The 121,896-nt window shown below is 47.0% G+C and overlaps 1 protein-coding gene across 1 annotated transcript; it reads right to left on the bottom strand.

Moving 5' to 3' along the window:
• Positions 1 to 2,045: 2,045 nt before the first annotated feature.
• On the bottom strand, positions 2,046 to 44,960 carry LOC144142613 (uncharacterized). Its single transcript, XM_077674247.1, has 3 exons — positions 44,720 to 44,960; positions 6,940 to 7,072; positions 2,046 to 2,438 (listed from the first exon to the last, which is right to left on the bottom strand). The coding sequence occupies exons 1-3, from the start codon at positions 44,757 to 44,759 to the stop codon at positions 2,189 to 2,191; spliced, it is 423 nt and encodes a 140-aa protein (XP_077530373.1). The 5' UTR covers positions 44,760 to 44,960; the 3' UTR covers positions 2,046 to 2,188.
• Between the last annotated feature and the right edge of the window lie 76,936 nt (positions 44,961 to 121,896).

The raw sequence follows: 121,896 nt of genomic DNA, 5'->3' as shown, positions 1-121,896 counted from the left end.
GGACTCCTGATTTTTTTTTTGTTTCAATGATTCTCCAGTCACTGTGGCAGCATCGACTGTTTGGATCAAGCTGCTCGGCCTGCCCACAACGCTATTCACACTGTCTAAATCATGTTGTCAAGAACTGCTGTTACAAGATCTCTGCACAGAGTCAAGAGCAAAACCACGTTTTCTAAATTTACCCCCACGGACACTTCCAATTTCCATCCGGCTTTTCTGATTCGTCAACTGCAGCGTCAACTTCCTCATGTTATTCCTTGCTCAGGCTCAGCCTGACTGTGTTGTCTGTGGCTAGATGTATTTTTAAATAAAATGCAGTGATGCCTCATTAGAATGGCAGACAGCTCTACCTGCGGCATCTGCGATGTAGACGAGACTGTGAGCCCCTATTGTGTATCCCGCTTTACAACTGAGTGATGCACATTGTCTACCATTCTTCGCAGACGGGTGGCCATCCGTCCATTGACCACACTGTTATAGGTTTTTTGGCCTCAGCCATGACTTTTGTGGAAGAAAACGAAAGTGCTAATTACATTTCCCTAGCGGCTCTGTAAGGTCTCCTCCGCCGGGGTCATTATGTGCTTTCTGGTGATTTTTTTTATTTTAATAGGGAATGCACCGGTGGGGCTTTCAAATTATTTTAGTTCCCATTTCTCCCTTTTAAGGCATTTTTATCATATTTACTTATCTGACTGATTTTATTTAAAGTCGCATTCTGTGATGGCACAATTCTGGTCGAAGCACTAACGAAGATGTTTCTGTTTGAAGAAAATTTGTCGTCACGGAGAGCAGCCACGGTCTTTTAAAGTGCAATGATATTTAGATGAACTACCGATACTTTTTAGATCCGGCTGAAACAAATAAAACATCGTCAGCGTGTCAAACTTCAAGGAAACATAGTAAGCAAGACCGTCGCGTAACTTGTAACCATAATGACCGTGCGTACAATGGGGATTTCCGTTACTTTTAATTTTTAGGAGATCTGTTACTTTTTTTTCTCTTATATGGTCGACGTTAGGTGGTTTAATATTTATGTAACCAGCCTTCAAACGTGACCTACAATCAGAAATGGCCCCACATAATATCATTCTTCAGCTGTTTCTTCATTATGTCGTAAATTGAATGCATATTTAATTTTAGTGTCATCTGTGGCTTACTTGCAATTCAACCAATAATGCATGACACAACTTTGGTGCTATTATTAGACAACATAACCAGAAAAAGAATCAAAGTCAAGTGGGGATGAATGGCATTTAATATAATAATTCACAATGGCTTGTAGCAAAAAAACAAGTGACCTAGTGTTGGATGGTTTCCGTCCATGTTTTGGTGAAATAATTGCTTGGGATTGGGCTAGTTTATTCGCATTCACTGGAAATTTCAGCCTGGGTTTAAAAACCGAAGGAGGATAGAGAAGAAAGCACGGCCATGTTTTTTTTTCTTGCGCGTGATTTATTTTATACCGTCCTTCGTTTTGCATTTTTTCTCGCTCGAGCTGAAATTTAGTTGCCCGAGTTGGCCAAAAAACAATATTGCTTCAGGTTTGGTGCCGATATTGGCACAGAAATCACTGAAGTTGCACGGGCGGTGTCCATGGCAGCCGTAACTTTCTTTTGCTGACTTTGCAAGGCGGCGTCGCACTCGCTTTTCTTAAAGATACCAAGCACGCGCCTAAACTTATATGCGTGTGAAGTATGCCGACGTAGCAAAGATAAAAATAAATAAGCATGTTGGCCCTATTGGTTATCGGAATTATGGTACCCGCCTCCACGCAAGACAGCCATTTCTGAAATTACCTTCGGCCCCTGAGAAAACGCGGAAATATTTAAGCGATGGCGTTCTTTAGACAACTCTTAGCTCGACCGCGCTCAGCACGCCTGCCACATCCTGCCACACTGTTCTAAACAACGTTGTAAAAACCATCATTTGATTCGCAGCAAACCGCATCGAACCCCTAGGTAGATGATCCTTCCACGTTACCAAACGCCTGAAAGACGACTTCCACCGCGCGTGTCAAGCCTTTGCTTTCTCATTTAAAAGCGGGATAGTTTTTGAACCCGCAATCCTGCTTGGGATAGCGCTGTGCCCAATTTGTGCTAAGGGTTCGCGTACAGAATGATCGATCATCGAAGTGTGGCGTGCGCTCGCCTAACCAACTGATAGTCTGCTGCAGAGTCACTCAATGGAGTCAAGATTTCGCGACGAGTGCCAAGCGGACAAAGAGTAGCGAGCAAGCAGTGAAGAAGAGCGTGGAAGTAGTGGACGCCCCCAGAACTCCGTTGGCTCCGTTGCAGTCGAATTTGCAGTGCGTGTGGTAGACGTCTCCCAGGAGGTTCTTTGCCGTCTGCGTAAGAGTGTGCACGAGCACCGACACTTCTTCCTTGCATCCGGCTTCGGCACTCGCCTTGTGAAGACATCGCTCCAGCTGGTCCATGGAGCTGCGAAAAGGAAAGGGACATGTCTATTAAAAAAACCCTGAAACACTTTTTTACAAATTCTTTCTAAATCTTAAATGCTTGCAGAAGGTAATCAACCAACGCATCCAGTACTGAGACAAGGGGGTCGCAAAGTACCCCAGTAAAAAATTACTGCGCTACGCCCATTAGGAAACTTAGAAACTTGCTCAAAAGATTTTTCTCTTTCTCTCCCGGTCTTGGCGTTCTTGGACCGATGGAATTACTTCATTACAGCGGTGTAGTGGCTATTGACCGGCTTTCCTTCAGTTCCAGCTGTAAATGCATTCGATTGCCACTTTAAAGGGACCCTGCAAAACTTTTTCAACTTTTTTAAAAATCTTAAATGCTTGCACAACGCAGTAACACAACACACCCAGTATTTAGATTAGGGGGTCGCAAAGTACCTCAGCCAAAAATTACTGCTCTATGCCCATCAGATAACTTGTAAGCTCGCTCAAAATATTTTTCTCTCTTTTCCGGTCTTGACCTTCTTCGACGGCTCGAATTACGTCACTGAGGCCATGTAGCGGCTGCAATGGTGGCTGGTTTTCCTTCAGTTGCAGTGATGAATGCTTTTCGATGGCACCTTTAAATAAAAGGCACAAAAACAAAACATAAATGAAAGGCGTATCTGGTGCGACGAACAAATGACGCAGGGCCGCTCCGTGCTGGCGATAACTGTAGATTTCGCAGTGGTTCCAGACGCGAAGGAAATAGTGAAAGTGCTTATCGAAGGTGTTGCAGGGTCTATTCAAAAATAAAGCCACAAAAGCAAAGCAGAAACACAAGGCGTATTTGCTGCGACAGAGCAAATCGCGCGGTGCCGGTCCGTGCTGGCGATAACTATAGCTTTCGAGGTGCTTCCAGACGCAAAGGTAAGAGGGAAATAATTTATCGGAAGCATTGCACAGTCCCTTTAAGTACCACCACAAGAAGAGAAAAGTAACTCCGCTCGGGGTAAGTGTTGCGAAAGTGTTTTTACCAGGAACAATGGACGAATGTCCTGCATTGTATTCTCGTAATGTCTGCCCGTGCGTTTAGACAACTTTTACTGCTTCTGGTAGATATACTCGCTGCGGTGGCTCAATGGCTAAAGCGTTGTACTGCTGAGCCCAAGGACGTGGGTTCTACCTCGTCCGCTGCGGCTGCCTTTCTAATCGAGACGAAAAGCGAAAACGCCGGTGTGTCGAGAGTTTAGCGCGCGTAAAAATCCCCAGGTGGTAAAACGTAGTCCGGAGCCCTCCACTACGGGGGACCTCATGGCCCCACCACAACCAATCATCTTCAGCTAGATAATGAATGACATCTGCGGCGCCAGCTTTAAAAAAATTGGCCGCGTATCTGCTCTTCTCGTCGCAAATGTCGTCAAAAGACGACAGTCTTTGCAGACATTTGCCAAGGAAATGCCCCCCTTTGCTTTCCCGCTCCCCTCTCATGCTGGTCCTGTTCCGTCGCGCTCATCCCAAGGTAAACACACTAAAGGTTTTCTCATAGTGATTTGCATTTACCGCGTTGCACTGCCACAGGCCGGGTAATCATGCACCCCTCCACATGACGACGATGGTTAAACGCGAACCTTTCTCGTGACGGCTTCTTTGTTTGTCGTCTGAGTTTGAAAGGAGTTTCGACCATATCGAAATAGAGCAATCGGATAGACGCCGGCTTCATAACGCGAAGGAGCCAGGTTCACTTCGAGCCACTGGAGCATTTTTTTCTTTCACTCCCCCACATTATCATCACCGCCAAAGAAAGTCGGCTTTCCTGCAAGGCATTTTCGCGTTGCAGACGCCATCAGTGAGAACATTAAAGCTTCGCTTTAAAAGAAAGTTTTGTACTCTACGCCGCTATCTAGTCGATTGATTTGATTGATTGTAGGGTTTAACGCGCCAACGCAATGCAGGCGATGAGGCGCGCAGTAGTGGAGGGCTCCGGATTAATTTTGACCACCTGGGGATCTTTAACGTGCGCCGAAATCTCGTACACACAGGCGTTTTTGCTTTTCGCCTCCATCAGAAAAGCGGCCGCCGCGGCCGGGAATCGAACCCACGACCTCGTGCTCAGCAGCGCAACGCCTTAGCCACTGAGCCACCGCGGCGGGTGCCGCTATCTAGTCAGACATGTGCATCTCTAATCTTAAAAAAAATTCTGCTTTGGCGTGCGCTGTACGCGGCTGGGAATTTCTGCGCGCTTGAAACACATTGTTCAAGTTTTTATCATTACAGATTATACTATGGTTTCCATGACCAGAGACAAAGGTGGCATTCTACTTCATTAAGAAGGTTAGATATCCGCACACTTAGAAAGTACAATATTAAGGCTATTCTGCTGAGGAATACCCCGGAGCCTTACAGCAGTCCGTACAGAAGTCCGAACAATAACTTCCAGCAGCCCATATGGTAGAAGCCGCCGCAAGAATACCAGAAATCCTGGCTAACGGTGGAGGGCGGGAGATCGTTCAAGTCATCTTCTCTTCGATATTCATCTCGGGCATCAAAGAAAGTGGCCTCTCCCTCGTTTTGTAGCGTGACATTAATAACGCCAGATCGTTGCATTGAAAAAAAAACATCATCGCCTGTACGTTGTAAGTTCTGAGGTGGGGCTTTTTCACAAAATAAATGAGTTGTTGGAGAACCACGCCGCGTAGTCATCAGATGACGCATCTGGCCTTACAGATTACAATTTGTGGTCCTATTAAAGAACTCTGAGGACCCCATGGAAGCACATCTTATGGGTTTTGCATGCGAAAACATTGATGGCCAATGGAAACCTCTGGGGACTACGTGGCGAAGAACATGCCGGTACTTCGGGGGCCGCAGCAGAGCGCAGAGCGCTTCTGCTCACTCTTGACTGCTGCGCCGCTGAGCAAGGGCGGTGCATATATGCGTTACCACGTGTCTCTGTGTAAACCTGCGTTCGCAGCACCGTGGCGCGTCCTGGCCAATGGGACCGCCCGGCCACCGCAAACCGGCGTTCATGCAGTTCCACATCTTCATCCCTGGCAGTTCCACACCATACGGATCATCTCCGTTCGCAGCACGTACTTTATAATCCATTCTATCTGGGCCTGACAAAAAATTTGAAAAGGGCTACAGGAATTTTTTCTTCGCTTTACGAAGTGTGAATTTGGGCCAGATGGTTATATGACGTTCCGTTAGCTTTCCCTGTACCTTCTGGTCTGGAAATGCCAACAACCCCCATCCCTCACACCCAATCGCCATCCCACGTACGGGCAGTGGGTGGACCGGCTGTCCAGCTCGGACCTCTAGACCCATCGCATGCTGGTACAGAGGGCACGAGCAGTCAGCAAGGACAAGGGCATCCCGGACTAGCGGTCGCCCCCCACCGGTGCTCTCACCATCCTGCACCATTAAGCTCGAAATTAAAGCTGTTCATTCGCTCTCTCTCCTTCTTCAGTCTTCTTTGAGGGTCTGTAAAGATTTGCTGATTTCTGGTGATGTTAAGCTGCAACGAAAAGACTGATCTGGTGTCTACACCATATTCGGTTCCTCCAAATGTACATTAGTTTGTTCATTGGAAGCCGCCTCCTTGACTCCTTTTCGGATTCAATACTTCTTTTCTGTCCTCGCTGCTTCCATTTTACGCTGTGTAATAACGGCCTACCCATTCTCAACAATAGAATTTACTATTACCACTGCTAAAATTTTTAGTTGTAATTTTGTAGAGTACAGTTGCAGGTAAGCCAAGACGATGAAAAGATGTTGAAAATCCCAAGTGTCCTCGAACTTTTAACTGCGGTTTAGTAAAAAAAAGAAACAGAACTGGTTGCATTTCAATGCTTAATTAGTGCCTTAACATTCCTCCTGCGACGTTTTTACTGATAGTGAGGCTGTCCTTGGCCAAGGCTTTCATGAGACGAAATGTAATAACGATGTCGTAGCGATGTGGAGAGGGCATAGCCTAGCGAGGAAGAGAGCAAGCGCCAAGCACACATGCAGCAAGTTAAAAGAATGCTTCAGCGAGACGCTTGTACAGGCAAAGCTAAACTAAGCTACTAAATCTGGTGGCAATGTGCATACTTGTCAACATTACTGAGCAAAAAGAAAACCTTAAGCATATTTGAGGCAAGACGTCACTACATAAATTATATTTGCATTGTCCTTTTAATTAAATATACATGCCTGCTTGATTTTTGTGCAGGCAAACAAAAAGATATGCTGTGAAAAAAAAGCAAGCGCTCGCGGCGCCCCCTTGTGGCAGTTTTCCAAGCTCAAAAGTAACAAAATGTTCCACTAGATGGCGCAAGCATTGGAACACGGAAAATTGAGTTGAACCGAACGGAAATAGATCTGCTGGTTTTGATAGGTTTTATGAAGCTTAGCATTGGGATTAGGGAATGGCTAGGCAGTTTCGGGACTAACATCAGCGTTCGCGACGGTAAGTCAGCGAAGCTGAGCTAATTTTTTTTTGCTCCACGTCCTTTTTGACGAAATAGCGAGTAGTAGACAGTCGAGGCGCAACTCACCAACACGCACGGTGCAAGTCTTCGGGGTTCGACGAGTTGAAAGACTTGTCGGACACCTGGACTTTGAAGCTGTTCCCGCATGTCTTCGTGTCCTGAATAGCTTGCTCCGTCTTGCAGCTGGACCGGGCAAGGGCTGCGGAAATAAGGAAAAAGAAAAAATTACGACATTTGTATCAGCACATAAAAATTCAGTGCCCTTCCACTCTGTGAAGAAGGATGACCAGTAAAGCTGGGCGCAGTTCAAGGAGTGCATAAAACAAGGCACGTTTGTTTGTAATTTGAATGGCCTAGTTCCAGGTAACTAACCAAATTAAACTGAGAAGGAATAGAGTTTTATCCCAGCAGACAAACATGGGGATGTTCGTTTTCCTCCCGTATATAAGCCCACGTATTGAAAGCGGGCTGGAATTACACAATATTTCCACCTTCACTGTGGACTACGTAATCACGAAAATAAATGAACATCAGCGCAATAATAAAGGCATCTGAGTGGCCTGTTATCATTGAATTTGTTTCCGGATCATTTCCGGAATTTGATCCGGAATTTGTTTCCGGATCAGTAACGATATTCAGACGGTCATGTATCGACAGCAGACGGGGTTTCTGTAACGTTTACTACTTCACTGTGAACTAGGTAATCGTGACAAGCACACTCGGCGTAATGATATAGCTCTCAGCGGACAATTTTTGTGTAATATTTGTCTACACATCCGCATTAGATTGCAAGCTACAGAGCATTTTATGCTAGCTCTGGAGCGAGTGCATGTTATTCTTTCTCAGCGCGACTTCCCTTGACGCACGTTATATGGGGAAACCCAGCAATATACAGCTTCGCTTTAAAAACAAGAGCTGGTGGATCTGCGGATCTGCGAAGCTATGAACTGTGTTACAAGTAGGTGAGCGATGTTTACTCAGCATTCTGACAACACAAAGTCCACAATGTTTCACTGTCGCATTAAAGCGACAAATAAATACTGTTATTCCTTAAATTTTAAACCTAGCATGCATTACAGATGCACTTCTAGACAGAAGTCCCCAGGTTACCATTTCTGGGTTGCTTATCCAGCGACCCTAATGGAGGCACAGGGCTGAGATTGACAACGGGAATATCTTATAATATATAGGTTCTTCTCTTTCACTCTTATTTGGGGCACTATGCCCTGCACTGTAATGCAAATGGTTGTTTCTTTATTTTGAAAAAGAAAAAAAAGCGGTGTAACATTTAAATAAAAAGGTGTTGATTGCAAACAAGGTATATCTCATTCACTACAGCACGCTGAAAAGCATTACAGCTATTATTGCAATCACGGCTTCTATGTTCAACCTTTCCCATCTGAGAAATCGACCAGCAAAGCATGAGTTGACCCCAAGAAAAATATTGGCTTATTGGACAGGTTACCTCCAACCAAAAAAAGAGATAGCTCGTTCGAGCTTTCGAATATTAGAACGGCATCATGGAAGTACCCAGGAAAAAATTACGTTGAAAAGGACATGAACCATAAAGGATTCTGTGTGAGCCCAGTCCCACGATATTTTACGAACAGTATATTTTATCTGCCATTGCAACAACCATATACAGCACATAACACTTATGTGCAACTAGTTTAATCAGTTACTGTGCTTCAGCTGGTCCGATTAGGTGGAGAACGCGGCTGTAGATGAGTGCGCCAAGATGGTTAAAAACTGACGCAAGCAAACTGTTAGTGCGAATTAGTCTTGCATCCCTTCCATGTTGATTCCATTCACAAAAACGAAAGGTTGTGAGACTTTCGTTTCGTACAAACAGGAATTCCATTTGAGAGGCTGTTGGTTGGAGAGAGAGCCCATAGTAATCAGTTGAGTGAGCGTGGAACTTTACTGCAAGCTCCTACAAAAAAGAAGTTTGGTTTCATCTGCACCCGCGGCTGTGGCTCAGTGGCTAAAGCGTTGTGCTTGCTGCCGAGCCCAAGAACGCGGGTTTCATACCGGCCGCGGTGGCTACTTTCTGATGGAGGCGAAAAGCGAAAACGTTAGTGTGTCGAGATTTGTCCCACGTTTAAGATCCTAAGGTGGTTGAAATTAATACGGAGCCCTCCACTACAGTGCGTTTCATTGTCTTCGGCGCGTTAAACCCCACAATCAATTAGTTTCATCTACGCTGAGATTCGGACTGAATATATTTGCTTCGTAGACACTGGTATATAGTTCATGTCAGCGGGAACATGATTTTCCTTTCGCTCGTCGCTTTTATACACCGCGCTTCGTGCTCCATTCATTGTTGTGGGTTGTTCTACTGTTTCCTCCAAGAACCGTGTCTCTTGTGGGGGAGGCACGTCGCAATCGCCGTTTGTCATTCGTGCCTCGAGGTACGGTGGCCCGGATCCCGTCCAAATCTCGAAGAAAGAAGGAACGAGAACAATGGTTGCCCGTGACAATGACGCCTCTGTCGACAGCGCAGTGTTGCGAAAAGCGAGAATCTCTCTCTCTCTCTCTCTCTCTCTCTCTCTCTCTCTCTCTCTCTCTCTCTCTCTCTCTCTCTCTCTCTCTCGGTTGTAGGAAGATGGGGACGCTGCAGTCGTTCGGTGCTGAAACATAGAAACCACACACCGACAACCACCTTGCGTGCAAAACACTGGTTCCCGGCTCCTGCAAGCAAGTCACTTTAAACAGAGGCAGGAGTTTTGCTGCGTAGGCAAACACCGGCGGCTTTTATTTCCCCTTCTTTTCCATTTTTTTTTGTCTTTCTGAGTGCTTTGGCCATGGGTTTGCGTGAAAAATATTTTTAACAGGCAGCTACCGGCCGGTACTTCTGGACTGAGAAGACCTCCTATCGCCATTGGTCCAGAAATGAACTAACTTTCGGTTCAAATAAAGCTTATTCCTCCTCCTAAAAGTGTTTAAAGTTCCCCCCATCTTTCTTTGGTTTGATTTTTTGTAACTGAAGAAACAGACCAGCATGCTGTGTAGATAATGGTGCATTAAAGAAGGATCATTAGACGACAATAACGACAACGAAAACGATAGCCTGTTCTATCGTCTAATGACTAAGGTTGTTGAATGAATCTTTGCACTACTTCAACGAGGGATCTACGGCAATGATTGCACTCGCATAAAACGAATGTTGTTATAATATTCTGCACTGTTTTGTACGACGGCTGGTATGAGCAGCGGCTGCTGGAAGAGTGGATAGTAGTGCTCATAATAATAATTCCTCCGTGAAGACCATGCACACCGCACAGACAAATAGAGCATACGACCATTGTTGATGATGGTGATGTCCTTGAAGTGTTTGACATGCACCAACGCGGGGGACTGGCCAGGGCTAAAGCGTTGGCTGTGCCCCTTTTCAAGCTTATATATTAGTATCAGGTGTCCTTCATGTGCTTGGTACTCTCGGGACGTGAGCACTCCAACTAGGGTAATCTCCGCAAGATCGACATGTAAATGGCGACAGCGTCGCGCTGCTATGCTCCGCTGAGCGGCCCCGGAGAATGCACACTGTGGGCACACTTCGTGCCTTTCTCGCGTCCTATGTGCGCACGAAAGGCGTAGACAAGAGTGGTATGCTCTAGTTCGGTTCCTCAACGTTCAATGTATATCAGGGAAGCGGCAATAAGTTTTCATTAGTACGCCAAAAAATGGCGACCCATCGGGAATCTCAGAAAGGCCGCAATAATGACAATGAACTTGTACATCGTGGCTCATAGCAAGCTCTACCTTTCCAGGGTATCGCAGTGAGCTTTCAACAAAATCATACATAGAAACAAATCAGGAAGCCGCGATCTCCGGAATTCAGTTGGCAACAGCAGTTTCAATCGCTTTCACTGGTAGCCTTTCTTTCTTGCCTTTGCGGGATGCCCTGAAGTGGTCACACCATTTAACTGCCCGACATTTTTTCTAAGGGCATACGATATTTTTTGTGTCTTCGAAAGGCAACATGAAATTACTGAATTTTAACCATGCGGAGAGATATAAATGCAACCGTTAAATTCGAACAGGTCTGTCGTTAAATGAAATTTTACCTACTCTGAAGGCAGGTTTGATGAACAACGGTGTCGGATCACTTATTTAAGGCTTTCGTCGCAAGTGTACTTGCGAAATAAATTGCTAACGCGCGCACTACAATAAACACATCAACATATATAGCTAGACTTGCAAAGTGACAAGCAGGTTTACAGTGTTCACACCCAAGCTTGTGGGACCTCACAGTAAGCAGAGATTTTCTGTTACGGCTACACTGTTGACCATTTGCGTTCCTTTTAAAATCTAACAGGTGCCTAGAACAGCGAGATGTGTTTGCATTCTTGCGTAATGTCGCTTACGAACCATAAACATAGCAAATGAAGTGACCCCGTTGCAGATGTAGAACAACGTTCCTTTTTATTTCTCGTTATGAAACAGGGCGACGGGTTCCCGGTAACTACTTTGTGTTGTTAACTGAACTTCAGTTTTGTCTTGGCACTTCATTCTTGACGATTGGCTAAAAAAGGCACTGATAAAAGTTTTCTGTACATTTCGTTTTTTTTTGTTTGGGGGGGGGGTTCTGCCAACGTTCCAAGCGCAGCGAGAAGAGAACGCATGTAACGTGAAAAGCCAAACGATGGTTATCAGTATTACTTGCAATTAAAGTAGGCTAGGCGTCGTTTTCGGTAGCGGTGAAAAGGCAGTACTTCAACCAGTAGATGCAAGTAGTTTCCAAACTGATTAACTTCCCTTTTGGCCAGATTGTCCAGGAATTGTTGCTCACCTTTTTCAAAATTGTATTGAAAGCGATCATTGTTGGAAAAATAAAAAAAAAAAAATCCAGCGAGTCATGGCACATACCCTCCACACATGTGGTCAACAACCTTCATTACATTACGTGATTTTTCCTTCTCATTTAAACTTAGGTCCACCTTAAGAGATTAAAACGTTATCATATTAAGCATTTGGTTACGCTGAGTGAAACATTTCTGGACAAGGTGATTCCTGCCGAGATTTGAAAATGGGATATATAAAGGCGACACACGAAATGCCACAGGACAGGCGCAAAGTCACAACTGCTTAATTTTACCGAGAAATCCCCTCTAAATACTCTTGCGCATCCACAGAAACGTATTTTAATTAATACGTAAAATTAGACACACAGCATGAGCAACGACTGTGCAAAAATTGTACTCATTTTCGAAAAGGTAAGGGAAGAATTCGTTCGCCGCTCGCGCGTGTAAATACGTTCCCGGTAATGTGTGAACGACAGCGCGTGGGTCGTTCAGTGTAATTGTTTTTGTTTATTTCTTCTATCTATAAGGGAACAGCTCAATTTTACAAGGGTGTGGCAAATGCATGGGTATGCACAGGTCTTGTCGCGCTTCTTATGCGTTTTGTGTATTGAACTTTTTATCTTTTAGATAACCACCTAGCCACCTTCAAAAATCATCCTTTGACGTTCCCGAAACGGAATGGCTGCACTCACCAATAAGAAAAGTGCAATGTGCCTAAGCAACGCTTATAAAACGTTTCACACTCGAGCGGTGCCCATGGCGAAGATATTTCGTGGAATTAAACCAGCGCATTAACCCGCAATGGCCGCTGATTATTTCGTCTCTAGACGAAATGCGCAAGCACAGGTAACTATGTCATTGCTTACTGCCTCACAAGTACACTAATTGGCTGTTTTATCGTGTGGAGCACGCGTCTTGCGTCGCGCACAACGTGAACGAGCAGATGACGCGAGAGCGCCATTTACACTAGGAGCGGTTCGTCTCCCCGCCGCCAGGGGCCGACTGTGTTCGATCTCGGGGTGAATTGACTAAGATGAAATTGGCCCAGGTCTTTGCTGTTCTGATGATGTTTTAGAGCGGTCCAACGACTCTCCACCAAAGAATCACCGGCTACGCCATCACTGTTATTGCAGCCTGCTTGACGCACTACAGGCAACGCAAAAACCTGCAAATTGTCCCTACCAACCCTCCAAAACCCTCCTCTTCCATAAAAGTAACAGAGGACCAGTGGCCATCATCTATCTCAAAGCTTTATCCCAAAACTGCAAGATATGTGTGACATACAGTAGCCTTAACGAGTCCTAAGTTTGAAAGAATGGATCGACCGAAAGGACTAAGTTAAAAGTGCGCTGCTTACGTTGTTTGCCTGGAGCAGGAAGACAGGAAAGGAAACGGAACTTCGTAAGGCAGCCAGATAACGTCACAAGGTCTTGGCTTAGGTTACGTTAGTGGCAACTGTCGAAAGAGAAGCAGCTGCGCGGCCGCCGCGATCGTCATTGCACTGCGCAGCCCCGGAATAAATTGTGGCCCCGCTCATTTCGCACATCAGATGTCGCTACCCTCTCCTTCGCCGTCGCAGTTACGACGCTTTGCAGTGCGCGTTAGTTTTCACTGTGACATTATATGGTGGTCACACACCCGCGCTTTCCGCAATGGACCGTTACCCTTCCTATATATATATATATATATCGCATTTTCTCGCGCATAACCCGCACCAAAAATGCGAAAATTTCAGTGTCAAAGTAGGGGTGTAGATAATACGCGGTGTTCTTCCTGCAGTGAAGCTTCATATCAATGTGCGTTGTGCTGTCAAGCACCTACGCAGTAACACTGACTAAGCCTTCCATGACAGCGATTGCGAAAACATACAAGGACAAGGAAGAAAAAACAAGGACGAGTGCACTCTAACCAGTGAATTTTATTAGTGAATTGTGCCTTTAATTTCCATTGCAGTCAGTGCATTCTACTCGCTAAATATACGCTTTTTCTGTCTGCATAGTATGCGATGTGTTGCTTGAGTAGTATCTTTGCTGCAGCCTTTCCTGTATCAAATGTGCGGTCAATACGCGATGATTTTTTTCCGGCGGGCTGAAAGTCTGGGCGCGGATTACATGCAGGGGCGGATAATACGCACGAAAATACGGTATATATATATTGTTGCTCTGTGGCCTTCGCTGAACATGAACACCTCGTGGGAAGGACTTAAAAACGTAGACCGTCATCTCCTTTATTCATCATTCCTACGCCCTTAGACTGGGGACAGAATCATGAGTTTGTCCGTTTCAGAAATGTGCATTTCGCACCTGTTTCAGTGATAACGTAGGTGCACTAGCGAGGCCTCTGACCAATGATGTTCGCTCAAACCAATGGCCCTCCTTGCCTGTCCTGCGTCACACCTGCATCGTCTGCTTTCAGTTAATCAGGGCTCGCTCGAAACAAACACTTTGAAATGGATATGAAATGTACGAAACTGAGAACTCAGTCCCGGAACGCCGTCCTTATGAAATATATTTATTCGTTCATACATTGCACTTTTGCCCGACTTCATAGCACTTTTTCCCGACGTCAGCTGTACAAATAGGCGTGATGCGTCCAGCGCTTCCTTAAGCTCTGGACGCCGTGCATGCAGCCTCCCTCAATAAGAGTATACATTAGGGAGTGAAGACGCGCATTACCGACATCTGCTACCCAAACATCACCAAACGTCTCTGGCGTTTGGACATCGTGACATCTGGACCGGGGCAAAGCATGTAGGGTAATGGTAGCAACAAACTAAAGTACAAGAGAAGACCTGGGATTCCAGAGGGACGCGGAAACAATTCAGAAAGAACACGTATCTTTCACTTCTCGGGCGGTTCAATATAAACTATTGTTCTGGCAAAAAGAAGTCGTTCAAAAAAACAAAAACGAAAGAAGTCTCCTGTTACAAAGGAAGAAAATTTTGACGGGAGTATATTCTCTAATTGGTCATAAGATTAAGGGAAGGTCGCCTTGACTTAGCGGATGAGGTTGGCGGAATGGTGACAGACACCACTTTGAGAACTAAGTATACATATTGTGCTAACACTAGAGGTTTGGTGTTCACATAAATCCGTCTGAGCTGTCCAGGGTCAAAGTGCCACTTACGGATGTGAAGTACGCAATTACTCAAATAAAGAAAAAGAAAGCAAACAAAACGAGGATCAAAAGTACTGAGAAGGCATTGTTACCTGTGAAGTGTTGTCCCATAGTGCTTCCTGCTGGCTCGATACATCGCACTTTCAAAGCCGAGCAATACGTGCACGCTAGCGCCTATAGCGATAGCGCGCACACGAGCCCGCAAAGTGCACCAGCGCGGCATAAACGCTGGCCTGCCCCGTTTACATAATGCGGCCTTGTTGCTTCCCGTTAGGCGTACAAGGAAAAACGGAAGCGCCCTGGCCGCGCAAATATATGCGCGCATGACCGCATCGGTGGCTCAACCGGCCAGCGCCGAGCGAACCGTAACTGCTCTTCCTTTTCCCGCGTAATGTGCCAGGGCCATCATGCATCCTCTACGGCGTCCTTTTGCGGCACCTCTAGAGAAAACACTAGACAACATCACAGAGTATAAACGTTGGCGCATCACCATGCTAAAGATACCTCCCGTGCGTTGTAAGTGCATGATGTTGTGTTTAATTGAGACAGAATTTATTTGAATTCTCCCTAACTGACTGTCGCACCTTTTGAAGCCAAAATTTCGACGTATATTTTCACCCCTGAATCTTTGACTAGAGCAGATGTGTTCGACCGGTTTGCGCAGAGGAAGTTAGATGATGCTATTGACTGCGCCAATCATTCCCAACTGGCACACACTGTAAAAAAATTTCTCTGGTTTATGGAAAAATTTGAAGGTAATTTATTGCCGAGCACTTTCCGTAATTTTAAAAACGGACAGTTTCAGGATTACAAAAAACCCGTAATATGGACTCCTTGACCCCATTTGCGGAACTTCGGTGCAAGCTAAAATGTATGGTGCCTGTTTTCTGCTCACGAAAATTCTGTAACTCGGAATTTAACGGAAAGAGCCGGTTCTGTCCAAACAACAATTAAGTTACTCGCGTGTAAGGTGTTCGTTCTCGGGTAACAATTCCGTAATTGCTACGTACAAATCTGGGTTGTGCAGTGGCTTGAGTGACCAGCTGTCGAAACAATACAGACATTCCACGCGATGATGATGATGATGATGATGATGTTTGTATTTTTATGGCACAAGGCCGACTGAGGGCAAAGAGCGCCAAAGGATGGTTAGTTCATTTGAGTGACATGAATGTAAAAGTAAACCATTTCAGCAAGAATAAAGAACGTACAACTCAAGGAAATGAAGATGACTGGTGCAAAGGGCCAGGTTGTCATGATGCATGGTAAGAAATGAGATGTAAAATCTTCACATCAGTGAGAAACTTAGAAACACGCTTGATGGAAAACATGGGCTCGTCTCCTAAAAAAGTATGATGGGTGAAACGGGATGTGTTGTCTGTGTAGTTGTGGGAAGCGTTTGCGTCGTGTGGTGTCAAGTGCCTTGCATTGAATGAGTATGTGAACTACGGATAGAGCCTCTCCGTACCTGCTGCACTGGGGTCTTGAAGATCCCGTGAGCAGATACGAGTGCGTTGCATAGGTGTGCCCTAACCGTAGCATAGCCAATGCGTCTTCCGTCTGTCTGTTGTGTGAGTCAGTTGTGTACCGTCCCAAGTGTGGTTTTATTACGTGTAGTTTGTTATCTGTCTGTTCATTCCACTGTGCTTGCCATTTGCTACGAAGGTGTTGTCGTGGCCGGGAATCCAGCACAACACCAGAACAAGTTCTTGGGCATATATAGACATGACAGTGTTGAAAACCATATTGACAATTCTGTTTTTGCATGGCTTGTGTGATGCCAATGCGCGCACAACGCTCAAGGAATCTGTGCATATGATGGATGGACTTTGAAATTTCGTGTTCAAGAATGTGCTGTGCAATGAGTAAGATGCCACATGCTTCAGCTGAATAAATTGTGGTGTATGTGCTCATAATTCTGTATGCATTAAAGTTTGGCCCATGAGCAGCGCAAGGCACTGTGGTTGCAGGTTTTGATGCATCACCATAAAACTCTGCGCATTGATAATTATACTGCAGGGACAAGAAGTGCGGCAAAATTGCAGTTTGTGGTGCCCTGGTTTTGTCAATTTTCATGAAAGACAAGTCACAACATACAGGTTGAACCTGCCAGGATGGTAAAACGTCAGTAAAAGAAGATGTGTAAATGTCTAAAAAGGAGATGTTGAAATCCGAAGCTTCCTGTCTCTAAGAGAAAACGGCAAAGAAACGCGTTCCACGCGAGCCCAGTATATTTGGTCATGCATGTTCACCATATGCTTGTAGCTAAGTCCTGCAGTGAGCTGCAGCTTATTGATAAAATGGCTGCCCCATGGAAAAAAAGTTCAAAAAGTCTGTAGGAATCGTGGTCCTTATGTTCAGCAGATGATCGAGGGGTTAATGAGGAACAGTACACACGCATCCCGCAGTGTTGGTGAGAAGCCACAATATTTGAATTTCGCTTCTTGCCTAATAGATCGAGGCAAAGCAGGCCGGTCTCAGCCAGCTTATAATCCACCAAGCGAACTAATCCTGTAACATGCAATAACTATAAATCGAAATTCCCATGTTGTGCAGACAGTGTCTTTTTGTTTCATATTCGCGAAGATGCTGTTATGCTGGACCAACAGGAGGCCGATGATGAAGGTCGATTGGTTTGTCGGCGGGCTGTCGAGTCTGTCGACTTGCACGTCATGCAATGACGAGGATGGAACAAAACATGCTCTCAATATTTGAAATATTCGCGTAGTCGAACACAATCATTGGCCAAAAGACCAGCAGAGCTAACGGATGAAGAACTGCCACTTTAATTGGCTGATGAGCAGAGCTTCCATCATTGCAAGGATGGCCCTAACCAAATGACTTTCTTCAAAATCAGGCCACCCAGAGAGTCATATGAATTGAATCCTCAAACACCCACTAAACGACACTTGTCAGACCTCACTTGAAATGGCCACCGAAACTGCTAATTCTGTGATTGTGCTAAGTTCCGGTCACGGTTCTCAAGCCATAGAACTTCAAACAATTTGTGTTAATTAAAAACCCTTATAAATGGCTCCGCTGCCAATCCGAAGTTTTTTTCAGCGTAAAGGCACTGCGAATCCTTGACTAGATGGCTGCTTTCTAATGAAAGCAAAAAAACGAAACAACGTTCGTGCGTAAGGCATTCCGGAGGAGGTTAATTATCCCCCCAGATTTTTTGATGTAATTCTAACGTCTCTATTACGGCGGGCCCCAACGACCCGCTTAAGTTACAGTTAAGTTAAGTTAAGTTACGCAGAGCCACTCTTTTTACTTCAACGTTTATCTGAAAGTTCTTCAAGTTTAACCACTCCTACGAAGGTGTCAAGCATTACGAAATAGTTTGTTTCATGAAATGGAAGTTTGTGTGAAAACATTTTCTCACTGTTTTCCTAACTTTTTAGATGGTGTAAAGTATATATGACTACCCTGACAAACTCTAGAGGAACCAGATTCCGCCCTTGCAAATTTACGTTGTCATAGAGCGAATTCATCCTTTTGGGAGAGCATACTGTTAGTCATAACGTAGCTGCCGTCTGTTTGGGGAAGATGTACTCCCTCGAATGTATACGTGCACTCTTTTTTAAAAGTAAGTTCAATACAGCTAAAGAATCTAAATCCCGGCGAAAGAAGTTTTTCAGGATCTTTGTCACATACGCCATGTGTCTCTAGCGAAAATATCCGTGCACAAGGAATTATGGGAATAGAATACGGAATTCTTAGGAAGAGTCCCGTGCGGATGCATAATTGCAGCAGATATTCTTTAATAATAGGAGATAAAAGATTTCCTATAATGCGAACGTTTAACTCAGTTTTCGTGTTTTTGTCTTCCCTACAGAGCCGAATCAGGCTTCGTATGCATGCGTATGTTTTCGGTGTACTCAGTACAAACGGAAGACATACGGAACATGATTTGGTGGTCTTAACGCGGGAAAAGCGGTGTCACGTTCTTCTAATAGTATATAACGTTCTATTCTCATACCTTTCTCAAAAATGGGATATTTCTCATTGGGGGCGAAGTGTCGGGCTAAATAAACATTTTGGAATCCCATAAATGCGTACATACGGAACTTTTCAACAGGTACGTGTTCCCTGTGTTCCCTTTCTTCGTCTCGCGTTTTTCCAGAGTTGCGCTTTCTGAAGGTTTCAAAATCAAAACGTGTATACCAATAACAATAAAATATCTACTGCAAGTAACTCCTGCAATAGCAATAACATATCTACTGCAAGTAACTCCTGCAGTCAGCGTTGTACTGCCGATGCAGATAATGGTATTACTGCCAGTAAACGGTGATACAACTCGTGCGAGAGCGTGCCAGAAGTGGTCACGAAAGGCTACCGGGCGCACGTGCAGCGGCTACGAAAAGGAGTCGCGGAGCCGAGGGAACGTGTCACGCCATGCGCTTCCACCAAACAACCGCTCGCCTGCCGGAAGAACGCGTTCTCGCGACCCCGTGCTTCCGTTGACCGCTGCGAGCGATGCCGAGCTGCGCTGTTCACGGTTACGAGTACGGTCTCTGAGAAGGACGGTCTCGCGGATTTGGGGCGAGACGTCGAAAAGAACCGACGCTCGTTGCGCCGTAGCGTGCGCATCTGCGTCGCTTGAGCACGTCTTCGACGCAACGAGCGGCGGTTCTTTTGAGCACGTCTACGAGCACAAGTAAAAGAAGCTGGGTCATCCGCTGTAGTCTCCCTCGAATGACGTCACGCACATTTGCTGACAATGAAGGGTGAATGGTTGAAATCCAGAAGGCGCTTGTTGAGGCCAGCTCGCTATTGATTGGGACATCATCCCATGCATCAAACAGCACTTCCACCGCACTAGACTAGTTGGTGTCTTTTGTAGGCGAAATTTGCTGGAATTATGTTGGCAACATTGGGAAATTTATATTTTTGGCTTTCTAGAATATGGCTTGTACCGCAACATAATTTGTGCACAAGAAAACGAACGGTGTGAATACAATCGACAGGACGTTACGTACAGCGCTAGGGCAGCCGCAGTCGCAGATTTTGTCGGTCCATGCCCCCTGCTTTCCGCGTCGTTGTCTCACCTATGCTGCATGGACATGGACTTGCGACATAAACTTTCCAAGGACGCGGGTTCTATCCCGGTCGCGGTGGCTGCTTATGCGATGGAGGCGAAAAGCGAAAGCGCTGGTGTGCTGAAATTTCGACGTACGTTAATTAAACATCCCCAGGTGGTCTGAAAATTATTCCGGAGGAGTACTTGACTACGGCGCGCCTCATTTCTCAGGTGTAGCTTCCGCGCGAATCAATCAATCAATCAATCAATCAATCAATCAATCAATCAATCAATCAATCAATCAATCAATCAATCAATCAATCAATTAACACGTTCAAAAGGTGCTGGTGTATCAGTATGGTTGAATATGGTGACGTTAGCTGCCAGCTCGAATTCAATTTCATCGGCATCTCTCTGCCTAAAAGGGTGGAAAATCGGACCGGAAAAAAGCATGGGTTACGGGATTCCGGAGGGCTTTGAAGAATCCCGTTAGCTGTACCATGCGTTTGCACGGCTAGCGTTACGGGTTCGCGTCGCCTTCGAATGCTTTATGTGGCGGTATTTTTTAAGTGCGAATGCACTTCTTAAGCGAGCCTGAAGCGTCCGCCGCCGTCCGCCGCCGTCCGCATAGCAACAGCTGCGGGTGCGCGCGCTCCTCGTCTTCCTTGGCAACGGGGGGAGATGGGCGCGCGCTGCCTGGCCGCTGACATGGCACATACCCACGTGGGGGATTGGCCAGGAATCTCCTCGTCTTCCTTGGCAACGGGGGGAGATGGGCGCCCGCTGCCTGGCCGCTGACATAGCACATACCCACGTGGGGGATTGGCCACGAATCGGGCGTGAGAAGGGCTAATGCACCCGCTTAAAGGAGTACTGACACGAAATTTCAAAGCTGAGATCCGCTCTAGCAATCAAGTACAACGACAACACAAATAGGTGTCTGTGAATAAATGCATCTTTCTTTCTTTGTAGTTGTGTGTGTGTGTGTGATGTCTCTTTCGCGAACATTACCGAACCGCGCAAATTCAACTCGTGCATTCGCACTTTCACATTCTTCCCCTCGGGGAAATGCGGGGAATTTTTTTCACCAGCGCTGAATTTTGATCTGCCTCGCAGGATATTTTAATGCTTGCGGGAGAGCGTATGCCTGCGACCGAGCAGTCACTGCACGTAGAAAGGATTGTGACAAACTGCGCTAAGAACAAATACTTTTGAAAGACTAAATAGATGACACGAGCAGTCTACGCTCGTGCCGTTCATTTCATTTTTCGGAAGTGTTCGTTTTTGCGCAGTTTCTTTACGACTAACTCGTACCGAGTCGCCCCGTTTGCTGTTCTTCTAAAAATTAGGAAAGAACCTACATGCTTATGAGTGAGAAGAAGTTATGGGCAACGGATGAATGACTAGTGCACTTAGGTTATAGCTTAAACTGCACCAAGCAATGAGCGAGCGCAAAAACATGTGGTGTCGTATGTTTCATTCCGCTCAATCGGACAGGCGTTTCCGATTTCTCTTCCCAGTGAATTGTGAAGTATGTATCACGAAACTTACGCTAAATAGACATAAACAGACGAAGGAAGACGGACGATGCGCATCGTCCATCTTCCTTCGTCTGTTTATGTCTATTTAGCACAAGTTTCGTGATACATAATGCACCAACTAGCCCAACAGCACATTATACTAAATTGTGAAGGCACGTCTGGCGGAGTCCCCCGTAAACTGTGCTGAACGCATCAACCGCTCGGTATCCTTCCTAGTTAATCAAGCAGTACGACAACCAGGAATTGAAAAAAAGTCAAACGGACGTTTAGACGCCATTGGTCCTAAGCGCGTAGCCTGTGCAGTATGACACGCAGCAGTGGATGGCTGCACATTCGTTTAATACGGGGAAGAAACTCACAGAAACGGGAATTTGCGAATTTTTCGCCGCGAATCCGACAGTCTCATCAGCAACGCGGAACCTCTGCTCAGGGCTCACGGAGGCACAACTTTGCGTATAACTAAAAAATTAAAAATCAATTATAATCTAAGCTGACTGAATCCCGGTGTTACGCAGACACCCTGATAATGTAAAAAAAATATAATGAAAAGAAGTCGGACGGCCTACGCCGTTGAAAAAGCGGTCTTTTAGAACGTGCTTTCCTGCAGAAGCTGTCCCCGGTTTATAAGTGACTCAGGCATTGCGCCACGAAGGAACCGGAACACTACCATGCACGCATGGCTAAATTTGGGAATATGGTAAATAGAATGTCGACCTTCTTCCCTGTTTTCAGCCTGTATTGCTTATTACTAGCAGTCTGTGTATTTAGTGAGCCGCGATGCATTCGACCGCAACGAAACGCCTTTGAAACCTTTTTTTATTCTTGGTGGTCTGTCAAACATTTATCCGCCTGCAGCAGTGCATGAGCACTGTAAAAACGTGATTATGCCCTTCAAACAGCCCTATTGCGAAAGTTTTGTCCCTCTCAGAATTTTAGCCTCATGGAAAGCTTTTAATACCCGTAGATCATTTCGCATAAAATGACCATTTTGGCGCTAGCGTCGGTGATGTCCTCTCTGGAACCACTCACGGCTATTCGTATAGCCGCGGTAATTCTCTGGGCCTCGATGAAACACCGTGATTAGTCGCTAAAACGAATAAAAGTCTCTGCATGGGAGTACGGGAGAGTTGCGCAGCGGACCTGCTTGCGCCCGCCATATTTGTCGTTCTGCACGCGGTTGCCAGACTACCCCACAAACTTGGAGTCACAACATCAAGGCCCTACACGGACATCGCAAGCACCCCTAATAAATATCAATCAATCAATCAATCAATCAATCAATCAATCAATCAATCAATCAATCAATCAATCAATCAATCAATCAATCAATCAATCGCAATTTACTTTCAGTGCCTATGAACAACGGTAAGGTCTGCGGGCTGGTAAACAGGATAATAATAATAATTAATACAAAAACAATGATAATCGTAGTTAGTATAGTTAGAGTTAAACCTGGTTTAACGAAGTTGACAAAAATTCGTATTTTTTCGTTACATCCAGGTTTAGCTGTATACTATGTCTTCTCCAGGCCGGATGCCTGTTGTTAAGATAATCTAAAATCTTTTCTCTACAGCTAAATTTTCTTTCTCTGTAATTTGCCTGCCCCTACCACTGATAATGCGCCTGGGCTCTGATTCCACGTCAGGAAAGCTTATTGCCGAAGGCCTTAAGAAACAAGCAGCTCAGGCTGTGATCCTTGCGCCTGGAAATTAATAATATATAAACAGCGATTTGGATTACATGCGCTCTTTCATTCTCTAGCGCAGAGCTGTAGGTGATAGGCGCATGAAAACCTCGTGCAAAAGGAGGCGATGTCCCGTCCTGCACCGCAGGTATAAATATATCGCTCGAGTGCTTACCGAGACCATAAGGCGAAGAAGCTGACCGTTTAATGAGCCAACCTGCACCCGAAACAAGCTGTTCAATCGGCAGTATTCAGTGCGGAAAGATCGCGGAAGCGTCCACTGGATGGCACGATCCGCCTCCGAAGCCAAGCCATGCCAAGTCCGATCGGCGAAGCCAAGCATGGGCGCCGCTTTCAGTCACGCCATCTCACCGAACACCTTCCTCCATGCCGAACACGCACGCATGCTCCCTCGTCCTTGTGTAACAGGATCGTTGCGCCGAAATGGTGGACTGCACTTACACCCGCCGTCTCGTTGTTCTCCCGCAAGCGGCAGACACAACTTCCTTCCCTCTACCATAGTTTCCGTTCGTTTCTTTTTCTTCCTTGGTCGTGAGTACGTAACCACGCGGGGCTGTACCTCGGGGGAAAACCGGCCCTGGTGGAAGCCTATTGCGTGGACAGTCTGTGAGCACGAGAAAAGTTTCCTCCTTGGCGCCTAGACCGTAACATTCAACGCAAACGAATGTATGCGTAGTTTGTCTTTGGGCGTTCATCGCATAACTTGGTTTTGGACGCCGTGATCGTGTGGCCGAAGGTTGGATGCTGCGCTTTTATTGCGTTGAGAAATGAACCGCTGGACAGACAAAATTTGCGCACACTTGTTCATCCCGTTGATTTCGACCCAAAATATTCCGTGGTTATGTCGGACCAGTTTTATCACAAGTATTCATATGTTCGGGAATACAGTTAAACCTGTATATAACGGAGTTGGCAAAACATTTTCGTTGCATCCAGGTTTTTGTTACATGCAGGTTTAGAGTTAAGGCTTGCGTGAATGAAGCAGAAACGAAACCAGACTGCTAGACATCAGTGACGGTGAACTCTCCATTCAATGAATTATTTCACAGTGCAAAACTGCGTTATTTGCGCCTTCTCCTTTCCCACAAGCTTAATCACTACACGGCACTCCAAAGGAGCAAGTTAATTCACTTACCACTGCGTGAGCAAACGTAACTCAAGTATCCGTTGTTCCTTTTGACACTTTGTGGTGCGGTAACGCGTTTAAAGGACCAAACGTATGCTCAAAGGGCGCGTTTTAAATGCAGAGCATTTCAGTAACTCACGATGTCACCCGCGTTGACGTCCGTAGTCGTAGTCCGCACCCCTCCCCCTACACTATATAAAAAAATACTATCCAGCCCCTGGTTTCGATCCCTCGACCCTGCGGGCGGAACGCAATGTACATGGTGCTCTACCCACTGCGCCACAAAGCCGACACAGAATGGGAGGCTACGAACGCGCCTTATATCCTTGACTCATTCAAACTACGTCAAGAAGCTGCTGATACAACGCATTCACTACCACCAACTCCCCAAAAACTAAACATTAACGCAATACACCCACCCCCTATGCGACTCATTTACTCGAGTCCCCCTCGCGGGGAGATGGGCCCATTTTCAAACTTGAGGCTCTTTTACGCACTCAAAATTGTCGAGAGGTTGCTAGCTGGGATATTTTATCGGGCGGAGACGTTCCTTCTCGCCGGTGTAGACGGCATTTAAAATTTCGAGTTTGTCTTGACAAGACATTTTTTTTTTGTTTTCTGGCAGCAGAACCGACACCACAGGTAGCAGCGGTGACGCGCAACTACACGCCGACAGGCAGGCCTAGCACCTAACCGATACCGCATTCACCCGTCGAACCACACAGTAGTTAGCGGTGCGCGCGAAATTCGCTAAGCTAGTGCATTTCTCTAGCCTATTCTTCAGAAAAATGGGGAAAAAGAATGACTCAGCAGCGTAGCAAATTCGGTACATCAAGATTAACCATCGCAACGCCTTCGTTACACACACGTCGCAAACACTAGGATGTCAATGGGAGTGGCAATGGGGAATCAAAAACTTTCGCTAAATCCAGTAATTCGTTACATGGAGGTTTGCTACATCCAGGTTTAACTGAAGATGCACGTATTTACGACCAGCACGCATACACACTTGCCAGTACGCACGCGCACACACACATACACGCATACACATAAAAGTTACGTTTGTGTTGCTGCAAACACAATGGTGACCAAATAATCTGGTTGGTCACTTTTGCAGAGAAGATTGTCCTGCATTCACCATCATTTCTGTTCCCTGAGGACCCTGTCTCGGCCATTGCAAAAAGAGGGGTGGGCGGGAACGTCAGCTTGCAGGTGGCCACAACAACTACGAAAAAAAAAAAAAACAACGCGAAGACAGCAACAACAATAATATTGCCTAAATATGGGAAACGGAAGGACATTTCAGCTTACATATGTTCGTTAAAAACAAAAAAAGAACGAACAGGACGAAACAAAAATAAAACATCAATAAGAAAAGGATGAGACATTTAAGTCTGGGTTAACGAGAAGTTTTGGAGCACAACAAGATCGGACTGGTACCAGCAGTATTTTAAACGCATGGGTTTAACAAGGCATTAAAAAGAGAGAAAAACCAAAACAACAAAAAGCGGATGTTTCACAAGCCCGTGTCCCTTCGGTTTGTATTTTTCTGTATCAGCTAGCGCCACAAAATTTTGAAAATCCGTACCAACAAACGTAAGCTATCTAGAAATAAAATGAGGAGATAAATGTATGCTGCAATTGCTGCTGACACGTGACTCCCATTGAGGGGTGTAGAAGTTAGAACAGAATTACACTAATCATTGAATCTCTTCTGTGACTCGTTTTGTTCTAAAAAGCATCGTGGAGTGCAAAACAGAGACTTGGAAGCATCAAAAAGGGTTACGGCAGCCGCGACTCCTTCACACTACAGTTGCAATTCCGTACCAACAAACGTGTACTAGCACTCTAAAAATACAATTAGGAGATAAGTGTATCCTAGAAATGCTGCTGACTCGTGATTCCCATTTAGAAGTGAAAGAGTAAAACAGAGTTACAGAAATCATTGACTCCCTTCTGTGACCACTTATGTTTTAAAGATGGTCGTGGAGTGTAAAAAAGAGTTTTGAAAGCATGAAAGAGGGTCACGGCAAGAGCGCCCCCTTTCGACTACATTTTTAAGGGTCCCGTGCCACGTTCCTGAGACCTTTTGGAGAGGACATTCTGATGGCATGCTTCCTTGAGGGCTGTTAGCCAAAGGACATTACACCAAAAGCAAAACGAATTTATATCGAATGCTTGTGTAAACCCCTTTCACTTTACGGCAGTGAGTCTTTGCCGATTGACCCTACGTGTTTGCAGTGACTAAATTTTGTGAATCATTGAGACCAAGCTGTCGGGCATTGAACAAGAACCAACAGCCGTGGAAGCCTATACGTTTGATGCATTGACAAATAGAGTGCAGGCTGCTTGCCTTTCAACATTCTCGCAAAATTGCCCTTTCAAAGAAAGTGCATTTCGAGTTCTTTCTTTGCAGAGCTTTGCTTTACCCTCCCCTAAGAAATGCTAAGGAACAAAACCAAATAAAAATGCGACGTATCCGGCTGACTTCAATGCAAGCAGCTTCTGGAAGAAAGGAGCTGTCAAGACCAGAGGGAAAATGGCGGTGTTTTTGCACACTTTGGATTATCTTTACGTTGGAGGTCTCCCCACCACACGAGGAACCTTCGATCTGTCTCAAGGCCAGAGCGTTCAGGCGGAAAGGTTCTTCGAAAGTCTTTTTCAGAGGGAGAACGCTCCCAAATCCGGCCTTGAGCAAAGCACTGCTGGAGAACTTAGCTGGAACGGAAATCGAAGTATAATCCTAAAACAAATTCCTTCTGTCTGCTACATACGGAGAAAGCCACCAGTTGTTAGCGCCTCCTTTGTTCTCCGGGCGTATGCTTTGGTGACAGCACTAGTCCTGTGTCTAGCAGGGCATACGATTAAATTGTGTACGGAAATGATTGTCTGGAGAATCCTTGCTTGAGCGTACGGTGACCTGGCGTAATTTACTGATAAACAGCAGAAACAAAATTACTAATTGGAGCCTAATTTTAGCATCAAAATATCACATTTCTGCTCGCCGCTAAGTACGCTAAATATTGCAATCGAGACACCTGCTTAAACTATGGGTACGCAAACTAAGGGTTGTACAATAACTTTGCGATGTCAAATTAAGTGATAATGTAAGGTACAGTGGATCCTTGTTATATGAAATCATCGGGACAGAATACTGGCGTCGTTACAAGAGATACTTCGCGTGATACAAGTTGGCGTGATGTGCTCGCCGTATACTGCACTGGGAACGATTATAAACTTCGAATAAGCGGGGTTTGGAATAAATAGATTTCGTTATAGTGAGAATTTAGTGTACATGTATATTGGTGCAATCCACATGCCCTGTCCGCGCGCCCACAAGCACCATAACCCATCCCTTCACATAACCAAGAAGGGTGAAGACATTAGAGGCTGTTGCAACAGCACTGAAAGGACTGTGGCTCGAAAAGTGTTGCTTTTTGTGGAGGGCTGTTGGCATCCTGTGACGTGCAATTTTACAATCAATAACCGCTGACGTCATCAGCCATGACGTTAGGGCCATGTAGTCAACAAACAGCGGGTGCGGAACTAGTGCGACTGCGTTCGAACAAAAGTTTAAACTAGCAAGAAGAGTGAGTGAGTGAGTGAGTGTTATTCCGGCAAGTGCTCCGGCCGTGCAGCACGTTTTGAAAGCTGTTCACGTCAAATTACCAGGCGCCCCAATACTTGTGTCCTTCAAGTACTGCGGGGAATTCTATAAACGCTTCACCGTTGCAAACTACCAGCTGGGCTGGTCAATAACGTGCTACATATAACATCAGACCATATATAGGGTGCTACCTTATTATTTAATTGTTTTTACCACGAAGTTTTTTTAGCATTAGGGCGATGTCCGTCGTCGAGAAACACTGAATAGCGGCAAAGTCAAACATATTACGGAAAATTTAAGTAGGGCCATATATACCCAGTGGTGCTAATTAAGATGTAACTGATCCGCGGGATGCATTTGTAACCAAAATGCCTGTTTGTTGCATGACCTCGTGAAGTATCCGACAGAAGAAGGCCAACTGAAGGGTGCTTACTCGAACAGTGTACATTAAGGGCGTGTGGTATTGTACAGATAACCCTGTACAGGAAGCGACTTCACAGTATAAAGTTGTGCCATCAGTAATATTGGGGCCCAAATAACGGCGGAGTACGACGACATCAACATACGGTGATGCCATCTCCCGTGGCATCCGTTTAGGACAATGGCGTGCAGTTTGGTCAACCGTGCGGCCGGAGATAGAAAAGAACAGAGAAGCTCCTATCTAGCTCATCATTTCGTAATCACCATACATAACAAAACACGGCACAGCTTCGCAGCATTTTTACGTCTTAGCGATAGGAGTGCCTTTCGATTGTTTTTCTTCAGCGAAGGAAGAATTTGACACACCCCTCAAATGCAGCAGTGCGACTTCAAAGGGCAGCCAAAAGCTCTCTCAAAACTATGTAATCAGAGAAAAATTCTTTACTTTGTAGCCGTACGGCGTCATTTCACGTGGACGAGAAATTTTGCCTTCGAAGAAACTCCCTCTGCCTAAGGGGCTTACCAACACACCGGTCGTCTAACACTTGTCCCTCACCTCGAGTTCTCGATTACTTCACTCCCGCGCTACAAAATGTCTTCCAGTATAACGGAAAGTTGAGCTAGTTGGATCATGATTCATGTTTAAAGCGCGGACAGACGATACACCAGAAGAGGACAGCACTGTTCTTCTTGTTTGCTCTATTGGGATAATGTCTCCGCTGCAGTCAGTCTTCCCGGTTGCGAACTCTGGGCCAGCAATTTTTTTTCTTCGAATGCGAAAATTCCGAAACAACTGTTACTTTTCTTCTAAAGCTATCTGGCTGCATTTTAGTACGGTATCAGAGCTTCCCTTCTCAGAAGCTTACTCCACCTTAGGGACTTCCCCTAAACTTGTCGTCTTTCTTTAGCAGCAATGACTTTACCTTCCCTTCGATTAAGTCTCCAAAAAGGTAGTAGCTCTTGCTATAGTACCTCTGGGAAAGTTCTTTTGTGAATCATTCTGCTAACTGATTTTTTTGCTTCATTTTTGTTTGTAAAATTGTATATGAACAAACTGTTCAGATTTCCTGTAAGCGCTGTTATGACATTGCCCGTTTGTTATGCCACATTCTTATGTCAATGCCAGTTACAGATATTGTATTGTTTTTCTAATGCCATGTGCTTTTAGCTGGCGGTTATGTGGTTCGGTGATTATATGTCATGCTCGCGTATACATATTTAGTTCTGGTTTCCATGTTATGTTCCGCGCTTACTTTCTGGTACCTTTTACGCATTTACTTGTGGTATTTGCTAAACTTGTACTCATGCCTTTGTTAGCCCCCCTTATTCAATGCCCCCAAGGGCCTGTAAGGTATCTGTAAATAAATAAATGAATAAATAAATAAATAAATAAATAAATAAATAAATAAATATTCTTTAAGATGAACGAGATTCCGAGTTGTGCGTTCTCCGGTCGCAAACGAGAAGGACACGCGTGCAACACTTCAGATGGCGTCGTCTGCTCGCCGTCACACATCGATTCTCCGCGCTTATTTGCATTCCGCACGACTTACGTCTCGAGATTGGCGTCTTCTCAAGGGCCACCATGCGCTCCCTTCCCGCTCGTGACTCAGGCGCCCTAATGAGACAGCCCTTCCTGTGTAGCGGTAAGTGCGTGTGTGATTATGACACACCTGTCACCGTCGCACGGCATCTCTTCATACCACCTTGAATTGCTTGTCGCTTCGCGCCAAGGTATGCGCGCGTGGTTCCCGCGTGCTTTATGACCTTCTCATTAGCGTTAGGCCTTTTTCGGCGGCAGAGCGGCACCGAGATGGAGATCATGATGACGGTTGGAACTGTTTTATATGAGAAAGAGATATGTTTGCCTCCCTTTTATGCTCTTGACATCAGAGAGATGAAGCAGTGCGATGGCGTAGCGTTGGCCGCAGCCAGCCAGTTGGATAAGAGACAGTTGCTTAGCGGTAGAAGAAAAGCAGAGGAACAAAAAGGGGGGCAAAATAGTTGTAGGGCGAAAACGAGCACCCTAAGTGGATTTAAATAGTTAAGAAATCCGACAAAGTTGTTGGATTTGTTAACGCTTTAGTGTTAACGATTTGTTAACGCTTTAATTACTTCATAACTTCGCCTTTGCGCAAGATATATGGCAATCCCTGCCAAGTGCAGAACAACATGCGCACAGAGGCCTCGCCAAAGGCACATCTGGGATGAATGTACTAATAAAGTCGCGAGTGAGCGGCAGACAGATTTGTTTCTATGTGAACATAACAAGCGAATAAGTGTCTCTTGCTGGAAGATTCATGAAATGATACCTACTGGTTTGGTTCATCTTTAGTACCTATGCGCTCATCAGCAAGGCCCTTCCGCGCTTCTACGAAGACAAGGCATCCGGAGAAAGGGGTGGGAATTGCGAATTCCTCTACACAATAGCGATGCCCTGGATAACAAAGCACCAATAAGCGATTTCCAGTAGTAGCTCGCGTTACTGGAGGTCACGGGGAAGTGGAGTAGATTACATTTGTTAGTACATTCTTCCAGCCTTTAAAAAAAATGGAAGTCGGCCAGCCATGGCCGACACGGCAAACCGTCACTATAGGCGCTCTCTAACTATCCGATTGCGGATCATTTATAGAACGTCAGGTCAACGAGTATCGCCGTGTTGTGCCCTTCACTAAAGTTGAATATTCATGGAGTTTACATCAAATGACTGTCCACGTGCAAAAGTAGATTATATTTGTTTTAGCTCTAACCAATATCATTTTAACCTTCTCTAGAACACGCGTAGAGAAAAAAGTACCTACTCTTTATTAAGAACTATTGCGAGCTGTCGCTATAAAAGAATCCCGGGCCGTCTCCCGTAACGAGAATACCTGGGAAGGGGCGAAGAATGCAGTGTATAGGTGTATTCTTGACGCCTTGGCTTTTTTGCAAACGGGGATGAAACCGTTGGCGGGTAGCTCTGCTGTTGGGGGGAAACTTTGCTGTAAAAGTCTCGCGTATTTGAAGCACTAAGTATTTTAGCACGAGGCGTAAACGAGTGTCCCGGTGTTTCATAAGTACGCGTTATGAAGCGTTCCAGCGCGAGTGTCCCGGTGTTTTTTTAGTAAGCATTACGTTCTAGCGCGAGGCGTAAACGCATATCTCGGTGTTTTAGCCCCGTGACTACATCAAACGGCGCTTATGACGATAGCAGGAGACGCCAACAGCCAGAGCCCCTAAAACGAGCTCTTATTAAGTTTCAGTGTTGGCGCAGTGTATAGACTGTCGCAATAAAGTGAAGTTCCAACTTGAGATGGTTATGAAGAATAAGTTTGTCGGTAAGCCATCGTCGTCAACACATTGAGCCATCTTATTAAATTGGGGTAAACCCGACATCAACCAAAGAACTTGCAGAGAACAAATGCACCACATACTGGGATATAAGGTGACAACCTCTCCAGCAAATTCAGAGCAGATTTTTTTTTCCGGGTTCGTCTGGTGTACAACGCTGACACATTGCGCCTCTTTGCCACACCCTTGCTTGCTCGCCGAATGAGTCAGTGAGGCTTTCACGACGAACAGCGACCTAACGTGCATTGTGTTTTTCGTGTCCAGCATTCGACGTTCCGCAGTTTCCAAATGGCCGCCCTCCGCCGCGACGCATGATTGGCCAAGCGCTAAGTGACGTCACGCCTCAGGCGTCTTTAGGAAACTGGCGAGGCGCCGACCGGTGGCTTTCTTTCCTTCAGGACCCAGTCGTGGCTCACACGTTTTTCTTTTTCCCATGTCGCGCTCTTTGTTTCTCGTTTCTTTTCAAGTTTGCCGCCGGCCGAGCTCAGGCGAGCTTCTTTTCACGCGACTTTTACTGGAGCGTGAAGCTGCGCATGAGGGCCATTCGGGCGCCTTAAGCTTGGGAAGTGTACGGCCTCTGGTAACGGGCGAGTTGGCCGTGGATTTCTGTTTTTAGGTTCGGTTTAATCAAAGTCTGGCGGCTCGGCCCTGTTTGGGGTTTCATCGATGAACTAGGTGAGGTCGTTCAAGGTTGCCTGGTACTCCTTGGAGCCGTTTTGGTCTACTTCCTTATTACGTTGTCCTTCCTCTGGTGTCTGGCGGTGCCAAGGCAATAGTTGACGAAAACGCCAGCTGTTTGCCTCTGTTTGCTACCTTGCGGAGAAGGGTAGACGCCCGAAGTAGACAGACGTGCTACACTACATATTAGGAAGGTTCTCAACAAAAATGTAGAAATATCGAATGCTGGACACGCATCATGGTAGAAGCAAAAAAGAAAATGAACGCGCGAATTTTCACAATATACAGAGAACGAAGAAACAGAAAGCGGGATAGAAACAAAGTTCTTCGTACAAAAGTGACTTTCTTTATTTAGAACATTCCAGGTGGCCTTGCAGCTTCATTTCGATTCTTTGAAATGGGTTAGCGGGTGGCAATGGTGAATTTAGATATAGATTGCCTTCGGTTATTATGTTATCCTCCTTCTTGATGTTCTGGCTTGTAATACAATAATAGCCAGCTTCACGACAGAAGGTGGGGTTGATGACCTCAATTTTCTTTGTCACGCTTTCATATTCAATGCTCTTAGTTGACTAAAGCGGGTTGCTGGTATATATATATTCTCGTCCTTTGTTTCGATTCCGGCATAGCAGAGACTTGACCTTTCTCGTACAGCCAGACACTTAGCTACAAAAACCGTAACAGCAACCTTGACCCGTAAGCTAATTTCTGTGAAAAACGGATAGAAAGAAGCCGCTGTAAATGTACGCGAGCATAAAAACGGCAAAAATGAAGTTTAAAAAAAAAACGGTTCATGGTTTTGACAGATTATGAGTGTTTCCGCTGCGTTATTGTACTTCGGCCGTACTTTGGCCTTGAAAACTGCGTCAGGTCCAAGACTGTCCCAGGGACCGTAACCCATAACGTCGTGTATATTTTTTGCGTTAGTGCTCCTGAGTCCAGTTCTTATCTAAACCTCAACTGCTTGAACATACTCGTCATCGTCGTCTTCCCTATCGCTAACACTATCTCCATCACCTCAACCAACAACCAACAGCAAGTATCGAACGTCGACTGCAGTTCTCAGGTGGCTTCCACTGAGTCAGTTTCCAAGACACTCGAAGCAACGATGCATGATGATAGAGAAAATAGACATTTACAGTCGCAGGCGATCTCCAAACCTAAACGTCTCCCGGGCAACGCATCTACATATTCTAGGGTTCGTACTCATGACCATGGCATTGCTTCATTTGGACGCGCTAATGGGATACTGCCCACGCTTTGAGCTTGAACGCATTTACCCGCTGGCCACAGTCCGCAAAATGTATGCACATCGCCTAGCTCTAATGGCAGGAGTGGTACTGGGTGCGTTTCTACTTGGACTTGTACTGCACTGGTCTTCGGTATTGTATACTACAAGCGGAGTTTGATGTTCAGGATGCGAAAAAAACATGCTTAGTTCACTTGAGAGATTACAGCGCCCATGTCATTTTTAACACAGAAAGTGTTTTATTTCTGGATACACAAAGATTTCGCTGACGTCATATCCGTCACTGAAGTCACGCCTGTACAATGAAGCAAGCGGCCTGTAAAGGGTGCATCCGTGCAGAGAGGGTCTTGCGGGGAAGCAACCTTTAGTATTAAAGACTACGTTATACTTGGGGTCGTTCGTTTTCGGGTTTTATATTTGAACACGAAAGTGTTTTATGCCGCGATACCCCGAGAATTTACTGACGTCATATACGTCCCGGAAATGCACCAGTACACCTTTGCCGAAACGACCCGCCAGCAGGACGTCGCTCACCAAGCATTTCACTTTCGTGTTTTTCTGATTCCTATGACAGAGGAATCAACCACAGATTTTTCAATTTCAATTTCAATTCAATTTCAATTTATTTCGGGCATAAATACATACTTGTAGTTATGTCCACGAGGCATGGCAAAAGGAGACTCGCACGTCTCCTCACGAGGCCACCACCCCGGGACTCGGCAGATCATTTCCTTGTCCTTCGAAATGACTCAGCAACACTTATCTTCTGCATCCTGTGCGGCTAATCTTGCGACTCATCATCTTATGCCACTCATCTTATGCGGCTCATCATCCAGGCGACCGCATCACTTTCTACATCCACACGTTTTACCGCACACATTCATTGCACCAGAGAGAGCTGGGTCGCTCCTCCACAGGATCTCCGCCTAGTTCTCTTTTCTCTCCTCGCTCTTCACGTTTCCCTCGTGCTCGGCCATCTTTCCCTCGGAGTACACGCTACGGCGCCTTCCCGGACCACCAGAACTGTATACATTCGGCAACACGAACATGGTCGCTGCTAATTTTTAAGTTATTTTTCTCTCCCTCTCCTTGAGGTGTGTAGGTTGATTGGTTCACGTTGTGCATTTAATTCAACTCCCTTTATTGAAACCCATATCTGATAATCACCAACAGCTATTGTTATGTCCCCCACTTCATTATTATCTCTATTTCTGTTCCCGCTTACTCCCTCTACTGGCTCAACACTTTTGTGCACACGAAAGCTAATCCGTTAGCATCTGCCTCACATGGTCGTGTGAATTTGTTTGGAAATACTAGCATACAGAAACGCTTGAAAATAAAGACGGTTGTAGGTAATCGTCATGTCGGAAGTAGCCCTTGCTTTTATCCAATGCCCTGACCTTCGACTGCACCTTTTCTATCCGCGGTTTCTATCTGAGGCGAGCCAGGAGCAAACATTTTACGGTTGCTGTTCCGACGTATAATTCGTTTGCCTTTCACAGGCTGCAATCGTTTTGCATGTGGCCCGTCTAAGACTACGACAATACCTGCATGATCACTGAAATATGCGTGAACTGATGGCAAAGAGGTAGTGTGTTAAGGTTGGTATGCAGGAAAGCGATGTGTGGCAATTCTTTTTGCATTCGTTGAGTCGTGTGGTTTTTTGTTCGCCCATAGCACGACAAGCCTGAAGTTATCGAAACAGTTTTACATTTACAGTCATGGGGGTGTTCACTCGAATCATACCGGCGCCTTATACTGAAGGGCAAGTAAAATGTCTCAGTCTTACCTAAGCCGATTAGAATAAAATGAACCGAACGATAAGAATGTCACAATCCCGCGAGTGGTATACCTTGTCGCCAACTTTCATTTGTGCTCTTACTCCTTAAAAATGATTGGAAGAGAAGCCATATTCTGGAAAACCACGACTTTATTTTAACCATGTCATGTCTCCCTCCCCTCTCTGGAAAAACCTGCCCCCAGAATCTCTCGCATCACACTGAATTTTGCTTTTGAGCGCACACTTCATTCGTGGAAAATTTTCTTTTGGGGCATGTCGTTGGGTCAACAGCATTTTGTAATTGCGGCGTTTGTGAATTTCAGCGCAATGCTGACCATCTGTCCCTTTAAATGCTCCAGTAAGAAAAAAAATTAACTTCATGGCTGAACCGATCCCATGATACGGCTATGTAACGTTGAAGGTTAGTATTAGGCGTTTAGCCACTCACTTTTTAAAACTCAAAATTGCACTGGTAGAATTTCAATCTTTCAAACCTACTTTCTTCCCTTTTTTGAAGAACCAGTTTCATTCACGTCCACTGTTACCTAAACCCTTGCTTCTCAAACAGGAAGAGGTCCCCCTGCAGTCTTTGACTTCGGGACCTCCTCCTTTATATACACACTGTAGGTTATTTCTTCTGTGATTGTGACCAAGGCTTCCGTGTGGGAGCCTAAACGTTAATTTCCTTTAAACTCAACTATCGGGTGGTCGGCGTCATTGTTTTTCTTCCTCAAAATGCATTCCGACCAGACAGGCCTCCGTCACATCCTTGAATTCATGACTTCTGTGATCAATATAGCACAATTGAATCGAATGCCTCGTCAAGGCGTTATTTAGCCGTGAACGAGCTTTATCTACTTTTTGAGGCTACCGAAAACTTTGCACTCGTCTGGGGAGGACACCTCTTCACCGAGCAGCAAGGTAATGGCCTCCCATAAACGAAAAGGCTGGCAGATCGCCTACCGACCAAACAACGGTGGTCCCAAAAGCTTCGCAAGCCCACTGAAAAGCAAGTTAGTGACGGGCCACTAACACAACGCTTTACCATTTACGCCTAGCAGAACGCTCTCCGAGCTCACTTCCTCTACAACGGCAGTATATAAAACACATTCTCAGCAAACCTTAATTGTTGTGAGCAAAGGGCCCTCGTAGAACACTATGCCAATTTTAAGTCAAACCAGGGGTGCAATCACAAGTATCGTCCCTTTCATGTCTGTTTGGAAGTGTTCATTTCAAGTGAGCTCTGATTGGCTGAAGGCAGATGACCCGGACGTGACGTAGCAGAAGTGAGACCTGCTGTCAGTTCCTGTGCACGTCATTATAGCCGGAGGCCTTGAAATTGAAACTACGCCACGATTGGAATGGTCGCAAAACGGACACTTCTGAAACAGACACAATTCAGAATTCCATCCCAGCCCTAGGCTAACGCCGTGTTAAAACAAAACGAGCAAGAAGCTTCACATTCCCGTCGACCTCGTCGTGTTATACCTCTCGAAATCTTTTTTGTATTGTCGCTCGTTTTCTCTTAAACGCCTTTTACGGGACATGTAAGGAAGCTAGCTGAGGCAGGAAGAAGAAACCAGACAAAGGAGATGGTAGAAAACCTCCCATGCAATTCTCCGCTATTTTGCGGCCGGTGACAATGAACGCTTGATGACTCTTCCCTCTGGCGTCTTCGCGTGGGTGCCTGTCACGTCAGCCGCCCAGAAGAAAAGATGTGTGTGCGAGAGTGAGGGATAGAAAAAGGAGGAACGGAAATCACAGCGGCGGAGGTTTTTGTATACCGCTGCTGGACAAAAGAGTTCCTGCCGCAAAGGTCGCGCCTGCTTTCAGGGCTATGCAGACTGGACTTTGACCACCGGTTGTGTATTGAGGTACAGTAGGGGAGAATAAAATGGACATAAAAAGGAACGCTACAGAAACTGAGAAAACAAATCTGTTGAGAGTTTGAAAGCACTCCAGTCTTTCATTCCTCACATTTCTTTCGGCTCCGTGTCGTCGCCGCTGTCAAATCCTTCGTATTTGTCGCGCAATCTTAAAAAATGTTATGGTGGCGTTATCTCCTTTTTTCTTTCTTTCTCTCTCTTTCACACCCTCTCGCAGGGTGGCCTTGTCCCAAATCAAAAGCGGGCGTGTGCGCTGCGGAAAAGACGCCCTTGCAGGGGAAAAAAACGGTCGGGGGTAGGCGGTATGGAGCAATAAACTCATTGCGTGCTCTGAGATCTGCTGTGTGGGAGGGTAGTTATGCGGCGTAATTCATTGCACTTTCAGACGTGAAAGCAGCGCACGGCAAGTCGTTCTCCATTGCGTAATGAAAGCACGACGGTACATTTCTTTATCTTGCGCTCTGTTCGGCAATCGCGCACCACGCCCGTTGGGGTGCAGGCGAGTATGGAGCTTTTGGTTTACGAGCTTTGCGGCGTAATAATACGCACTCCCGGCCATTTCAGCGACGTGGAGTTACGGCAAAATGTCTGCCACAGAATGCGCCCCCGGACGCTTTTTACGACCTTGTCACTGTACGGTAGCTGTATCCGTCAATGGAAGACTGGCCATAACGGATGAGAACTCTTGTGGAAGCTTCTTGCGTGTTGTCAGGGAAAAGGCGACTCGGAATAAAAGGATTCACGGCTTTTTCAAGCAACTTACGTCACGTCTGTTTTTTAGTCCGTCATGTGGAACCGCAGTGCCTTGATTTAACCACGCCTGCACTAGGTTATGGAGATTACGTTCTTCTTCGGAAGCAAACTAGGGCACTGGAACACAAATCTCTCTATTCCACCCCTGCATACCATACCCAAAGACTGAATAATGAGGCAACTCATGCATCTGACAGGAAGGCATTCAGTAGGGAGATCTTCTGAAATACACGCAACGAGTGGCCAAATTTGATGCATCAGTGTCGCGGTAGCGACGCGGTGGTCAAGACTTCGCGATGCAGCGCTGATGCCGCCGCAGTTGCATAATATATTCTCGGTGCTTAGACAGGAAGCTATTTCCCGAAGCTCGAAGTTTGGTAGACCATGACACGAGGCGGATCGTTTGCAATACGGCAATAGCATTCTCACACAAAAGGCTCAGTAATAGAGCTCCAAGGCATGTGACAGCATAAGTCCCGTCAGGAAGGTCCTCCAGAATACCCTGGAAGGCAGGTCACATTCAAAACAAGGACGGTAAGTATTTGCGATGCTCTCTACAACGAGTGGGATTTGATTTGTAATAAGTTTCCCATTCATGCTGAATTTTTGCGCAGCGTAAGACAAGGACAGATACAACAAGGGACACGAAGACCAGCGCACGAAGACCTGCGCTGGTCTTCGTGTCCCTTGTTGTATCTGTCCTTGTCTTACGCTGCGCAAAAATTCAGCATGAATTCTGAGTACCAACTAGCCCGCCTAACGGTGTTATTAAAGTTTCCCAAGCTCTCAAGTTAGATAACTTCAAACGCTCGGAATTAGATAGATAAAACAAGGGGAAGGCGCAAATAGGACGAAAGGCAAGAACTGTGCGGTATATGGGCCCTAATTGTGCACTTTACTATCGACAATGCTTTTCCAGCTTTGGCTGGTGGAGGGAGCCCAAAAAGCGGAGGGTCTGAATGAGAACTATTATTTATTTTATTACGTTTATTCCTGCTTTTCACCAACCCATTGCACATTTCTACTTTCATCGATGACAGTTTTATCCTTTGCTAAGGTGTTCTCTCGCTAAGATCGAAGTGTGAGACGGTCGCGTATTGAAATTTCTTTCGTGGGCGAAATGCACAAAGCGTTCAGGCACACATTTCGGGGCAGTACAAGCAAAAGCAGTTTACCTAAACTCGTTCTGAGTCTTTCGACGTGGCGTTGAAAAACGAACAATAAAAGTTGCGCGTCGTTCAGAACGTTGATTTGGACCTCAAGCGTATACGTTTCGTCACTTGGGTACGTATCTTGAATAGATAGGTAAACAGACACCATTCTCAAGAACAAATATACTTTAGACGTCAAGCTTATACGCCTCATCACATGGATATGCGATTTGTGCAACTTAGTAATCGATAGGCACCATTTTCCAGAGCTGTAGAGTCTCAGGTAGAAAAGTAAGTTTCCTGTGCCTGTGCGACTCGCGTCGACTTGTCTACGTTCGCATTTCCCTCGCTCTGTCAGCATTCCAAGCACTTGCGTGTTGAGTTTCCCCCGGCTCCTCGGGCTGGAGGTCCCGTCGTATCGATCACCTGGCGGTATCCATTTTGAATTTCCCTTTTCTTGTGTCGTCGCAATGGGCACGCCGCGTATTGTCCAAGCGCAAGCTTTGATGATCATCTACCTTCACAAAGTGGAACACCGCATAATTTTGTTGTCCATATCTTTGAGCACAACTTTGTGACACATTATTTAGCTTTCGGTGCCCATAAACTGCACTTTGAGAATACACCTGCCCTTTGGGGGTGAAAAAATTCGGCCGCTGGTCAGCGGTTCATCGGTTCATTTCATTTGTCCCGTTTTTGCGCTGTTCTTAGTGAGAACTTGATTTGCACGAAAATGCACAATGTGCACGCGACCAGACATGAAAAAATGATCTGGCCCATACCAAAGGTTCAAATGAGCAGCAATCACAACGCTGATACCTCCCTTTTGCGAGCTCGAATAGCGCGTAAAAACAGGATGATGTTACGCCGTCACGTTGCCGTTGTCGGCGTAACAGCAATAGGAGAGTGAATTACCGGTAAGACCATCATTCACGCTCACTAGTTTGCAGCTGCAACAGTAGTTTTTGCCCATTGTACACGTTCGTTGCTGCAATAGACTGATATTTTCTGTGGTGCCTACCTACGGAAGCGGAAGAAACTTCCTTTCCTAAGTAATGTGGTTTCTTCCGTCCACCTTGGCTTTACGCCTACCACGTATCTTCCTGGATTCCCTTATTGTTGCGCTTACTCAAATTTTCTTTCCAGATTTTCTAAGGTGCCCAAACTCTAATTGAGCCTATTGCGGTATAGATTAGGAAAATGATGCTCGCATGAAAGGCAGTGCAGGTTGTGGGTGTGGAAGGTGTGAATTTCCGGGACAGGCCTTTGCTCCGTAATAGGCATAAACAGCGACGATAATAGTGTTGTCACAGTTCTTGCAAGTCATCTGTGAAGTACCATCAGAACATACAGCGCGTAGTTGGCCTACGACAATTGCCGGGTAAGAGCTGAAAGTAATGATACATTTGGGTTTTGGGGCCCAGAGGCAATGAACACCAGATATTTCTATGCCCACGGTACGTGTTCGGGTTTACAACCCGCCGCCTCTATCGTCGGTATGAACTGTTGACACATACGTGAATTACTCAGAGAGAATTCGTTTACATTTGCAGGTTTATAGCTAGCTGTTATGTAAAAAAAGTACTACGACAATATCGGCTGCAAAACACGACAATGGTAAACAGAGTCAGAGGCACTGAAAGCACTCTGATTTCCGTGGCAGGAATGGGGACAGTCTGTACACAGATCTGCAAAAAATACTCAGACAGCATTCCTTGTAGGCGTTTTCCAGTCGCGCACAGCTCGACTGCCTTATTCCTGGAACATATCATGACACTTTCACATCAGCTCGGGCAGTTCGCTTGTTATATCAGCGGGCGCACACATTGGAAAGTTGGTTGCTACGCCAGCGGATCGCGGGGTATGGAAGTTTTAAAGACGATGGTCTTTCTTCGGCTACCTAAACGCAGCAATTTTGGCTTGTCTGTGACTAGATACAGCCAACAGGCCAAAGTGAAACAGAAGTTGCACAATAGGCTTATATACCCACAGCTAAATCTAAACGTCCAAGTCGAATGTTCATACTTGTCAACATTGCTGAACAAGAAGAACAAGACATCACGCAAATATAAGGCAGAAAATCAATACATGAGTGACATTTGCAGTGTTCCTTCATAAAAAATTCACGGATGCTTAGTTTTTCCGATAGCAAATGAAATACTAAAACAACTCCAGAAAACCGTCTCCTGCTGTTGCCCGCGCTACTGTAGCTTCTGGCGGCATTTAAAAAATTAAACGGCAAACGCAACGAAAGGTTCCACTAGATAGGTTCCACGTTCCGCTTGGAACGCTCGTGGAGTAGGGCAACGTAGTTCTATAAACGCTGCAGTAGGGTGCCTCGATTCACGCGCGTCTCCGCCGTACGGCAGCGCTGGCATCGAGACATCCTGCCTGCAGCAGGGGAACGCGGTAAATTTAAATTGACCTGCGAAAACATCTATCGTGTTATCTTGAAAAGCACGAGACGGGAGAGGAATAGCATGACAGGTCAGCGGAAAGAGAGGGGAGGCATTTACTTGGCAGGGGCGCCAGTCGACTATCGCCTTTCGTTGATATTTGCAACGAAAAAAGCATACGCGCCGCCATTTTTTTAAAGGGGGGGAAGCAGTGGGCGCTCTGAATGATGAGCTGGAGAAAGGCCAACGCGCTAATTTTGCATGTAACTATGCCACTGGTCGAGTGCAACTCGTGGTTATACATCATCGCGCAATCAAACACAGGTCAGAGAGCACAGCTAGCCCATGCACCTCAAGCTGAGAGGGAGACTGGTACGCTGGTTTAGTAGATGGAGCGGTTAGCCTCTGATACCGAGCTGTTACAGAGCACTAGTGCCGAGCAACGTGAGTGGTTTAATTGGTGGCTCGGACGACTGAAGATCATGTCTGGGGACCTTTAACCGCAGCAGAGGGGGAGCGCCGGTTAATAACAACTTGTGCAAATAATCTCTTTACCAGTTGTCTCCTTGGTCATAATTTCGTAAGTGATTTACTCATTCATTACCAAAAATGTCCTCCGAATGGTGAATAATAAAAAAATGAGCTATCCTTTGAGTGAAACGCCTTCATCTAAACTTTTATAGACGTTGTTCCAGGCTTCACTGCCTCAGGAATTCACATTTCGATCGGCTGCTATGTCCCCCTCCCAATCAACTCAAGAACATTTAATCTAGCTGCACCACTAAAAAAGACCGTAAACGATTACAGCAGTTTGCGGTTACCGATCCTAAATGCTATAGCGTCAATATTAAGTGTGTATTTAAACATGAAAAAATCAAAAAGCTGATTTTGGCAGCATTAAAATGTTGCATCAACGGACTATTTAAACAAGGTGGCCGTCCCACTGCACAGCTCGTGTAGTTCAAGCAACTTGTGCAGATGCGTCATATCTGAATTAAAAATTTCCTGAATTTTATACTGCATCATTGGATTGCTCTGGATACTTTTTCTCTTTTTTTCAGTAACAGCGCCAATAGAGGCCTACAGGACTAGCCGATTGTTCCGTATATGGAACCTACGGTCTTTGCAAACGTTTGTGAGGTTTTTCTCTTACAAATTATTTTTTTCTGCCTTCAATAGGCAAGGCAAGGCTCATCTATTAGGTTTGACTTGTTTATAAAATCTTTTCAATATACACCGAACATAAAATCGCATCTCTTTTCCCCTGTGAACACAATAAAATTTCATTTAGCATCAGTCTCTCATAGCGAGTTTGTAGTTGCTGAGACAGGCGGATGCACCAATCATTTTCGATACTCCCGGGCCTGCTTCCTAATATGAATGCATTTCTCAAACGCTTCGTTAATTTGACCCTTAGTGCAAAAGGTGCTCTCATATCTGTTGTATTAGGAATTTACTGCTGGCGTAATGTGTATTTTTTGTAAGTGAGCAACGGCCACTCCTCCACGTTATTGCAACCACGATTAACTGCAAGCTCATTCGGGCCATGCGTTATGGGTGGCGGCGTCAATTCATCGCCACGCCGCGTGGAGAGCGCTCAGGTGCCAGCGTACGACTTGGACATTTGCGGAAGGGCAGGCCTCGGCGCAACGCTCGGCGGTGGCCGGTGAGCGTGGTCATCAGCGAACGCTGTAGCGAGGTCGCACTCTCAATCGCTGCCGACGTCGGGAGCCTTACCGCCGTGTCGCTGACACGGGGCAGGAAAGGAATTCCAGAGCAATGCGCCAGGCGGAGGAAGAAGAAGAAAAAAAGAACGAAACAACAAGAAACGATGAAAAAAAATGAAACAAGAAATGGATGCTGCGCAACCTTACGACGCAGGGGCAGAGAGAGAGATGTTAGAGAGGGAGAAGGACGTCGCAGGAAGAGATGCTTTTGTGAGAAAAAGCATAAAAAATGTATGTCTGAAGTCCGGGGTGCCCAAGTGTGCGAGAAACGACGGAGCCTAATGGCTCGCAGGAAGGACCATTTGGGTGAGGAGATCGCTGAGCTAGGGGGTCTTGCGTATTTTCTAAGGGAGAGGTAGGCGGAGGAGGTGCTGTTTGAACCATTTCGTTTGTTTTTTCTCTGTTGTTTTTTTGTTTCTGTGGGTACACATCTGGGCAAGTGTGTTTGCGTCGGGTGCTTTATGCGTTGAAACCGGGATATCAACGAGGTCTGGCAGCGCGGACTTCTCGAAACGTTGATGCACTTGAAGGAAGAGTGACGCAATTCTACCGGTGAAGATTCCATAGGGAGCCAGGGCACAATATGAATGACCACATAATACTTCAAAGAGAAACGAAATGCTCTCTCAACCCTATGATTTCCATAACAAAAACACAGCTTCCAAACAAGGTTGGCAAGGGTATATGAGTGTTGTAGTCTCTCCCTTTAAACTCATTTCAACACTAAGGCAGTCGACACACAGATAACGATATGGTGCTTTTGAAGAGGCAGAACGCTTTCCCGTGCCATGGGTTCTTTAATACTATATCCCAGGACGATTGATTGAGTGATGTGCCACGCAAAAACCCCCGATAGTAATGTTTCCCATATTTTTATGTGTGCGACCCTTTATGTTGCATTTAAGTGCACAAGGACAGTTAATTGCGCTTCAGTCCGAACTGCTTGCAGAGTGTTAAAGTACATTATTACGTAGTACAGAAGCATTTCAGTGAAGTGATTCTGAGAGTTCAAAACGTTCGCTCCAACACATACGGTATCACACTGGTGCTTATCATTGGGCTTCCTGCGTTAAATAATTTAATGAATCCGTGTTTAATGAGTTCAAAATTACTGTTACAATTTGAAATGATTCGTGTTCTCGATGCCCAAATTACGCAGTTGTTGCTAGGTTATATCTGAAAGTAACAAACTTTGTACCTAGAAGCAGTTCCGGGTGCTGTAGGCAAGCAGTGGACCTTGCCCTTTGCAACCTGGAACCCTTTTACAAGAGGTTTTTCCTTTGGGTGCAGACACGGGTTTGTCACAAACAGTAGCACACCACTTTGCATTTACATAAGGCACTACTTCCGCTAGCAAACATGTGTTACTAACGTATTTTATTACACGGGCATGAACCTAAAGCGCGGCCGGCTCTGAAAACGATAAGCCTTAACAACTCGTCGCCTTGAAGATGACGGTTCACCAAGCGATGACGCTTAAAATCGCTAACTGCGAACAAAATTCATTCGAAATACCGGGTGCCAAATAAAAGTAAAAAACAGCAATACTCACTCCAGAGAGAGCAGAAGAACCATACGAGTTTTAAATCCATTCTTCACTTCAGAAGGGTAAAGGTCCTCAGCCGTGGATTTTCGCGAGTCTTAAGTAGCTGTACCAAAAACACCTTTTCAGGTTGTACAGTGAACACAGCCTTCTAAAGCTGCGCTTACACGTTTCGTTTTCCCGCGCGATCCTCCGGACACGAGAGCGTTCGCACCACACACACGGACACGGCGATGTCCGCTCCGCGACTGGCAGCGGTCCCTTCTGGAACACGTAGACCTCGCGGCGTCGATGCGTAAACGAGCGTACACGGGGGCACACCGCTCCGATCCGCTCCAGCTGACGACTCTTCCGTCCTCTCTTCCTGCTAGCGCAACAAGCGCGCCGTCCGTGATCGCGCTGCGGAACGCTATAGATTGACGTCCCAAAGCCCCCGAGCTGCGTATACCACCAGTCGGCACAGGTGAACCTTGCCTGCCTACCTGCTTGCTCGCCTGTCTACGTCCCAGGGGGCCACCATCTGTTCCCCCTCTCTCTTTACGTTTCTTTCGCTGTGAGGAGCCTTCTCACCCAACTCCTCGTGCCACGCGCTGCGCACTTCTTTTGTTGACAGCATCACGTGACCGAAACAGGCTCACGCCCTCCCTCGTCGCCAGCCGCACGCGATTGTGGCCCGCTCTCTCAACTCACGAGATACACGCCGTGATGTTTCGCGGGTTTGCGGCGTTTCGTGCCCTTCACGGGCACTTGCTGCCCCAACTGTTTTCGAAGGTGTTCTCGACGTTGGTTCCGTGTGCCGTCGCGGCCGTTGTCGCTTCCACGTACGCCTTTCTTTTATGGCCTTCCAGCCCATTTTGGGTTCCTCTTCCTTTTCGCGTTTGCATTTCCTCCACGGTGAAGGCGTCATTTTTTGTCGTCTGCTGCGCGTTCTTTTCGCGAGCTTCGAGAAGACCCGCCTGAAGTACGAAACCGACGGTGGCTGCACCCGCAAGAGGAACATAGATAGTTTCGGTTTGTGACTGCGCCCCTCGCATCGACCGGTGACCAGACTATTTCGGGTTCACGTGACTTTCAGTTTGACAGCGCGGGCCAGAACAGCATGACGGTTCCGTATGTTGTGCACTCCGGAAAATCATGCCTCGCTTGCAGGAACATTTGCATGAAGCAAATGTTCAACTTAACTCTCTTTTCCGCTTCCTTGTAGGTTTCACAACGCGTGGGTTCGAGCTAGTTGGTAATATATTGTACAAATTTCAAGCTCAAAAATGCATTCAAGGGACGAACGAGACCTCAGTGAGCGCTTGTCTTTGTCCCGTTCGTCCCTTGTCCGCATTTTTGCGCTTGAAATTCGTACATTGTAGGTTTTGGGTTCACGGTTGTATCGTGGTACAGCAAAGTTGTAAGTGGTTCGATGTCACGTTTCACTATCGTCACAGTGGCTCTGGCAGTGCACGTAAAAATTACGAGCATCGTGCCTCGTCTAGCCTTTGTATGGCCTATGGCCTATATTTTATTGTACGTTGCGTTGATAAGGAAGTTTACGTTGAAGTGGCATGCACATAATCCAGCAGCGCTAGTGTGTGTTTAGTTAACCTCGCGCATGAGTGGAAACGTGTTCAACGGCAGCCAGTCGCTTCAAGGAAAGTGAGAGTGGTAGGGTACTTTCAAGGTATTCCCACATGTGCCTAATGCTGTGTAAACTCAGAATGTGTTTTCCTTTACCATAGGACATGGCATGTGACAGGGTACAGCAAACTAGCACTCCGCGCACTTCCGTCACAATGATAATGCTGAATACTGATCCCTTCCAAATTCCTTATATCACATGGCGTGGCAGTGTCCTCACTCCAACGTACCACTTATTGCACAACCAAGCGCGGACCAGTGGGAGACGCAGCTGGCCAGTCCTGACCCTGAGGACCAACTCTGGCTGGTCAAAATGGCGAAGGAGGCGGCAAGGCGCTTATGGCATCCCTGTCTAGCGACGCCACTTACCCACGACGGAAAACAAGTCGTCTTCTCTCATAACAATGTTTATTATTGCTGATACTCAAGGAGGAATATTTCTTAAACCTACCCACCTCCATAAGGCGGGCAGGTTTCCGGGGCGAAGTCAGAAGCAGATTGGGACTTCGTGGGTGGAAGGCACGTCCCGTACGCGGAGATGTGGCACATAAAAGCGAGGTAGATAATTTTTCAATGCCTCAGAAGGTTATCCTGGCAAGATACATGATCTGCTACAATATATGGTGAAAATTATATTAACGGGATGATGGCGTTGTGCATGAGGGTTCGACTGCACGAATTGGCTACGTCTGAGCGCAGGACCAGCTTCATAAAAATGCCTTCAAGTTGCTGATTTTTTTTTGTCCTGGGGAGTTTTTTGTTCATATGCCGTCAAACATAAAAATTGAATCACGATGGGTCTTTGAAAAAAGCTTCTTGTCCCTGTAGGCAGCAACTTGTGCCATAGAGACCATAACGAATAAAGCAAGCAACCAAGTTAACAGTTATCTTAAATAAAGGTTTTCTATTCAGAGGGTCTATACTCGGTGGCAACTTAAGAACGGCACCGGAAGTTGCTGCTGTGCCTTATCACCGTAGCCGGATGTTTCTTTGCGCGGCGCAAGTAGGACGTTACTGGGAATATTTTGAACGTGGCGTGAGCCGTTCCCGTGATTTTTTGGACTGAATATGCTTATAAACGACTCCAGCGACGACAAACAAACTGCGTGATACAAGGCAGACGATATCACGCATTCATAGCAAACCCCTTTCAAAACCCCTGTCGTCCCGAGTCCGGCGCTTTGGCGGAGTGATACACTACATGAGGTGGTGCTGTTGTTGAGTTTTAACCGATTATAGTTACTGCAACTGCTGCATTGGTAAGGCTTTGAAGCCTGCGGATACAGTCGCTGGTTTTGTAGAGTCATAACTGTACCCTTTCATTGAGTTGTAGTTATTCTGCAAGACCCAGAAAGGGGAGACGAAGTTTGCCCCTCGTCTCTGACGCGAAAGATGTGTAGCCATTCACAAGACAAGAAACTTGAGCGTATTTTTTTCGAACAAGTTGAAGCGAAGGTGGAAAATATGTATTGCGCGAAATACGTTATGCGAGTAGTTTGTGCAGGTAATTTTATCTTCCTCTGCAGGGATTGTTGAATTCTTGAAGCATTTCTTCAAAGCGTGTGCCACGCATCATAGGGAGGAAAAAGTACTCCCACTGGCTGAGGCTTTCTGTCTCGAAACACGGTGAACCCTTGCTATAAAGAAGTCCTCAATAACAAAACGAATCACAAGGGCAGTCACTGGTGGATTTATTCCCCTCTTCGTGTAGTGTTTTTTCACTGGTTTGTTTATTGAGCAATCATGAACCAACAGGCCCAGACTTCCACGTTACTCGATCATGAAATACTTGGATCAAAGGGATATTTCGAGTGAAGCGATTTTGTTTAAATGAGTGTCTGTTGTTGTAGGAAGTGGGGTGTGTGCAACAGTTCCAAAGCGGCAGATCGGTGAGTCATGACACCCACTATCAAAATTAAATTATAAGGTTTAAAGGAACACTGAAGTGATTTGTAAACATTGCGGGATTACTAACGCAAAATGTAGTCCGGAGTCCATAGGCCATGTTTCGACCATTTTGAGTGGGTTTACGCGAATTTATTTAGTAGAAAAATCAATTCGAAAAAGCTGTCCTCCTCTCTGCATCCTCGCCCATTTTCTGTGGCGTTTTCGTTTGACGTCAGAAGGAGATGACTTGGATTGACTGCGCTACTGAAAAGCTCGCCGACCTTCCGACAGAGTCAGTCGGCCCAGCGTTTAGTCCGTCGGCCGCCGACGGGTCGTCGCAATTCGCTCGATCAGTTGAAACGAAGCCACAACACGTTTGTGAATGGAAGAATGTTCCTTTCTTTACTTTGTTAGTTTGTAAACTGTATCTAGCTTCAAGTCAAGGTCGCTCCACACAAGCGCTGCACAAGCGAACATGCGACACTTCGCTGGCTGGTACGCTAGTACGAAAATCTAAGGCCACTTGAAGGCGGGAGAAGAGTCAGCGAAGTCAATATGGGTACTAAGGAAACAAATCTACTGACACGTTTACCGTACAGCGTAAAACTAGGGAGCACGAAGCACTTTTTTGCGCTGGGCGAACAAGCACAGCGGTCAGCAGCACGACCACACATCTGCGAACGCTTTTCCGTCAAAGAAATGCAATTGCTAGACGTGAGATATTGTGGAAGTTTGGGGGACGCTTACTGCACGAGCGCTATACAACAAATAGACACCTAAGGTACATGAAATGCTAAAAATAAATAAAAGTGTAAACTGGTTGTACATTATATGCCTTATATATGCAACCTACGGAGGACTGGCTCGTCGCCGAGTGGTCTGACGCGCTTTGTAAGCAGCAAGTTCTAATCCCCGAGGGTACATGCTTTTATTGTAAGTTGATTTTTTCGTTTGCGGCCGATGTCTTCGAAACAGAGTTCACAATTCTCTGGCCGTAACGTTCACTGCTCCACGAGCGAGTTCGCAGAACGCGCGCAGACTTACACTGACGCGCTAGGGAGTTCTCGTTGGCGTGCTGTTGCCATAAGCACCGACTGCTTGCGGGCAGTGAGCACAGGACAGAATCAACAGACGCTAGGCCTGGTGCAAACACGCTTTTTACGATACAGGCATGAGTGAGGCAAGCTCCAAATATGGGGGGAAAGCGCATGGCATTTGAGCGTCTGCGGTGACGCGGAGGGCATTCATCCACTGCGTAGGCCTCGGCTAGTGATTGCTACGATTCCAAGTCGTCCTGGGAGGCTTATCTTAGGCCCTTTACAGCTGACAACACGGCAGAAGTGCGGTTTACTGAGAACCGGGAATGTCCATCCAACGATGCCGTCGGATGTCAAGCATGTTGCTTTCGAGAACCGAAACCGAAACTCGTTTGAATGCTAACCTTGGACATTGTCCAATCACTGTTGAAGGTGCATCTCCTCCTGTAGTCAGAGCCTTCATTTGGTGGGGCTGCCATAGACGGCGCGTGGTAGTGTTTTAAGTGTGAATACACTTTATAAGCGACCCCAAACCATCCACCGCCGGCGTCGGCGGCGTCGGCGGCGTCCGCAGTGCTCCTCTATAAAGAAAAACAGCATCCGGCGCCAGGTTTCGATCCGCGGACTTTGCGGCCGCAGCGCGACGCTCTACCGATCAAGCCACGGACGCGACGGTGATATCAGTGTTGACGCGCCTTATATCTTTAACGCATTCAAACTACGTCGTCAGCGGCGTGCGTTGGCGACTCAGCGGCGTTATAGCGGCTTGATAACTGCGTGGTGTACACGTGATACTACAAACCCGATGGAAGAGATGGAAGAGAAGGCGGCGAGGCGGTGGGCTGCGGGGGCCGAGCGCAAGCGCCGCAAGCGGGCCGACAACCGTGTATTCGCACTTTCACATTCTCCCCCTCGGGGAAATGCGGGGGAATTTCTTCTTTCGCGCTTTATAAAATAATTACCGACTTATCAACCGGATAAACGATGAAGAGTGTGTTAATTTGAGCCAGTCTACGCAGTGCAAGCAAAACCGGGAGCTTGAGAAATTCACTTCAGTGTCCCTTTAACATCCGAAAGCTGCACCAGCGCTGTGAGGTGTCCCGTATTGAAGGGTTGCTGATTAATTTCGACCACGAAGGGGATCTTTAACATGCGCCGAAATCTCGACACATCGAAGCCTTCGTCTTTAGCCTCCGTATGAAAAGTGGCCACTGCGGCCGGCATCGAATTCGCGTCCTTGGGCTCAGCAGCACAACGTCTTAGCCGCTACACCACCGGGGTGGGTAACGCACTGTTGCGTTTGCACAAAAAACTCAATAAACCTCTCACAAGAGAACGGACAGACAACTTGACAAAACAAGAATAACACTCCAAGGAGAACGAACACCGCGAAAGGAATGGCACTCAGGGTCAACTGCGTCCTTTAGCGATCGCCTTGGCATCTCAAGGGTGCGCGCTCTCGTTTTTGGTGCCTTTGTCTCAAGCGACGCCAAGCCTACCAAGACTGTCTCCTCGTTCGTTCTTGAATGGCTGTCTCGCGTGTCATTACGGCTAATGCGTCGACCTCGGGTTAAACTGTCACCCAGGATCAAGTGTTCGCGCGGTATCCAGGGCGTGGAAATCGGCCTCGACGTGATGGCGACGTAAAGCGAGCGCAGCTCTTCATCGAAAGCGTGAAGTGTTGAGTGGTGGATGAAGGGTGCCTCTCTCTCTGGTTCTTATGGAGGTTACATACATTGCTGTTATGCCATTAACTAATGGAGACTGACGGAACCTTGTGGGGTAAAAATGAGCAAAGGTTATCAGTGCGGACTTACGGACAAAGGTTAACCCAATTTAGTGGCACCCATACCTGGAATAGTATACCCAATGACGGGATGAATAAAATCAACTTTTGTTTCCCTTTGAAGCTGCATTTACTAAGTCTGTATAAATAAGGATCAATTGTTTTTCTCACTGATATGTTAGGTTATGTTGTGTTATGTTGTATTATGTCATGTCACGATATCTTCACTTATTTGCTATTTTTCTAACGAATGTGCTCGTTTCTGTCACTACAAATATAGCGTATTTTGTATTGGACCCGCAACTATCCAAATGGCTATGGGTCCAAGCACTGCCTTGATTAACCCTGTAAGTAATAGTACACAAATAAACGAATGAAAATGCATATCCCGACCAACAGCCTTGTAATATCCGGCTAAACTTGGCCTCACCCCTCAGCACTTATCCTAGCCTAGCAAGAACAAAAGGAAGCAAAGCCTCGCATAACCTAGCAAAACTTAGCAACTCCGGAAACAGCTAGGTCGACCCCCAGCTCCACGTTTCTTTTTTGTTTGCAACTAAACACCTATTTCACACCCTTTCAAGACCATACAGAAAACCGTGGGTGTTGTAGTCGGTCAAAACCCTTTTTGCGCGAGAAAACGGGTGTAAAGCTACAAATTAAGTTGCTGGAACCTAAGAAACAGGGCTTAATGACTTCCAAACACCCTTATTCCACTGATACTACACATTTTCTGAGGGAATAAGGGGGTAAAAAAGTTCAGTGTGTAGTTTTGGCTGCAGGAATTGGACAGAAATGTACTAAGAAATAACGCCTGCCACGTGCCGGGCAGCTCATGCCAAAGCGCGCCAGGCTGTGATATCGTGTGAAAAAAAGATGTAGCTTAATGTAATAATTTTTAATCAGAAGTTTGACCGCTTTCAACCATCGTATCCATTTCCTCCCGTAAGGAAGAACCAACTGACTAAACTCGCATGCCACTTAAATAGCCCACCCGTATCTCCAAGACAGCCCGTAATGTCTAGTGTCGACGATACATGCCATCCCACGTGCGAATGATGACTGCATCCACGATGTCCGCACGATTTCGCATACGGTGAGTCAAACACAACAATGTGTATACACTTCACGACACAATGGCCAGCTCACAGATGACGTGTAAGAAGCGCCGTAGAAAGACAGGTACCACCGTTCCTGTCTGCCGCCGTCATCCTCTCTCGGCCCCGCCCTCTTGCCTAGTGACCGAGTCACGCACCGGAACACCGGAACAAAAGAATTCGCCGCGATCACCACGAAATTGTGGCGGCACGCTCGCGCACGAACTCACGCAAAGCGGACGTCTGTGTATGCGTGACGTCGATACAAGTCGCGTGTGCTACAACGTAAGGAAGAGAATAAGTATCGTATCGTTTGGGGGAGAAAGCGCCGTGGGTGATGAGCAGGAGAGCGGAGCAAATATACCGCCTTCTTTTCGAATTTCCCGCGGAAGATCCTTCATTCATGCCAGCATGCGGCTATGGCAGTTTGTGAATGGAGTTCAGTGTGTCGAACAATTCGCACGACCAACCTAATTTAAAGAAATATTTTAGATGCGACGCATCTCATTCACTCGTCTTGTCCCTGCATCCATCTGGCGTTGTTGTCGGCGTTGTCGACGTCCACCCCTCCCCGATTCTCCTCGCCGCGCCAGCTGCGCTCTCCGCCACTCAGCCCCTCTCCTCTCCGATAGCGAACACTCTCTCGCGAGGGGCATTGGATTGGATTCGATTGGCTTGGCTTGGCTTGGCTTGGATTGGATTGGATTGGCGCAATCGGATAGACGTTGGCTTCATAACGCGAGAGACCCGGGTTCTATTCCGACCACGGGAAGCCTGTCTTAGGGGAAAAGCCCCTTAGGGGCTCGGGATGTCGGCATCTCATGTCGTCGTCGTCTCATGTCGTCGGAATATCATGTAGTCACGTACTAAAACAACGGGACCCTCGTTTTCCAACACCTCGCGCTATAACATAACGCGTACTAAAATAATACACCGGGACACTCGTTTTTTTTTAATGCCTCGCGCCAGAACGCTTCGTGCTTCAAAGACACGAAACTTACAGCAAAGCTGTATACCTCTACCCCCGAATGGTTTCATCTCCGTAGGCAAAAACGTCCAGGCGCCAAGCTTATACACTTACAGACTGCATGCTTCGAACCTCCTCAGGTTTCACATTAGTGGAGATGGCCCGGGATTTTTTTTCTTGAAACACATTAAACGGCTTTGTTGAAACCTATTGTGTAAGTTGGCTTTCCTGCACAGCGTGTTGGGCGCAATGATTTTGGTTTTGAACTTCTACTTCCCAAAAACTAGGGTTCGATTCCGGCCACCGTGGCTGTTTTTCTGGTGATGGCCAAAGCGAAAACTCCCCCGTGTGTCCAGACTCCAGCGCACGTCAAAAATCCCCAGGGGGACAAAATAATATGGTGCGCTCCACTACGGCGCGCCTCAAACCCAGGTGTCACTTCGGTGAGTTTTTGAAGCTTGAAGTGGTATTTGAAGCTCTTGCTGCAAAAGTGTAGTTGACGGGTAAAACAAAAATCTTATCAGCATGGACATTGCTATAAGGAGTTATCCGATAGCGCACGTATCTATAGCGCACATTCAGGGCACATCGGGCTCATTTTCGCCGACCTCCTAGGATTTATTACGTCAATCATTCGAGGTCATGATGCTTTACGTGAGGCTGGTTTTTATCTTGTTTTTATCTTGCTGACACCCCGCCTTTCTCAACGCAGTTTTAACCCGGCAAATGCGTTTTGTTATTAATAGATCGGCTTCACTGCACAACTCAAGAGCAACATGGCGAAGCCAGTTATTTATAAACCAAGTCACTGCACAGTGGACCTGACTCCTGCACATCCAGCCTTTATCAAGTAGCCTTGACTGCTGCATATACATGGTGCCTTTTAACAGCAGAGCTGTTTTAGCTTTTAGCACCGCCGTGGAACGTTACCAGAAAACTCAGCCCAACCAAGCGCGCGTGGGCGTGCGCCTCGTGAGTAGCGCCCGGCGCCGGCCAATTCGGCCTTCGAGAAAACCCTACCCAGCTTTCGTGGCGCCATCTCTCGCATGCTGTTCTCCTCATCAGTTCACGTGCGTTCGCGCCTGAAGTGGGGAGCAGAGATGCGGAGTTCGCCAAGCCGGTTGCCGAGGGTTCTAGCGCGTGTTTACCCGGTCCACTTTGGCAGAGATGTGAAAGCCTGCGGTCAAAGCGATCCTGGTTTGCTAGCCATAGAGAACTTTCAGCGGCCAGTTGGGAAATCCATGTGAGGTGCAACAGCCGGGTCTCAGACGAAGGAAGAAGGGCCGCCAGCAGCTCTGCTGTTTCTCCAGTCTTGTACCATGGCTTAGTGGCTTAGGCGTTGCGCTGCTGAGCACGAGGTCACGGATTCGATTCCCGGCCGCGGCGGCCGCTTTTCTGATGGAGGCGAAAAGCAAAAACGCCCGCTTGTACGAGATTTCGGCGCACGTTAAAGATCCACAGGGGGTGCAAATTAATCCGGAGCCCTCCACTACGGCGCGCCTCATCGCCTGCGTTGCGTCGGCGCGTTAATTAAACCCTACAACCAATCAATCATCAATCAAATCAGTCTTGCGCCACTACTGCTAGCCGAGTCAATATTTTTCAAGCCCAGTGCTATACGCTACGCACGGACTCTCAATTGTACACCGGAAGTGGCCCTAGAATGCTTGCGCCTTAAAAAATGAAGGAAACTCACACTCACGCAAAGGCTTGAAGTGAGCGACGCTGTACGCTACTTTCACGACCATCACGAAGGCTTAAGTCGCCGATTGCAGCCGATTTGCTTTTTTTTTTTTTGCTGCCGCAACGATCTTTACTCCATCATTGTTGCTATAAGAGGGGGCTTTTATTTTTTGGAAGTGCAAATCATTGGACATCACCTTGGAGGGACGTACGCTATGACGTGTCTTTCTCGCTCCGAGAAAGTGTTGTCACGATTGCGGCGAACGCCGGAGTGTTTCCTTCTGGCCAATCCTGGGTAATCTCGTTAAGTGAGTATGCTTCGCTTGACAAAAGTGCACCGGGGTCACTGGGCGGTCCCCGCGAGGAACGAACACACGAACTCTCGACATTTTCTCGTTTTTTTAACTGCCGGGTGGTCACCGCAATCTTGCCCAATCTCCCTAAGGGGGTAGCCTAGCTTGACGAACGTGCGCAGGGGACGCGGGGCGGTCGTCGGGACGCACGCAAACACGAGCGCTAGGCATCTTCTTGGTTCTCGAGCTCACGTGCGCATGCTCAAGTGTGCGCGCTCGGCAATTCATTAGCACTTTTAACTGCGGACACAAAAAATTACGATTTCCTTAACAGCTTCGCTGTTGAAGTGCCTCGCTCGTTGGTGACGTCATCAAGGAAAAGGGGAGAGAGCTGGAAGCATGGTGGTGGTGGATGGGGAAGGAACTAGATGAAGGTGGAGAGTGGGGAATGGAAGCGAGGTTGAAGATGGCTCGAAGTGGGCGGGAGGAACGGAAGAGGAAAGTGGCGGAGGCGGTGATGTGAAAGGAGGTAGGAAAAGAGAAAGGATGAAGGATACGAAAAGGGAGTGATGGAGAGATGGGACGCGACACGTCGGAGCGTTACCGCACTGTTTGCTCTACGCCCGTGGTTGGGAGGCCGCGGCTGACACTGTATAGTGGCTCGGCCCCAGCACCATCGCTTTTTTGGCCTATCCATTCGCAGCACGAGACAAGGCTGGGGCGCCACCACAGAGAACGTCCTTTCGGGACGGAGGCTTGATGACGAACCCGTGTCGGATCGGTCGAAACAAAACAGACAGCATTTGCGTTGCAGGGTTAAGGGAAGGTGGTGTGGGTGGGTGCGTTGTTCAGGGACGAGTGAGGAAAGCTCGACGCGTGAGCCGGCAGGGCGGCTTCCATGAAAGCGGGCTTGATGTGGTCGATAAGAACGACAGTGGCGCGGCCGTTAACGATAACGGTAAACGTCTTGTCACACCGTGAAAGAACGAGATGAAGGCCGGTGTACGGTGCATAGTGAAAAACTTCGCGCGTGAAACGAACACTTTAGAAGGAGGGAAATAGACGACGCGAGCGCAGTTGTACGGTGTCGGAGTGGTGGCCGGCAGGTGCTGCCGAAGCGAACGAAAACGTGAATGAATCAAAAGAAATGGCTTTTTAGTGGAGCACGGCGTAGTGGTTGGGGATGAGTATGAGAAAAATTGGCTGTGGCTTAGCTCAACTTATCTTGGACATGCAAAGGAAAAGCTTGCCTTAGTCTCCTTTAGTCTTGGTTTCGCTTGGTTAACCTTTGAGGTAGCTGTATTGCCGACCACGGCTCAAAGCCATTCGGCCTCGTAAAACGCTCACAGAAGGAGGCCCGGCGGCGTTCGATGGGGCGTACGCGGCGAACGCGACGTTCATTCACGGCGAACGCGCCGTTCCAGCGGCGCATGCACGGGAGGCTGCGGGGGTGGTGGGCTGACGATCAGCTGATCGGCCGCAACCGCGGCGGCGGCCGCCGCTCATATGAGCAGAACGACTTGAAACGGTGCCTTGTCTGCGGTCAAAAGGTTAACTTGTGCATCCTCCGCGAAACCCCTGCACGAAAGTAGTAAAGCTTTGTTTTAAAAAACGAGTTACGTCATTTACGTATGACGGTCCTGCTGTAACAGCTGGCGGGGAGGGTATCTTGAGGTTTGTGAGGGGCACGGAAGTATGCCGTTAAGCGCAACAACGCGCCGTACGTCACGTGAAATACGACGCAACCAGGATCATCTTATGCTGACTATTCGTAACACTAGCAGTAGAAGAGGACGGTGAAGTATCCACTGCTCAGGGTTCCATTGGCGTCCCTAGTCCGCGATGATCTCGGTCGGCCGGGATCCACGGGTACGTAAGCGCGGATGCAACAGTCCAGTCTTAGCTGTAATGTCTTCGATTGGAACACCTTCCGGTGAGTGGGTAAAACAGTGGATTATAGTTAAGATGTAATGGTTGCCCTTAGAATGTTCTTATGGGGCAACCGGGTTTATAGGAATCGTGGAGAACCTTGAGTCCTGTTAACTCCAAAAGTCCAAAAGAGACCTGGCATTGGCAACAGGCCAGACAGGAAGGGGCCCATGCGTGCGCGTCTGTATTCATACCAGCCAAAACGTGTTTTTCGACCGCTAAACGCTACAGAATACGCAATCCAGAATTATTAAGATGGTCAATAACGTTGAAGGAAATACGCCCGAGACACTCAAGAAGTTTGGCGCTTGAGACCGGGTCAACGTCCCAAAGGTGCATATTCCCCAGTCAGGGCAGGGAGTAATTGTTACTCTCTTGGATGCAGGGAGTAATTGTTAAGAGAACGGGAAGTTCGGAGCTTGCCATCCTTTTGCAGCAATTCATCCAACTCCTTTAGACTAAGCCGTAGTATTGTATGGAGGAAATATGGCTGAGGGAGTCGAGGGAATTCAGCTGAGGGAATTCAGCCCGTCAAGCTTCCTTGACGGGCTGAATTTCCGTCGTAAACTTTGCTAGGTACGCCAAATGCCACGTTTTTCGACATTAGTATGTAGTCTTCGATGACTTGAAGGCGTTAGTAAGAGGATCGCGATGAACAGTGAAGATCACAATGTTGCAGTCTTCGAGGAAAAAGCAAAAGTGCTTAACACTGAGGTATGCCGCGAGGAGCTTTTGTTGAAAAGTGCTGTAACGTCGCTCGGTTTGAGAAATATTCGGCGGAAAGAAGCCGAGCGGGCGCCATCGGGTGTAGACGTGCTGCTGAAGGACGTCTCCAACCGCACAGTAGGAAGCGCTCACCATCAGGCTTGTGGGAGCGTTATGCCGGTTGTGCTTTGGAAACTGGAAGAGGTTAAGCGCTCCTTGATGATATAGTGATGGCGCCATCGCCAATGTCAGAACGGACTCGGAAGGCCGGGAAGCCTGAAGGAAAGCCTGAAGAGTTCGCAATGGCCGCATACAATGACCGAAATACAATACAATACAATGGCCGCACGGATTGGGATGCACCGTGGGTAATCATTCTATAGGCCGAGGTAACGGCACAGTCGACACATGAACTGGGGCCGTGGATAGTAAGGTTGTTGTATCCCTTTTGTCTGGCAGGGGGTAAATTCTTTTTCGCCCACTGAGGCCACCAACTTCAACGGCGGCATCCCGAATGCACACTTCGAGTAAAGATGAGGCCACTCTCTGCAAGGCAATCGAAAACTATAGGGAGGTGGTGTAGGTTGTCAGATACAGAACTGCCGACAAAAATATCATCGATGTAGTTGGAAACAAAAGGTTGGCCATGAAGGATGACGTCTATAGAGCGTTGAAAATTTTGAGCGGCATTGCGCAATCCCGAAGGCATCCGGGGTACTCGAAAAGGCGAAACAGTACCATGGGGGCAGTTTTGTTAGCGTCATTCGGGGATACTGGGATTTGATGGTGGTCTTATTGCAGTTCAAGCTTGGAAAAGATGTTACATCCGATAATGTGATGTGTGAAGTTTTGTATTTTAAGTATGAGGCCCTATGGAGTACCGTGACCACGTTCAAAGAACGGTAATCGCATCAAGGTCACCAAATCCCCGATTTCTTTGGGACTATGGTAAAGACAACAAACAGGAGCTCGCGGTAGGGCGATGAATTCTGATCTCGACACATGTGAATAAATTCCTCTTAAGCGATTACATGTGTCTCCGGAGCCAGCCGATGCGCGACAGCGTGCATATGTTGGTCGATGGGGAATATCTGGTGAGAGAGAGAGAGAGAGAGAGAGAGAGAGAGCAACTTTTATTTTGCTTATTTGTGTGTGGCAGTGGCTTCTCAGTCCAGAAGTCCAAACGCTGTCTTCGCACGTTCAGCCCTCTCCGTCAGCATGACCTGGTCGGCGACGTGTGCGCTGGTCAGCGCAGTCCGCCACTGCTCGAGGTTTGGGCTAGAGGAAGGGGGTGGAAAGTCTGGGTTTTGACTGTATTTCACAAATTATGTGATACAGGGAGCCTGTTTGTCCGCAGAACTTGCATTGCGGGGAATGCTGGTTAGGGTATTGCTTGCAAGTCGAACCGGATGAGGGAACGTGTTGGTTTGTAGCAGTTGAAGCGTGGATCCTGCTTAACTGGGGGTGTGGCGGTGAATACACCCTTCGTTCTAGCCTGTAGGGTTGGGTAATGTCTCGGTGGGAAACAACGGGGGTGGGGTCAGGCTCTCTTTCCATGGCCTGCTTGGCGATTGCGCAGGCCGTCTCGTGGGCGCAATCGTTGTCCGCGAGAGAGGAATGTGCCGGGGCCCATACTATTACGATGTTCCGGTTTGGGGGGTTGGCGCACAGGAGGCGGTGTGCTGTTGGAGTCACCATTCCCGCAATGTATCTTCACAGGCCTGCTGTGAGTCGGAGATGATTGTAGGTGCCTTGGGTTGAGTAATAGCCAGCGCTATTCCCACTTCTTCCGCCTCTTGACTCGATGTTTTGGGAATGATTGCGCTGGTGAGGCATTTGTCTCTTGTCGTAACCACCACCACCATTGCTCTCGTCTGTTTGCAGCTTGCTGCGTCTGTATACACTGTTTCCTCGTCATTGCCATAAGTCTTATCTAGGGCGTTGGCCCTGGCCTGTCGTCTTCCTTCGTGATGTTTGGAATGCATGTTCCGAGGGATTGGCCTGATTTGTATGCACTGCCTCGTATTTGACGTAAGAGCTCTGGGTTGTCGCTGACCCTGGGGGGTCCACTGAAGTTTCCCCATGGGCTTTCTGTCAGCAGGTGTCAGTTCAAGCCTTAATTTGTGGCTTGAGAGGTGACCTTCGATTAGTTCGGATGTGGCGTTGTGGAGGCCTAACTTTAGCAGCCGAGCCGTCGAAGCGCTAATGGGGATTCCTAGTGCCTGTTTGTAGGCTTTGCGCATGATGACGTCGAGTTGTTCCTCTTCCCTCTTGGCCAGAACTACGTTCAGTGCAGTGTAAGTAATGCGTGAGAGTATGAAGGCCTGGACCAATCTGGTGGTGTCCTGCTCTTTCAGTCGCCTCTGTGCGTTGGCCACCCTGCGTAGCATCTGAGTGACTTGTTCTGTGATCGTCTTGAGTTTTTTAATCAGGCCGGTGTTCTTTGTGTCAGCCTGAATGTCTAATCCAAGAATTCGCATCGCCTTTGCAGGCCTGTTGGGATGACCTTCCAGCATGATTTGAATATTCTCCTTGTCTTTCTTTTGGCCTCGCCTGCGCACAACCAGAAGTTCCGATTTTTGCGGCGCACATGCTAGTCCGCACTTTTTAGCGTACTCATTGATAGTATCGGTGCTTCTTGGAGCGTATCTCGGAGGCCACCAATGGAATCTGTGCCCGTCCAGATAGTAATATCGTCGGCGTAGAGGCCGTGTTATATGTTGGGAATTTGGTGTAATCGGTTCGGCAGCTCAAGAAGGGCAATGTTGAAGAGAATGGGGGATAGGATAGATCCTTGCGGGGTGCCCGTGTCTCCGAGCTAATTGGGACCGAGGAGACGTCCCCTATTTTTATGATGGCTTGTAATTATAATTGTATGATGTACGTGTAATGGTTCATCCTTTCCCTTTCGCTGATATTCTTATATAATACCAGCAAGACACTAAATTTAGAAGGCTATCTTGAACTAAGCTGTAATTTTTTGCGACCCCAGTGCAGGCCAGCATACAGAAACGCCGCGACAACGTACAGGCATAACATGCGACAGAATACTTTGGAGAATTCCGCAATGTTTGAAAAAACATTATTGCTCTTTGCTTGCAATTTTACTACACGTTAAGACATGTGGAGCCCCAAATGAACGCAAAACAACAGTAGTGAGATTGAGCCCGACTGAAGCAGTCGAATGATACGAAAGTTCCTCAGCTGACGTCGCCCAAGCCTCTTTCGCAGCCCCGCCAGTGGTCGAGCTCTGCGCCAACTACGAATGATTAAAGATACCTAGGGTAGCGTAGGTTAACGTTGTCCTAGCTAGAAGTTTAACCAGGCTGCGAAATAATCCACAACACGCCCGCATCTCTGTTTCTGGAATTGGGAGCGTCCTATATGCTGCAACCACGCCGCCATGGCGAGTGATGCATACATCAGCCACATCCAAATGATTCTTTGACTTGTGTTGGAAGTTAACCGTTCTCCTATGATCGGAACTTCACATGACACAGAAGTCTATTCGACTGCGCGGCTGTAACCTTCGCAACGTGAGGCCACACGACGACGTCAGTTAATTATACAGGGTGCGAAATGCGACGTTATTGTTCAAGCCGATCGTAGTGAACAGCTGAGCAAGTTGTAGTAGTAGAAAAACTTTATTTAAAAAAATAAAGGAAGGTGGGGGGAAGGGGCGAGGTTAAAAACATTAGAGGGAGACTTGTGGATGTGGCCCATAGAGATAACATACTGTGGAAGCCCATGTCCAGGTATCGAACTAAGAGCACGCTTCAAATGGCAGCGCCAGTCAGAGGAGACACAGCTTCCGCATCTAGTAGTTAAAGTAAGAGCCGGACGATGGCGCGAAGAGCCAGAATTCGGTAAAGCCCTATAGAATGACCGAGGGCTTTGGATTTTGGCTGCACCACTTTACATTTTGGTATGACCTCCACACACAGACGAAAGAATGACCTCCAGATCCTTATTAGCATCACTTCCTCAGCCCCCACAAATTCATAAATCAATGCATCGCATCGAGACGGAAGCGACAGACCACGGAACTGCCGAGTGTTGCAGCCGAGACTGGTTGAAACTGAGGCGGGTAGATGGCGCGGACAGACTGAGCTCTCCGCAGCAGCCCGCCAGATTCAAACTACGATTGTACCACAAGTAGTTGTCTTGCTTTGTTTTGCCAGTTTTCACTATCTAGGCCCGCGATTTGGCATACGTCGATTACAGGACCCCATGCAAAGTTACAGGCTCACGTACAAGGGGATGTCAGCTTCGGGGTGTGAGCAAAATATGACATTTACGGATGTACACTCAGATGTTCGTAGGTTATACCAACACAGAAAAACAGTGGCATACGTCGATTAGTGAAGCACGGGCCGTGTCTCGCACGTTACCACCACACAGGAAGTAGTCAAGTCAGTCATGAGGGCAAGGATCAGGAGCATGTCAGTCAAATAGATGTGGAATGTCGGTTACAGAAACCCACACATAGTTACGAAGGTTCCGGATGTATGAACATGGAAACGTTAGTTACGAGGTGCTGAAGTGGCATGCAGGTTACGTACCCATGCAAAAAGGGATTTCCTTAAAGACCGTGTCGATGGCGGCGTATAAGTGTCGGCGAGCGGGTCCCATGGACCCATGGGACCCATGGACCCATAACGGACCCATGGAGGGGTTGGTGTCATTTTATTTATAGAGGCGCAACCAGGGGCATGACAGTTATGGATACGCATACAAGGATGTGTGCTTATAATCGCCCCAACATAAACATGCAAGTTACGGGTATGCGTCTGACGCCATGCCAGTTACTAATGCAATGATGTGCACATACGGCTTGTGGCCGTGTGTGCAGGTACACATTGGTAACGGACCCACAACGAGGTGGCATGTCGGTTCCTGGCACAAGTAATTGACCGTGTATTTTTGGGACGAATACACGGTGATAGGCGTGCAGCTTTCAAACACGTGTCTACAAGGGCATGAGAGTCACGAAAGTGCGGATCGAGCGTGCGGGTTGTAGGTGTACGGGCACTCACATAGCTGTTACAGACGGATAGAGGGACAGGAAAGTTACAGTTTCTCGGAAAATGACGTGCTGCTTCTACACACACGATTCAGGTGTTTTCCAGTTATAGGGTGATTTCAGGTCAGATGGAAATATCAAGTGGCTGGTCTATGTTTTCAATTTTTTCTTGATATTTGTCGTATCATTGCCTGATTTATTTACTGCCCTGATTGAGCAATATTTCCCTGGAAAATGATTAGTCTAAATGTAAAAAAAAATTTGGAACGTGACAAGGAGGACCCCCTCCGCTAGCTCCCTGTACGCCCCAGCCAACTTTCGCGACATGTAAGAAAAATATCGTGAGGAGCAAATCATAAATTTTGTGCCTAATTTACGCCTGGTCTACATTTCTAAAACATTTTTTGGCTTACAAGAATATAAGATTTTCGAAACAAAATGGTAAATTCGGCTCAGAGCCTTTTTTTTTAATTTGACCCCACGTTATACGAAAAGTACTCACGTTACAACCTTCAAATATTACTCAACGGTGACTTTACATTTCTACACAAACACACCGAATGTTTATTTTTATAAAATAGGGTTAAGGTGCAAAGGGCACGCAAGTTTGAAAAAAAAAAGTAAAAAACCCCAAGTTGAGACGCTAGTATAAGAAAAGCATCTTCGATTTTCCTGAAATCCTCTCCAGATGTCGGCCTTTACATGTTTTTACATTACCATCCAAAACATGTTGCAGCATTTCGTTCTTGAAGCGCGCACAGCGCGACAGAGGAGCCCTATCCGCCAGGCTCTTCACGACGTACTGTAGTGATAGCGACTTCCCTCAGATGTGTATAAATTATGGAGGTTTTGTACAAGATGCAAATAATCCCTCCACGAATGATACCTGCGAACACAACAGAAAAAATGGCATTCTAAATGCCCACGTTGGTATCATAACAAATAATCTGCGCTCTATTTAAAGAAACGTTTGGGAAAACGACAAAGCCCTGAGGTTCAGCCCTATATTAAAATACACACTTTCAATATTTGTAAAACTCTCCCTGATGTTGCCCGCGAAATTTACTCCCACCAGAAACAAAAACACCTTGAATCACATTAAAATAGGGAAACACAGCGCCACTTTCCCACATAGGCGGCACTGCTGGTACGTAATATGGAAACGCGCGCAGGTATCAACAAAAGAGCACAGTGCTATTCGGGTTCATCAAAGCAATCTCACGCGCTAGTTGGTCTGGCATGATGCAAATAAAATTGTGCTAATAGGACAGGACGAACAGAAGAGACAAACCCCACAGCACAGGTGGTGTGTGGTATGTTTTCTTCTGTTCGTCTTGTCCTTTTAGCGCAATTTTATTTGCTTCTTCAGGTTTAGTTTTTCCGAGCTTCTGCGCACCTGAAAGCGCTGACGCTCTTCCTTTTGATATGCTATTTAGCTTACCGAGATAACTCATATCGCCAACACCCTGGATCCGTGCACATCGCAATTCTAAATGCGGTGTATTCGCTCTATAAAATTAAATTTCACAATACGAGAAGATGCACGCATTTTTGCTTCACGACGTATAGCTATATCCCTTTCCTGTCTGAGCGCCCCGCGTACAGCATGGCTGACAAGGATTCATTCTCGCGCTGTACACACTTTACCATCGACATGATGCAAGGTGTTTTTATTTTTAGTGAAAGTAAATTTAGCGGCCGATGTCTCGGGAGCGTTTCGTAAAAATTTTAAGAGTGTTTCTTTTAATATGAGGCTGAACCTAGGAGATGTGTCGTTTCACGGGCGCCTAATAATCCATTCTGGGCTCTATGCAGCAGGCCTATTAGCCTGACGCATACGCCCGGCGTTTAGGCCTTGGTGCCTTATCGTTTTTGCCCACGGAGATCATTTTTTCCTCCGACGATGAAGCCGTTGGGGGGGTAGTGGTATGCAGCTTTGCTGTAATGTTGACAGTGGCGGGCATGTTATAGACGCACGTACCCACAAACGGGCATGTAGTTCATTCAACTCCTTCAGCGGGACATATTTGTTCAAGACCCGTGGACTACCGATCGCAGATTACCGATCGGACATATCACTTATGTACGTGTGGATATAGGAATGTAAATTATGTATATTCGTGAACAAGGACACACGTTTTGAAGGTATGGGCACTGTTATAAGGATGATCCCCCCGAGCATGGGGGGCCATACCGTGATGCACGAATCTCGCATCACGCTGTCTTTTTCCCGGGCACATTCTTTCAGCTGCATTTCACTCAAGGAAAGCGTTTGTACGAACTGTGTGGCGATACTGCTGGTTTAAGTCTACTCGAACGATGGGAAACACCAGGAACAGGGGCGTGGAAACTTGAACGAGCAAGCGAAAGGACAAAACTCTCTATTGTTGAGATAGGACCCGCGCAACCAATGGCAGCAACGTGTCACCTGTAGAGTTTAAAGTGTTTTTCTGTCCTTCGCGGGTACGCCCCAAAGTAGAGTACATGGAGGAAAAGTTGTGATGGCTAAGGCGTTGCGCTGCTGAGCACGAGGTCGCGGGTTCGATTCCCGGCCGCGGCGGCCGCTTTTCTGATGGAGGCGAAAAGCGAAAACGCCCGTGTGTACGCGATTTCGGCGCACGTTAAAGATCCCCAGGTGGTCAAAATTAATCCGGAGTCCTCCCCTACGGCGCGCCTCATCGCTTGCGCTGCGTCGGCGCGTTAAAACCCTACAATCAATCAATCCAATCAATCAAAGTTGTGATGGAGGAAGGTAGTATCATTCGTGCAGCCGTATACAACAATTTTTAAAGGAGTAGTGACATGAAATTTCAGAGCTGAGATAACTATGTAAAATGCATCCTATTTATCAAGAGATATCTACGAGCAAAGTTTCAACAGTAGCCTTTCAGTATAACGTATTTTAAATCCATTTTAATCTCTGCCCGCACGAGAAAGCCCAGAGCGGGCCAGTGTGACATCATCTGCTCCTTGCCCCAAACTGCCGACTTCGAGGCTCCCGGGACGTAGCCGACGTTTTGGCTGCGGTTGGCGCACGCTGCTACACCGTGTGTATCGCGTCATCGTTTTGGAACTGACGTCATGCTGCATGCCCGGGAGCGTTAGGATGGTGAAGACGTCGGCCGGTCTGTGCGTCCAGACCGGCAGTGGTGCGGCAAGAATGGTGACGTCACGGGCGCCCTCCTGTCATGGCGGCCGCTCGGCATTCGTTTTGTCGAAACCGGAGCTCACACGAATAAACGACGCCGTAAATGATTGTTTACGCTGCGCTCGACCGTGTAATGCGCCATTCTATGATTAGTGGGCTGGTAGGCACGCATAGCAGCGAAAAAAAAAAAAACGTAACACGAAGATTTTGTGCCGGTACTCCTTTACCAGCAGAGCTGTTGAGGCCGAGCTTCGTCCGCCCGTCGCACCAAAAAACCTAGAAGACTCAGGAAGAAAATCTGTTTACGGAGGTCCCGGAGATCGCGGCTGGGGCCTTCACGCCATGAAACCGGCAATTTAACCATTGGGCCACCCCAGAGGTTCGAGGGGTACGGGGTTACCAGCGGCGGGGAGCAATAAAACATATGCAGCCAAAATTGAAAAAAAAGAAAGAAAAATAAATAAAAAGAGAAAAGAAAGGCTCGCTCGCGTTATGAAACCGGCGTCTATCCGATTGAGTTATCATCACACTCCGGGTGCACAGCATTTCCTTTCAGTACGTAGCGCGGGGGTTGGCTTTGAACTTAGCCACGGGATTATTTATTTATTTATTTATTTATTTATTTATTTATTTATTTATTTATTTATTTATTTATTTATTTATTTATTTGTTAGAATACCCTCAGGGCCCATAGAGCGTTACAGGGGGTGTGGGTACAACATTTCATAGTACACAAAGGAATAAGGGCAAGGAAAAAAAACAAAGAAAAGAAAAAAAAGTCAGAAGCACTAAGAACGAACGCAACATCAGTCAACTAAAAAAAGAATTGATATGTAGCAAGCAAACAAGCAAATAAAACACAAGGATAGATAACGGACGCTGCATATATGTAGTTATAAAAATTGCTGAGCAATTGCAGTCTTGAACAATAAGGGGTATGTTGTTCCAATATGTTGTTACAATATGTTGTTCCAAGGGAAGGTGGTTCCAATCGGCACATGTTTTCAGTAAGAAGGCTGGCGAAAAGAATTTCGTGCGGCTAAACGGAATGGCAATCTTATGCTGGTGATCAATGCGTGAAGAGTGGTATGATGTTTGTGAAATGAGGCCTCACCTCATTGATGGGTTCTAGCATCGATGCACTGATGGGTTCTAGCGCGTCCTAATGCGGTCCACTTTGGGCGAGATTTGAAAGCCTCGGACGAAACGATCCAGGCCTGCCAGTCATGAAGAACCTTCAGTGGCAAGTCCGTAAATGAATGTGAGGTACAACAGCCGGGTTTCCGACGAAGGGAGAAGGGCCGCCAGCTCGGCTGTTTCTCCAGCCTTGCAGCACTAGTGCAAACTTCACCAATGTTCTTTTTTTTTTTTTTAGTTGTGTGTATAACACATTTTGTGGCGAGAATATCACCGCGAAGTCACTCAGCCTTTCTTTAGTGTAGTTCATCGGAAAGACCGTTTACGTCACTTCAGCCTGTAGAGCACATGACACGCCTGGTACTGCACCAAGTCCCGTACTGTACGGGTATACACGAATTCTGCTCTCACCGGCTCGAGGAATAGCTACAAATAAAGTAAGCTGGAGGAATAACTGCAAATACTGCTGCTAGCTTTCTTACAGCGCACCTTCTAAATGTTAGAGTGACGTTGCAAAGCAGCTCTTGCTGTTAATCAAGAACCCAGCTAACCAATGGGTACTTGTCTTGGTGCGAGCTCAGTCGATGTAGATGCAGTGGTCGAAAGACCATTGAGTGCGAGGAAGCGAACATTTTTGGCGTAAAAAAGGCAAATTATTGAAGAGCAGCTCACGGAAGATTTTTAATAAATACTCCAGCCGCTAATAGCGGTGCGCCTTATCACGCCTACAGTAAACTATGCTGCAACGTTTCCTCTATAGCAAGGATCATTTCGACCACGGGTTTCTCATCTAAGTACGCGCCAAGACGTAATAGAAGCGGTGGTCATAATACCAGGGCGAACAGCTTCGAGGTCTCGACTCTAGGCCCAGGCTTCGGTGTATCGAAATACCGTAGAGTGGCACAGACCACGGCGAAAGAGGTGCATAATCTACCAACCTACGCTCTCGTCTGGCTGGAGTCGGTGAAGGGTGAAATCAAACGCGGAGATTGCCCACGCCGCGTAGGTGGTGTTTCTTTTTTCTTACTTTAAGTATTTCTTTTATGGGGTTTTTATTTGGTAGGGATCGCTGAAACGCACTTCGGAAGAATGAGTGCGCATTTTTGTTTCCTTTTCTACTTTGAGAAGTCGTTTTCTTTGCCTCTCCATTCTTTTCTTTGGTCTCAATTGAGTGCGCAATACATTATGTTTGTCTTTCAAGTTTTTTTTTCCCTCCACCCAGCGACAACCTGGACAGAGCCCAGGCCGTCATCTTCAGACAACTGCAGACCGGAACCCTCCTAACGCCGCTACTTCTGCACAGACAATACCCCGATGCCTACCCAGACAGCAAGTGCAGGGTCTGCCGAAGGGAGACGGCTACTCTAACGCACATGCTGTGGAATTGCAACGAACACCCCGAAGAAGCAAAGTCCGGAACCCTTCCGCCGCGACTAGCAGCGGCGCTGACATCCTACGACCAAGGAGAACAACTCTGGGCCGTCCAGCAAGCCCAAGAGGCGACAATAAGGCAGGCTTCCGACACCCCGCATGTGGGGAGAAGAAACCTGGCCAAGACGTCCCCCCGACGGTGATCTAGGCCCGGTCGACTAGCGTGCGTGCACGCGAGTTTTGCAGGCACATAATAAAGTTTATTCCACTCCACTCAACTGTTCTTTCAAGCTGTGTTTTTCTACAGACCGTCTTTATTATCCTCGGTGAATTTTACTTATTGGTCGACAACCTCCCGATATTTCCGAAGTATCATCCGAATTTACCCCGTTTTCCAGAACCACGTAATTCGTTTCTTCTAACACGCTTTTTTTCAACGGAATGATGTTAACTCCAGGACATATTTTTATTGCCGGCAGACGTATTGTATTGGCGCTGCGTGCAGCGAGGGAGCCCACTAAACACGTCCGGATGTTTACGTGATAGCATTGGGAAGGTGCAGTCCGGATATCTTCGTGGTCGAGCATGCCGTTGCGAGGCAACTCACAGAGCACCGTCGCGCACTAACCTGGTCGATGTTACATAATATGCGCTTTCCTGTCCGGGAGACCTTTTTCAAGGACACCCGGAGCGCTCAGGAGCGGACCGGACACTCCTTGTATTGAAAGCAGACGGTAATTGCGGATCGCTGTCAAATGCACGGTGGAGTAATTATGACAAGTAAATGTAACTCCACGTAATGTTAGTGTTATCATCAAACACTTCCGCTGTATTTTTTACCCCAAGATTAATTAAATCATTTGACAGCCAGAGACAATGCGTGAGAATGTTGGGTTTCCAGTAACGCAGTGTCTAGAGTGCCGTCCGACGGCACTCTAGCTGATCGTTGCAGGCATGGCTAGTGTGTCGTCCGACAACATTCGAATATTTAACACTAGGCTAGCACCGACGAAAGCGTCTGGCGTTGTAGTGTAGAGGATCCATCTTAGCTTCTTGATCCCAAAGCCGGTGGTTCGAGACCGGCTCTTGCCTCGGTGGTTTTGTTTTTTCTTTTTTTTTAATTCAAGTAGAATTTTTATGCCTTAGGTTAGTTTTGGTGGTTTAAGTGATTTCTTTGTGTGCGTTAGGTTATCTTATGTTATGTTTAGGTTAGGTTGCCTAGCTTCGCGTTATCTAGAGCGATGTACTGCCAGACGCGGCAATTTTGTTATAAAACGCCGGTGGACGTCGATATAGTTGAGTGCTTATAATACCGTCGGATGGCACTCTAGACACGGCCTTCCAGTAAAGCATATTCTGCTGACGAAAACAAGTATACGAAGAAGTATACCGGAGACCAAACCACAGAAAGCTCCGCCGCGAAAAAATGGCGACGAAGGGAAATATTGAGCGTACTGTTCATCCCGAAAAACAACACATGAGCAAACCTGCCAGCGCTTCATAAAGCACCAGCATACCGGCCTCAACGGATGTTCTTCGAATGGAGCCGAAAGACAACAAATCCCGGGCCATCTCCACTAACGTGAAACCTTGGAAGGGGCGAAGCATGCAGTGTATAAGTGTATTCTTGGCGTTTTTGGCAACGGAGACGAAACGGTGGGGGGGGGGGGGGGGGGTAGAGGTATGTAGCTTTGCTTGAAAAGTCTCGTGTCTCTGAAGCACGAAGCATTCTAGCGCGAGGCGTAAACAAGTGTCCCGATGTTTTTTTAGTACACGTTACGAAGCGTTCCAGCGCGAGGCGTAAAGGAGGACCCGGGTGTTTTGTAGTACGGGTTACGTTCCAGCGCGAGGCGTAAATGAGTGTCCCGGTGTTTTAGTACCATGACTACATGAGACGACGATTACGACGACGACGACGACCTGAGACGCCGACAGCCCGCGCCCTTGATGGGCTTCGCCCCTAAAACGCCTGTGTTGAGATATAGGTGCATGTTGAAGTTAGAAATGCCTTGGTGAGTAAATTAATTAGGAGCCCTTCAGTATGGTAGCCTCCTAGTCCAATTTCAGTTCTCAGGCGTTAAACCCTAATAAAATGCAGAAATAATCAGCCATGAAGGTCTTTTCCGAATAGGCCATCGAGTGCTGTAACTCCAATCTAGCTGACAGCAGTCGCAAGGAACTCAATTCGTTCACGCGATTGCGTCTCTCCTAACACATGTTGTTCGCGAAGGCTGTTGAGCGTCCGCCACCGTTGTTCCCGTTACGGATACCTCCTGGTGTGTCCAGAAGCAACAGCCACCCTGCTTGATAGGTGTCACTGTGACGCCCCGAGGGCTACGCATGCGCAGTTCTTAGTTTTGTTTTCTTTCAGCGCCCGTGATGTATAGAAACTGGGCGAACGTGAGCGCGTGCCAGCGATTGGCGACGTGCAGTCCACTATAGGCGGCCAGTTCCGCATTGGTTCCACCGTCACGTATACGTACGGCGTCCGGGACCGTCCTAATGAGCGCAGGAGCGTCCATTAACTAATTACGAGCACCACTCGTTCAAAATGAACGCTCTTTCTCTCTCACCCTCTATCTCTCTCTCTTTATTCTTTCTCGACGTTCATTTTCTTTCGGGACTACGTTTTTTTCGCTATGGAGTAAGCGTGCTTAGACTCACAACTGTATAGCGTGCAGCGGTCTGACGAACAGTAACACTGAGCTGGCTTAAATATGCGCCAAAAAGAGACCGCAACACGAGCCCGCCATCCTGTCCGCTGTCGAGCTTTGACTCGCCAGACAGGAAAGAAAGAAGATGCCAAGCAAAAATGGGCAAAAAATCTCTCCCCATGGTTCGCCCGTTCTTGGGAGGGTACATAAGTGAATTTTCACGCTGCCGAATTCAGGGTATTCATAAACGTGAATGCACACACTCTAAAGAAAAAGTTTGCTCCATCCTTAGGCACTTTATGTACCCAGTTGTGTTTAATACATTTGATTCATTTTACAGCAAAGCGGTTGCTTGTTGCTTTGGCACTTCTTTTTGAGCCTGCTGTGGTTATCCATAGATAAATGCACGTCGAATCAAAAGCTGTGGAACTGGTTCCAGTGGTCAAAAGCCTTGGTGTTCTTTTTCATGAAACTATGAGCACACTGAGCACACAAGAATGAGCACACTGCGCTAGTTATAACTAAACTGTCCAGAACAGTCGGCATTCTATCCCGTGTAAGCTTTCTTCCACAAAACATTAAATTGCTCATTTATAACTCCCTCTTTCACTCCACTCTCACCTACGCATTTTTGGTATGGGGAAACACTACTGCCGTTTACCTAACAAAGCTTCATCGACTACAAAAAAAGGCTATTCGCATAGTTTCAGCTTCGCCTTATGACACCCACACTAAGCCTATTTTTGACGAACTTGGACTGTTGCCTGTACACAAACTGTACAAAACAATACTCATCTCACGTTATCACGCTGGTATAAAAAGAAATGATCGGTACCTACAGGAGTTGGCGACCCTTATACCCCTAAATAAAACATACACCACACGAAATAAAGATACCTGGAAAATACCTCGCACACGTACCAACTACGGTTGCCAAATGTTAATGCACATTCTTCCAAGCACGCTGAACTCGTTAGGAAAATAGTATTTTTCAATGCAGCATATGTCACCTTCACTGATTTTATGTACATCTGTTTGTCATCTTCGCTCCTTTTTATACATTTTTTTTGTGTATGTGTTGTCGTTTATTTTTTTTTTGTCACAGAACGTGTGGGGCCTAAACCGTTCTCATTGTTTTAATATTTGTTTCTCTGGATCAACATAGGATGTAATAAGCTACCGCGCGCTGTTCTTCGCTCTGCCAATGTATCAGGGGTGTAGGCCTTGGTCAAGTCTGGAAAAAGAATTTTTGCCTGCACCGTCGCGTCACTGCTTTTTTTGTAAGTGTGTGGTGCTAAACTTGAAACTTGATTAAAGAAAAGCCACGGACGTCTGCGGATACGAGTTATGTGACGTTGGTATCTCTGCTGAAGCTTCTGCAACCTTGCTGTTCCCGCCTTTGCTTCTGCAATCATCTTGTCCGTCACGTGACTACGCGCAATTTTAGAGATAAGGAGCCGACATGAATCCACTTTAATGACGTCACGAGGTCATTGGCTCCATTGGATATTTACAGTGTCCTTTATTAAAAAAATCATGGACGTTTGGTTTTTCGATAGCAAATTATATTCTACATCTACTGCAGAAAAGCGCCGCCTGCTGTTTCCCGCGCCACCTCCTGGCGGCATATGAAAAATCACGCGTCAACAGCAACGAAAGGTTCCACTAGCTAGGTTCTACGCTCCGCTTGGAACGCACGTGGAGCATGGCCACGCGGTTCTATAAACTTTCAAGTCGGCCGCCTCGATTCACGCGAGTCTCCGCCGTACTGCAGCGCTGGCATCGAGGAACCCGGCCTGTTGCAGTGGAACGCGCTAAATTCAAATCGCCTTGAGTAAACCTTTAGTGTGTTTACCTTGGGATGAGCGCGACGGAACAGGAACAGCACGAGAGGTGAGCGGGAAAGCAAAGGGGAGCATTTCATTGGCAAATGCCTACAAAGACTATCGTCTTTTGACGACATTTGCAACGAAAGGAGCAGATACGCGGCCATTTTTTTGTGTGAATGATAGCTGATAGCTCTGTTTTTTGGAGCGATGGCTCTGCTACTGCAGGTACAAACCCAGAAAACGGCTCGTTCCGTCAATCTGACCTTCAAGCTCAGCCCGAGGTGAAGCCAGCGCCTCATGGGCTGGCGCGAAGTGAAAGCGTTTAGTCGCTCGTTCGTTCCAAGGGTATGAGTGCGGAGAGGGGGATTGGGAGAAAGTGTAAGGGTGCGTGCTACCAGAAAATGATGCAAAAGGAGTCACTGGTTGCATACAAGTTCACCGCGCGGGTGCGTTAGCAGCGGCGACTCCACCGAGCAGCGTCTGTGTATTCATTCATTCAATCATTCATTTATTATTTCATTCATTCATTCACCGTTATTTATACATGCCCACCAACAGCGCTTGCAATGGTCTTAGACGGTGGTGCAGAAAACAGAGAAAAAATAGAAAATACTATTTAAAAGAGAGGAAACGTGAACTCCTGTGCATGGGAATTCCAATTCCAGTAGATGAGAATTTTGTTGTGAAGCTTTGTACACGTTCCCTGCACGCTCTTGGCGAGAAAACTGAGCCTTCGCTCGGCAAACTTAACCACGCGTTCAACGACGGAAAAAATTCCCAGCCTATCATGTGACACTAGAAATATTTAGAACCATCGGTGTACTGATGTTAGACCCTCCCTAATGGTTGGCTAAGATAAAAGAGGTCCAACAACAATGCAGTTGTTTTGCTTGGAAAAAGTGACCTTGTCGCCCATGACTCGGCTGACTGTGGACTGCAAGACTGTGGACTGTGGCTGCAAGGTTAAAGTGAATGCAGCAACCAAACAGAAATTTCAACGACAGGGAGAGCTGTAAAATTAGCATTTCAGTTGTGAGCATTTGCGGGCCATCCACATTCACAGCTGCACACATTAGCACTACAGCAAAATTAAAATAATGCATAAATCGTCTCGATAGTGGGCTCTGTAAAAATGAACGCTTTGCTTAGTGAATGAAAAATGAAATTATGAAAAAACAGGGGAAGAATAATAAGGTATAAAACGCATGGCACAGCAACCTAGGTTAACTACTTAATTTACTCCTCAAATTTAAAACGTAATTTGTAAATTTATTCCAACGCCATGCTTTAAAAAGGAATGAGCAGCTCCAAGGTTATGTTCCTGAGATGTTAGTAAGAAAAAGCAGGAATGATTTATGGTTGCCTCTTCTCGTATGACAATTACCGACGGTGTGCTTAGTAACAGTGCACGCAATTAACAGGACCTTGTCTACAGCTTGGCCGTCGAACTCCCTCCCTCCCTCTTTCTCTCTCTCTGTCTATGCACCTCGCGGAAGCACAGCTGGAAACGGTAATGAATAGACTCAAAGTGCCCGAGCCCGTGACTCGACTGCCACAACGACGCTTTGCGACTGGTGAGTTACGAGGTCCTGTTCGCACAGTGCGTTTAAATGATTCTCTCAGGAGTGTTCAACGATGCGGCACTTGGTCCTGCCTTCATTTAGATGCAGTGTTATCGAAGCCTATGTAAAAAGAATAAAACCAAAGGAAGCCCCTCGGTCTCCTGTGAACGTATTTCTGCGCAACAGTAATGAAACTAAACAATGACGTTGGTTTTCTCTTTAAGGGCACAAACAATCGTTGGGGTTGTCGTTAAATTTCAATGCGAAATTCAATGGTCAATTTCAATGTTTCATTGAGAATAAAAAACTGAGTGGGCGTTGGCGTCAGACGCCGAGGTACGGCTCTGACGCCACTGCTGAGCGCTCCAAAGCGTCGCAAAAATAAAAAGAAAACACAAGTAAAGGATCGCTCTGCTAGCGAACGCCTGGGCAAGCACGGAGCCACGTACAGCTGTCGCTGTAAATGCGGTGCGTGGCGGCCACGACACGTCATATCTAGCATGTCCTCCGCTGACCTCACACAGCGGCGCAACAGCCACCGTAACTCGCAGCGAACTTAGCACTCAGCGACATTTGATTGCCCTTTTACGGAAGAACGAGAGTAAGGCAGACATTGGCCATGGCTGCCCTTAGCGGGGACGATCACTTTACTGGCGGGGGTGCCTTCATGATGACAATAGTAATGACTCGCTCATACCCATCGGGAGATTCAACACACTCCCGCGCCCGCAACGTTCGTATCTGGCCATAAGTAGAAACGCTGTACGCACGCCGAACAGTCAAGCCACCGTCCTAACAATTTCTTTTCCGGTCAATAATGATCCTGGCGAAGCTGTCCGCAAACGCTGCCATTTTTTGTGTCTACAGCGGTGCATCCACCGTCTCGCAGCTTTCACTACAGAAAAACGCCGCCAAGGTGCAGCAGCCGACAACCAAACTGGGCTCCAAGCCCGCTGAGACGTCTACAGTCGTTCAGTCGACCACGTATTTCGCTGAAGCTGTTGCCGTGAAAGTCTCAACGGTTCATTGTGTCTGCAGCTCTGATGCAACGAGTCGGTCGGTGGATTCTAATCGGTCCTTTGCATATCTCGTGTTTCTGTTTTATCGGTTTCTGATTCTGGCGAGCACATTTTCCTGGCGGGAATCAAGTCAGAATATGGCTCGGCTATGTAACTCGAGGGATGAATTGCAAAACATGCTTTCAGTACTGGACAAACAGAGTAGAACCGTGGGCCTGAAAATTAATATGCAGACAACCAAAGCAATGATCAATAACCTCGGGACAGCACAGCGGTTTGATATACGTGGCGAGGCAGTGGAAGTGGTAAGCGAATATATCTACTTTGGCCAAGTTGTGACCCCGGATCCTGACCATGAGGCAGCGATAATTAGAAGGATAAGAATGGGGTGGAGTGCATACGGCAGACATTCTCAGATAATGAATTACAGCCTACCATTGTCCCTGAAGAAGAAAGTGTATGACAGCTGCACCTTACCGGTACTCACCTACGGGGCAGAAACTTGGAGGCTCACTAAGAGGGTTCAACTTAAATTGAGAACGATTCAGCGGGCAATTAATCGGAAGGTGATGAGTGTAACATTAAGGGACAAGAAGAGAGCGGAGTGGGTCAGGGAACAAACGCGTGTTAAGGACATATTTGCAGAAATTAAGAAGAAATGGACGTGGGCAGGGCATGTTGTGCGAAGGCAAGATAACCGTTGGTCATTAAGGGTAACAGAGTGGATCCCTAGAGAAGGCAAGCGTTGCAGGGGGCGGCAGAAAGTTAGATGGGCAGATTGATCAAGAAGTTTGCGGGGATAAATTAGCCGCGGTTAGCACAGGACCGGGGTAATTGGAGATTAATGGGAGAGACCTTTGCCCTGCAGTGGGCGTACATAAGCTGGTGATGATGATGATATTCATGATGATGATGCGGCTGCTTTCGGACCAGGCCTCCGGGACTGCTGGCTGTGATGAGAAAAGGTCATCAAAGGTGGCTTAGACTTCCCACCCTCAGCAATACAGAAGGACTCATATTGGAGTTCAGGTGCACCCTCTTTGACTACTTTTCCGAACGCAGCTAGCTGGCTTCCAGGAAGGTCCGGTAAGGATTCATGCTTCATGAATTCGGGAACAAAGATGTAGTCGAACACAAACGGTTGACGTTCCACCTTCTCTTTCCCATCCTCGACTCCACGTTTTCTGTAGTCGGCTCGGGTTGCCGTCGCTGAACCTTCTTTGACGGCGACAGGCGTTTTATCATGTTCGCCACGCGCATCGTTTCTTCGTACGCTCGAATGTGCGTCATTTCGGAAAAGTGAAGCTTAGGCTGTTACGATGGCTTGTTCCTTGACGGACACTTCAGGGGCGCTAGTAGACGAAATGCTCACGGTATTGGTCTGTATCCTATTCTCCCGTTCTCGCAGGGGCAAAAAGAGCTTCTGCTCCTCGCACGTCGCGTTCGACTGAACCGGTTTTTGCACTGCCGTCCTGGAGCAGTTCTGCGGGCGAGCTCTTGGGCTCCCGATGTTACGAGTCGAGGTTGCGGACGTCGCGATGTGCTGGAAGCGGCAAAATGGGTTATCCGTAGGTTCTCCCCATGTGATGGGCATGAAGTCAAATTCTCTGGCCGCTGCACGTCGGGCAAGTCGGTGTGATCACAGGACACCGCCTGGAAATTGTTCCCAAGTCTCTGCAGTTGAAGCGACGCCCTCTTGCCCGTGCTAACCTGCAGCGTTGGTGGGTCAACTTGCAAGGTTGATGTATGTAAGTGGACGTGATAGGGGTCGCCTCGACGGGTTGCCGTGCGAACGCCGTTGGATATGGTGGTCAGATGGCGAAAGAAACTTGGCTGGACGGATTTGCCGCTGATGACGACGGCCATGCCTGACGACTCTGGGATTTTCAAAGCATTGCGCAGCCGCATGAGGGTACGGCATATTTATCGTCGGCACGCCAACGCGTCGAAGTAGTCCTGTATGGTCCAGTTTGTCATGTTGAAGAAGTTTTAAGATTCTCCTTTCGATCTCGTACAGTGCGGTGTCTTTGCTTGCAAGGAGGTCAATGGCCGCTTGCAATTCATGTGAAGATGGAGAAGGGGCATCCAGAAGCTCATTCGCCGCCTTAAGCAGTCTCGTAGTAGCGACGCGAAGGATGCATTGCTGCCGGCGGAGCTTATCCATTCGACACTTACTGTCGGTCGTCACTGGACGGTCTGGGCCAGCCATGCCGACCTCCAGCTGAGGGCGGGGCTGATCAGCGGAAACAGTCAAAATCGCGGGGTTGTAGGAACCTCAAGCTGGAAGGGACGTCGGTGGTGTCCATCGCGTGCGGCCATCCTCCCGGGTTTCAGCACTAAAATGTTACGGAAGAACGAGAGCAAGGCAGACCTGGGTCATGGCTGCCCTTAGCGGGGTCGATCACTTTACTGACAGCGGTGCTTTCATGATGGCAATGGTAATGACTGGCTCATATCCATCGGGAGATTCAACATGCCCTTAATGCGTCTGCATTCACAAGGCATAAGACGTGTTTATGTGTCTTCGGAGTTTTTTGTTTAGCTAGTGGATGAGACAAGTTTCGATAAGCTGTCAAGTTTATATAACCGACACGCCAAATAAACACCGACCACAACGTATCGCAACTACCATCAAGCACCGTATCCACGCCATACCGCGCCATATGCATTCCACCTTCAACCAAGGCCTTAGGGAAGCGCGGGTCCCCTGTCTCATGAAGAAGCTAGCGGATGACCCCCAGGTCCATTACACTGACGTCGCCTACGACGCCTGCACTCAACGCACAACTTTGGCCCCCCTAAATCACGCCGGCCGAATCTCCACGGCCACCAGCATGCACACCAACAAAATACAGATGGCAGAAGCTCTGGCAATCGCCTTCGCAGCCACCAACCGCGCCATGCAACCACACATCACTGTAGTCTCCGACCCTCAGCAGGCATGCAGCCTCTACCAGGCAGGTCCAGCCCCACCCTAGGCCATTCCTCTCCTCCAGCGTTTACCTGACGAGACCACCATTACAATCGTCTGGACTCCCGGACACACCGGCCTTTCCGGGAATGAAGCGGCTCACGCCGCAGACTGAGCTCTGCACTACCGGGTATGCTCCAGCGATGGTCAAGTGATCCCACCACCCCGCACGAACGCCCACGACCTTCAAATTCCTCTCGATAATACGTACAATGCCCTTCTGTCTCACCACGCCCTTAACCGCCAGGTCTACCCCCCTCCACACCACTCCCTAACCAACCAGCAAGCCATATACCATCGTCACCTTCAGACCGGTACCTTTTACAATCACGTCATCTTCCAACATATCGCACCCACTATCTACCCTCGTCCATGCCAACAATGCGCTACCCTACTCACCACACTGCACATTGTATACCCCTTCCCCAACTCCCCTAACCATCCCCTTCCCCACTCCGGATCAGTAGGAGACTGAGCTGACCAGCCCGGACCCGGCCTGCTAGAGAGCTTGGTTTCTCGGGCCATCGAGTCGGCCAGGTCAAGAGGCATCTTGGACTAGGGACGCTTAACCGCCACCCTTTTCCCTTTCGCTTTTGCTCTAATAAACGTGTTGCACTACTACTTCTACCACCACTGCCGTCGCCAACGTCGCCTAGGAATGCTATCATGCTACACACTCGTGACGCAGAATACCTGAACCCGGTTGATCGCCACAATCGTGTCAGTGTCACACAAGAAAGCGAAGAAGCGCTTTGAGCGCACGGGTGTACGGGAGTGGCCTATGGAAAGGATAGAGTTAGCCGGCACGCTGTAGCGGCCCCTCGAGAAAGTTAATGGTGGCCGTTCGAGTAGTTTTGTCAAGCACCGCCGTAGACTATGTGCCTCCACTTACCCAACCTATAGGAAGAACTGCGAGTTGGGCTTGCTGGTATAGGTTCACGATGGGGACAGCACTTGGACCCGTGGTCTTTCTTGTCCAAGTTTTGTTTTGCGCTGTCCCCATCATGAACATATACGAAAAAGCCCAAATCACAGTTATTCTTATTGTCATTTAGCGCTTCGTTCCGTGGTCCTTCATGTCCAAGTTTTGTTTTGAACTGTCCCCTCATGTACGCAACGTACTCATCCACGCGCAGCCCGCGTTACTAAGTGTGGCTTGCCGGCACTTTTGGAGTACGGGCGCCTGTCGGGAATAAATAGGAGTGGAGCTGCCGCAGCGAGGAAGCCTGACTTGCTCGAAGACCGAGTTCCACGCAGATTCGCCACCTCGCGTCACGGGACTAACTTTAGCAGCTTCTCCACCTATTGCAACCGAGCGGCGCCGGCTTTTTTTTAGTTTGGGTCCTGGACTGATGGCTTCACTCACCGGGCGACTGTCCCTATCAACAGCACCTCGTCGTTGAATAATTGTTTATTCATCATAATACTCAGAGCGAAAAAAACAAGGACAGATAAAATGATTATGAGGTTTAACGCGCTGACGCTACACAGGCGATGAGGCACGCAAGACAGATTAAAAGACCAAAAACAAGTGCTGCTTGGAGTCCTTTACTCTGACCTTTGATTTTTGTGCTGTCAGCATTAGCTATTGCCAACTAGCCTGAAACATCACTTATTTAGTTATTCACCACCATCATCATCACCATCGTTGTTGTTGTCGTCGTCATCATAACCACCATGATCTTGGCGGAGGGAACATTTTAGCAAGCTAGTTGAGTAGTTATAGCGTTCATAAGACCATTTTCAGACTATTCTAGCCCGCAACCTCACTATTTTGGTTACCCATCACCATCATCATCATCATCATCATCATCATTGTTGTTGTTGACATCATCATAACAACCACTATCTTGGCGGTGTAAACATTTTAGCAAGCTAGTTAAGTAGTTCTAGCATTCATAAGACTATTTTCTAACTATCCTAGCCTGAAACCTCACTATTTTAGTTACTCATCCCCATCATCATCATCACCATCATTTTTGTTGTTGACATCATCATAACCACCAAGATCTTGACAAAGCAAACATATCAGCTAGCTAGTTGAGCAGTTTTAGCGTTTGTAAGACCATTTTCAAGCTATTGTAACCTGAAACCTCACTATTTTAGTTACTATTCACCATCATCATCATCACCATCATTGTTGTTGTTGATATCATCATAACCACCATTATATTGGCGGGGTAAACATGTCAGCAAGCTAGTTGAGTAGTTCTAGCGTTTATGAGACGATTTTGAAGGTATTCGTTCGTCTTCGCGATTCATCAGACCTAGGGCGGTGACGTAGTATGATTGCAGGGTACTTATGCAAGTCCCCTGATAACAAAAGAGCGCTGCACCCAACAGCGTACAGGCGGGCCACAGAATGAACCCGGCCTTTTTGCTTCACTTTTGTTGGCTGGAAGCGGGAAAGGCGAGTGAGCGCGTACGTGCGCCGCTGTTTTGTTGCGCGTTGTTAGGGATTTCCCTGACCGCATGTCCGTCCTATTTGTGTGACATGGTTTGCGTGCCATGCGGCTAAGCAGGCACGCAGAGGCAAAAACAACGCCGAGATGAGCGCACTCGGCGATGTTCCCTGTTTACTGGCTCGAAGCAAGCACCGCGCAAGGTCGGGCGTTTATTATCTGCACAACACCCCCACCCCACCCGGCCTCTCGTGACCATTGATTTCAGGCTGTTTGCTTTGGAGGCGTGGGTGCATTGCGATTTACGGCAGGGGTGAATCTACTCAGCCTACTTTTTCGGGCTTTCGTTTCTTGCCCACTTCATTTTCATTTTCTCGCATCTATCCCAACATTCTTGTTTTTATTTTTCCCCCTTTTTAGGGGGTTGATACGGGCTATTCGTCTGTCGTGGCAACCCTCCCAGCGTCGTTCATGTCGTGCCTAGGGTTACGTCTTTTCATTCCACTCAGTGTCGTTGTTTGTCGCTGCTGTGAACAGTGAAAGCCATGGACGAGGGTACGAGAGAGACGGAAGGGAAAGGGGGTGTAAGGGGGAGGAGGAGAGATGTTAAATAACAGGAGCCACCGCTCTCGCCAAGGCAACACCCTGTGCACGAGTGTCCCTTCACGAGGTCTCTTCCCAGTCGGACAATAGACACACTTCAGGTCCTTCTCATTGGCCGAGTATACACAAAAGTGTTATTTAAGTATGGTGACGTTGCCAGTAAGCCTTCGCGTAAAGCTGCGGTGTGGGCGAAGTGTACGGGCATTGTGTTGTTCAAGCAGTGTAGCTCTGTACCTCTGAAGGACGTTGGCTAACACCATACTTCATTTGCTTGTTACTGCCAGGCAGCCATTAATCACACAAGCGAGGGTCAGGCGGGATATTCTTTTACCCTTGAACGCTTAGTTCTCATTAAAAAGAGGTTCTCGTTGGAAAACAATCAGTGCGACATTTGATTGATTGATTGTGGGGTTTAACGCGCCGACGCAACGCAGGCGATGAGGCGCGCCGTAGTGGAGGGCTCCGGATTAATTTTGACCACCTGGGGATCTTTATCGTGCGCCGAAATCTCGTACACACGGGCGTTTTTGCTTTTCGCCTCCATCAGAAAAGCGGCCGCCGCGGCCGGGAATCGAATCAGTGCGACATGGTCGTTCGTGTTTGTGCACTCCTTGTGGTATTGAAATAAAACATGGCCGACCAACCTGAATATGCCACCCACCGAAATGAAATCTGGCCATACTTTTCATTCCGACACCCCCCCCCCCCCCCCACAGAAAAAAAGGGTTTGTCATGAGTAACGGGGTAATTCACACACGTCCAATTGCTCTTTCGACTTAGGATTCTATCTCTTGTGCGTAGGCCTCTATGGGAGTAAATTTGTCGAAAATAGGGTGCGCTATGAGAGAACCCAATTTCTAAAGATGCGGTAAAAGAGCGAAGCGATTGAGACAATAATAGATTCCGGCGATTTTGAAGCCAGGCGCATGCGTCAGGCTAATTAGGCTTGTGCCATAGAGATCAGTATTAATGTAAAGAAAGAAACACAAAACAGGCATCGAAACCGCATGATGAATGATAATGCGCCGATGAACAATAGGACCCCCCCACCGTCATGTGTTGTGGTAAGGATTAGGTTTACAGCTGCTCTGAAAAGGCGAGGGGGTTATCGTCATTCGAGGGCTATAGCGCATGCGTCAGTAGGCCAGGCAAGACCCAGCGTTCTCGCTCAAGGCGCCGAGCGCATGCGTCAGGACGCAGGATTTGCCGCCAGGGAAACCGAGTGCGAGCGAAAAGCCCGCCGAGACCACGAGGAACATTTCAGAACTTCCACCATCAGCATGTGTAGTGGTTTACAACAGCTGCTCTGGACATCCACTTTCGCAGGGCGGGAGGGCGCCCTTTTTTGTACTGCTATATGTGCCCTTTGTGTTGACCCTATTACAAATCGACGTATAATCTGGTATGTGTTCAAGAATAATATGGGACTTGGTTTATACGACAGAGGTAGCCTACACGTTCGTTGGGAGTGTTTGACGAGTATCCTCAAGCCCAGACAAATTCCACGCCGGATTTCTTTCTCCTGGTTTCGATGGGAACTCGCAACTTGCCCAATGTGGTTGTATTCGCCCACAGTACCAAGCATTTCCTACCTTGTCTAAACGTGATTACTGTATGCATGTTGTCTTAATAATATTTACCATTGCCTAATATACATCTTGAAATTTGTTGAGCTTCCTTCTTGAAGCACTCTTCACAAGCCTTCTTCAGATTCGATTGATTGTAGGGTTTAACGCGCCGACGCAACGCAGGCGATGAGGCACGGAGTAGTGGGGGGCTCCGGATTAATTTTGACCACCTGGGGATCTTTGACGTGCGCCGAAATCTCGTGCACACGGGCGTTTTTGCTTTTCACCTCCATCAGAAAAGCGGCCACCGCGGCCGGGAATCGAACCGGCGACCTCGTGCTCAGCAGCGCAGCGCCTTAGCCACTGAGCCACCGCGGCGGGTCCCTTCTCCAGACTCATTGAGCAAGACATTCTGGTCCGCAAATCGGAAGTGGCTGTCCGAAATGCCCGCCCATACAGACGTGGCAGAAGCAAACACTAAAGGGGTGGCAGTACACATTCTATTTACTGCGCAGTGAACAACACGCACTTTCATCAATGCTAAAAAAGCAGGAATCTACACAGCCTAAAAACCAATATCTAACCTCATTCAACAAACCTGCCCCCTGAACACATACACAGATAGCAAGGAAGCCGGCCCAATGATAGTACCAGGATGAATACCCCGAATCGCGGCACATTCCCTTTGAGAAATTCGATGGTACTGTAGAGATATGAACTACACAGCGCGAAAAAAAAAACAAACAGGGACGATACGAAGAGGGATGCAAACAAGTGCACCTTCCAACTAATTTTAATGAAAAGCAACACACCCATAAATATACATTCTATCGCAGCGTCATGGCAGACAACACAGCTGCATAACAGCCACGTGTACAAAACAGATTAAAACCCGCTTTCAGCAGACGTCGAAACAACTTACAAGGAAAATACAACAAAACGATCAGCCATGGGAAAGAAGTTCACAATCGGGTGCCCAGAAAAGTAATTTCATTTTTTGACAACAGAATGGACGGGCACTTATGCACTTATCTCCGCTTATTTTCCTTGTAACTTTGTTTCGATGCTTATTTTACTTGTAACTTTGTTTCGATGTCTGCCGACAGCGGCTTTTAATCTGTTTTGTACACGTGGCTGTTTAGCAGCTGTGGTGTCTGCCATGACGGTAATGTATGTTTATGTGTGTGTTTCTATTCATTAAAAGTAGTTGGAAGTTGCGCTTGTTTGTAGTCCATCTCTGTTTCGTCCCTGGTGTTTTTTTCGGGCTGTGTAGGTCATTCATTACAAACTAGCCTGAACCCTCACGCTTTTACGAAAAGATATATTGGGGATTCCAGGCCACGCGGGCCTGTCGCGTCATTAAAGAGCACATCAGTTCCACCGAGAAGCACAATAGCTGACTCCTGGCAGCAGCGACCAAACAAGGGGAACAGAAACAATCTCACCACAGCTTCCCCGAAGAGGCTACAGAAGAGCTAATAGGAGATACCACCAACGCACCTGGGGGTAGACAGATACTAACAGATCACGTTTAGCAAGCGCAAGCGCGCACGATATCCGCACCTCCAAGATTACATCATCTGGAATATGGAAAGGCAAATAAGCGCCTCAGATACCGCTCCGTGGGAGTCTGGACGCAGGCCCCCGGGTTCCATGAAGCTCTCCGAGGGCGTCATCCCATCCTTCTCGTTTTAATTTCGATAAAATACTCCCCCTCTCCCCCTCTCCCTCAAGTTACTCCAATCCCGGACTTTTAATTAGGCTGCGCGAGTATCCTTTCTTGAGCGGCTGCAAACAATTCTAGACAGATGGTGTTTCCTCGTAAGACGAGCTTTCTAATTGGAAACTTTTCCAACAGAGGATAGTCTTTCCTATGCATCTGCAGCATATGAGCTTCAATTAATAGCACTAAGTCTCCATACTTCCCTGGTTTCTCCCTATTTCCCTTACTTCGTCGTTGTTTATTGAATCCCACGCTTGTACTAATGCACAAATGCTATGCAAAGGCGGTCGTTATAATCTGCAGATATCCCTATTGTTAGTTTAAAGACATGAATGTGATTCACGGTTAACTAACCACTACAAACACACGACCAGAGCGCAATAATTTCGACCACAGCTGCTACCGTGAATGTCTTGTTGCATGGTCATGTCTTGTACACCTATACGCCGGGTCTTTAATCAAGGGAAGAGAATCTTACTTCTTTACTTCTTGCCCCTATGATCGACCCGCTCATCAAATATGCCGAAATTGCAGCATGCTGCCGCCTCGGCCGAAGAAAATACCCGGCACTGCACCCAGAACTGTGACGAGATGAATCCAGCGCCCTTTGAAGACTGAAGCCTAATGCACATCCCCCCAGTACCCTTCTTCACACCGTGTACCGCACTAAATGCCCCTCCACATTTAATACCTGTCCTCCCACCGGCACCTTGTACCATCAATGAATGGAAGTGTCGACATATCCCAGACCTCACTTCTAATCCCACCCCATCCGATGAGCAGCGGGTGGCTTGCCTCACCAGCCCGGACACCGGGATCCAGCAAGACCTGGTGAAGAGGGCCCATGCAGACAGCCTGGCGCAGCCAGGGTATGCCGGACCAAGGACAACCTCCAATTGGCGGGTGCCCTAGCATCTTCTCCTAACGCTAGCTAAACAACGAGGTATCAATGAACCAGTCTTACGCACGTCCACGGTACGCATACGTTTGTGAGCTCTCCAGTGCTGGGTGGTATAGCTCCACCTGCGTATCTCCCGCTAATCCTTCGTCTGTGGTTGCACTTGTTTTATTTTACGTCCTCAGTAATCAGCCAGATCAACAAGGCACGCTAACCACCATCAGTATACGAAGGACTAAAAACTACTGTAAACGGCACAGAGAGAAAGGTGCGGAGACAACGGCTCTTAAGCGGCCTCGCTGGCGAGTAGAAGAGGGTGGCTATACTCTCAAATTCCGTCATAGAAACTGATAATTTGTTCAGGTAGCGTTTTTAATCCCCGAGCACCCAAACGCCGTCAGCCAGATTCTAGAAAACGGAGCTCCAGCCTTTCTATTGCCTGTCAAAAGTAGGCACTGCTGACAAAGACGACCATTTGCTGTAAAAACAACATTGAATACCCCGACTTTTAATCTTTTAATACTCTTCGCTTTACTTCTTTGATATTCCTAGACGTGCGTCGACCAAAGAACCGGCTTTTACGCCGTCGAATAGCTGTGCCTCGTTCTGCTTGCCGATGTATTTTTGTATGGCGTCCTCATTTTCACCCCGCGGTGGCTCCGAAGCGATAAAGATATGGGCACGCGATATCCCGGGGCGCCAGCCCGTGGTCGGGGATTAAGTCCCCCGCTCGACAGAGACTTTGATATATGGCGGACGGGGCGCCAGGCCCACCACGAGCTGAGCTGCCTTTCCGAACATGCGTAGTTGCGTTCATCAAATGCGACGCTGGATTGAGCCCGTCATCACGTGGCTGTGGGTCACCGGCTGCGGCGCTCCTTTGCTTCGGAATCAGATGATAGTTTTGAAACCCGAAAAATACGTTTTTCTTTTCTTTAGGGCTACTTTGGATGTCTGCAGAGCCTGAAGGTTCTGGCAATATCAACATCAGCTATTCAACCATCATCGCAGCAGCCACGATCCCATCGCTTGTGTCTATCCATATGATAAGGTATCAGCGTTATGAAGATGACAACCGTCACCAGAGTTCCCATAGCTAGTATAAACATTTAAACATGCAAGAAAAATGTATTTTTTAGAGCGTTGTTCTCCGTAGCTGCGTGGACAGTGAGGCACCGTGCTGTGTACGTACTGCACACAACTTAGTCAGCCTGCCTGAATGGCTGAATGGCGCTGAAGACAAGGTTCGGGGCGATCCACGCTCGAAACAAATGCAAACCCGATACCCCTGCGATCGTCGGAGCGGTGAAAAAGTACAGAGCTAAACACTAGCAGAGGAAAAGAGCTGGGAAAGTAGGATGTTTTACCACGGGGCTTTTATAAAGAGATGAACACTGCGACCGTCTCAAACCCCGCTTAGCTGTACCCATAGTCATGGAAGCAGACTTCAGGCTTCCGTTTTTCCCATATAGTGCTTTGCACACAATTTACAGTGCACTAAACTACTCGTATAACGTGACTTAATTGTATGTGACATTTGCATCGGTGTCGTTACATGATGTCCTCTTCTTAGCGGTGCAGATATGAACCCTGCCTTTAACTGGGCGGTGATGTCCCAGTTCCTCTCCCGGGCACATCATTCCTTTTTCCAGGCGAAAGACTATCTGTTGCGTTGAAACGCCGGGAGCTACACCGAGGAAAGGGGGAGATGCAGCAAAATAAAAGATGTTGGGCTTGGTGGATTTGGGGAGATGGGAATACTGCGGCGGAAAATGGGCCGAGATTAGTTTCTTTTGTATAAAATTTGCCGCGTTTGAAGTTTTTTTTCCCTTCGTGCGCTTGTCACGTTTAAAACATTGAAGAAGGATATATAGGGCATTTTATCTTCCACTAATATTTTATGAGGAAATGAATCTCTGGGGTTGTTTCACGATTTCTGCGTTGGCGTTGTTAACCGGCGACGTTAAATATTAGCCGGATATATTGTCACGAAGCCCTTGTTTTGTTCCTATTGTAGAGTTCTGCTTCCTCGGCCAACACCTTTTTTTCTGAGAACTGCGTGTAGCCGGTGTTTAGGACGGTATCTCTACACTGACTGTTTCTTCTTCCTCAAATGGATCTGCGTTGCCCGATTCCAGCATGGTGGTATGGTCCGCGTTACCTGTGGTGCCCCCCACGCATGCAGACGCAGAGCCGTTCGCACTCCGTGCACTTTTTTTAGTTGCCAGGGCAGACTCTATACCCATTCACATTTCCGTGCACCACCCAGTAACACTGCGTCTGACGGTGTGATGCTTGTCAGACAAGATCGCAAAGCGCGAACAAGGTAGAGCGTTGTCCTCTGCTACCGTTCTTTTCCCCAACATTTCCCTTCTATCCAGTATGGCGACTACGGCGGACCTAGACGTGGGGTTTGTGACTGGCTATGCAACGCAAAGCCGCTCCTGTATATGTCAGGTGAAAGCGCATTAGTGGCACAGCATGCACAGATGCCGACAGCATGGAGAGAGGGGATTAGTGTATATGTAAGTAGGCGTGACTTAGGCAGCCTTATCTGCTCGGGTTTCTGCAGCGTTTGTTATCTACAAGTTTTACCTCTCAAAAGTTTCATAGGGTGAACAGGCAAGGTACTTGGACTTATATAGATGCTCAACGTCGCGCTTGTCGAGCATTTAACAGCGTAAAGGACCTCCCTTCGCAAAATTTTTAAGGCCCACTCCAAGCAGCAAGCCGAGCACTGAGCAAAGCTGAGGTCTCAAGGTTCAGACATGTTGTCTTCGTTCGTTTTTTACAGTTCAGGTTCGTTGACATGTGAACATGACACATTTATGTTTGACACTTTCAAAGAGTGAATGTTCCAGTAACCAGGTCTTCAGATATCTTGTTTGAATGAAAAGTGCTACTAAGAAAATAGCCGTGGAGAGATAGGCGTGCCGCTGTTTCCAGTCATCATCTAGTCATCTAGCCACCGATTTTCTAGTCATCGGAGAAGGCTGCTGGAGACTCCCGTGCGACGTCTTAGACTGTCATTGGCTGTACCAGTGCTTTTGTCGTTTGAGGGCACTAATCTGGGCCAATGCCATAAGGACGGGTGCAAGGCCATCCGATTCTTCATTCCGTAGACAGCTCGTCTGCCGTGCTAAGAGTATTCCGATTAGGCTGACTTATACCTAGTTTTCCTACTCTTCTCTCGATTGTTTTTTCTTGTTTTTTTCCCTCGCTGTCTCTCTTGAACTTAGGCTAAATTTATTCTTCTGCTCCACTATTTTGCATCGTCTGATTGATTACAACGGAAAAAGAACTCTTCTTGGTCAACACCCTTAAGTGGGAATGAACCATTTTTTGGGCCACCACCACTCGTAATTGCGAAGCGCTACAGAGCAACATCGCAGTGCATTAAAAGCCCCGATAAGACTACCGTTTGAGACTATGGTTTGGTTTTGGATTTAATTTGGTAAGCCTCGCGTTCCCCCTTCGCGATCGTTCCTGCAGAGTGGTAGTGTGTTTTTACCCTTTTTTTTAATTGAGGTATTCGGCATAAACGTACGCTTGCGGGATGAGTACACGTGATTTCAGCACGTTCTGCGCCGAGGTTCGCTTACCAGCCGCTTCTGCTTCCATTTGCCTCGACATCGACTGGTTCGATTTCTGTGGCTCATTCGACGTCGATTGCTGTGGCTCATGCAGCCGAACTGGTGTGGTGACGCCATAAACGAATCTCAGAAACACCGCGCAGCTCATCCATGCCTTGTCATCCGCACACATAGACAGACATAGATGGCCTCCGCAAATATCTGGGGTAAAAGAACACTAAACAATGTTTGGCCATGTTTTATTCACGGCTGCATTGTCTAGTTTCACACATAAAACTCATTATTCGACCATATAACACAAGTGTAAACCTTAGATAATTTCTATAGCGCTGTTCCTGATGGAACAATGATTTGCAGCGTATTAAATTGTATACCAGATTTGAAAATGTAATTTATTATCCGTTGTATGGTGAACTTTCTACGTTTATTAGTTCATTTGGGCATGTTGGAAGCGTTCGGCATGCCGAAAATCAATTTCATTAAACCCAGAGGCATCGTCAGGGTGTCCTTATAGCTGACATGAGCAAATAGGTAGAGACTATTTGTCTCGGGAAAGAGTACTTCTGAACACACTATTACGGTTGTGATGCGTGTACATCAATCCTTCTGGGCTAATTTAATGCATGTAATCGAAATCATGGCCTCTGGATTCTGGACGTTGGTCTCGTAAGGCAATTAAGCTGTTTACTTTTCACTTAATGCTCCTGTTAGGGCATGCCATAATAAGAAATGTTGCTATTATGATCATCATCATCTGTAGCAGCAACCTGCTTGCGTCGACTGCAGGCTGATGATTAGCGTAACTATAAAAGGAGATAATGGGTGAAATGCATTGAAAAAATAATGTACATCAGAACGTAACACAATATTGAAGACGATCTTTGGGAAGGTTAATGGGGCAGCGTACAAAAACAGTAAATACTTCTACTGAAAGGTGTCTGAAAGCAATTTATGGATTTATTGATTGATTATGGGGTGCAACGTGCAGACGCTATACAGGCGACGAGGCGCGCCGTAGTAGAGGGCTCCGGAGTGATATTGACCACCTGGGATCTTTAACCGTACCCCGAAATCTCCAACACTGGCGTTTGCGCTTGTCTCCATCAGAAAAGGGGCCGCTGCGGCCGGGAATCGAACCGGCGTCCTTGGGCTCAGCAGTATAACGCCTTAGCCACTGAGCCACCGCGGCGGGTGCCTGGAATTTAAGTAGTACTAATGACAGTGGCAACCATTACTTCACCACGCAAAAGCCAAAGTGGAACAGTGATGAAAGACTGGTACAAAATATTGAAAAAAGTTACAAACACAAGAATAAATTTTGGGAAGGCATTGCAAAGTTCAAAATAGAAAAAGAAGCAGAAATTGATGACAAGGTTTACGGAATCAACCTTGACATGGGTTAGTGAGAAATGATTTCATTTTAAACGCCGCCGCGTGCTCTATAGTGAATATTCTGCGAAAGATGCTGTATCGACCTCGCTCACAAAGCAGAGAGAGAGCATTGAAAAGCAGCGCTTCGTGGATTGCGTGCATTACGCTGCATCACCCTGTTTTCGCGAAAGTACAGCGCGTATTTGCCGAGCGGCGGTGTTGAGATTGCGAGCGACTCAAGAATCGATCCCGCGTACCAACACTCTCGCAGCTTGGTGAATTTTCTGTCTGATGTTGATACCGGGATTTCGATTTCCTAATTTCGGTCTTGTCGGGAGCACCTGTATACAGAGTGCCTTTCAAAGGAGAGAAATTGTTATCGTTTTTTCGCATTTTGCATCGCCTGGACTTTAGGATTTCGTTTTCACAAGACCGACTCAGAGAGCTAAGCAAGCCGCGTCAGTTTCTTTTCAACGACTCGAAATTCAAGTTCCTCTACAGAAGCGGGTCGCACAAAAGCTTTGGAATCTTCAGACTCAATCTTTGTTACTTCTTTATTCACATTATATGGGTTCTATTCAGCGTGTGTACTGCTGAGAGAGCATTGATCGCCCTGCATGCATCTAGTCCCACCTCCAACCGTTTCGTCTAGTCGCGATGTCTTTTACGTTGGACACCTTCCCTTACATTTTCTCTCTTTTTGAAGTACCGGCTACACCATCTTGAAAAGCTGACTTTCGAGCCAGATGTGATGTGTGATTACCAAGTAAGGGTGAGGTGCACCCTAAAACAAAACAAAATATTGTTTACATTGTTCTTGGCACAAAGTGAAAATGTCTCAAAATCCATAGAGCATTGAGATAATCTGGATGCAAGGGGAAACGGGGATGGGTTCTGCAGAGAAGAGGAAGCAGATTAAGTAGACAGGAGCCTAATAGAGTGCTCACACTGGTGAAGTTACATGCATTTTTGTTCGCTTTTTTATTTAAAAAGTAACTGTTCTAGTTCCGTGCTTAATGGTTTATATCCGCACGCTGACGCACACGCAAACAGGCACACACGTATTCGCGCAACCACTCTATCTTTCTCTCATGCACGCACGTGTTCAGGTATACGTACTTACGGAGGAATGTCATTTTTGCTGCAAAACGTTCCCCAGGAAACATTATTTCTTAGAAATGTATGGGTCTCCCTATTATGTGTGACGTAAAGTGGACGCGAGGGCAGTACAAAGCGGTGGGGATGGTGCTCGGTTGGCACGTGAACTTTACCGTTCATTCCAAGATGTCTTTACCAATGTTAATACAGTAAAGATGTAGATGCAGTTTTACGACATCAGAATGAGAAAAAGACACAACACTGAGAACTGGGAAAGATACAGCAGTAATTGTCCGATACAGGCCACGTAACAGCTGTAAAATTCCTTCACCCATGTGTGGAAAGCCGTCAACATTTAGTCCGTGATATGGCTTATTCTCATTAAGATCAGCACAGTGTAATTTTTAGTCTTATGTCAACCCGTGAAAAGCGAACTACGAAGTCAAGTGGCTAGTGGAGAATGAACAATGGTTCATATGCCGGTCCCAAGAATGCGGATTCGATCCATGCCACAGTGGCAGCTATTCAGATAAAGGCGAAAAGCAAAAACGCTCCTGTGTCGAGAATATAGCCCGAGTACTTTCACTGCCCCAATATTTCCGCCGTCGGCTGACTATAGTTACTTCCCCTGCCCCAAAATTTCTGACATGGCGGAAATTTTGGGGCAGCGTAGTTTGAACTTTGGCTGCCCAACATTACCACCGTCGGCTGGAATATAGCCTTGGAAGTTTGGCTGGGCAAATATCTCCGCCATTGGCTGGGCTATATAGGCTTCGCACATTTATTGCCCCAAAATTTCCTCCACGCGCTGTACTATAGCCTTGAAACTTTGCCTGACCAGAATTTCATCCATAAGCTGAAGTGTAGCCTTGACGCTTTGGCTGCCCCCCCCCCCCCCCCCCCCCCCCACCAAATTAGCCATCGGCTGGAATATAGCCTTGGCATATTCAGTACACAAAAATCAGCTGGCCTATAGCCTTGGCATTGTGGCTTCCGAAAATATTTTGGCCATCGGCTGCACTGTAGCTTTAGTACTTTTACTGCCCCAAAACTTCCGCTATCGACTGGACTTTAGCCTTGAGAATTTGGCTGCACGAAGATTTCCGCTATCTTAGTACTTTCACTGCCCATAACATTCCACCATCGGCTGGCCGGTAGCATTTCGGCTGGCGTACCCGCAAATTTTCCGCCATTTTTTTCGCGTGGCTACCATGGTTGCCAAACCAGGACTGCCCTCTGTTGATTAGCTCGCATCGTCCGTAAAGGCCGCGGATCTGTCAGCCCGCTCTGGTTACAAACCCCTGCGCGCTCGCGCCGCGGGCTCAGCCTCGAGCCCGGTTTTTTTTTTTCGCTTCGTCCCCACTGGAGGTACTACAAATGTATGGGGCCCGTAAAGGCAGTCCGTAAAGGGGGAGGGCAGTTCTGGTCTGGCAACCATGGGGACGAAGCAAAAAAAAAACCCGGGCTCGAGCGCGCAGGAGTTTGTAACCAAAGCGGGCTTTTACGGAGAATGCGAGCTAATCAACAGAGGGCAGCGCTGGTCTGGCAACCATGGTAGCCCCGCGAAAAAATGGCGGGAAAATTTGCGGGTACGCCAGCCGTCACCCTACCGGCTGGCCTATAGCCTCGGCACTTTCCCCGCGCCAAAATGCCAGCCATCGGCCGGACTATAGCCTTAGTACTTGTTGAGGAAAGAAGACGGCGAGCTTGGGACACTATCACCATCATCAACTAGTAGAGGAAGAAGTGGGAATAAAAGCGTACTGAGCGGTGCCATGGCCCGGGGCCCAGTTGCTCAACATTTGGTGCCGTGAAACCCGGGAGGAATGGCCCAGTGGACTACATGACGGCGCAGCGCACCTTCAAGGCTTGCAAGGCCTGGGAAACTCCTGGTTGGGATACTTTGTGATTCCTTCATCTCGGAGGCCTTGCCCTTGGGCAGCGCCCGCCATGGCCGGCTGCTCGACGCTCCACTCCACCCACACTGAACCCGGAGACAACCCACGAGCAGACCTGACCTGATGCGGCGCAGTCTTCGAGGAAGCTAGGCCTGGGGTCCCCTGGAAGCTAACCAATTCTGCGAGCCTCGTCATCGAACGCTGTCTGCCGCTCGGGCTCGTGTCTAGGGCACCCCGTCGCCTGCGTTCGCGCCGTCTGCCATGGAGGAGCTTCGCCGCCACCGTGACACTGTGAGGGAAGCCGTCACAAGGGGCGTAGCTGCCATTCAATTGCTACTTCAGGATCCCCTCTCATCGACCGGCCAGATCCACTCGCACCTGCACGCCGTCGACAGCAGGTACGAGGAGTTGAAATCCCTCGATAAGCGCATATATGAGGAGACCTTTGATTTGGACGACCTTGAGGCCGATTTATTCGATATACGAGTACGACGAAAAGGTCGTCACGATCCGTGCACTGGTGTGCTTCGCCAGACCCTTCGCTGTTCATCCGCCAATTGCTGCTCGGAGCACCGGAGCGCCCAGCGATTACTCCGCCGTCATCAGTCACGGCAAGACCGCGGCGCCCTCCGGTTACAGCGGGATGACCGCGGAGGCTGACAAGGTGGTGAACGTTCCCGCGGCGTGTGAGCCGTGCGTTTCTGACCGTCGGAACGTCCTCACAGCTGCCAACGAGTCTTATCCTCCAGAGAAACCAGCGGAGAGCACGACCGATTCTATTGAGGCACAACTGGGTGCACCCAGCCGCCTGACCAGCGGTGACTGCGTCGTCGTCCAGGGACGGCCACGGAACCGACCTCTCCAAGGACCCCACGACCACGATGTACGGGGATGCGGACCCGTCCAGCGCGATGCTGCTCGACGCTTCAGACATCGCTGCCGCTCGTCGGGGTTCCTTGCTGAGAGAGCACGTGGTTGTTAAGTGTCGCAAGCAAGCGCCGTTCCCACTTGTACGACGATGGCCGGGCGGGAGTGTGTTCAGGAAAGAAGAAGACGAGCTTGGGACTATCACCATCAGTCGTTGGAGAAGAGGAGGTGAAATAAATAGCGTTCTGAGCGGTGCCATGGCCCGGGGCCCAGTTCCTCAGCAGTACTTTCAGTGCACCAGCACTTACGCCATCGACTGTAATTTAACCTTGGAACTTTGGCTGCCCGAGAATTTCCCCATAGGTTGGACTATACAGCCTTCGTACTTTTACAGCCCCAACATTTCCACCACCGGCTGGAATTTCAGCTTTGGCGGCCAAAATTTCAGTTTTGGCTGCCCCAAAATTTAAGTCATCGGCTGGACTATATTACAACTTTCACTGTTTCACAATTTCTACCATGGGCTCGACTTTCGCCTGTGAATATTGGCTGCCCGAAAATTTCCGCCATCACTTCGACAAGTGGCTATAGTCGACCACAACCTTGGCACTTTCCCTGCTGCAAAAATTCATCCACTTGCCGGAATATAGTGTAGTACTTTTACTGGCCCAAAACTTCCTCACTCGAACTTCCGGCTATGCCTGGGCTGTACCCTGGGAATTTACGCGGACCAAAACTTCAGAAAGGGCCAAGGTGAGCTACCTGAGCACTTTGGCTGCCCCATATGTTCATCCATCGGCTGGATTTATTTATAGCCTTGGCACTTTGGGAGCCCAAACATTTCCGCCACAGTCAGATGATTTTCAGCCTTCGGATGGACTATAGCCTCGAGACCTTGGCTGCCCCAAAATTTCAGCAATCGGCTGGCCTTGGAGGTGTGGCGGCCAAAAATCTCCGCCATCGGCTGGACTATAGCCGGTATTCAATTGCGTGTAATGCATGCAGGCAACCATAGGAGTGCGCCGCCATATCTGTGGCCAAGCGTCTGTTGATAGGCGACGTTGTGCACACGGCCCCCAGATCAGGCACCCCTCTTCTCCTCCATGAAACCGTGCGAGTGCGCCGTCACTCGTTACGTCGGGCTCCGCGGGATGGCGGTACTTGTCCATGCTAAGCACGACTGTGAAACACATGACTGTGTTTCACGTTACAAACTCTTCCGAACGCAAAGTATTGCCTCGAGTTCAATGTGAGGGCGGTTAATAACATCTCTGTTGACGCCCCCGTTTAGAATCGGATCGGAACGGAGCAGATGACGCATGCCTGTGTTTTTTTTTTTCTTCTGCGTGCGGCCGCAGTGGCCCAAGCCGCGCCGTGCCCGTGGCGCATCGGATATGTCTGTGGCCGTTTCCAGCATTGCCAAGCTTCTTCCGTACATGCCCCCGTACTTAACCGAAAATAGGTACACGTCTCCTACAACGACTCCTTGCCTGTCGAAGCGGCTATATTCGACACAAACAACGACGTGGCAGTCCTTTTAACACGAAAGTCTTTTATGCCTGGGTACACGAAGATCTCACCAGCGTCATATCCGTCAAGGAAATGACGTCACCAGAAAATGTTCCGTTGACGCGGCTCCGCCCGGATTCGAACCACGAACTCTCGCCGCAACGGGAGGTACATAGCGCTATGCCAACTGCATTATGAATTCATGCGAATTAGGTTTAGAAACGCGCATATCTTTCCCATCACCTTGTTCGTTTTGATAGTGCTGCCGTCTAGGAGAGGCAAAACGAAGTATTTCAATATGACGATAATGACCGCCGACAGTTGGCGCCTCGATGCCAGCGTCTTCGTGTGCGCGGGACGCGGTTGAATTGAGGCACCTACTGCTTTACGTTTCGGTTTTGGTTCGGTTTCGTTGGCACGGTTTTCAACGGGTTGTGGTTTCATTCGGATTTCCGCAATGTTATCCAGTGTCTAACGCTGATGCGTTTAACGATGCCATACCGACGAAATATAAATAGCGACGTGCAAGTCCATGTCGAAGCAGAATAAACATTCAAATGCTACTGTGAAGGCAGATTTAACTTTTGTGTTTTACCGGTTCCTATGGAAGAGGGAACAACCACATTTTTTTTCCTTTGTGCCTGCCCTCCAGTTTGCTTTCCCTTTCTTCTCTTCTCTGCCTGGACATCTTCTGCATCTTTAAACACTATAGCCTGCTTCCATCCACCCCATTTCACTGTTTTCCTTCTCCTGAACTTCCCCGCCTTCGCGAGTTGTCCACCAGAAATAGATGTGCTCTGGAAAAGAAGCAGAGCAATAAAATCGAGGGACTATTCGAACGCCAACAGAAACTCGCAAATCGTCCAGTGATTCCCACGGCTTCGTAGACGATCGAGCAGCAGCCATCCACGATAGAGTCGACGCGGTCTATTGCTTTCGGGGCTCCCGCCAGATCCAACGCGCTCACACTCTGCCCTCGTCCCGTTGTTCACTAGCCGCGGTATTTTGGCTGCGCTGTTTGTATTTCCTTGCCGCGGCATCCAGAAATCGATCGCCATCTGCTGGCTGCCGGGCAGGAGAATTCTATGCATGTTAGTGCGTATGTGCGTGGTCATGTTTGCGTCCTTCGAAAATATGCAGTGCAGAGCTGAAGGAAAGAAAAGCCAGGTTGGGGGTGGATATAGCGCCCACAGGTACTACACGTGTGGCATCCAAGGCGTTCGCATTGACTCGTTACATGACTTCGCCGGCGAGCCGCCGACGGTGGGGAAAGATTTTCGGGATGTAGGGGATTCGCCGCCGCGCAGTCGGGAAGCCGATTTCGACGAGGGAACAGCGGGTTCTTGCAAACAGAAACGAACAAAAGCAGAAAAAGAGGAGCTGAGAGAGTTTGCAAAGGATTGAGCAACACGACAAGCCGGCGGTGAGCAATGGAGTGACGGCTAACTTTTTCTATTTGTTATTGCAGAGGTAGGGGACAGGACACAATGTACACGAAAGTTTATAGAGTTCGCCCGGGTTTTGCAACGAGGTATATGACGGAAATGAAAACGCTGTATAGTAGCTGGTCTGAGGGAAATCGGAGGCATTCTGTGTGCGAGTGAATGAGTAGCTATAGCTCTTCTCGATCGAAAGCAAGGTGCCGTCTTGGCGCCAACTCTACGCGGTATCGCCGAATGGATCCACGAAAAGTGGGTAGGCTTTCGACTAATACAATACACCTTTTGCGCTATACAGTAGAATCTCAATAAACGGAAATCGCTAATGCAGTAGCCTGTAGGTTGGTTGGTTTTGTATTCATGATAATGTAAAAAAACTCTCGGTAATCGAAACTAAAATTTCCCATCACCGTGTAAACGGAGCGGCAATGGAACCTCTTGTGAAACCCATTGGCATGAGAATCAGCTTTTTATGGTTCCGGCTGTTTCGTTTTTTTTTTCTTTTTTTTCTCCCTTCATGTTTTTTTAGCCTCATTGGCCTCGTTAAGCCTTGTATCGTTAGTGGTCATCCGTGTTAGTGGAACGAATGGAACATCGCAGTTCTTGTTCCAGTCGTTCGGTATCGATTCAAGACGCCAAGAGTTCAGGGCTCAGCTCCTGCCGCCTCGTTCGTGCCATCGTGGTGCTATTCGCGCTTCATTACCGTGTTGCCGTCTTCTAAATTCGGCGGCTCGTATGCACTCGCAAAGTTAAGGCCTGTAGCCTCCATGAAGATGCAGTTGCAAGGACTAAAAAAAATACTTGATGCATTTTGTGGGGCACAGCGACTCATTGTTGCAGAAATTAACTCTGTGGATGCTGTGCCCAAACCTCTTGTAGTTTTCTTACTTTCTAAAAAACTATCAGCAACACTCAGCTTCTAGTGCTTAGAGTTCCACTAAATGGTATAAAGAGTGCGTACGCACATAAATTTGCACTTTCAGACATCTCTCTCAGTAAACGGAACTCCTGTTAAACGGAACTAGTTTTTTCGGTCCCTTGAAGTTCCGTTTATCGAGAGTCTCATGTATACAAAATACTATAACCAGAAAATTCCCTAGGTGCATATTCCGCATGCGTCAGATCCGCAGCGCTCGCGAGGACGTTGATTACGTGACGTGTGCCAACCTCCGCTTCGCTGCACTTTTGGGTGTCTAGAGCGTTAGCCGCAGAATATCGTATCCTGAGCTGTACACGTAGGCAACAGTATTTTGTGTACGTGTGTTTATGAACGACTTTGTGCTCCTAATTCGCGCTACAAAAGATTTATAGCGTACCTAAAAGTACCTAGTCTTCATAGGACCGTGTAAATAACTAAGAGCATATAGAAACGTCATTACCATTATCATCATCGTGTTCATCGCATTCATCTGGCGCAGTAAGCCAGGCATCTCAGCTTGGACTACATCACCAGTTTCATTAAAGATCGCTTTCCTTATCTCTGCCTGTCTCTCTGATGAGAATTCTTCATGTTCATAATGTTTAAGCTCATTCTTTAGAGATACGAGTATTACGCTGTCTTCCACTCACTCGTTCTGCTTTTTAAACAGATTGACATATAGAATAGCCGGCTTACAGCGCGTGAACCTTTTTAGTGGAATTGTATTCAGGTAACAAATAAGAGTGACTGCAAGAACCCGATTTGGGACGTGGCCGTGCACAAAGACAATCGATGCACCGTAGCCCAGTGCGTGCTAATAGAAAAATCGCGGTCCACGAGCAAATTTTTCGGTCGTACGGGGAAAGATTGACAGAGCCTATATGGCAACCATGAGTGAAATGGCGCTATAAATAGCGCCAAGGGGCGGAGCCCCTAAAGGGTAGCTAGCAGGAAACGACAGCCTGTTGCCAAGAGCAACAGGAAAGCGAAGCCCCTCTATTCGAGCTCGGGGCAGGCCGAAGCACGCGAATGAATTATTGTGAAACCAAAAACAGGTCTAACACAAATAAATCAGCAAATATATGAAGTCGAATCAAGTACGTTGCAAAAATCTACGATGGGGAAAAGAAAATCAGTACTGTTCAAATGCAAGAAACTGACACACATGAAGACGAATGATGTCGTCATGACAAATATTGATTCATGATGCATCGTCGCAAGGCCCTAGAAAAAAAGTGACGTTTAGAAAATGGTCGAAAAAATCGAATGGAAGCCAGCGTCCCGTATCGAAGGATAAGGTCGAGCGCCGAACTGTTTCGTATTTGAGGAACGGCCATTGTTGCGAAGTGTCAGAAATGGGGGAGCCACTCTTGGCTGCTAACTAAATAAGAAACTTTACCTGGTGACAAATAAAGGAAATAAAATATTCCAAGAAATAAATTGGTAGTGCGAATGATCGGAGTTAGTACTATTTCGCATCCAACTATTGGTTGCTCGAACATTGCGAGCAAGTCCATGTCACAATTTAATTAACTCAGCATGCCAACTAACTTGGGCTCTATGCAGAAAATACCCTTCGAGCTTTATTTATACGAAAACCCAAGTTGTAGAAGTATTTTAATCGCTAAATGCAACTGTTCGAACCACTCTATTTAAATTATATGGTTCTGCACGGTTATACACTCCTAAAGAAAGGCTTTTTAAAAAATCACGCTGATAAACGATTGAAGATATTCGGTACCTTGCAGCTAATCATTTGACCTTGTAACCAATTACGTATTTTCATCCTGGTTAAGCGGTTTCATGGAACGTCCGGATTACTGCTTGCACGTCAGTGAAACTGCTTTACAAGGGGACTGGGTATCTTGGTGCGGACAAAAAAGATAAAAATCAGAGGAATTTATTGAAAACTATAGACCAAATATATAGGTGTTTCCCGCTGTTTCACACGTCAGTCACCTCTCAAACCATTTTCACAACAAAAATTGCTTAACTTTTTTTTTTCTTTCTGGACATAATTGTCTGTTTAGGTTATGCTCAACCCAGATAAGTTTTCATTTCCCATCCACGAAAAGTACTGTAGCAGTTGGTTATGTAAAAAACAAAATTAATAAATTGAAACCAGGGGTTTGTGACAGAATACAGTTTTCGAGGCAGGAATTTTGTACTACGTGCACCAACCCGTGCTATTTACTTAAATTCATGTTAATGTATGCCCACCTGGCAGAGAGGTGGCATTGATTAGCGGGCTGTGTAAAATTCATTCGATGCCAATGAGTTACACCAAATACAGCATTTGTGATTCTAAAATCAGGGCCTGGAAGCCTATGGATGGCTGACGCATCCTCCGTTTATGAATACAGAAAGCCAATAAGTTATTAAAGCGGATGTCGTGTCATGTGTCGCTTCGCACTAGGCGTTCCAAATTCCCTATGTCGTCTTAGCCTAAATATCTAATAACCAGCTCGCGCCGCTAAAGACACGCTCGAGGGCTTAAATCGTTGAATATTAATTACCCTTCGCTAAGTTTGTGAAGGACACTTTCGTCTTTTAGTTTCCTTGAGAATGGGATCTCAACCACTGCTTTCTTGGTGGTTTTTCTGTATATTCGGTCGCCTGTTTAAACACACCGTTTTAAGGTGAAAGCACTAGATAAACATTTTCTCAACGCACATCCATCTCAGAAGCGCTACGTGTCTCTTTAGAAAATGAGTAGGCACCCCGGGGCAGCTTAGTGGCAAAGTCGGTTACATAATCTCCCGATTTTTAGCCGGCTGTTTTGTAATATACCGAATTCGACACTCTGGCCGCTCTTAATATCAACGTAATGGAAACTATTCAAAGCAAAAAAAAATCGACTTTTTGCAGTGAGTTATGTTTCACGCAGAAAATATACATCTATGGCCTCTTTGAAGCCAAATGCCGATAGACGATGAAATTTATTTGTCTAGAAAATGATGGATATATGGATGTCGATACGTGAAGAATGACACATTTTTCAGTGTGTCCTGTGGAAGAACTCCAAGTAGATGTGCAGAAATTAGAAACTCTCATAACGCCTTTTAGTGCGTTTTCGAGAACTCGAGTGCATTACTGAAGAACTGAATGTAACTTTTCAATAACCCATGTACTCTTTTGTTTCGATAATCCCCCCCCCCCCCCCCCGCTTCGTTTTTCCGCCAGGGCTTCTGCTGTCCTCAATCTCAGTACAGCTTTTTGTTTATAATGCGTTCATCATATTAGGTACAATAGCGAGTAGCAATACGACGTGTATTTATAAAACACACGCAAAATGAATGGCGCCGCGAGGTGAACCAAGAGCTTTTTTCCTTTGGTTGCCCAGGTAAGCTCTCCTTGCCCCATAAAACACACCTACAGATGCTCGAAGAAAACCTTCATTCGGGCCCATTTTGCATATCTCAACTCTTTTATCTGCTTTATAGCACATAGCCAGAAAAAAAAAAGCAGCAACTACGTGCAGCTGATACAAATCTTTCCAGCCGTCGTCGCCACACATGCAGATTGTGCTCTGTTTCAAGCGCCTTTTCCTCCTTTCCAACTTAAGCAAAGGGGCGAATCCTCGGCACGCTTAATCCCGAGGTGAATCCTTACGTCCAACAAGCCCGCTTCCTCCCCAGCACTTTTTGAGGGGACGGGAAGAAGTAAGGAAAATAGGGAAAGGCAGCGAGGCTGCGCCCACTAATCCCCTCGCTTCCCCCTTTTTTTTTTTTTTTTTAACCTTGTTGTTCCATCCCCGCCGCCGTGCGAGAAGGGCGAGCAGGTAGGGCGCAGGCCGCACCACGTGACCCGCAGAGGAGCCAGTCGCGAGAGCCGGCCAGCGCCTCTTCCCCTTTCCGATTCTCCCGGGACGCTCGCTCGGGGTTTGCGCGCATCGCAACCGGCTGGGACGCTCAGTCCGCTGCTCGGCGCTCCTCGAACACCCCGCCGACGATGTCGTGCGCTTTTGTGGTGCTGTGACGTGCGACGCGGACAGGCCGCAGCCCGTCCCTACGTCACGTCCTGCGTGACGTGACGTCACTTCCCACGGATCCGTGTCCAGGAGTGACGTCATAGCCACGCCTCGAGAGATTGTGAGTGCGAGTGCGCGGCTGGCCGCTTTATGATTCTTGTTTTCCTTGATTGCCTTCCGAAGTGAGTGTTTAGTACCACCTGGTCTATGAAGAAAGGAGACGAGCATACTGCGCTTACACCTGCGAGGGACTAGTTGAATGTTTGGGCTCTGCGCAGTTGTGTTCTGGCTTAGTCATGTTGTTTTCTTTATGCAAATGAACTTAGTGACATCAAAGTATCAGAGAAGTAACACAAACTGGTACAGTTCGTAAATATACCTCTAAATTTTGGAATAGCGCGATCTTTGATAAGACACACTTGTTGCTACGGGCGTAGCTTAAGATTGTGGTCATGCAATTGTGCAAGCAAAAATATGTATGTACAGCAGTTTTTTGCGATCATAAAATAGAAAGGGAACTATTTTAACCGGAATCCAAGCAAACTGATCTTTTCCGCCGTGTTCTCTTTAATTTGGAAACCATTGCTCTTGGAGCAATTGATGACGTCCATAGGAATACACAGCTGGTAATACGTCTCGGGGCTTAGGATTTTAGCTTGCAACGAAGCGCGCTGTTTGCGAAATTTATGCAAATGGTACATAGGCTCGGTCAACTGTACGACTACTGCGCATTGAATACCAAGAATGTAGTATCTAATAATCTATTTCAATCCTTTTGACCATGCATGGATAGCCAGTGTATGGTCTACCTGATCAAATACGACGCAAAGTATATAGCTCACTACTCTCGTGCGCGTGTTTTCAATGTTTACATAATTATGCTCTGACGTTAGCTTAGTCGAAAAAAATATTTTTTCTTCTCTTATTTGTACATTTCTTCGGCATATTTTTCCTCGGAGAAAAGAAAATGTTATGTACATTTTAATGAGCTCATTTTTTACCTAGCCCAGCTAACTGGTGCAAACAGATTGAGTTGAGATGGCGATCTGACCGCCTCATAGAAAGCACCAAGCATGCTGCTGTTGGAAATCTTTTCTCTTACGTTACTGTTTACTTCCCCTGGTTTATAAACGCGAGTTCCAAAACAATTTTTTGGGGCTGCATATTGGCACCAAAGTTGTTCCAGAAAAGTAAATGAATCAGACAGAAAACGTCGAGCCAAAAAAAAAAAAAAAACAGGCATAGATGTTGTAACTTTCAAACTAAAATATTTTCGCTTGCACCCATTTTTTATACACCAAGTGGGAAAAAGCTCGAGGCGCTGAATAGCCTTAATTTTGGTGTACGTCTGCGACACACCTGATTGTTGAATTAACAAATATACTGCATACTGCAGACCATTATTAGATTCAAGCAGGGGGGAGGGGAGGGCACAGAGAGCTAAAACGTAAAAAAAAAAACAAAAAAAAAATACAAAGCACTCATACAGCGGCTAATTCGATCCACTCTACTATCGTAAGAGAAAAAAGAGTATTCGAACGTGTCAGTAGCAGCAAAATAAGGGGCGAAAGCGCTACATTTATGGTGTATAGTATATCTTGTTGATAACGGGGATAACAACGGAGATTATACCTATCGACAGTTCACCTTTGCTGAGTGAAGTAATAAAATGAAGGCGGAGGTACTCTATCTTTGTCTCAAGGTTTGGGACGTTGTATGTCAACATAATTGTGAAGGAGAATCGTTGCGTGAGTATTTGGGACAAATATACCTTACAGCTATTATTTGAATTATTTCAAGTTCACTGATATTGTGATTAGTATAGGGGCCCAAACTATGCAGGCATACTCAAGCATTGGTCTAATGACAGTAAAGTTGCTCGAGTTTTCCGTTCGTAGCAAAATTACTAAGTTTGCGCATTAAGAAGCATAGCTTGCGAAATGTAGACGAGTAAATATTGTGAATGTGGAAGTTCCACGACAGATTACTGGTTAGTGCAACACCGAAGTGTTTATGACTGCGGCCTTGTCTCCGTGTGGATGGTCCTACTGCGTGTTGATTTTCGTACGTCACTTTTCCTCGGGCTATGTGAAGATACAAAGTCTCCCTAAATTTTAAACCATTCCCTAGTTGCTGCACCATTTATGTTAGAAATGTTGGCATTAAGTTTAAACTGCTCTGCATGATATGAAATATCTCGAAACACGACTGCATCCTCCGTGAGCAGCCAAATTTTTACCTCAGGAGTAATTACATTATAAATATTAGTAATATACATAATAAAAAGCACCAAGCCCAGTAGACTTCCGTTTGGAACTCCCTAAGTAACATGAAGACAGTCGGATCCCATGCCATCTATTGTGGCTTGTTGTTAGCGGTTTGTCAGGTAATTCATGTACTGTGACCAGAATTTCTGGGGGGGGGGGGGGGGGGGGGGCAACATTACACATCTTCAGAATTAGTTTGTGTGGTCTTTTATCGAATGGATTGCCAAAGTCCAGAAAAACAGCATTGATTTGACTGCCGTTCTCGAGCGTGTGTGAAAGCGAATCAGTATAACTAACTCTGTGACTGTAGAGTACCCTTCCCTGAAGACGTGTTAAAACTTGGTAGAATATTATGGTCTTTTAAATATTGATGAATACGAGTGGACATAATGCATCCCATTAATTTTTAACAAGAAGTTAGTGATTTTAACAAGAAGTTAGGCGGTCACACTTTGTAATAACAGGCACAACCAGGACTATATTCCAGTCTATAGGAAGCCCAACTTACACTAAAAAAGTGCAAAGTAACCCAAGTAATTTGGCCAGTGACTCCGCATAACGACGAACAAATATGTTTAGTATACTATCGGAGCCACAATACTTTTTAATGTTTAGGTTATAAAGGAGGAATTATAAAAAATAGGGATTATGAATGTCTTCTTTAAGTTATAAAGAAAACATCAGGGTGAGTGATCAAATTTACATCGAAAGGGCGATACACTTCGTGTGTGAGCGCGTATGCGTACGAAGCGGCGAATGCATTTTTGTAATACCGGGTAAATGTTGAGCGATAAGTGGTTATATTATAAAAGAGACGTTATAATTAATTAGGCGATCTAAGTTGTCATGTCGAGCACTATATGTTGAGTCCGCTGGCGTGCCGTCGTTCACAACACCATACGGCTCTCAAAGTCTTTCTGAACGTTTGAAGTCGCAATTATCGCGGTTTTTTGCATTTCGGAGCAAAGTTTGCAGGGGAAGTTGACTAACGAGCGAGCCAGTGTGCGTCCACAAGCACCGACGTGTTCTTCCAACGTACCAGAGTCCGCAAGAGAGGAGAGGAGTTGCGTAGCAAGTACCGCGAAACACAGCGCGCAAGCCACAAATTTGTCCACATGCCGACGCCGCACCACTCATCATTGCCTCTCCCAAATGCCGATACTACCCTGAAGGGCGACTTTCGTGCGATGAAGTTTTAAATTCACCGGCGCCAGTTGCCAACTTACAGGCATTGTGACTGTGGAGGGAAAGACCATATATTTCAATCGCTTACTTCAACAGGTGTTCCCCGGGCCAATCAAGCATTTCACTCTAAGAAGAAAGGTGGATCGTCACACGCGCATTCAAAATCAGCTTAGATTATACAGGGCTTTTTGTGGAAAGGCTCCTTTAGAACCGTGTTTTGTTATTTTACGGCCGCCCCCACATGTACGGGTTTAATGGCCCCACGCAGACCTGTCATTCGTTGTAGCAAGAAAGATTGGCTGGTACGACTGCTCCACGGGCGCGTAGGGATTCGCTCTCGTGTAAACGAACCATATATATATATATATATATATATATATATATATATATATATATATATATATATACATACGATAGAGAAGTCAAACTGAAAAACATAACAACATTTATTCTAACGTTTCGACCGGGGGCCGGTCTTTTTCAAAGATACAAATAGTGCAGATCAGTTGGGTTTAAATACATTTCAGTTGTGGGCGGGGCAAGAAAAACGTAGGCCCTACGCGACAAAAAAAAAAAAAAATATATATATATATATATATATATATATATATATATATATATATATATATATATATATATATATATATATATTTGCACAAGGCTTTTGTTGGGTTCCTGAAGATGACTTAGACGTTTAATGATAGGCGAAGTATTACATGGGGTGCTTGGCAGAGTGCCTGCTGTTTTCTTTTTCCTCTCTGAGCACCCCTTACTCGATCCAGAATAAGAGCAGGAACCCGCTCACACTCTTCAATTCCACGCACTAGTGAGGCTTATGATGAAATGTCGGTGTCACTATAATTAGGAGCCGAACTAGGATCTTGCATTTCGGTGCGCTACTCAGGGCGGTGAGGACAAAGCTGTAACCGCAACTTTCGCAACATGAAGATACCTGATTACTTGCTTACCACCTCACTCAGTAATGCTACCAGAATTATGGACGCATATTTTTAAGGGAAATGCGACTGGCTGCAATTCTTTTTAATGCGAAGCATTTTTTTGGCTACTTTTCCGCTTTGCGATATTTCAGACTACCTAACCTCGTAGGCGCAGCCAAATATCAGCGGTTCGCGTGTAAAACGTGCACCACCGCAGGAAGGATGCTGAGGTGGTCGAGGAAATAATGCAAAGCATACATGAACTACTGACACCCGAACTGCATACTTTTTAACACGAAAGTGTTTTATTCCCGGGTACACGAAGGTTTCGCTGTCGTCATATCCGTCACGGAAATGACGCCTGTACAACGACGCAAGCAGCCTGTAAAGGGTGCACCCCGGTACATAGGGTCTTGCGGGGAAGCAACCTTTAGTACTTATTATAACCTTTAGGACTTAGTACAACCTTAGTAAAGCACTTAGTACTTTAGCAACCTTCAGTACTTTAGCGTGAGCTGGTTATTCTTAGGTTTCCTGGTTGTCTAGGATTAGCTGATTATCATGATTACTGCCGCTAACACAATTTCTATTCCAATCCAATTCAATCCAATCCAGTCGCGGCGGTGGCGGCTCCGGCGCGCCAGCTGTGCGCCGTGAGACGTCACTGCTCCTCGCGCATGCGCAGCACGGCTCTCCAGGCAAAACGCGAAACTGCTCAACCTCGGCAAGTGTAGCTCACGCTACAAAACACTCGCACCTCGCGCAAGGCGGAGGTAACCAACTATTCACTCCAGTTCCCATGGTTCGTTCTTGAAAAATAGTCAATACCAAATTGCTGGCCGAAGAAATAAAACGGCAATGGCAGCGTTTACACAAGCCCAGGTTAGAAAAGCTGGACCAGACTTTTTAACGATTTCCAAGCGGCAAATCAAAAGCAAAATTGCGTTCCCGACCAACATCGTCACTCCCATCTGTTTCTGGGTCGGGTGGGTGAGAGACACGTTTGGGTACAGAGACAACAAGCGCGCTTCTTTTCTATACTAACGTGCGCACCAGAGGCGCCGCTCTAACGACGTGAACCACCGGTCCAATTTCCCCTCCTCTCGTAAGTTATTTTTCTTGCCGTTGCGATTTATCGTGTCCCGCGTTGTCGATATAGCACACGCAGCGGCACATGAGCTTCGCTTTGAATGTCGCGTCGTATTGATTCCACCCGGCTGGGCCGCTTGCCTCCTTTCCCCCATTACTTCCGTCGTAGGCCAAACAGTGGCCTCCATCAACGAAGCCAAGCTGAAGCCAGTATGTGTCTGCGGCGGATCTACTCATCGATATTGTTGAAATGTCAAGCGTGTGAGGCTGGTGCAGCGCTTTAGGGGACCTCTGGTGGTGTCTGTAAAAGCAATTCCACCGCTGACAGGTTCGGTTGCCTACTCGTTTAAAGGCTACAGTTCGCAGTCCAGTTGCTCCCAGTGCGTGAAACGGAGAGCTCTTTCGGGGCAAAACTTTAAAGAACGACAATGTGAGTTGCCACTGCGCCTCATCACCACAACCAGCTTGCGCAAAGAGGGCGTTACTGCTAGTTTTTTGGTATTTAGAACGTGACGTGAATTGTTTCCGTGATTTTTCGCAATTGATCTGCTTATAGACTACTACAGCGAAGACAAACAAAGTCAGAAAAAATAAAAATTAAAGCCATCCCACTCAATGTCAAATCTGTCGGAAATGCGGAGCAGTGATTCGCCATAATGGGTTACAGCGCGGTTATCCGCTCACTGCAGCCCCCCAATGCATTTAAAATTTCCCGCCTTCGCAGTGCGCGCGCGGTCGCTGCTTGAAGCTGCGCCAGCGGGAGTCCTGTTCTTTTTGTGCTTGCTTTAATTTTGTATGCTGCAGCTGTTTTGCGCCATTTCGAACGCGTACTATTTTCCTTGCGCGGCTGGTCATTTCGAACGCGCCATTTTTTTCTTCCCTGGCTGGAGCCTTTCTGCGTCATTTCGAACACGCCATTTCTTTCTTGCGCGGCTGGATCCTCTCTGCGGCATTTCGAACGCGCCATTTTTTTTTTTTTTTTTTTGCGCGGATGGAGCCTTTTTGCGGCATTTTGAAGGCGCCATTTTTTTTCTTGCGCGACCGCTTTTTTCGCCTACTATCGTAAAAAGCAACACAACGAGCATTGGCAACTAAATGAACGCAGACACTGGCGATTCTATCCACAGATTTTGTCTGAAATGTGCCTGCAGTTTTCTTTGCGCTAAACAACGGGAAGATGGATGGCAAGCGCCAGCGGTTCACGAGGTTCGAACAGTTATGAGTATCTAAACCGCGTGGTTTTCGAAGCCTCAGCGTTACTCCCTGACGGCGGTACAGACGGCTCTACTTGGTACGTTATCTCGTTGCGCCGCCTGATTCCGGCAGTCGCATCGACCGTTAGCGTGCTATATACGACGACAAGACGAGCCCATAAAGTTATCTGCACTTAAAAGCAGACCATGTCATTTATCAAGCCCAATATCCTTTCAAAAAGCGTGCGCGTGTTGGCATGCGGATCCGTCGCTTCGGCGGAGTGATACATTGCATGAGGTATTGCCCTTTTTAGGTCGTTCCAGAGCCCACACGTCTGCCTATAGGAGCACTACATTCAGATTAGCGAACGATGCGTGAGCACTGCATGGCCACTATAAAAGTCAGTTACACGACCTGGCATTAGAGAAGGGAAAAAAGTTAGCCTTTGTGCATAACAATCTACAGCCTGTATGTAAATTTCCCTTTTGGTGGATATCGCTGAAGATGGCGAGCATTTTAAACAAAAACAAGGAGGGCATAAAACAAAAATGCTATAAATGCACCGCGTTAGAAGTGCAGCGTACATAAGCAGCGGTCGTCATTCCAACCGCGCAGGTGCGGAAGCAGGGAGGAAGAACCCATTTATTTATTTATTTATTTATTTATTTGGTTACCCTCAGGGACAAAAGGTCGTTAAAGAGGGTAGTGGGTTATATCTTGTGTAACAGAAAGAGAAAAGTGGCAGCGGAAACACAAGCTGAAAACTACAACGTAAAGATAAGGAATCACAACACCAGGTTGCTTCCACCAGGGGCGGTATTCTCGTCACTGTCCCTTTTGAAAACGTCCCTTTTGCGTCCCTTTCATCGTGACGTACTTCCGGTTAAGCAGTGGGCCTTTGATTCAAACACCGTAACTGTTCTTGCAAACGCACTTTAAAGAACTGAAACCGTATCAGAGTATCTTTTATGTGTGTATTGTTCCGCGAGCGAGCCAACAATAAGGCGACGAAAAATCGTCTGCTCCAAATCGTCTGCTCCGAGCAGCCACGGCTCATAGCTCCGCCGTGCTGGCATGGCGTCACATCCGGGTGTTCGCTTTTAGCGAATCAGGGCTCGCTCAAGAGGGACACTTTTGAAAGGGACACAAAAGGGACAAAACACGGGAATACCGCCCCAGATCGAAACGCAGTCTCGTCTGTTATCGCAGCAACCGACGAGAGAGAACAAGTGGGAAACGCAAAGGCTTTAACGGCGCTGCGTGGTGTGAGAGGTTGGTTTGTGCTCTAATTGCATGCCGACATGTTATTCTATGTATTAGGTGTATCAGTACCAGATATAACTGGGCGTTTGTGCAATTGCGTATCATGGGTATGTAGACAACCGAGGCTTTTCGTGCACTAGGGTAGCAAGTTGTAGTTCGTAGCAACGTTTTCAGTTTTTATCGGTCACCTGGTGTGCGCTTGTATATATCGTATTAAGCGCTTTCAAACGAGATGTTCTGTTGGCTATGAAGGTGTTATTACCCTACTAAAAAGTTCCGTATATACGGAATTATGGGAATACGGAGCTCATACGGATTATGCCGCCCCCAAGCACACCGAGAGTAGATGTGAGTATAAAAAACAGGAAATCATATTAGTGTGCGCAATAAAAACGTTTTGGCACAGGTTTCGTGTTTTTATCTTCAATAATAAGCAAAATGACCCTCCGTATGTTTTCCGTATACTCCGTATATAGGGAATTCATGCGGACAAGGATTTGGCGGTTCTAATAAACTTACAGACATAAAATCGGTGTCCAATTTTTTGATAAGTATGCACTATTTCGTTTACTTGTGTTTCTCAAAAATATCCTGTGTTTTGTTACGGCTTTGTGTCATTCTAGGAAAGTACTCCGTATTCCCATATTTCCGTGTATACGGAACTTTTCAGGAGGGTAGTTTGGTAATGCATGTATGTTAAGAATATTTGAAATATGTTGCATCATTTTAGGAATGTAACGCTCAACTGCAGGGCACGCACGGCATTGGCAAAATGTAGTCAAGTAATAGATGTGCAATACTGTCATTGGTTGATGACTGACATAGTTGTAACTTTTGAAAAACGAAACTACCGGGTAATCAGACGGCTTGCATAAGATGTCCTATCATATTGCAAACGCTAACAAAAACTGATGCTCGGGTGAGCAGAGAGCATGAGAACAAACACGACCCGGTAGGGATAATGCCTACTGTATTGGTGTTCCTGCCATTTTATATAGCCCATGTAGTCTCTAAAAACGAGTGGTGTAAGTGAAGCGAAAATTTTATTGGCAAAATGCCAAGAAAGGAAGTGGCAACGGGGAATACCTATCTCCTCCAGGCGGGAAAATGAAGGCTTTGGGGCGGCCGGGTGTTGCGGAGCATCAGGACTTACTAATTCGCCACTAATATTCGCCACAAGAATTCATCATTTGCTGAGAATTCATAAGATGCATTCTTTACATGGGTGTTTGTGAACCGAAGATTTCCACGCAAGAAATAAACTTTAAATACTACCGCACACAGCTTCAGTTGATAAAGGTTGCTGAGGAGATGCAACATTATTGATCGCTCTCCTTCAGTGATTTTCGCGGTTCCGCAAGTTTCTGAAACGAACGCTTATGGTTATGCAGCTGCATTAAACAGGAGCACGTTTTCTCGACATGCCCTACCACCGCGTTCTGAAATATGTTCCGCAGGAAGGGCAGAATATTGCTGATAAAAAATGTTATGTTGGAAGCAAATAAAAATATGCCTGTTTATATATGTGCATGTTTCAGAAGTTAACGCGAAAATCCCGTGAGATTACTACGGGTTACTCAAGACACAGTGTTCTCAGCAAACGTGACATGCACGTGTTTTATATCGAAGGCACGGGCAAACGGGAGTGACGCACAAATTCGGTAACCCAAAGCTTTTAATTCCGCATGCGCCTAAATACTTTTGATTTTTTTTTATTTGTGAATACCCTCAGTGTGAATACATTGAAGAGGGGAGTGGGGTACGAAATACAACAATACGTAGCAGCGTAAATACGAAATATGCAACAATATACATTGTACCGTGGCCTAAATTGCACGTACATACGATAATAACATCAAAAAGGTGTTTATCCAAGGCACGCCGCGTTGTTAAAAATATGGTTACCCAACGGTATTATGAACAGCGGCCTTAAACAACTCGGGATGAACGATTGCAGCAATATCACGGGGAAGGTTGTTCCAGTCTTTTGACGTTGACGGGATAAATGACTGAGAAAAAGTTGTTGTATGGCATGAAATTTGGCCTACTTTGTGGGAGGGGTGAAGACGTGAAGATACATATGACTTTCTTGCAACCATGACATATGGTTGCAAGAAAGTCGTGAAGGGTATCATGATAAAAGATTTTATGGAAAAGGCAGAGCCGAGCGATTTCACGACGCGTGGGATACCAATGGTAGTCCCAAGTTCAATTTCATTGTAGACACACCGGATGCTCGCTGATAGTTACAAAGAATGAAACGCGAAGAGTTGTTTTGTATCATTTCTAGTTGATGAATAAGTACTTCTACGTGAGGATCCCATATCGATGAGGCGTACTCGAGTTGGCTGCAGGCAATGTATTTGTGAAAAAGTAGCTTAATGGATTGACATTTTACCTGTGATACGAGAAGAAACAAGCTCAAAAGTTTACTTGCTCTTCTTGTGGCCAGACAACGCTCCAGCAAAGGACAGAAGTACTGTTGGGTACTTAGGTACATTTATTTTGAATGGCGCAGCTCGTCCAGCTTTACGAATACTTCCATTGGTTAGGCCTAACTTGTCCACAGCACATTGGGTCTATACTATTGCATTCCCAGGCGTTCACAATTGCTATTCCAATTACCCGACATTAAAAACATGACACTCGACGAGCTTCACCCATGCGAATGATCTCAATCACCGCGCTTCTTGTTCCTTTATTTCAAGTTCCTGAGCCGCGTAAGCTCAGATCGAGCGATGTTCGGTCGAGCACGTACGTAGTCATGGGAGCTTCCATGGATGGTCACACGCCCCGGCCTGCGCCACTGAACGGAAGCGTAGCCACCGCGTCCGACTCGTCTGAGAAGCCACGCGTTGAGTCCTCGCAATCAGGGTTGAGAGCCACCCGTTTGCCCCGCCTCTTTCTTCTCTACTCTTCGGCTGCAGCGTCACGCTTGAACGTTGGTTGGCGACCGGTGACACGCCCTATTGGACCCGTGGACTCTCGATGAGCCGTTGTCGAAAAGCAAAGTTGCTGAACTTTGCTCTGCTTACGCGCTATCGTCATTTTTTATGCTGAGAGAACGCTACACGAAGCCCACTCATCTTTGTTCGCGCGGTCGGTGCGTGCCCGGTTGGCTCACGCAGGAATCACTGCCGTATGAAGAGAACGGACAACTTCCAGATGGATTAGAACCCCTGCACACGGCAGGTGACGGCACGTTCGAAGGTCACCCTTCTGAAAGGATGTGGCGGTGTTTCTGACATTTGCTTTCAGGGGACGCCTCTGAGGGGGCGGCTATTGCACTATCGTGCGGCTCTTGAGTGCGGTAAAGAAATACGTGTCCTTCCTTTGCACAATATCATTTTGAGAATGTGAAAAAACAACGACGTAGAAGGCGGTGAATAAACTGTGTAATTTGTTCGTATATTTTTTTATGACCTGCACTTTTCAGTCACAGCGGTAGGTAAGTTGTTATACTGGTTATACGGCGTTTTTTTTTTTTTTTCGGCGTATGTACGTCGCCCTGGGTCCCCTATTTTCTGGCGCATGCACTACCGTGCACAGATCTGAATTCCAAAATTATACAATTGAGAAGTTCGGAAAATCGAAAACAAGCCCCTTGATTCTCACGCGGCACGCATAGGCCATTGGCCACGATATTTTTTTCATGACACGGAAAGCATATCCCCCTGTCACGGGCACACAGGACAAATAACTAAGTAGAAGTCCTAAACTTTCAATTTAGGGGTAATTTATGTTGATCAGCGCTTAAATCGAGGCCGTAGCCGTTTGTTCTTCCGGAATAAAGATTGCTTTTGGCGTCTATATGTAAATATAGGTGCCCCCGAGATGATCCAGAAAGCTTCTTTATTATGTAGTCAGTGCTGTTGCCTGAGTAAATGTGTGCTTTAAAGATCATTCAACGGTCTTTTGCCTACGATTACAAAGACGGCAACGGCCGACAGATAGACTGTATCGCTGCCGATGATGATTGCGAACCCCTACACTCTAAGGAGTCCCCGAAGTCCGTCTTCACCACAATGCTCCACAATGACAAATAAAAGTGGCTTAGTGCGCAAGACAAATGGCGCGATCGAGCATTCAATTTAGATGAAAAAGGGCATCTGCGCAGGTACATTGCGCAATGCGAAACTTTCGCCATTCACTCATGCCTTGTGTGTTGACCTGTGCACATGCACCCTTTTTGTCCAACGATATGTTGATCTTGGGCATTCGCCGAATTTGCACACTTGGCCACTTCAAATGGTTATTCTGCAGCGCTGTGGTGGAGACGACCTACGGGACTGCTTAGAGCGCATGTACTTACACTGCGAAGCCGAAAAGCATAGGAAGCGTTTTTTACAGACGATAGTCTTTCTTGGGCTACTTAAACCCAGAAAGTTTTGTCTGTCTGTCTCACTGTAACTCGATTCAGCCACCCGGCCAAAGTAAAATACATATTGCGCAATATTCTTATATACTCAGAGCCAAATGTAAACGTTTAAACCCGGTTTATATGTTCATACTTGTCAACTTTGTTGAACAAGAACAAGACATTACGCAAATATAAGACAGCAAATTAGTAGACAAGGGATATTTACAGTGTTCCTGTATTAAAAAATTCATGGATGCTTGGCTTTTCGATAGCAAATTATATTCTACATCTACTTCAGAAAACGCCGCCTGCTGTTGTCTGCGCCACCTCCTGGCGGCACATAAAAAATCACGCGGCAACAGCAACGAAAGGTTCCACTAGCTAGGTTCCACGTTCTGCTTGGAGCGCACGTGGAGCACGGCCATGCGGTTCTATAAACCTTGAAGTCGGCCGCCTCGATTCACGCGCGTCTCCGCCGTACTGCAGTGCTGGAATCGAAGAACCTGTCCTGTAGCAGTGGAACGCGGTAAATTCAAATCACCTTGAGCAAACCTTTAGTGCGTTTACCTTGGGATGAGCGCGACGGTACAGGAACGGCGTGAGAGGTGAGCGGGAAAGAAAAGGGAGGCATTTCCTTGGCAAATGTCTACAAAGACTATCGTCTTTTGACGACATTTTGCAACTAAAGGAGCAGATACGCGGCCAATTTTTTTGTTCGAAGTGAGCCACATCCAGAAACCCAAACTGAGTCGGATACAGCTGCAGTGACTAGAAAAACCCGGCATCTTTCCCATAACAAAGGGGTGGCTAGAAAATGGTTGAGATAACCCCCTGAAAGGTGCACGCAGATTGTAGTTCGTATCGAAAATGAGCCAGATCCTCCTGTTTCACGGATCAAAATGAGCCAAATGCATTTGCCCAATGGGAGTTTGGCTTGAGTGTTAAGACTGCTTCACGGGTGTTTTGTGAAGCTTTTTTTTTTTTTTTCAGTTTCGGAGCTGGCTTATTATGAACTGAGACGGCAATAAGGAGATCGGGGAAAGATCTGTCCCCAGATGTCAACGACGATGTGAACGGAAGGAGTGAACGAAATGAAACAGAGATGTGAAACAATTATTTCATTTCGTATTTCCCGTTCCAACAAAATAACTCTGGTTTTCTATATTTGTTTTTTTACTCCCATATTTACCATTTCAGCGCTTAACTAAATAGCGGCCGCTTACAAGCCGTGGCAACCCCCCCCTCCCCCCCCCCCCCCGCCCTTTCACTCTGAGAGTAGGAATCACTGCATCAAGGTGAAGAATATGAGCTGAGTTCTTGTGAAGCGTTCTGGAAATTCCTGGCAGAGGAAGGGAGAGCTTGGTTGGTTGGTTAATGCTTTGAGGCTTGCCCAAGATAATTGTCTTATGGAAGAACTCGAAAACACCAGTTAATGGTTCCAAGAGGACTCATCTGCTCTCCGTGTACAGTTCTGCTGTTCTTGACGCGCTGCTGGAAATTTTTAATGCGTCTCTACCAAAACACAATCGCACAATGCTTGAAAGTCAATTTAAATAAACTTTTAGGCTATTCTAGCATCGATTTATTTCGCGCTGTGGGCAGCCTCATCTTACAGCGCATGCGCAGAACAGTTCCAAACATTCCAAAATTGCATCAGGGTTTAAAGAATGCAAAGGTCTGTGCGCTGCAAGAGCCACGTCTAGCAACCGCACCAGCACTGACGTGGTGTTTGTGCAGAACAATCGTGCCATATGTTACGACTCCTCCGGCCACTCCTTCTAGCAGGGTTTCTTCTTCTAGCAGGGTTTCTATACGGCTAAGTAATTCACAATGAATATTATGGCCGATGACACAAGCATTATACCCCTGTCACACGGGCATTTTCAATCGCGATTGGATCGATCCGAATCGAGCTCAATCCGCATCGGCCGCTGCTGCACGGCAGTTTCAATCGCGATTGAACCCGATCGCGTTCGAACTCAATCCTGGTTTCTCAAGCGCGATCGAGGTTTCCAAGCACGATCGGACGAAAGCGGGGATACTCTCGTCCCCGCTGACCAATGACACAGAAGCTGGCAACTTCAACTAACACCAGAAATTGTATCAACTAACTTGACGGAAATAAGCGTGCGGTAACATTTATATTGTTACGTATACCTAATACTATGCAAAGTTACCAGACGCCTGCCGCGAAGTACATTTTTGGCGCCACCTGGCGTACGTGAGTGCAACCGGTGCATCAACTTCTCAATCTGGATTGAAACGTGCCATGTGTAGCAGCGGCGCTGCATCGATCGGGCTCGAAAAGTCAATCGCGCTTCACTTCAATCCGGATTGAAAGTGCCCATGTGTCAGGGGTGTTAGTTACCGTATTTACTCACATAATGATCGCACTCGCGTAATGATTGCACCCCTGAAGTTTGTCACCGAAATGCGATTTTTTTATTTCCCGCGCAATGATCGGACCCCGAACTTGCTGGAGCGAAAGGTTGTACATGTGCCAAGTCTAGCCAAGTCCCGTCACGTCTTTTTTTTTTCTCTGCGCTAGTTCTGTCCCCTTTTTTTCTGTCCTGTTTGTGTTTACAGTTTGAAGTTTCAGAATGAGAGGTCGTGATTGGATGAGAAAAAATTAATAAAAATGTCTGTGTGCTGTTCATGTAATGGGTGCGTTTATTACAAAGGTAAGCCATATTTACCCTTTATTTTTAATTATGTTCATGACACCTATCATAAAATTATTGACCTGCAACTTGATGTGTCCTGTGGCCAAATATTTTCCACGAAAAATTTACCCCGCGCAATGAACGCACCCCTAAATTTGCCTCAATTTTTTTGAAACGAAGTGCGATCATTACGCGAGTAAATACGGTATTCATCTGTTGTCGCATTGTAGCTGCAGTAGCCCTCTGAATTAATGTACTTCTAACTACTTCCCTTCAAAGACAAATAAATGTTTTCCTAGTGCAGTCCCTCTCAAAACGAACTTGTTCGCAGCACCATACAAAATAACTCCTGTCTGTTCGTTAACTTTTCCAGTCGTTTGCAATAGCAATGCCTCACGGCACTTCCGTTTGATAGGGTGCAGCACCGTCGGCTTCCGCCATTACATCTGTATCAAGTGGTAACACCATGAGGCGTTTTTACGTTCCATGCCCAAAAGGCGTTATTTTATTTAACTTATGCTCGTTGCGCATGCGGTTCATCAGAACCCTGGAAGCAGGTTGGCACTCCACACTGTTGCTGTTGTACCTTATGCCACGCAATGTGCTGACCACTTCACAGCACGGCTTCTAGTCCGGCACAACTGTGTTCCAGCGCAAAGCACGCCTCAAACCCGAAGGCAGAGTTGCTTCCTGGTAAACTTAAGCGGTCGCATTCATAACTCAAACAACAGATGCCCTCCCTTATCCTTTTCTTTGAACCAGCCGCGGTGGCTCCGTGGCTAAGGCGTTGCGCTGCTGCGCACGCGGTTGCGGGTTCGATTCCCGACCACGGCGGCCGCTTTTTGATGGAGGCGTAAAGCAAAAACGCCCGTATGTACGAGATTTCGGCGCACGTTAAAGATCCCCAGGTGGTCAAAATTAATCCGGAGCCCTCCACTACGGCGCGCCTCATCGCCTGCGTTGCGTCGGCGCGTTAAACCCTACAATCAATCAATCATCAATCAATTGCTCACATTAATTAATTTTTCCCGCCTCCTCACTTGTCGCGCCAATCTGCTCGCACCTTTGTTTCTGTTGTGCTTGGACCAACTCGAGCTGACATTTTTTTTGTTTTAGTGTTTCCTTTCATCTCACCTCTTTTCGACACCGTTTTTAATGGGGTGTTTCTTCTTTTTTTCATATCGTAAAAACCTATACAGGGTGTATTTTCAGTTAGGAGAACACTGCTACTTTCAGTTATGTATTTGTTTTGTCTTGTTCGCTGAACAGTCGGTCGGGAAATGCATGAACCACGGCAGCAGCTATACTAGCTTGAATGGTCTTTCCTATACATGTACTTCATATCCAAATCATCTTTCAACTGTTTTTTTGGCCGGGAGGATGATTGGACAGACAGACAGATAGACAGACAGACAGACAGACAGGCAGGCAGACAGACAGACAGACAGACAGACAGACAGACAGACAGACAGACAGACAGACAGACAGATCAAACTTTTTTGCTGTAAGGTAGCGCAAGAAAAATTCCGAAAGGTCAAAAACGCCAAGTGCGGCCAAATCCATAAACTCAACGGCTTGCCCGTCTCATTGTTGAAGCTTCGTTTCGCCGATATCACGGGCGCGCGCTGGGCGAAATGTGCGCTCAGGAAGTCAGATGCTGCAAGCCTGACTTTAGGCACGTGCTCCCAGCCAGGAACGCCGGTACGGATCGGCCAGCGCACTCGGCGGTCACGTCTCGGGGACGGATGAAAAAGTGGCCCATGTCACGTTTCAGCCGTCGTATTGTGCAAAGAGGACAAAAAACAGGCTGCACACTGTCGTTGGAAGCGCTCTCAAAGTGCTTCCCACTAACTTCTACCTTCTTCTCTCTCGCTCTCTTCCTCTGCCTTCAGTTCACCTTTTCGCCATGCAGGCTCCATTATGATTCCCGTTTACGCAATTGCTGCGCCCTTCTCCGCGCGCGTGCGAGCTGCGTCGTTATGTGGTCGTTTTGTTATTACCTGTGTGCGCCTCTCCTCTCTTTGCCAGACAGACGACTAAGTACGATGGAGTATGAACGTGCTCACGTGGCGCGGTTCTCGTTCAAGGTTGTCATGGCGGCCGGCAGGGAATATGGGGAATTATAAAGGGAGCGGTCGCGCGAGGAACAGGGTCGAGTCAGCGCGAGGAACCGCGCAGAGATGGCGCTACGTTGTAAAACGAAGCCATAGAGTTTCATACCAATATATACCAGATAGAAATATGTCGCTGCAAACACCTGCCGTCGTGGTCGCCGCCATGATAGGTAGCAAAGTTCCTCTCTTACTTGGCTTGGATAGAGCAATGGCTTTTTTTCGCTCTTCAGGTCCAAATCACGAAAAATAGTCACATTTTCTCTGTTCGTCTTGAATGAAGGTTCTAAATAATCCCCGACATATAAATCTCTCGGAGCTGTGCAATTCTATTGGTAAAACAACTTTAAGTATGCGTTTGCTATAATATCGTGTTTTTTGCACCAATACGCAACTTTTCAGCTCGTTCGTGAGCCATGCCAAGGACAAGTGGAACGCGCGGCTGGACTGGACGCTGGCGCCAGATTTCCCGCTGGTATATATTAAAATGAAATTTATAGAAGAAAGCGAGGTGTTTTAGTGCACCTTTCATAAATAAACTAAAAGAGGGAAGGTGGGGCACAGCAGATGAGAAAAGCTAAGGAAGTGTCGCGAAATGGCGTTTCGATCGAAAGGCTCCAACTGTGGTGCATTACGCGATGAAAGGCCAAGATATCCCCTTGCCGCGTTTTTCAAGAGTAGAAGCAACCTGCGTTCGTCGTTTCGGGATCGATTGTACTCCGACAAGAGTTGGCTAGTGCACTCCGTCCAGCGCCACATGATAGAGGCATTGGAACAATATTTAGTACTATTACGAAGAAGAGAAAAAAAAAACGTGAGTGCCGTTTTCGAAAGAAAAATTTGAACGCACGATGTACCCGAAAGAGGGGGGGGGGGGACAAATGAAGAAAAAGATGGCAATTGTTCTCCTGCTTGATGTTATCTATACTCGGGCGCAACTTAAAAACGGCAACATGATGATGATGATGATTCCTATTGGTTTCCCCTTTGAAGCGGGGTGATGACATGTCATCTTACCAAAAAGGACTAATATAATCATGTTTTACACTCTTGGTTTAATACTAGCGCTGCTTAGGGGAGGCACTAAAGCTTATTAGGCCCGAAATACTTTCTTTTCCCTGTTACAGGTGGTAACTGTCTTAGGCAATATTCCCCTCTCTGCTTTTCGTCCACCAGCATTCTAATCTTCTTTTCGTCCCCTCAACAGCCTTGAAGTTTACTTCCTCTCGGATACCCTTAAATCCTAGGGCTTCTGGAAGCCCAATATTCCCTTCATGTAGATTTGGATGGATACCCTCACATTCTAACACTATGTGCCGCATAGTTTCTGTTTCGTTTCCGCAGACCACACATACCCCATCATTTTGTGAATACTTCCCCACAAAACTCTTAGTTCGCAGGCAACCTGCTCTAGCCTCAAAAAGCAAAGCACTGCCCTGGGAATTATCGTAGAAATTTTCGTAGAAATTTACTTAAACGGCAACAAAAGTTGCCGTTGTGCTTCATCACCTCAGCCGGATGTTACTCCGCGCGGCGCAAGTAGTGCGTTAATGGAAATATTTTGAACATGGGACGAGCCGTTTTCCTGATTTTTTGGATTTAATATGCCTATACGCTACTTCAGCGCTGGCAAACTAACTACTCCAGAAAAGGCAGACGATAAAACGCATTCATAGAAGTCTCCTTTCAAAGCGTGCGCGCCCGCTGACATCCAGGTCCGTCGCTCAGGCGGAGCGATACTGTACATGATCTAGGGCCGTTCGTAACTTGTTCCCGAGTATAGTCGAAACCGTCGAAAGCCAAGTCGAAGCCAAACAAAAAGGCCAGTTGCTCTTCAACACCGTTCCTCCAACAGCACGGCTCATCGCAGCCCGGCAAATCTGTTGAAAGCTGCTGCAGTACTAATCCCTGCATTACATCTTTATAGTAACGTTTTCGTTGATGGATATACAACATGGCTTCGGATTCTGCTGTTACTCGGGACAGTTTTTCGAGTTAACGGAGTAACAGTTGAATTGCATAATGCGAAAAAGAGAAAAAAATTACACCATCTTCCCGTAGGGGAACCCTGAGTAGTATGCGAAGCAACCATGTGGTCGACTGAAGTTCCCATTAGTTTTCAGTTCTTCATTTCCGTTGACGTTCAGCTTTGCGTGCCTTCGTTGTATCAGTAGCTTCTTTAAGTAGTTTGAATGAGTGAAGGACTTAAGGCGCGTTCGTAGCACATGCTCCCGTCTCGGTTTGTAGCGCAGTGGGAAGAGCGCCACGTACCTCCCGTTGCGGCCAGAGAGTCGTGGGATCGAAACCGGGCGCCGCTTAACTATTTCTTTTTATAGCGGACTGCGCTGACGTCAGCCCAAACGCTGACGGGGCTGAAGAGACGCGCATGCGCAGTAGAGTCCGGACGGCGGACAACGACAACGAGGGAGGGAGGGACACAGCCCCAAGCATGATATGCTTCGCATCTAAAATTCGCGAGGCACAAAAACGAACTTTATTTCATTTAAATAGGTCTGAAGAAGTCGCGAATAGTT

This window comes from Haemaphysalis longicornis, unplaced genomic scaffold (genome assembly GCF_048455015.1).
Source record: "Haemaphysalis longicornis isolate Haplotype H1 unplaced genomic scaffold, Haemaphysalis longicornis Haplotype H1 scaffold_6, whole genome shotgun sequence".
In the NCBI taxonomy this organism is placed as follows: domain Eukaryota; kingdom Metazoa; phylum Arthropoda; class Arachnida; order Ixodida; family Ixodidae; genus Haemaphysalis; species Haemaphysalis longicornis.
The sequence above is the reverse complement of the archived record's forward strand: the minus strand, read 5'-3'. Positions and strand labels throughout refer to the sequence as shown.

What these genes read in the sequence shown, in the direction of transcription:
- LOC144142613 (XM_077674247.1), bottom strand. Translation starts at nt 44,759, where the DNA reads ATGGATTTAAAACTCGTATGGTTCTTCTGCTCTCTCTGGA. An exon ending in GTTCTTCTGCTCTCTCTGGA is followed by an intron (nt 7,073 to 44,719) that starts GTGAGTATTGCT and finishes TTATTTCCGCAG; the next exon opens with CCCTTGCCCGGTCCAGCTGC. An exon ending in GACTTGCACCGTGCGTGTTG is followed by an intron (nt 2,439 to 6,939) that starts GTGAGTTGCGCC and finishes TCCTTTTCGCAG; the next exon opens with CTCCATGGACCAGCTGGAGC.